This window comes from Ylistrum balloti, unplaced genomic scaffold (assembly GCF_031769215.1).
Source record: "Ylistrum balloti isolate Yb309-2 unplaced genomic scaffold, AGI_CSIRO_Ybal_v1 Utg371830, whole genome shotgun sequence".
In the NCBI taxonomy this organism is placed as follows: Eukaryota; Metazoa; Mollusca; class Bivalvia; order Pectinida; family Pectinidae; genus Ylistrum; species Ylistrum balloti.
Window position 1 is genome coordinate 648,286 of NW_026782909.1, and position 144,179 is coordinate 792,464.

Here is a 144,179-nt window from a genome sequence, read left to right on the forward strand (position 1 = left end):
CAGACTTTCACCCACCACCTGTTACAAATAACTGTGTTACGGACTTTGTAAGAAGTAATTCGTCGTCTGTGTATCTTTGAAAGCTTCCTTAACAGTCAGTATAACAGCAATCTACCTCATTAAAAGTAATTTCTGTTTACACGTATAATAAACACTTTCATAAGGTGTGACAATCACTGGTATTTAATTTACCATTAATGATGCATACCAAAATATTAACATAGTACAGAATATCTTTCCATACTTTACTACAGAATCATAAACATTTGTGTTAATCGTCAAAAATCATTAGATGAACAAATTAACCAATCTATAGTTAGCTACAAGTCATATTCAAGGGACGTAATTCTTATACTTCAATTTCCATTACATAACAAGGTAAAAACTATTCACGCGTGACCTTCACCGTGATTTCCTAAACACACAGCGAAACACAAACACGACATACCAGAAATGGCCGTCTGTACATTCCATAGTATCTCCACATAGATACATACAGGCGTAAATTACATTGCACTGTGTGTAACCAGATCACGTTTCGGGGCAGTGCGATGTCCCACCTTGAAATGTGTTTTACATAGACCATGTCAACTTGATTTTCCAAATTTCTGTTGTGTTAAACATCTTCCGTTTTATTTATCTACGTGTAATCATTCTAAGTTGCAAAACACATGTTGACAAATACATATATAAAATTTTCGAAGGTAGAATATATTCCAAGACCATTACAATTTTTTGAAAAATGGATCTTTTCCGGACGAATCGGAAGCCTCGGTATAAGAGTTACCAGGCAAAATGCAGCACTAGTGTGAAACAACTTAATATGAATTTAGTTAGTACAGCAAGAAGGGAGTTTTGTCATTATTAAGTTCCTTCAATGTAGAATTACGCAATGTGATTACAAATATTTGTACTTACAGAGTTCAGTTTTGGTTCTTCAGAACGAGGGTTTCAGCTCCTCCTTACAGATATGCAGTACGTAAATGCCCTTTTCCATAATTATCAGCATCAAACAATATCGTGTGTTAAAGTTTAGCTGACAGCCTTTTTGATTGCCACAAATAGCTTTATGTTTCATAAGTGAATTACACCACATACCTTATGAAAAAGAAAGCAGATGATTATACTTTCCGTCTGTGATTTTATTCTATTGAAGCACTGAACTGTATAACGTATATCAATTACGAATATTCGTGCACTGAGGCTCAATAAAGCTTCTTAGTTCGTGTTATTTTTAAAAACTTACTATGATAGTTTATATTTGGATGAGGCCCTTTTCCATGAACTCGGTGGCAAATTTATCTTGTTATTGGAATGAAATGGAAAGGCCCATAGGGCTTAACGGTCCCCTGAGGTCTTCGGGTCTATGAACAATTTTAGAACCTGTCCATCAGTCCCAGCTTTGGGACAGAAAGAACAGAACTGATAAAAGCATGCGTATACGGTTTTTATTATTTCTAATTTTGAAGGCTTAGTTTTCAATTTAACGGGATTGATAAAACTGTCTGTTGTTGTAGTTTAGTATATTTGATCGCGATGACCTTGAATGAGGGTCAACCTCATTCATTCAAGAGTACAACAGGTCCAATATCATGGCCCTGGGTCATTCGGTAATTGAGAAGTCCTTAAAATATTTTAACACAGTTGACCCCTGTGACCTTGAAAGTAGGTCAAATCCATTCATTTAAAAGACTTAGTAACCCTTCATCCAAGCATGCTGCTGCTCCAATTTGACAACACTGGGTCATTTGTTCCTTGAAAGGCCGTTTAAAGATTTTTAATAGATTTGACCCCTATTAGCTTGAAAATAGTCAAGGTCACTTATTTGAACAAACTCGGTAGCCCTTCTTCGCAGCATGCTACTGGCCCAATATCAAGACCCTGGACCATTCTGTTACTGAGATGAAGTTTTTTAAGATTTTAACACATTTGACCCATGTTACCATGAACATAGATCAAGGTCATTCATTTGAACAAACTTTGTAGCCCATTATACCAACATTCAACTGGCCTAATACAATGACCATGGGCATTTTGATTATTTAGAAGAAGTTGGAAATGTTAATTGTCTATGATGCATGACGCCAGAAAAATATGATTGCAATAATCACTTGAGACTCAATGTATACATAAATATTTCACTGCTTTGTGCTCGTTATATGTGATTATAGCGAGCATTTTACAATATTGTTTGTGTGGTCAAAAATACAACCCAACAAGAGGCCATAAAGACTGTATGCTCATCTGGTGCCCCGCCATTCTGCTCTGAGGGGGTCAGATGCACCTTTTTATAGGAAATAAAGTTCTTTTCACCCTTAAATGCTTCAAACCAAAGTTGGGCAAAATCTAATCATTCTTACAGGAGTAGGACTTTAAAGAATATGCTCTATTTGTCCTATTGCGCCCTTCCCCCTCCCGACCCAGCTGGCCGAGAACCTATATTTATACAAACTGGTTCCATGTCACTCCTGAATGCTTCAGACAAGGTTTTGCTAAAATTCAATCCTTTCTACAGAAGAAGAATGAATTCAAAGAACTAGCAATATTTCCCCTTTTGCCTCCTCCTGATCTGATGTTGGAAATATTCTACATCAATAAGCTTTGATTGATTGATTGAAGACAGTATCAAACCCAAAAAATGCCTACTTTGAGAAGCCTAGAATAGTTAATACGATGGTATTAAACCTGATGCGGGAAAACTCCTACATCAATTAGTCAAGAAGTGGCAATATCATATTTTCAAACCCCATGTAGGAAATCCTATACATTAAAAAGCTTTGAAAACTGTAAAGATTGAAATCAGTATAAAAAATTACCATAAAAAAATACAGAAATTTCCTATATTGAAAATCCAAGAAGTGATATGATAGTTTTAAACCCAATGTACTGTAAATAGGATTTTTTCTACATTGCAGAAGCTCAAAGTAAAACACTTTTTTTTTAGAAAAATGCATAAAATTGCAGCAAACTGGTGAAATTTTCCCTGCTTATTTGCAATCGTGTTCAACACAAATGCATCTTCTTGATTAGTATTTCCACCTTTTGAATTTCTCACTGAAGCACAAGTGTTGCTGATGAAAGTTCAGGTGAGATGACCTAAAATGCCTGACCTAAACATAGAATAGATGAATCAGATATTGGTATATATTATATCCCTGATGTAGCAGTTGTAAGGAAAATCCTCACCTCCAGATGTTACCAATCCTGGAATAAATGTAAAGTTCTGACTTCAGAAACTATTTATGGTAAAGAAATCAAAATGAAATTAGAATCTCTCTACTGTTACAGAAGGAATAACGGGATTTTGGTCTGCAGCATCAACGAGTAAAACGGGCTTCCTTTTGCATGAAAAGTGGTCCTGACCCCCGGGCGTACCGGGGCAGAGCCTTTTATGGAATTCGAATAATAACTTAAAAGTCTTTCAACAACAGTTCTGCCTGCAGAATCCATGATTTCCAAACTCACTGGTCATATTTTGTAAATCTCCACTGCAGTTAAACAAGGATTTCATTTTAAGGATTTTTTGGTAATACTTTTTCTCTAAGATCTCCCATTGCAGTTAAAATGAACTTTCCACTTTTTGCCATATCTTTTTCTGTAAACCATTACTAATTCTATTAAATGGCAATAGCTCTCACAACAATCAATCCAGCATTTATTTCCAGATGACTCAACAAGCTGAAATGTCATATCAGCACTTTAATATTCAGTTACAGGTTTAAGAGCAATATGAAACCAACTGCAAATTAAGAAAAACAAAAGACATCATAATAGATACAATGTTTCAAATCTAAGAGACAAATTAATTTGGTACACACCCTAATCAGTGTAAATTAAGTACAGCTTTGTCTTTTCTGTAACGTAGCAGTGGTTATATTTCTGAAATGAACCAGACCTGTCAAAGTAACTGAACTATTAAAAATTAATATGTAAGATTAAATTATTCAAAATTATGCTAGACATAAGTCAGATGTTTCATCATAATGTATTTGCCTGTGTTAATTTATTACTGACATCTACTGTGAACAATTATGCATTGACCAGTGGCCAGAGGTATTCTGTCGTTACCGATCTACTACACATGCTCATATATTAGTTCGTTGCCTGATTATATAAGTCATTATCTGAAGCCTATCTAAGCAGTTTGTATGATGGTCAGTATAACCTTATCTTGTTGTAAACAGCCGAATCTATTGCCATTTATGTGTGCAAGATCTTGTCGGCAACTCATGTATACTTCAATCCATGTTTACCAGTAAGCCAATGTGTATTAGTACTTCATCAGTTAATTAACATGGCTAGTATAAATACCACCACCTTTCTAGCCAGTATGGATTGGTTCTTGACAGCAAGACAGGAGTGAGACTAGTCTCCACTGGCGGGACCCCTACTCACTCGGGCTTTTGCCGGAGCAAGAACATCTCAACTCTAGTCTCAACTTATGAAATATAACAAGTTTTCATTTTATAACATGATTGCCCCAATCTAAAGCCAAGGAGAAAATTGGAAATTGCATTTTTGAAATTTTTATTATCTAAATTCCCATTGGATTTAGTCAACGTTTTTCAATTATGGCAATGATCTTACTTGGGTAATTCTTATCAAAATTGTTTGCAGTTAAATGGCTATAAACCTTGATAAAATAAATTATTGACAATAACTTGACCTGAATATTTATATTATACAACTACATGTCAAATTACAATTCTATATCTGTATCTCGTACCAAATTACACTTCTCTATATATGGTTCTCATTCCAAATTACAGTTCTGTATCTGTGTCTCATACCACATTAAAGTTCTGTATCTGTGTCTCATACCACATTAAAGTTCTGTATCTGTGTCTCATACCAAATTAAAGTTCTGTATATGTTACCTTTAAAAAGAGTAAAATGGCAGAAACAAAATTATGATGGAATGTCATACATGAAATGGTGGGCACATGAAAAAATTGGAAAATCAGCTCACAAGTGTGGTAAATAAGGCATTAAATGCATGATGATACATTATTTCAAGTCAAAGACTGTTTAAGTACTTAATTATGCTGTCTAAGGTATTCATAAGACATTAGTTTGTCATCAACATGCAGACTACTGGAATCAATATAAAAAAATGGGATTACTAAGATTGAACAAGAGTTCCTCGGAAGTGTATGTGTTGCCTGCATAAAGTGTCACGGTCACCCAGAAATTGAACTGGATGTGCAACGATCACTCATAAAGTTGTAATACCAGATTTCATTTCTATAACTTGAAGCATAAAGGGAAAACTGCGCAAAGCAATATTCCTGAGAAATTTTCTAAGTTGAAAGGGGCATAACTCTGCCAAAAAGGATCACAGACAACCGGGAATTACACTTAATCTGTACCCTTGCAACAAGAAGCCATATACCAAATTTCATTTCAATAACTCAAAGCATAAGCCAAAAAAGTCCAGAAAACAATATTCCCAGGAAATTTTCTAAGTTGAAAGGGGCATAACTCTGCCAAAAAGGGTCACAGACAGCCGGGAATTGAACTTAATCTGAACCCTTGCAACAAAAAGCCATATGCCAAATTTAGTTTTGATAACTCAAAGCATTACAGAAAAAAGTCTGGAAAGCTTTCATACGGATGATGGACAAAGTGATCCCTAAGTGTTTGCAAGCTCTGCAGGCGACACAAAAACAGATGAAAAAACAAATGTTGCTGAAAAATAATTCAAATTGTACAAAGCTTTTAGAAAGTCAATCCTAGTAACAATTTATGTTATAGTGCTAAGAATCACTAACAAAATTTGGACCCAAAATATAGCTACCAGATGTTTTATCTATAATGCAAATCATATTTACTGTATTAGAGTAATTGGATATCAATCTAATGTGAGAAAATATTTTCTGACTGATAAAAATTTCTATGTGTGATGGACCAAACACACTCACAAATCTTCATTCCTGATCTGAATCTTTGTGATTAGTGTCCTGTAACAGGCATTGTTGGTTTGTTGGTAACCGTAAATAAGGAAGAAATACATAAGGATGCCTTAATGCAGAAATTGTTCAGATGTTAAAATGAAAACCAAAAAACAAAACAAAAAAATGTACCTTAGTTAATGCAATACCTGTTTTAAATAAAAAAGGTGATCCTAGTTCCTGTTTGTAAATGAAGCCTACATTTGTCTATAATTGAAGTTATTCTATTTCCTATATGTAAAGTAAACCAAAATTTGTCATAACCTTGGAGAGATCCCAGTTCTTATTGTGTATATTTCATTGTATACAGCTTTGTCTTCAGAAAATATTTTGGAAATTCTCAGTCAGCTTTCATTGCAGGTTTTCATTGTTACAGTTATTGATGTTAATGTCCATGTAGTTATTTTAATATTTTGTGTTTCAAAAGATGTCACAACAATGAAAAACCTATCAGAGATGACATATACAATTATTTGTGTTGTTTTGAGGTTGATCACAACTTCCAGTCCTACAACCAATAAACAGAAACAAGTCTCAATCTTATTCATTATAAAAACACAATGATTGATCAGCACTCTGTTCTGGATTAGGTAATGCACAACAACGATAATTGTCTTCAATGTGAAAATTTGAAAATCTTTTCAAGACCGTTTCACACCTTTAAACTTCTGGTTCTTATACAGTTCAATTTGGTTCAAGGTTTCTGGTTTTGAACCAACATCTTTGATTTAGTCAGCAAATCAGAATTTCAGACTTTTCAAAAACTCTGAGACATTGGCTGAGTCGCGTTGCATCCATTTGGCATTGAGGCGAATGTTTTCACAGGATTGTTGAATGGTTCTTTCGGCAGCAGGTGCAGAATGTTCTTCAAAAAATTTCTAAATAAAAGATAAATAAATAATTAATACATAAAGGATCAAAATTCCTTTGCGTACAATATCATAATACCAGACTATGATTTTGTAACATAATGTTCTGAATTTTAAAACACACTTTAATTTCTACATGTGTTCATAACTGAAAAAAATTTCCAGGGTTTCCAATACAAGCACTTTCATATTTGTTAAATAACAGTGCTATTAAATGAGTGCATACTACCCACCAACTAAGGATCAGAATCTCAGTTATAAATACCTTGGTAATAATAAAAGATTTAAGCATTATTATATAGATCTTTAAATTATGCACATCACACAATTTATGCCCCATTTCACACTACTGAACTGACATAGTGTTGCCTGCTCACCTCTATGTCCTTGGCTTTATCTTCTGTTACAAAGTTCTCTGTGGTAGACTGAAACAATAGTACATAAAACATTATTATTGTGCAAACATTACATCCTTTACATGGATGATAAAAATTTTCGTCAAAATATCTTATGTTATTCATTTCATGGATATCATTTCCATCATATTAAAGATGGAGAACTTTGACCTGCTTTCTTTGGTAAATACAAAAGGCTTTTACATTGTCTGGTAGTTTATTTCTGATTAAATGACTCTAAATCCTGATATCTCCTCATAAATTTGTGATGGTACCCACAGAGCTGAACTATCACAGCCTCCTAGTTCTGGTTTACTGACAGATCTATTTCAGCTCACTCTAGGTTCTAGTGTACTGACAGATATATCACAGCTCATCCTAGGTTCTGGTGTACTGACAGAGCTATCACAGCTCACTCTAGGTTCTGGTGTACTGACAGAGCTATCACAGCACACTCTAGTTTCTGGTGTACTGACAGATCTATCACAGCTCACCCTAGATTCTGGTGTACTGACAGAGCTATCACAGCTCACCCTAGGTTCTGGTGTACTGACAGCTATCATAGCTCCCTAGGTTCTGGTGTACTGACAGATCTATCACAGCTCACTCTAGGTTCTGGTGTACTGACAGAGCTATCACAGCACACTCTAGTTTCTGGTGTACTGACAGATCTATCACAGCTCACCCTACATTCTGGTGTACTGACAGAGCTATCACAGCTCACTCTAGGTTCTGGTGTACTGACAGCTATCATAGCTCCCTAGGTTCTGGTGTACTGACAGATCTATCACAGCGCACTCTAGGTTCTGGTGTACTGACAGATCTATCACAGCTCACCCTAGGTTCTGGTGTACTGACAGATCTATCACAGCTCACCCTAGGTTCTGGTGTACTGACAGAGCTATCACAGCTCACTCTAGGTTCTGGTGTACTGACAGATCTGTCACAGCTCACTCTAGGTTCTGGTGTACTGACAGAGCTATCACAGCTCACTCTAGGTTCTGGTGTACTGACAGAGCTATCACAGCTCACTCTAGGTTCTGGTTTATTGACAGATCTATCACAGCCTCGTTAGGTACTGGTATATTGACTGAGTAATCATAGCTTCCTAGGTTCTGGTGTATTGACAGATCTATCACAGCCTTTTTAGGTACTGGTGTACTGACAGATCTATCACAGCCTTGTTAGGTACTGGTATACTGACTGAGTTATCATAGCTTCCTAGGTTCTGATGTACTGACAGATCTATCACAGCTCACTCTAGGTTCTAGTATACTGTCAGAGCTATCACAGCTCACCCTACGTTCTGGTGTACTGGCAGATCTACCACAGCTCACTCTAGGTTCTGGTGTACTGACAGATCTATCACAGCTCACCCTAGTTGCTTGCGTACTGTCAGAGCTATCACAGCTCACCCTAGGTGCTGGTGTACTGACGGATCTATCACAGCTCACACTAGGTGCTGGTGTACTGACTTAGCTATCACAGCCTCGTTAGCTACTGGTGTACTGACAGAGCTATCACAGCTCTCCCTAGGTTCTGGTGTACTGACAGATCTGTCACAGCTCACCCTAGGTGCTGGTGTACTGTCAGAGCTATCACAGTTCACCCTAGGTTCTGGTGTACTGACAGAACTATCACAGCTCACCCTAGGTGCTGGTGTACTGACTTAGCTATCACAGCCTCGTTAGGTGCTGGTGTACTGACTGAGCTATCACAACTCCCTAGGTGTTGGTGAACTGACAGAGCTATCACAGCCCCACTAGGGGCTAGTTCATATATATATACATGTATGAAATAACAAAATGTCCGTCTTTTGAAATGAACATCATTTGACCTGTTTATGTTTTCCTTTAACAACATATTGTTGGTTTTAGATAATGCATTACAAATAGCTGATATTTCTGAAAGTGGTGTGTATCATGCTGTCGTATCTGACCATGTGATAATGATAGAAAGCATAATCTGTGTTTATCACGTAGATAATTAACTCTGTATTGACTTGTCCTAAAATAGGTTAGCTGTTAATTGTGCAAGTCATTTAAACAAGAAATTAGTGAGAGAAATAAATAAGAATGTTGATAAAGTAACGATAGTTTCAGAATAGACATGTAGGTTCTGTATTAGAAAGGTTTTATCTACCAGGCTGAGGGTCAAAATAACGGAAATCGGCAAGAGCCGGTTGAAGGCATGATGTAGCTGTATGTAACCATGGAAGTACATCAGTACCTAGTAAACATCCCAATATACATCATGACTTGTCAGACCATTATCTTTTTTTATCAACAAAGTTTTTATCAACTTAGATACAGATTATGTCACCCGATCACTAAATCTTTTTATGAGCAATAACGAGGCTGGTGAGAATATGAGGTCACATGTGACCTACCGTTGACAGTCCTCCTCTGTTGCAAAAGCTAGAATACAATAAAGTATAGTTATGGTCAAGTAATGTCATATATTTGGAAAGAAAAACATGTGTGATGTTTTTTATTTCTATATCTAAGTTATCTAAGATATGTGTTGGTATGAGATATTTCAATAGGTGAACATACCCATTTTATGTTAGCACTGATCACATACATGTTGTACTTATATAGGACGTTTGACATTCAATGACAGTAATATGGTGTTCGTTAACCATAGATTCCTTTGATTTCAAAACCAGATACTAGACAACTTGACACAGGTAAGTGTCCATGGCTATGATCTGGCAGCAGTCGGTATGACAACATCCATCAGTTGTTGAGAATAAAGAGTGCTGTTTGGTTAATCTAATTCTGTGAATTAGAGAGTATGATACCTGAATATAGTTGCTGCTTTCATAAGATTAATATATTCTGAGGTTTGGGTAAACCACTGACTTAAATTAGGGATATAATACCCCTTACAGTCAACAGGTTGGTGTCACTTAATAAATTCTTGATAAAGATACAAATGATAATGTTATCATTATACCACTCAGTGATATGCATACACAAATATGATATTAATTGTTACCTCACCACAAATAAAAACACTTTAACATTTGCACACGTATAATAAAAGACGACAAAACCTAGGAGGGCTATTGCTAACTCATCTGCTGCAATACATGAAACCCATAAATGAATAAGAACTATGAGGAACGATGTGGGTTGGTACTATTTCGTAGCCCCAGTTTCCTCTAGCTTTTACATCGAAAGTCAGACATTTTGGCGAGCAGACCTCTTCTCTCAAAATGTCCAAAATTTTGTTTAGAAGTTGGTGGAAACCCAATCTATTTGATGTCATCACTGATCATCTCAACGGTTTGGGCACATATATTACTGGAACATATGTGACTAGTTTGGTAAACAAGTTGAACCAAGTGCCTGAATTCAAGAATGTCAAACCCTGTGAAGACATAACTGATTTTCATTCCTTCAATATAAGGTGTTTGTCCACAAAAGTGATTAACTTTGAGGGGACACAAAGTGTAAGAATAATTTGATGCTTAAAATTTGATATGTATGCAAATTTTTTTTTCCAGTTTTGTTTCTGGTATACAATTTTGAATTAACACAGTCCTACATGTAGGTTAACCTTGCAATTTCAATATCAATCTTGTTAATATTACAACACCTTTATATGCCTCCTAATGAAAGTCTTCAATGTAAAATCAATTTATTTGATGTAGAATGTGATTTCGAGCAAGGTAGCTGCACTTCCTTGGATCACAAGATCTCTGATTAAGTCTGGCTAACAATTCCAGTGAAATATTGACAAGTATATATACTTGAATATCCATATTAGTAACTACAAAACAAACAAAAAAATGTCCTCAATCATAAAGCTGTAGTCTGAAGTGTGGTGAACAATTGACATTAAATCTACGAGATTAATGTTTTATGCAACAGTGACCTACGAATATAGCTAGTGTCAATTTCAGAAACTACTTATAAGGTCGTGGTATCCGGACCAATTGTATATGTAGTTCTCACTCAAACTAAAAATGTAACATTGTCGCACAGTTATTGTACTCTTAGTGTACCATTTCATATTGCAGATGAAGATGAAATATCAGTACTTTGGGCAGATACGTCCATGTCATGGGGTCTATTTTTCTATATTAACAGTGAAATATTAGGATAAAGACAGTATTATATTAGTATAATTATAATTTAATTAGAAAATTGGTATCAATGATGATATTGACTTTATTTGATCTAGACAGTTAGTGAAAAAAGCAATGTGATTTTGTTGATTTCAGTTGGCAAGACATAACCAACGATCTTCAATTAAAGATAAGTGATAAGGCAAGCATGTACTGACTGAGCTAACATAGCCCCCACTAGGTACTGGTGTACTGACTGAGCTAACATAGCCCCAAATAGGTACTGGTGTACTGACTGAGCTAACATAGCCCCAAATAGGTACTGGTGTACTGACTGAGCCAACATAGCCCCCACTAGGCACTGGTGTACTGACTGAGCCAACATAGCCCCCACTAGGTACTGGTGTACTGACTGAGCTAACATAGCCCCCACTACGTACTGCTGTACTGACGGAGCTAACATAGCCTCAACTAGGTGCTGGTGTACTGACTGAGCTAACATAGCCCCTACTAGGTAGTGGTGTACTGACTGAGCTAACATAGCCCCCACTAGGTACTGGTGTACTGCTGACTGGCCTATCACAGCTCCACCTAGGTGCTGGTGTACTGCTGACTGGCCTATCACAGTTCCACCTAGGTGCTGGTGTACTGCTGACTGGCCTATCACAGTTCCACCTAGGTGCTGGTGTACTGCTGACTGGCCTATCACAGTTCCACCTAGGTGCTGGTGTACTGCTGACTGGCCTATTACAGTTCCATCTAGGTACTGGTGTACTGATGACTGGCCTATCACAGTTCCACCTAGGTACTGGTGTACTGACCTATCACAGCTCCACCTAGGTACTGGTGTACTGCTGACTGGCCTATCACAGTTCCACCTAGGTCCTGGTGTACTGCTGACTGACCTATCACAGCTCCACCTAGGTGCTGGTGTACTGCTGACTGACCTATCATAGCTCCACCTAGGTGCTGGTGTACTGCTGACTGAGCTAACATAGTCCCCAATAGGTACTGGTGTACTGCTGACTGACCTATCACAGCTCTACCTAGGTGCTGGTGTACTGCTGACTGACCTATCATACCTCCACCTAGGTGCTGGTGTACTGCTGACTGACCTATCACAGTTCCACCTAGGTACAATTGTACTACTGACTGACCTATCACAACTCCACCTAGGTGCTGGTGCACTGTTGACTTGTGTATCACAGTTGTACTGCTGACTGACCTATCACAGCTCCACCTAGGTGCTGGTGTACTGCTGACTGACCTATCATAGCTCCACCTAGGTGCTGGGGTACTGCTGACTGACCTATTACAGTTCCACCTAGGTACAATTGTACTGCTGACTGATCTATCACAGCTCCACCAAGATGCTGGTGCACTGCTGACTTGTGTATCACAGTTCCACCTAGGTCCTGGTGTACTGACCTATCACAGCTCCACCTAGGTACAATTGTACTGCTGACTGACCTATCACAGCTCCACCTAGGTGCTGGTGTACTGCTGACTGACCTATCACAACTCCACCTAGGAGCTGGTGCACTGTTGACTTGTGTATCACAGTTGTACTGCTGACTGACCTATCACAGCTCCACCTAGGTGCTGGTGTACTGCTGACTGACCTATTATAGCTCCACCTAGGTGCTGGGGTACTGCTGACTGACCTATTACAGTTCCACCTAGGTACAATTGTACTGCTGACTGACCTATCACAGCTCCATCTAGGTACTGGTGTACTGATGACTGGCCTATCACAGTTCCACCTAGGTACTGGTGTACTGACCTATCACAGCTCCACCTAGGTACTGGTGTACTGCTGACTGGCCTATCACAGCTCCACCTAGGTACGGGTGTACTGCTGACTGACCTATCACAGCTCCACCTAGGTACTGGTGTACTGCTGACTGACCTATCATAGCTCCACCTAGGTGCTGGTGTACTGCTGACTGACCTATCACAGTTCCACCTAGGTACAATTGTACTGCTGACTGACCTATCACAACTCCACCTAGGTGCTGGTGCACTGTTGACTTGTGTATCACAGTTGTACTGCTGACTGACCTATTACAGTTCCACCTAGGTACAATTGTACTGCTGACTGACCTATCACAGCTCCACCTAGGTGCTGGCGCACTGCTGACTTGTGTATCACAGTTCCACCTAGGTACTGCTGACTGGCCTATCACAGTTCCATCTAGGTGCTGGTGTACTGCTGATTGGCCTATCACAGCTCTACCTAGGTGGTGGTGTACTGCTGACTGAGCTAACATAGTCCCCAATAGGTACTGGTGTACTGCTGACTGGCCTATCACAGCTCCACCTAGGTGCTGGTGTACTGCTGACTGGCCTATCACAGTTCCACCTAGGTGCTGGTGTACTGCTGACTGGCCTATCACAGTTCCACCTCGGTGCTGGTGTACTGCTGACTGGCCTATTACAGTTCCATCTAAGTACTGGTGTACTGATGACTGGCCTATCACAGTTCCACCTAGGTAATGGTGTACTGACCTATCACAGCTTCACCTAGGTACTGGTGTACTGCTGACTGGCCTATCACAGCTCCACCTAGGTGCTGGTGTACTGCTGACTGGCCTATCACAGCTCCACCTAGTTGCTGGTGTACTGCTGACTGCCCTATCACAGCTCCACCTAGGTACTGGTGTACTGCTGACTGAGCTAACATAGTCCCCAATAGGTACTGGTGTACTGCTGACTGACCTATCATAGCTCCACCTAGGTGCTGGGGTACTGCTGACTGACCTATTACAGTTCCACCTAGGTACAATTGTACTGCTGACTGGCCTATCACAGCTCCACCTAGGTGCTGGTGTACTGCTGACTGACCTATCACAACTCCACCTAGGTGCTGGTGCACTGTTGACTTGTGTATCACAGTTGTACTGCTGACTGACCTATCACAGCTCCACCTAGGTGCTGGTGTACTGCTGACTGACCTATCATAGCTCCACCTAGGTGCTGGGGTACTGCTGACTGACCTATTACAGTTCCACCTAGGTACAATTGTACTGCTGACTGACCTATCACAGCTCCACCTAGGTGCTGGTGCACTGCTGACTTGTGTATCACAGTTCCACCTAGGTACTGGTGTACTGACCTATCACAGCTCCACCTAGGTACAATTGTACTGCTGACTGGCCTATCACAATTCCATCTAGGTGCTGGTGTACTGCTGATTGGCCTATCACAGCTCTACCTAGGTGCTGGTGTACTGCTGACTGAGCTAACATAGTCCCCAATAGGTACTGGTGTACTGCTGACTGGCCTATCACAGCTCCACCTAGGTACTGGTGTACTGCTGACTGACCTATCACAGCTCCACCTAGGTGCTGGTGTACTGCTGACTGACCTATCACAGTTCCACCTAGGTACAATTGTACTGCTGACTGACCTATCACAGCTCCACCTAGGTGCTGGTGCACTGCTGACTTGTGTATCACAGTTCCACCTAGGTACTGGTGTACTGCTGACTGAGCTAACATAGTCCCCAATAGGTACTGGTGTACTGCTGACTGGCCTATCACAGCTCCACCTAGGTACTGGTGTACTGCTGACTGACCTATCATAGCTCCACCTAGGTGCTGGTGTACTGCTGACTGACCTATCACAGTTCCACCTAGGTACAATTGTACTGCTGACTGACCTATCACAGCTCCACCTAGGTGCTGGTGCACTGCTGACTTGTGTATCACAGTTCCACCTAGGTACTGGTGTTCTGACCTATCACAGCTCCACCTAGGTACTGGTGTACTGCTGACTGACCTATCACAGCTCCATCTAGGTGCTGGTGTACTGCTGACTGACCTATCATAGCTCCACCTAGGTGCTGGTGTGCTGCTGACTGACCTATCACAGTTCCACCTAGGTACAATTGTACTGCTGACTGACCTATCACAGCTCCACCTAGGTGCTGGTGCACTGCTGACTTGTGTATCACAGTTCCACCTAGGTACTGGTGTACTGACCTATCACAGCTCCACCTAGGTACAATTGTACTGCTGACTGACCTATGACAGCTCCATCTAGGTGCTGGTGTACTGCTGACTGACCTATCATAGCTCCACCTAGGTGCTGGTGTGCTGCTGACTGACCTATCACAGTTCCACCTAGGTACAATTGTACTGCTGACTGACCTATCACAGCTCCACCTAGGTGCTGGTGCACTGCTGACTTGTGTATCACAGTTCCACCTAGGTACTGGTGTACTGACCTATCACAGCTCCACCTAGGTACAATTGTACTGCTGACTGGCCTATCACAGCTCCAACCAGGTGCAGGTGTACTGCTGACTGGCCTATCACAGCTCCACCTAGGTGCTGGTGTACTGCTGACTGACCTATCACAGCTCCACCTAGGTGCTGGTGTACTGCTGACTGGCCTATCACATCTCCACCTAGTTGCTGGTGTACTGCTGACTGACCTATCACAGCTCCACCTAGGTGCTGGTGTACCTCTGACTGGCCTATCACAGCTCCACCTAGTTGCTGGTGTACTGCTGACTGGCCTATCACAGCTCCACCTAGTTGCTGGTGTACTGCTGACTGCCCTATCACAGCTCCACCTAGGTACTGGTGTACTGCTGACTGGCCTATCACAGTTCCACCTAGGTGCTGGTGTACTGCTGACTGACCTATCACAGATCCACCTAGGTGCTAGTGTACTGGCTGGCCTATCACAGCTCCACCTAGGTTCTGGTGTACTGCTGACTGACCTATCACAGCTCTACCTAGGTGCTGGTGTACTGCTGATTGGCCTATCACAGCTCCACCTAGGTTCTGGTGTACTGCTGACTGACCTATCACAGCTCCACCTAGGTGCTGGTGTACTGCTGATTGGCCTATCACAGCTCCACCTAGGTGCTGGTGTACCTCTGACTGGCCTATCACAGCTCCACCTAGTTGCTGGTGTACTGCTGACTGGCCTATCACAGCTCCACCTAGTTGCTGGTGTACTGCTGACTGACCTATCACAGCTCCACCTAGGTGCTGGTGTACTGCTGATTGGCCTATCACAGCTCTACCTAGGTGCTGGTGTACTGCTGATTGGCCTATCACAGCTCCACCTAGGTTCTGGTGTACTGCTGACTGACCTATCACAGCTCGACCTAGGTGCTGGTGTATTGCTGATTGGCCTATCACAGCTCTACCTAGGTGCTGGTGTACTGCTGATTGGCCTATCACAGCTCCACCTAGGTTCTGGTGTACTGCTGACTGACCTATCACAGCTCCACCTAGGTGCTGGTGTACTGCTGATTGGCCTATCACAGCTCTACCTAGGTGCTGGTGTACTGCTGATTGGCCTATCACAGCTCCACCTAGGTTCTGGTGTACTGCTGACTGACCTATCACAGCTCGACCTAGGTGCTCGTGTATTCCTGATTGGCCTATCACAGCTCTACCTAGGTGCTGGTGTACTGCTGATTGGCCTATCACAGCTCCACCTAGGTTCTGGTGTACTGCTGACTGACCTATCACAGCTCCACCTAGGTGCTGGTGTACTGCTGATTGGCCTATCACAGCTCTACCTAGGTGCTGGTGTACTGCTGATTGGCCTATCACAGCTCCACCTAGGTTCTGGTGTACTGCTGACTGACCTATCACAGCTCCACCTAGGTGCTGGTGTACTGCTGATTGGCCTATCACAGCTCTACCTAGGTGCTGGTGTACTGCTGATTGGCCTATCACAGCTCCACCTAGGTTCTGGTGTACTGCTGACTGACCTATCACAGCTCCACCTAGGTGCTGGTGTACTGCTGATTGGCCTATCACAGCTCTACCTAGGTGCTGGTGTACTGACTGGCCTATCAACCTCCATCCCCTCTCCCCACTCAAGTAATGCTATTGTAACTCAGCTATCCTTACTTGCCGCTCTTATATCTTACCTTGACAAGCCTTGATAGTAAGAAGCCACCCTTGTAGCGACTGTGAAGATCTGTCCAGTTATCCTTGACAAACTGCCAAGCTATTTCTCGACCCTCCACTGATCCTGTTATCCCAGCAATCACAAAGACGGTGTCCTGGGAACGCACCTTATCCTTAAAGCACAAAATCATAAACAATCTATAGAACAACAGCACATTATACCAATCCAGAAATTATATACACACTTTTAAAAATGCACAACAAGAAACAATCAATTGCACTATGGTTATACTCTGTCTGCATTAAGCTTCGATATTTATTTTTCATATGCCTCTTGAAAAAAAAAAAAAAAAACTTTTTCCTCACCCCTCAAAAAAAGGTCAATGGGCCTTAAAATTCATCTGACTATAAAGATCTATATATGAAAAAAAGGCTTAATAAGTCTGCAATAAATTGTTCAACTAGAAGACATTGGTTCATAAAAACATTTTCTGCAAACTTGAAATCATATTCTTTATACATACTACTACACAAATGCCATTACTCTGAACCTATAGCTTGTCGAAAAAGAAACTTTAAGATCTAAACTCACTTGATGTAACAGATCTAGAATACAGGTCAAGATCAATTATTTTAACAAATCAGTCACCCTCCATCAACAAAAAACCAATTTAACAGCCTGCATGTTTTTGTTTTTGACACATTTAAACCCTGTGACCTTTAAAAAGGGAAAATGTCAATCACATGAACAAATTGGTAACCCTTCATCCTCGCTTGCCAAAGTTTTGATTACTGAGAAGTTGTTTAAAGATTTTGATATATTTGACACCTGTGACTTTGAAAATGGGTCAGGGTCAATGATATGAACAACTTGGTAGCACTTCATCCCAGCTTGCTACAGGCCAAATATCAGCACCATGGACCTTTTAGTAATTGAGAAGAAGTTGTGTAAAATATTTCAACACATTTGACTCCTGTGACCTTGAAAGAGGGTCAAGGTCATTCATTTTAACAAGTTGGTAGCCCTTTGTCCAAGCATGCTACAGACCCAATATCAGCACTCATGTCTTTTTTTATTATTGACAAAAAGTAAAAAATGTAAATTGTTTACGACACACTATGCCGGACAAAAGGTGATTGCAATAAGTAACTTGAGTAACAAGAGGCACAAGGACGTTAACGATCACTTGAGTCACAATGGTACTTGTGATAGAAATGTCATAGAAATGATTTTGTTAAAAAAGTAATAGAATCTATATTGTACACATAATGTAAATGTAAATCATGTATACATTAACTGCTGTCCCATGCTACGGTTTCTAACCAAATTTGAATTTAAAGAAATTCACACAAGATTTGAATTTTCCTATATAAAATCTTCCATCCAGGAACAATAGAAAATCTTTGAAATTTCAGTCAATTTGACCCACTTTTAGCTCCACCCATCAGCTCCCTGGGAGTCAGTCAAGGTCAATATATGTATCTCATCAATCAGCTTATACTAATAAGAAATAAAATTCTAACGAAGTTTGAACTATTTCTGAAAGAAAATAAACAAATTATGCTCAAAAATGTAATTTTCCTACACAAAATAAAGTAAATTTTACCCCCTCCAATGGGGGAATTTTGAGACCCTGCGGACATGAAATTTACAATTTTGGTAAAGCATCTAAAGACCCTACCATCCAAGAAGAGTATTTAATTCTACCAAACATGGGATTTGAGAGGAAGATTTTTGAAGTTTCAACCAATTTGACTCGTTTTGGCTCCACTCCTTAGGCCCCTGGAGGTTGGGAAACATATAATTTACAATACTGGTGCACTTTAAGCCATGGAAGATTTTTGTAAAATTTCATTGAAATCAGTTCAGGAGTTTTCCAGAAGTTGAAATTGTTAAAATTTACGACTCACAACAAAAAGGGATCGCAATAGTTCACCCTGAGACTGTTACAGTGACCTACTTTCATATGTGATGGAACAAAGTCCTCATAAAACAACATACCAATTTGGATACTGTATACCTACTATATGAGCTATGATTGATGCAAATTCGTTATGATAAACTGAAAGATTGACATAAGATTCATAGGTAGACCACAAACAGAAAATTTCAAACACAGAGCTAATAATTCCTATACCAGGCATAATCTGAAATAAAAACAAATTTCTGTTGTGACTAATTATAGGTGTAACAAAACAGAGTAACTGTTTACCATTTAGTGAGAAAAACTATGCTGACTTACAGACATGGCAAACTGGAGAACTTTCTTTTTGAGTTCTGGAGATTTGATGGTGCCCAGAGATCTGCTGATGCGTACTTTCTCCTCTTGCATATCTGCTGCATTGTATAGCTATAATGTATAATGGAAACATCCAATTAATCATTATTTGGATATATATATCACCTGGGACTGAACAAATTACCACAGAAAAATTGGGAAATATAACACACAACTGCCAATTATACAGTTGCTAAAATATTATATTGGTTGAAATTTTATGAATGCAACATGAACATACAACAGCCCCATACTGAAGCAGGATTTTAAAGAATTTGCTCTATTTCCACTACTACGCCCCATTTTTTCTGCTCCATAGAGCTGGAACCCACTGTTAATACAACAAGAGATCCCAGCGGGATCTTGGCGCCCACCATTTGAGGATCTGTTTTCAGTTCTTGAAGATTTTTTTTTGTTTGTTACAGGTGTTGTAAATGTTCATGAACTGGTCTTCATTGAATGTACTCAATGATGGCACAAGATATTTTTATTAAGCACCTATTAGCAAATATCATTTGAAAAAGATCCCAAAGTATTATTAGATAGCAGTCAGTTACAGGTGGATAATGGACAATATGCTTGTGCTGTATTACTGTCGACATCCAAGATGGCTGCCTGTGGGCCACCTTGATTTCAAATCAGTCCAAAAAAGGTACAATGCACAACTAGGGACCAAGGGAAACCAATATCTATGAAATATCAGAAGGATCCATCCTGGACTTCCTCAGATATAGCAGTAACAAGATTTTACTCTCAAAATCCAAGACGGCTGCCTGTCAGCCATCTTGATTTCGGATCAGTCCAAAAAGGTTGAACTTGGAACCAAAGGGAACCTGCATATGAAATTTGAGAAAGATCCATCTAGTACTTTCCAAGAAATAGCAGTAACAAACTTTTACATCCAAAATCCAAGATGGCCACCTGTCGGCCATCTTGAATTCGAATCAGTCCAAAAAAGGTATAATGCATAACTAGGGACTAAGGGGAAACTGCATATGAAATTTGAGAAAGATCCATCTAGTACTTTCCAAGAAATAGCAGTAACAAACTTTTACTTCCAAAATCCAAGATGGCCACCTGTCGGCCATCTTGAATTCGAATCAGTCCAAAAAAGGTACAATGCACAACTAGGGACCAAGGGGAAACTGCATATGAAATTTGAGGAAGATCCATCCAGTACTTTTCCAGAAATAGCGGTAACAAACTTTTACTTCCAAAATCCAAGATGGCCACCTGTCGGCCATCTTGAATGCTAATCAGTTCAAAAAAGGTACAATGCACAACTAGGGACCAAGGGGAAACTGCATATGAAATTTGAGAAAGATCCATCTAGTACTTTCCTAGAAATAGCAGTAACAAACTTTTACATCCAAAATCCAAGATGGCCACCTGTCGGCCATCTTGAATTCAAATCAGTCCAAAAAAGGTACAATGCACAACTAGGGACCAAGGGGAAACTGCATATGAAATTTGAGGAAGATCCATCTAGGACGGACGGACGGACGGACGGACCACGGACGCAGGGCGATTTGAATAACCCACCATCTATTTGAATAGATGGTGGGCTAAAAATGATCCCCTTTACCAAAGCATGCTCCAAAACAAAATTTGTATAACATTCTGCAATGACTGAGGAACACAATAGATTCTAAAGATGTTGATCAATTTTCCCCACTTGGCCATGCCACTCTGGCCTCTGGGGACTAAGACTCACTGTTTATACAAAACTGATTTCCTTCACCTAAGCATGCTTCTTACCCTTTTTTGAAAAGATTGTGCAATCCCTGAAGAAAAGAATAGATTATTGGTCCCAGCTACTAAGGTCCTAGGGGGCTCAGATCCATGGTTTATACAAAATCAATTCCCCCAAATGCTTCAAGACAATTTTTTTGATTTGTAGAGATTAACAAGAAAAGTAAACAGACAACGAACACTTTGGTATCCCTAAAGCTCACATGGCCTTAGTCCAGGTGAGCTTTATTGATGTTGTGAAAGGTACTCCAGCAAGTTCATTGTCATTCACTGAATACATGGCCATTTATACAGGTGGATACAGTCAAAGCTTTTCATTACTGAAGTTCTTTAGTAAAGAATGGCTGTTACATTTTTGTTTAAACTCGTTTTAAAATTTTAAAATTTTGGTCTGAAATATAAGTACATATAAGATAAGACTGACTTTGATGTCTAGAGCTGTGCAGTTTTGATTTAGAGGTATATATGAAGTATGACCTTGTATGGAAATCTTTTCAAATTAAACAGTGATAAGTGTTATATATATATGTTACCAAGAAATATCATATTACAAGCAAATGTTCCTTTGCAGCTTCAGTGATTACAGCAGATGTAGTTATTTACAACTCATTCTTGTGTTGTTTACCTTTAAAAAAATCAACCAGACCTACCTGAAGCATTTTATTATAGGTGTCTTCATCTCCATTGGACAGCACTGTGATATAGACCTGTAAAAGAAGATTTTGGCCTGGATATAGGATTAGTATACCTAAATCCTACTAGTGTGTAACAGCACTACCAGATTACATCAAATTAAAGAAATTAAAGTTTGTTTTTTACTTTTAATTGATTCAATACCAGTATTACTGGAGGGATTATCAGGTCCAACATTTATAAACAGAAATACAAAAGCTGCTGGAGAATACTATTAGAGAAATTTAAGTCAAAAACATGTCAGCAAAAGATCCCAGATGATCAATTGATTTTTACTTGTTCTTTAAAGTTTTGATTGTTTCCCTCCTATTTTCTCTTCTTTCTTTTCTAGCTTTCAAGCATATGAAATTTCAAAACTCCTCTTAAAAATATGATAAATATTCTTTAACTTCCAAATCCATGATTTCTGGTTGTCAGCTATTTTGTTTTTCTGATCAGTCCTGAAATCAAACAGGCACAACTAGTGACCAAGGGGAATTTGACAAAAATCCCATCTAGTTTTTCTGAAGAAATAGTGATAACAAACTTCAACTGTCAAAATCCAAGATAACTGCCTGTATATATTCATATGTACAATGGTGTTCATTGTGCAATGTGATACTTACCGGTGACCTAAGGTTAGCTGATAATGGTGTGGTTCCAGACACATGGGCATCAAATCTTTTGTTAGCCTCTGCCACAACATCACTGTCACCACAACGACCCATCTTCGTCAGCACCAAGTCCCTCAGCATGGCATTCAGAGGGCCTTCAATGTAGTACATTTATATCAAACTTATTACAAATCATAGCAGTAACTATCATCTCATCAAACACCAAGATCTTGTACTTTTCATTGTTCTGCAGAGGCATTACACAGGGCAGAGAGGCTGTTCTGCAGATGCATTACACAGGACTTTTTGTTTTCAGTGAAAGGCTGTTCTGCAGAGAGGCAGTTCTGCAGATGCATTACACAGGACTTTTTGTTTTCAGTGAAAGGCTGTTCTGCAGAGAGGCTGTTCTGCAGAGGCATTACACTGGACTTTCTGTTTTCAGTAAAAGGCTGTTCTGCAGAGAGGCTGTTCTGCAGATGCATTACACTGGTCTTTCTGTTTTTTAGTGAAAGGCTGTTCTGCAGAGAGGCTGTTCTGCAGATGCATTACACTGGTCTTTCTGTTTTTTAGTGAATGGCTGTTCTGCAGAGAGGCTGTTCTGCAGATGCATTACACTGGTCTTTCTGCTTTTTAGTTAAAGGCTGTTCTGCAGAGAGGCTGTTCTGCAGATGCATTACACTGGTCTTTCTGTTTTTTAGTGAATGGCTGTTCTGCAGAGAGGCTGTTCTGCAGATGCATTACACTGGTCTTTCTGTTTTTTAGTGAATGGCTGTTCTGCAGAGAGGCTGTTCTGCAGATGCATTACACAGGACTTTTTGTTTTCAGTAAAAGGCTGTTCTGCAGAGGCATTACACTGGAGTTTCTGTTTTCAGTGAAAGGCTGTTCTGCAGAAGTATTATAATAGACTTTTTTTTGGTGGACAGCTCTGTAGAAGCATTACGACAGATTTTTTGTTTTCAGTGAAAGACAATTAAAAATAGCAAAATTTTAACCCAGACTCTTCTATCACTGAAAAAGTTGCAGAATTGTAAAATGACAATGGACCTGTGTCTACACAGTAGCATATATGGAACTTGTAATGAATGGCACAATTAATAAGGTTCAAGTGGTGAAACTGAAATTATTCCTAAAAGAAAAAAATTTCTTTCTTAAATCAAATTTCTATAACTAGATGAATTAAAAGTATTCTGAAAATATAAAATTATTTTAAGAAGCTTTATGAAGTGTTATTTTAAACAAAGAATTAATGATTTCAAAACATATTTTAAGCATTATATCTTGGTTTCAATAGAAAAAAATGCTCACTTTCTCCATCCTTGGCCTCCCAGCCAACTGTCTGATACACATTTTTGAAGAGATTGAGGCAGAAGTTCTTGTATGCCTGCTCAGCATCAGTGTACTGCAGCAGCAGGCCCTGACCACCTAGACTCATGCACAGATCACTCCACACAGTATAGTTGTCTTCATTCACAAAGGCACTGGCCACCTTCAGAGCATCAACTGATGACAGCATGCCTGCTCTAGCCTAATACAAGTTCACAACGTAAAATTAATAATATTATGCTTTGGCTGAACATAACATACATAAATAAGCTCTGACAGTTGAATGAAATTGTAACATTACTTTAATCTTCTCTATAGTTAACCATAAAAGGATGTAAGCCACACAGGAGTTGCTTCCCCTTCATGTGGTCTTATCATTTTGTACTTTTAATGGTACCTGTGTGAATCTTTCTTTCATCCTCATGAGTTAGACATAGAAATGCATCCATTTTTTTCTTCTACATAAACTAGGAGCAGGAGGGTAAAATATAATGCTTCCATTCCTTGCTACTAAACCTAATGTTACACAGTATAAAACCAGAGATTTCTATAAATGTATTTTTTGTAGTGATAGAACATAGTCTTCTGTATACTTACCAAAGCAAACAGGTCACTTTGTAGTCCCAGTCTATCTCTAGGTGGGAGGCTACGGTCTTGCACTGCAGGGATCAATGTCTCCAAAGTGGTTGGAGAGTACTGTACACGATAAACTCCCACTGTACCACTGTTCAGCTGGAAAATACAGGTAAGTACTGGTCAGGTAATACAACATATACAGCAAGTCGGTGATACAATAAAACACATCAAAATGAACTCTTCTGCAGTCAATCAAAATTTAGTGGTTGCCAGAAACAATTATTCATGCCCTATGGGAATGTGAAAAAGTACAAAGATTTTTACAGAATTTTGAATATCTTGTGGACAGTCTTTCAATACCTTTTGCATATAATAAAGAATCCTTTTTATTTGGAATATTGAATAGGAACAATATCAATTTTGTAGTGGACAACACAATAATATTGATAATGAAACAGTACATCTATAGCTCTAGATGTTTAAAAACGGAATTATCTATTCATGGTCTCAAGAATCTAATTAAGGAAACATATTGTGTCCAGAAATTCATAGCTACTGGAAAAGGGAATCTGGTACTGGATGAGTTTAAAAAAGTATGGAGGAAATGGGAAAAGTTAATTGAGATAACTTAGCATCATAAATTTGTGTTTCTAGGATGTGGTTATACATTCCCAGACAGCTCCCTCTTAATTTCTCTCTCTCTCTCTTTCTCTCTCCCTCTCTTTCTCCTTCTGAGATCTATTCCTTTTATGTAGTTATGTGTATTTGTTCTGTGTTTTTTGAGTGGGTGAAGTATGAGTGATAATAACATGTAAGAATGTTTGTATAGGTGTAGTATAGGTAAAGAATGAGTGAATATGTATACATAGTGGAAAAATGAGTGAACACATCCTTCAGGGGAGTTTGTATAGGTGTATGATATATATATATGAAGAATTAGTGAAAATGTAGTGTATGAAATATAAGTGAATCAATCTTTTATGAGTGTTTTTGTTATATAAATGAGGTGCAGGTGAAATATGAGTGAATGTAGTATAGGTGAAGGATGAATGAATATATCTTATATAATTAATATACCAGTTGGGAGTGTTGTATAGATGAAGTGAAGGTGATGTATGAATGTAGGTGTATGATGAGTGACTGAAAGAAGAAAAGCTGAATGGGATATAAAATATAAATGAGAAAGTGTGGTATGTTTATTGTCTTGCAATGTATCATGTTTGAAGTAAAAAAATAAAAAGTTACAAAAAAAAAAAAATTTAATGGTTGCTACTAGAAGTGGCTTCCAGGTTGGTCCTTGGTTCATGCCTTTTTCTGAGCATATGACTGTTAGTGTTGTCATGGATAAAAGATGATTTACCAATGTGTGGTGTTTATAATATTGGTATGTTGAAATCTATTTGCTGCAATCTATTGTATGAAACAAGTTTTAATGTTTTCTATTTGATATCCACATGAAAATACTTTGCAATTGCTCAGTAAATTGATGGGAAATACGACTGATTATCTGCTCACCATGTCACCTGTTTGTGAGTTAATTATCACTCATCGTAACCTTGTTACTACAGTAATATGTGTTTTTGTTTTATTTTGACATTGAAAATACATGTATATCTTATGTTTTTCTTGTCATCAACGACTCTGAAATCAAAAGTAGAATCGGAGACGACCATTTCATCGTCAGTATAAGCAACCTCTCATAAATCTGCTGATTTAAGAGTATTTCATTATTTCAACGAAATGCTTCAAACGGATGAGGTTAATTATCCTTATCTGTTTGGTACTCAGTATTTGTTAGAGAATAATTTGCTCAACCTAAATGAAAGAAAGAGATAAATATACAGTCTAAATTTCAATGTGAGTAAATTTCCCAGCCTACTTATGGGTAGATATCATGTTCACATGGTGTGTAACAAGAAATGACTTCTGCTGACCTTGACCCAGTCTCCAGTCTTGACATTCTCCACAGTTACCGTTGTTGTCTTGTCTTCCATGAGGATGCGTTTGACAGGTGAATTGGGGCTGCTGCTGCTACACATTGTTATTGGTGTCAACCACTTGGATTTACAATCTACAAATAAATATACACATTGTATGTCCTTTTTCCCCCCTGAATTTTACAGCAGTCTACACCAATATCAATGGAGAAAATAAAGTTCTCTTTCTTAAAAATGGGAAGACATTCATATCTCTTTAGAAAAACTTTTGCCTCCTTTCTGGGAAATAGCTGTTTTTGGTAAGGAAAAAATAGTATGTTTAAATCTTTTAAACCGGAAAGAAATGATCCATCAGCAATCATATTATTTAGTGATCTAGGAAGCTAAGTATAATATCAATCTCATCATCTATCTCATCTACTTAATGATATTAGGTATAATCCCAGAAATATGTGCTAAAATTTATGTATGTGTATTATAATTTATGGGTGCTTTATGTCCTATTAACAACCAGAAGTGGACAGTTAGTAATTAAGACAGTCAGACATCTTAAACACTTGGTCTCCACAGTAAAAAGCAAAAAAGGAAAATACACAATATTTTGATTATGACTGAAATCAATAGTAAAAATTTAATTTAAACTACAATCAAACTTCAAGTACATCAAACATCTGTATCTGACAGGGGGGCACCAAGCAAGTTAAACTGGACTGATGTATAAAGGAGTCAATCAGAGACACTAGAACTCTTACTTTCTGGAAGTTGACCATCTGCACAGAACTTCTCCTGAGTAAGAGTAACGACACGGCTGTCTCCTTCCTGCTTCTCCTCCACCTGTTTAAGATAATACAGTATTAACTCTTTCCATACCACATGTTTCACCCAGCCACTTGATGTACTTTTTAGTCTCACCCCAGCAAGTGTTACAAAAATGGTGGCACCCATGTGCGCTTTTGACGTGCTGCATTTCAAGACGATTATTTAACAGGTTAGTGTCAAGACATGGCTTCATTAAGTGTTAGTTCTAGAATATGTCGTTATTGTATTGTTGAAGCTATTCTTTGTGGCAGAGAACTGTTATCATACGAAAATTCATTAAATGCATCTCACGGTTGAATCAAGAATCTACTATCTTTAGGGTTAAACTCTACATTTTCTACATAGTGTATTTCACATGTAAGTTTTGATTCTGACGTTTTCTCATGTCCTAATTCACTGGATACAAACATATAAACTGTCCGTCATTTGTCTCATGTCAAGTTTTGTCTTTTATGTCAGGTAAACATGTATAAACATAAAACAGATAAAAGTGTAAGATATTTCTTAACTTCCACCACCTTTTCAGCGCAAATCAAAATGTATATATTAAACATTGTGTTTACGAAGAAAAAGACTTATTTTCTGTTTGATAGCTTTACTTGTTATCTATGCTTTTATTTCTCTTGAATAATAGATATTTCTTACTTTTCTACAAAGGAGTAGTGCTGCTGCATCCATCCAAAATTATCTACAGGATACCAAACAAAGTTTTACCTTAATCACAGGGAAGCCCATCTGTTGTGTCCATGTAGACATGACATTCTGGACAGGTTTACCACTGGCAGTTCCCAGAGCATCCCACAGATCCTCAGTGAAGGCATTACTGTACTGAAATTTGTTCAGGTACTGATTCATCCCCTTGCGAAAATCCTGCAATAAATGATGCAATGTATAAGTTACAACAATAAATGATGCAATGTATAAGTTACAACAATAAATGATGCAATGTATAAGTTACAACAATAAATGATGCAATGTACAAGTTACAACAATAAATGATACAATGTATAAGTTACAACAATAAATGATACAATGTACAAGTTACAACAATAAATGATACAATGTATAAGTTACAACAATAAATGATACAAATGATACAATGTACAAGTTACAACAATAAATGATACAATGTATAAGTTACAAATGATACAATGTATAAGTTACAACAATAAATGATACAAATGATACAATGTACAAGTTACAACAACAATAAATGATACAATGTATAAGTTACAACAATAAATGATACAAATGATACAATGTACAAGTTACAACAATAAATGATACAATGTATAAGTTACAACAATAAATGATACAATGTACAAGTTACAACAATAAATGATACAATGTACAAGTTACAACAATAAATGATACAATGTATAAGTTACAACAATAAATGATACAATGTATAAGTTACAACAATAAATGATACAATGTACAAGTTACAACAATAAATGATACAATGTATAAGTTACAACAATAAATGATACAATGTATAAGTTACAACAATAAATGATACAATGTATAAGTTACAACAATAAATGATACAATGTATAAGTTACAACAATAAATGATACAATGTATAAGTTACAACAATAAATGATACAAATGATACAATGTACAAGTTACAACAATAAATGATACAATGTATAAGTTACAACAATAAATGATACAATGTATAAGTTCCTGCTAAAAAGATACAATACCGTATTTATTCCAATAAACGCCCTGGGGGCGTGAAATTTTTCAGACAGGGGGCGATTAATAGAACACAAAATTTCATTATTTGTTGGTTGTGACATGCCATGGCTGCCACTTAAAAACATTGTTAACAAACTAACAAATTACTCAGCAAAGAATGCATTTGAAAATTGCATCGTTGTAGCTTTAAACATTGTTGTCAATTGCATTCTGATAACCTGAATTCTTGTATGAAATGATACGATGTCAATCGTGTCAGCTTCAGTCAAAAACGTACAATGTTCATCATTGCTTGTAGGCCTAGTTTGCATAACAAAATAAAAAAACACAGCGGTATATAAGCCAGTCTGTTTCTTAATAAATCCCACATACCTGATAACAATGTCTGGGACAAAACAAAATTACGACACTGCTTTCAAGCTTAAAGTAATCGCCTTCGCAGAGGAGAAGGGTAAACATGCTGCCGCGAAAGTGTTTCGTGTTGACAGAAAACGAGCGAGGACTGGTGTCAACACAAAGAAAAATTTTTAAATCTTTCTAAAACATCTAAACGCTGTAAAGGAGGTGGGAGGCATGTCAGATATGAAGATATTGACAAAAATCTGATGAGATGGCTACAGGACAGACAGGAGGCCGGAATACGAGTGACTGGGAAAGCATTGCGGTTTGAGGCCCTGCGTATGCATAAGGCAAATGATAGTCAATCATTCAAAGCCTCATATGGATGGTTTTCTAATTTCAAAAAGAGACATAACATTTCATTCACGCGATCTACGCATGTGGCACAACATGAAGTTTCATTAATTGATGATTGTATTGACAATTTTTTTTAATTTCGTGTTAAGAATGCGTCGGCTACGAGAATACCCCGATAGCTATATCACTAACATGGACGAAACCCCGGTGTGGTTTGACATGCCAGGAAAATCGACATTGGCAATAAAGGGGGAAAAGGAGGTCAGAGTTTACAGTACTGGCCACGAAAAATAAAAAAATAACGGTGACACTGGCAGCATATGCCGATGGGACTAAAATCGCCCCATTTGTGCACATGCCAGGCATTCGTCCCCTTCCGAAAGATGGCATACCAAGTGGTATTGTGGTATACATGTGCGGGGCCGGACAAAAATCCTGGGCAAAAAAATTTAGATTAAAAAAACTTTGGGGTGTGGATGATACAGCTAGGCGGTTATTAGTATGGGACGCTTTCCGTGGTCATCTTACTGAAGATGTAAAAAAACTGGTTCGTCAAAAATATAATTCAGACGTCTGTGTTATACCTGGAGGATGTACATGTAAGCAACAGTCAGCTGATGTGTCGTGGAATAAACCCTTCAAACAAAAACTTGGAGAGTTGTATGACGAATGGTGTTTCAGTGGCCCCATTGAGAAAACCAAAGCAGGGAATCATAAAGCCCCATCAAAAGCTGCAATGTTGTCTTGGGTCAAGACAGCATGGGATAGCATTAGCCCGGACACAATCAGAAGATCGTTAAAAAAATGCAGTATCACAAATTTGCTGGACGGTAGCGAGGATCATATTTTCAAGCATGATTCTGACGATGAGGAATTCCAGGGGTTTAGTGAAAAGGATGTCCAAGCTGCAGATGATGTTTTGTAAAATTTAATGGGTGATGTGAACGCGCCTTCTATTCCACAAATAGAACTGAGTGAAAGCGAGACTGGCGAAAGTGAAAGTGAAAGTGAAGACAGTAGTTCGTACGGCAATCCCGGCCATTAGGCCTGCAGTATATTGAAATGAACTGTGGATTAAATTGATATTACTTGTGTACATGTCATGACAGTGTAATTTTCTTGTGCCAAAATTTATTTGGTTATGTTCATGGATACCAGGAATTTAAAATTTATTAAAAGGTAAGCTTTGTAACCTGACTCCTGAGTTGTTGAAATTTACTGAGAAAACAGGTGGGGGGGCGTTTATTAGAGACGGGCGTTTATTGGAATAAATACGGTATGTAAGTTTCTGCAAAATACGACACAATGTAGTAAAAATGTACAAAAATGATGAAATGTTTAAGTTCCCAACTGGCCTGCATTGCTCACCTGTTCACAAGGTTGTGCAGTTGAACAAACTTGGAAGCCATCATATCAGCATGTCATTGGTGAACAATATCTAAGTATGTTAAAAGCTCAAGATCATTACTGTTGGCTTCTGTCTTACTGAGAAGTTGTTTGAAGATTTTTTAACACATTTGACCCCTGTGACCATGAAAGCGGGTCAAGGTCATTCATTTAAACAAACTTGGTAGCACTTCATCTGAGCATTCTGCTGGTCCAATATTAGTACCCTGGGACTTTCAATTATTGAGAGGAAGTTGTTAGCAGATTTTCATACATCTGACCCATGTGACCTTGAAAGAGGGTCAAGGTCATTGCATTTGAACAAACTTTGTAACCCTTCATCCCAGCAATCTACAGGCCAAATATCAGTACCCTGGAACTTTTGGTTATTGAGAAGAAATTCTTTAAAGATTTTAACACATTTGACTCCTGTGACCTTGAAAGTGGGTCAAGGTGGTTCAATTGAATAATATTGTAGTCCCTTTTCCCAGTATGCTTAAGGATCAATTTCATTACCCTTGGCCTTTCCCTTACTGAAAAGAAGTTGTTTAAAAAAATTTCTACACAATTAACCCCTGTGACATTGAATATGGGTCAAGATCAAGCTGAACACTTGTGAAAGATACTAAAATATTAGACAAACTTGTAAAGTATACTTGTTATAACTGAAGACACTATTAAATATCCTCTATATATTACAGAATGCTACACTTTAAACCCTACAAAAATGGTCTAAGATGTTTGAAGAAAGAATTTTATGTAAGCTTAATACACTTTACAGATATCTTTTATAGGTTACAGGGTAAATATGTTACAAATGAAAGGAATGATTTAAGCCATAAAAACCTTATAAATTTCAAAAATGAGTAATCTCATTTATACTTAATGATATCAGCTTAATATAGACCACTTTGCTTCTCCAGTCTGATATGAGGTGAATTATTTAAAAAAATATATATGTAAGGATGTCTCAATATTTTGTTAATTTGAAACTCTCCTTAAATAAGGACGCAAGTTACAGCACAGAAGCATGAGCGAGAACTTAATGAAACAATGACAAACTCCTGATAAAAACTCAGACTGATGAAACATTAACAAAGTGACCCTTGAAGAATACTGAGGATAAGATAATGTGTTCCAAAGGGTAAGCAACTTCTGCTTTATTGAATACCCCAAAATAAGTTCAAATGCTCCACACATTGGTGAGTCAAACATAAGTCAGGTAAAAAAAAATTAAACCTACCAACACATTGTAATCAGACTCATTCAACTGTGGATGTCGTAACTTGGCCAACCCACATATTCCTAATTACATTATATATGAAATCTTCTCAAATATTCTTAACTTAACAACTTGCTACCATGTCCAAACATTTAGGAATCTACATATCAAATTTTTTTGTGAATTCATTTTCCAACACAGTTGTCTTTCTGCTATATTTAAATATTCAACTGCTTTCAGTGGCATTCATGGACATATGAATGCCAACAGGATACAGGAAAATGAAATAAAGAGGTCAGCGTTTCATGTTGAAATTGTCCTTTTTCTGTTGGAATTTATTTGCCCCTGAATGCCAACCAAAGGCAGTAAAATGCTTGCATTTCTCATTTTTAATTTTCACCTTGTTAATAGGGTAGGAAATCTTAATCTGTCTAGATGACTTGCAATATTTGTACGCTGTTGACAGTTCATTAACTGGTAATATCCGTTCAAATTTTAGCAATGTAACATTGAAGGAGTTCCAAACAATGGTAAATAAAAAGCAATAAGAAAACATTACAACAAAAAAGATTTTTATATACCTCATCACCTATGTAGTCGTGCAACATCCTAATGACAGATGCTCCCTTACTGTAGGAAATAGCATCAAATATCTCATCAACTTCATCAGGGTGGCCGACTGGCACCTACCAATAAACATTAAAGTTAAACAGGTAGAAAAAATATTCCAGGATATATACTTGTGGATCATTAAAGATGTAGCATTTTTTTCTTAGATGCCATCTTCATAAAAGAAGTAGAGAGGTGATAGGAAGGAGTTAGCACACAGAGAGCATAATGTTAGTCGAGACAGATGGTTCCATAAAAGAATTCATTGGATAACTCACAAATCTATATTATTCATTTCCTAACAAGACCCCTTCACATTTGATCGATTTCATAGCTTTATCGAAAATTTTCCAACTATGAAATCTCCTTATTACTATTATTACTAGTGTAAAAGACAGCATTTCAATGGATGAGCTGTTGAGGTTTGTTTGTTTGTTAGGTTCATCACTCCATTATTTTGAGGTAAGGTCTTCTTGAAGAAGTTATTAGCTGCCACACTGCACCACATGTAGAAGACCCATCACATGTAATCCAGAGATATAAGCGTAAAGTGTCTTGTTCAAGTACACACTCTTGTCAGCATGCACCTGCTTGTTCCCAGCTTTCTGAGAAATACTAATTGCCACAGAGTGTCAAACAACACACCTTCAATCTTTATCTGTGGTTACCTAGGCCAACACTCAAACTCACTGTACTATCACTATCCCACCTGAGAATCAGTTACACCTATTCTGTAATTCAGTGACGTATGTCGAACTATGATTTTGTTATATATACAGTGTAATAAGAAGCACATGATTAACATATCTATTTCGTTACATATGTCTCACTATACTCTGACACTTTCCTCCCAGGTCTTTTCTAAAAATCCATACGATATCTTGACAACAGAACTGAGGATTGCTTTTCGCAATCTAATTTGGAATTAAATCTTACCTCTATGGAGTTAATGTTTCATGTTAAATCTCACCTCTATGGGATGACTGTTATGAAGGGCATCCAGTTCCAGTGCACGACCCAAGTCCTGATTTACAAACTGTGTCCAAATGTCAAACTCTGGGAAACAATGGTCTACACACAGATATTCAATCCAGGAAGCAAAGCCCTCGTTCAGCCAGAGATGAGTCCACCATTCCTGTAGGAGTTTTCATATGATACAACAATACAATGAAAGTCCATAAAAATTACAGTCCAAAATGCTTTTACTTTTTCCACTTTACATTCTAATGCCAGTAATAAAACTGTTGTATGCATCCGATATACAGTTTTTGTTAAAATCAAAATATATCATAAGAAACATCCTCTGTAAAATGGAAATCAATCAGATCATTATTTATCAGTGAAAATATTGGCATGCACTGTAATAAATTAATAACAACTGATTTTAGACTTATTATCTAGTTTGGTTTTGACATTTTCATTTTCAGTTTTAATGTAGCCATCAACAGTAGTTTTTAAATGCTAAATATGCATTAACTTTTTAATGTTTTACTTCTAAACAAATTTGGTCAACCAATAAAAAACAGCTTTATACTGTTAACAGAAAAACATTCACTGTAATAATTCTAGCTGGAAACCCTTTAGATAATATGGTGAAAAATTCAAGCTGAACTTATGTTTGATAGTAAAGCTGAAATATGTATTTCAATGTAATTTAGAGTGAACTTCACAATGAAGACAAGAGGTCCATATGGTCTGTATCATTCATCTCATTTAGTTTGCTGAAACTGATTAGTTTAAACTAAAGGAAAAGTATCTAAAACACATGTATCTACTACTTCCCCTGTAAGGCCCTAACCCTCCTCCCGAAGGGGGTTAGATGTACTGTTTGTATAAAACTTAGTTCTCTTCATCAAAGATCAGGTTAAATCCAGACAAAATTTAATCATTACAGAAGAAAGGTTTCAAAGAATTTGCTCCATTTCAACTATTGAGCCCTCCCACTACCATCCCCAAGGGTTGAAACCCAATGTTCATACAAAGTGATCCCCTTCATCCATGCATGCCTCAGACCAAGCTGGGCTGAAATCCAGGCACTCTAACATTGGAACAACTTACTAGTATTCTTACAGGGAAAGAAATTTTTTAAAGAATTTGCTATATATCCACTCTTGGACACCACCCTTCCCACCCTAGAGGGGGCAACACATTCTTTTCCCAAGGATGGTTCTGACCAAATTTGATCAAAATCCACTCAGTCATTCATGACTAATAATGATTTAGTGGAAAAGTTAACAGACGATAGATGGACAATGGACCCTTAACCCTTTGGGCCAGGAGAGCTAAAAAGAGTGAGCAAATGAAACCACAGACAAATGTTTCCCCGTGTACAGTATATATGCAAGTAAATTAAAGATGTGCAGAAATTAAATTCAACAGCTCAAGTTGTCAGAAAACACTGTTTAATATTCAAATCAAATCAAATCAGCTTTAAGAAAACAAAACTGTAACGTATAGGAATTTAATTACATACCATTGTCACAAGGTTTCCAAACCACTGATGTGCCAGCTCATGCCCCACCACCAGGGCCACCCACTGACGAGTTTTCGCTGATGAAGTGGTAGGATCAATAAGCAAAGCTGTCTCCCTGTATGTCACAAGTCCCCAGTTCTCCATAGCACCTTGGAAAAGACAAAAGTTAGACCTGAAACATCTGTACACTACACCTCAGATGTACATTGGATCCAGTTATATTACACATATGTATGCTGTGGGACAGGTATTGGCGGTCTCAAGAAAACACTTAAAATTAAAATGGTAATTTCAGTTAGGTGTACAAAGTCAATGAAATTTGAGAGGAAAAACCAAGAACTGACCATCAAATCAATATACATGTTGTAATTATCCATATGACTGTCACATTTTAGTATTGAATTATTATCAGTAATTACTTTGCTCTCTTCCTTCTTTTCATGGAATGGGATGTGATAGCTCGGTCGATTACAGCCTTCATAACCTCAGGTGAAGATCTGAGCAGCATGGTTCAACACTCCTTACCTGAACTGTCATGATTGTGTCCTTGGGCAGGCCACTTTACCCTAATTGCTCTGAACAGCATACAACGGGCCTCCTGTATGTTGTTCTTTGAGGTAGTTACCAGCTAATACATGAATACCCAACCTTAAAATGACCATCGCTATTCACAGGGAAAACCCAACAAACAAAAAATCTTATTCAAAGATGTATCTGTAAATAAATGCCCCTTTTCACCCAACTTGTCTATGATGATAATTACTAACCTGCAGCAAAGTCTGCTATTGCTATAAGGTCCATTTTTGGTAGAGGATAGGCTATCTGGAAGTATTGCTTGTAAAATGGCAGGGTCTTCACAGCCACCTATAATGATAAATAAGCTGTGTCAACACTTTCTGTATGTAATTATTAACAACAAACTATTTACCTTCAATTTTAAATCAAAAGGATTATCTTCATTTTAAAAGAAATCCCAGAGGGATCTTGGCCCCCACCATGGCTTGGTTTTTTAATTTTTATTTAAAATTTAATCTTTTCCTTCTATTCTCTTCTTTCTTCAGTTTTTGCTCTTAATTAATTGAAAAAAAATTCAATTGATTTCAAAATTTCAAAATAAAAATTTTCTCTTCAGAAATTGTGATAACAATCTTTTAACAACAAAATCGAAGATGACCACCTGTCAGCCATGATCAGTCCTAAAAATAAACAGGCACAACTATGGACCAAGAGATACCTGCATATCAAATTTTAAAAAAGATCAATCAAGTACTTCTCAAGTAAAAAAAATCGAAATTTAACAAAATTAATCAAAGGGGGCGACGGATATAAGCTAAGCCTAAATAACATAATTTCAACTGTACGATTTAATAAATATTTATGAGCAATATGCCTCAATGTGAAATGCAATATTATCTTCGAATATAGGACCACCTGTCTTCAGATTTACTGAGGTTTTTTTAACAAATGAGAAAGAAATTTATTTCACCATCATGAATAAGGGTACTCTAATGTTGTAACAAAATGAGTAGTAAAAGTACAATATTGATAAAAAATTAAAGTACAATAGGTACCTTAGGGAGCAATGTTAACAGGTGTCAAAGGTCATCTTATACTGGACCAGGGTTAACGACCAGTGATGGACAGGTAGTATGCTAACACTGATGATATCACCCAGGGTGTGCCTCATGAAGCAACCATGACTAGATAGCCAGTGAGAGGATCACTGTTTGGAGTAGATAGGTAGTATGCATGCTGTCCATCAGCTGCGGCGATTAAAGTACATCTAGATCCCTTGAGCCAGGTGAGATAAGGTACTGGAGCACACATGCCTTAATAATGAGATGCACAAAGGGTTTGGGTTTTGTTATCCAATCAGGCTGTAATAGGCTTTAAGTACTTCTGTAGTTTTTAACACTTTGACGGGAGTCAGTTGGGAAGTTGGAATTGAGGGGAGTTGGAGACTAGAGTTAGAGAGGAGAGATGGAAGGCAGAGCAAGCAGTAGCCTAGGTGAGCAGGGACTTATGGGAGTACAATGATGGAGAGGACAAAGTGTACCTGAAACAATGTTGGGGAGGACCAAGTGTACCTGAAACAATGTTGTAGAGGAAAAAGTACCTGAAACAATGTTGGGGAGGACCAAGTGTACCTGAAACAATGTTGTAGAGGAAAAAGTACCTGAAACAATGTTGGGGAGGACCAAGTGTACCTGAAACAATGTTGGGGAGGACCAAGTGTACCTGAAACAATGTTGTAGAGGAAAAAGTACCTGAAACAATGTTGGGGAGGACCAAGTGTACCTGAAACAATGTTGTAGAGGAAAAAGTACCTGAAACAATGTTGGGGAGGACCAAGTGTACCTGAAACAATGTTGTAGAGGAAAAAGTACCTGAAACAATGTTGGGGAGGACCAAGTGTACCTGAAACAATGTTGGGGAGGACCAAGTGTACCTGAAACAATGTTGTAGAGGAAAAAGTACCTGAAACAATGTTGGGGAGGACCAAGTGTACCTGAAACAATGTTGTAGAGGAAAAAGTACCTGAAACAATGTTGGGAGGACCAAGTGTACCTGAAACAATGTTGTAGAGGAAAAAGTACCTGAAACAATGTTGGGAGGAAAGTGTACCTGAAACAATGTTGGGGAGGACCAAGTGTACCTGAAACAATGTTGTAGAGGAAAAAGTACCTGAAACAATGTTGGGGAGGACCAAGTGTACCTGAAACAATGTTGTAGAGGAAAAAGTACCTGAAACAATGTTGGCGAGGACCAAGTGTACCTGAAACAATGTTGTAGAGGAAAAAGTACCTGAAACAATGTTGGAGGAGGACTGAAACAAGTGTACCTGAAACAATGTTGAAACAATGTTGTAGAGGAAAAAGTAAAAGTGTACCTGAAACAATGTTGTAGAGGAAAAAGTACCTGAAACAATGTTGTAGAGGACCAAGTGTACCTGAAACAATGTTGTAGAGGAAAAAGTACCTGAAACAATGTTGGGAGGACCAAGTGTACCTGAAACACTGTTGTAGAGGAAACAGTACCTGACACACTGTTGGGGTGGACCAAGTGTACCTGAAACAATGTTGTAGAGGAAAAAGTACCTGAAACAATGTTGGGGAGGACCAAGTGTACCTGAAACAATGTTGTAGAGGAAAAAGTACCTGAAACAATGTTGGGGAGGACCAAGTGTACCTGAAACAATGTTGGGGAGGACAATGTTGTAAGTGTACCTGAAACAATGTTGTAGAGGAAAAAGTACCTGAAACAATGTTGGGGAGGACCAAGTGTACCTGAAACAATGTTGTAGAGGAAAAAGTACCTGAAACAATGTTGGCGAGGACCAAGTGTACCTGAAACAATGTTGTAGAGGAAAAAGTACCTGAAACAATGTTGGTGAGGACCAAGTGTACCTGAAACAATGTTGGGGAGGACTAAGTGTACCTGAAACAATGTTGTAGAGGAAAAAGTACCTGAAACAATGTTGGGGAGGACCAAGTGTACCTGAAACAATGTTGTAGAGGAAAAAGTACCTGAAACAATGTTGGGGAGGACCAAGTGTACCTGAAACAATGTTGTAGAGGAAAAAGTACCTGAAACAATGTTGGGGAGGACCAAGTGTACCTGAAACAATGTTGGAGGACCAAGGTACCTGAAACAATGTTGTAGAGGAAAAGTGTACCTGAAACAATGTTGGGGAGGACCAAGTGTACCTGAAACAATGAGGAAAAAGTACCTGAAACAATGGGGAGGACCAAGTGTACCTGAAACAATGTTGTAGAGGAGTACCTGAAACAAAAAAGTACCTGAAACAATGTTGGGGAGGACCAAGTGTACCTGAAACAATGTTGTAGAGGAAAAAGTACCTGAAACAATGTTGGGGAGGACCAAGTGTACCTGAAACAATGTTGTAGAGGAAAAAGTACCTGAAACAATGTTGGGGAGGACCAAGTGTACCTGAAACAATGTTGTAGAGGACCTGAAACAAAAGTACCTGAAACAATGTTGGGGAGGACCAAGTGTACCTGAAACAATGTTGTAGAGGAAAAAGTACCTGAAACAATGTTGGGGAGGACCAAGTGTACCTGAAACAATGTTGGGGAGGACCAAGTGTACCTGAAACAATGTTGTAGAGGAAAAAGTACCTGAAACAATGTTGGGGAGGACCAAGTGTACCTGAAACAATGTTGGGGAGGACCAAGTGTACCTGAAACAATGTTGTAGAGGAAAAAGTACCTGAAACAATGTTGGGGAGGACCAAGTGTACCTGAAACAATGTTGGGGAGGACCAAGTGTAACTGAAACAATGTTGTAGAGGAAAAAGTACCTGAAACAATGTTGTAGAGGAAAAAGTACCTGAAACAATGTTGGGGAGGACCAAGTGTACCTGAAACAATGTTGGGGAGGACCAAGTGTACCTGAAACAATGTTGTAGAGGAAAAAGTACCTGAAACAATGTTGGGGAGGACCAAGTGTACCTGAAACAATGTTGGGGAGGACAAAGTGTACCTGTAACAATGTTGGGGAGGACCAAGTGTACCTGAAACAATGTTGGGGAGGACCAAGTGTACCTGAAACAATGTTGTAGAGGAAAAAGTACCTGAAACAATGTTGGGGAGGACCAAGTGTACCTGAAACAATGTTGGGGAGGACCAAGTGTAACTGAAAAAATGTTGGGGAGAACCAAGTGTAACTGAAACAATGTTGGGGAGAACCAAGTGTAACTGAAACAATGTTGGGGAGGACAAAGTGTAAACTTTGGTAACTCATGTAACCACTATATGAATAAAGAGCCCAACCAAAATACCACGAGTCGGATTTGATTATGCAACAATGTACACAAAGCTGAGATAATGGCAGTTGTCAGACCATTCCCTTATATTGTGTGTGCACTTCTGGAATGGCTACAGCATCTCATAGTTCGATCTGGCATGGAGTTCTGTAGAGAAAAGTTATTCCATTCCTCGATAAGTGCGATAGCCAATTAGTGGAGGTTATTTGGGATGCTTGCTTGATTCCAAATTTTTCTCTCTTTTAGATTCATCTCACTAGTATTCAATTGCAGACAAATCGGGGCTATATGGAGGCCAATCAATATGGACAATATTCTGGGTTACAAAAAAAGTCCTTTCAAACTCTTGTAAAGTGTGACCTAGCGTTATCATGCTGGAAGGTCAAATGCTACCTTATAATGAAAGGCAAAACAAACATGAGGCCTCAGTAGCATACAGTCTTTAAATTCCAATTAATAATCTGTAAGGTGTCTTTAAACTATGGGACTTCCTTAACAATCCGTATCTGATCCACCCCCAAATCTGTCATGCTCCAAAACACAAGCATCTGCTAGACGTTCTCCTTGACACTGGAACACACGTTGATGGTCATCTGATTGAAATAACGTGAATTAAGATTCATCTGTGAAGATCATGGACCTCCAAAGTCTCATAGGGATATGTCTACTGTCAACCATTGTATACAATGTGCTCAATGGTGAGGGGTCAGTGGCAGACCAATGTACTGGCCACCTGGGCCTATATTTGCCTGTTGCAGTATATTCTCAGTTTTTGGGTGGATTTCACAGTTTCCATTACCAATGTTATTTCGTGCCTGTTTGGCTGCCATTAATCTCCTGTAACGCAAGTAAGTCTAATGAACCAATCTTGATGTTGCGATGTTACACATGGATGTCCAGATCTCCGTCTGTCAGCAACTCTTTCTGTGGTGTTGAAATGTAAAACCAACCAACTTATAATTGATTTGTGAACTCCAAAGTGAGTAGTGACCTAATGCTGAGAGCTACCTCCCATTAGCATTGCGAGAGCCGGTCCTCTATCAAGCTGTGATAGCCAAGGCATATTTGTAATAATGATTATTGATTACAAATGTATTGGCAATTACGCAACTTGGTGATAGTTGGAAATTGACACTAGTTTGAATGGAAAATAATGCATGCATTTGGGAAGTCATGGTATATTAGTAATTAAGGCACACCAGATGTGGATCGTCTTTTTGTGGGAATAGGATAAGGTGTCCTAGTGTTCCTATTACTTTTTATATGGTTATGTGTATTCAATATAAAATATTTTGCAGTTAAAGTAGTTACGTTAACCCATGTAATGTGTGCAGTGTTTTTTTTTTGAGAAAATAAATGCACAAAGAGGGGTGTGTACACATACGTAGCTATAAGATTTTCAAGCTATCATTGGTTGTCGGGATTATCCGGTACTCAAAAATGAGATTTACTTATGAGTGATGATAAGTAAGATAATTGTTGTATATATTAATTCAAACCATATAAGTCAATATCATGTGAAATCAGAATGAAGTGTTTGAAAACTTGATCTCAACTAGCAAAGACAGTGGCCTGTTCAGAACATTGAAAGATGTGATTTTTAATATGATTATCTTTTGAAAGACTTACATGTTCTACTGTTAAGTAACTGATAGGCTTCATCTTATTTCCTTCATGTCGTATATCGCAATGAAACAGAAGCCATGAGCGCATGTTCATTTTCATGTGTATAAGCAAATGTTAGTGTTTGCATATTAGTATGCAGAGTGTGGATTTAGACCTATCATCTGAGTATGGATTTAATTCATTACTAATTAAAATTGGTCTTATTGATGCTTACAAAGCATTTCATATGGTAACGCAATCGTCTTTCACCTAGCCATTCGGGGTTCGATTCCCAGAATGGATGTGAAAAGGTATGGGGTCACCTGCCTGACCACGTGGGTTTTCCCCAGGTACCCCATCCCACAATAAGACCCCTCGTGCGCTTCCATCCGAGCCAACAAGAGTGATTTATATAAGTTGGGAAAACTTGCTTCGCAATTGTTGTAAAATAAATAAACTTTATTAGTAATTATATTATCAACCAATAAAACATTCAATGTTCACATATCAATTAACATTTCATTATGAAAATATGAAATATAATCTATAGTGTTCTAAATGTTTAAAATGACTAGTTTTTTAAGATCAGGCTTTTTATGTAGCATCCATTGATGTGGCTAATTTATCTAAGCATATGATTTTGCCTTGTTGACATACAAACAATCAGATTCAGAATCATTATTATTGGTCTAAGAATATTGTCTAAAAGATACAGACAGCAATACGTACATCTAGAGCGAATCGGCCCTGTTCCTTCTTGCCAACTGGTGTGTAGACTCGGACAAGGACTCCATCAGCATCTTTTGCCTCTACAAAATCATACTCTCCTACTACAAATGCAAGTAGATAGGTAGACATCACAGGTGTACGCTCATATGTCATCACCTTCCATGTGGTATCTCCTCCCAGGGGAGCCTCTGACTTCACCGGCTAGAGTAACATATAAACACACTAAACACAGTATACAGACATGATTAAATATTGTGGCAAGAAAATTGCAAGTGTGTTAATACACTGAAAATGGCACCCTTTGTCTGAAATTAACCAGAGAATATTAACATAGTGATACAGAACCAAACTCAACTTAACATACTGAAAATGGCACCCTTTGTCAGAAATTAACCAGAGAGTATTAATATAGCCATACAAAATTAAAACTCAGATACAAAGGAACATCTACCCGGTGATGTATATTATATTTTGCTGTCCTGTAGTGTTATTAAAAAATAATTGTTCAATATCTTGTTGTAAACCTCCTCCCTGATGCTGTAAGATAAAATACTCAAAACCTAAAGGGACTAAATGTCATTTGTATAAAAGTTCTCAGAATACTTCAGTACTTTAATGATCAACACAGATTACAATTTGTATAACTTATATTAGACAGTAAACAGAGCAATCACCTTACCATGTTAGACAAAGCTACCCTGTCCTTTGGAACCACCAAGGTCACATCGAATGTTGCTTTTACAGAGGGTTCATCCCAGCAGGGGAAGGCTCGTCTGGCATCTGTGGCCTACACACAAGAAATTTCAACCTTTATTCACCAATTCATTTACGATTATAATCATCTACACCAAAGCTTATTTTTACCACAAACAATTTAAAAAAAGAATACATAATTTTTCATGCAAGACAACTAACAGTCAAGCAATCAAGGGATCCCAAAAGAGACACAGGCATTTACATTCTTTGATCTTGATTTTCTTGGAAAAATAAATGTTAACTTGAGTAACATGTCCTGATTATATTGATATCTGAATCTATGTATTTCCAACATTGTCGATCTCTAAATTAGTATTTGATAAGGCTACTTGGTATTGCAGGCACATATACACATAATACATTGTAGGCTTATCAGCTCTAAATCAATGAAAGTTTAATTAACACACCAATACCTAGTGATCAGTCACAGGACCATAACTTATGAAAATACATAAGGATGAATTGTCAGTGGACATAACACAAGGGCATTTCTGCAACCATATGTGGACAACATATCTGTTAAAACTTTTCATATCATTTTTCTATTCTTCACAAAAATGCCTTACAAGGATTACAACCTTTCAGGTAGGTTTCAAACAATTGTGGAATAAAATGCACAAATTTCAGTACTGAATAACAGGAAATTTTGCCCTATTTAATTTTGCCTTTCTCATCCTTGATAAGCCAGAAGGGCAAATTAAAGTATGGATGGAAATTTGTAACACTAATATAATCCTCAAAGGCGAACTAAATAGATGAATTTGAGTATAATGGTACAACGGCAAAAATATCCTGGGGTGAAAAAACTTTGGTAATCTGACAATGTGACCTTGATCATTGAGTACCTTACCTATAGCAGTACACTCAAACTTATTATCTCAAAACAATTTCTACAAGTTGTTACAATGTATTGTAAATTGAGTAGATATATCAAGACATGTAAGAAAATCTGTGTGTAACATTTTGATGACCATAATTGTCACATTCATCACAAAAATGATCAGTGTGAAGCATAACTGCACTAAGGTATACAGTGTACAAGATGATAATAAATAGCAATTTATCGCTGAAGTAGCTAATGATTATATACAGTAAATATGGATAGGTCAAAGGGACCCAATGAAATATTTGACTTATACAATGGTTCGACTGAGCTGTGTTTCTATGAACGGAGATGTTTTACATATTTTGATCAGTTGTTTACTGGATACATGTCTCATAGTGTGGCGTGACGGTAATGAATAAGTAATAAATAAATAAAAAACAGTTTGTAATTTTATACACCAAGGATATCATTTATTTAATTAAACAGTTATAAGTATGAATATAAAACAAAAAAATGTGATGTGAACCACTGACACGCACCCACTGTCATACACAAAACTTAGTGATATCAATACCTGCAGTAATACAAATATTGTACTCACATTTTCATCATTAAGGGTAACAGGTCCCGTAAACAATATTTTGGAATAAAACTCAACAGATACGTACTCATGAACATTCTGTATTCATATAACTTTGATAGCACTGAGGTGGTTACGAAAAGCTTTAGGCTTTAGCAACGTCACTGAAGCATAACTTTACATGTACAGCACTGAAAGAATGTAACTGTGTATTATAATCAAAGAAAACTTTGTATTTTGTATATTAACATGTCTATCCAGGAAATGTATTTAAAATCATTAACAAATGTGTCATTGACAAACTAGTATTTTTATTAATTTGCACCAGCACAATAGTTATCGCTTGCTTTTTCCTTTTGGTTTCCAGCAGCCATGTGCATAAAAAAAAGTAAACAAAACACTGAAGATTTACGGTTAACAGACTACAGTGTATTTTATTTGAAGTTTGGTTGCTTAATTCTGTATAAATTCTAACTTTCACCTGTGCACCTGTGTAAATGCAGGGATTAATGTTCGATATAATATTACAATTGGGCTCAAGCTCGTTAACATAGATACAGCTGTCTGATAACATTCAGTCATTCTGACTGAAGTAAGGAAATTTTTACCTGAGACAAGGTGACACCTGAATGTTTGGCACAAAAAGGGAAATTCTAGCATAATTTAGAAAGGATAGACCACAATTTGTATTCAATACAAACGCCATATTCAACTCAACAATGTTCAAATCCTCCAGGTTTAATTTACTAAGATAAAGAAGAAAAAATTTGTGACCGAACAAAACATTTGACTTATCCGATGTATTCAATTATAGCATGTTCGACACAAGTGAGTTTCACTGAACACTTTTTAAGTGATGAGATGGTGAAAAGATTATGACAGGTGGAATTGATCTGCCGTAATTATGTACATTACAGAGCAACAATACACTATTTGCCCTTGAAAGTCAGAAGCAGACAGTGCTTAACTGGGATTTATTACTTTCCATAGTAAACAAGGACTAACCTCAAACTGCGTGACTGCTGCAATCCTCTCCTCCCCATCTGGGCTTGTATATTTGCTGCGGTAGAAACCCTTCATTTTGTCGTTCAATTCTCCACTGAATGACACTGATAATGTTCCACTTCCAGGCTAACAAAGATCAAGTAAACAGCTTTACTACTACAGTCAGTAAGTTTTACTTTACTCATAATTTTTTCATAAGTCATGCAAGGTCATTGTAAATTATGAAGTAGGGAAATGTGATTTAATATCTTAATGATAAGGATAAGCATTGCAGTTATATTCTTCTGTATACAAGTAGAAAAAACGTTTTTTCTGGCATTTCAATACTGTATAACTATACTTTTGCAAGGGCCTCCTTCTAGGATGTAAAAATAGTGCAGCTTCTATTTCATTTCATTTTTAGGTATGATTATTTCATTACATTAAAATTCACGTAACTGACTTTTTGAATAAAAAGTAGGAATAAAAAGAATACAAGAGATCCCTGAGGTATCATGGTGATAACAAATTTTCAAAGTTAAGATCCAAGATGGCCATCTGTCAGACGTTTTGTTTTTCTGATCAATCCCAAAATCAATTGGGCACAACTTGGAACCAAAGGGAACCTACATATGAAATTTGAGAAAGATTCATCCAGTCCTTCTCAAGAAAAAGTGATTACAAAAATTGATTCTGGACTGATTGACGGACGACACGAATGTAGGGCGATTTGAATTAACATCTGATGATGGTGGGCTAAAAACAAGGTAGCCAATGCTTTCTAAACATCATGAATGAAATGATAGAAAAACACTTTCAGTAACTAGATTTTGCATGACAATGCAGAAATATCTCACTTCTAAAAAAGTTAAACCACTTCTTCAAATATTCAACACAGCCTTAAAAATTTATTGGAGCTGCTGACTTGCAATTAATATAACATTATTAAATACTCACAAAAAGCATGTTGCTTGAGTACTTTTCTAACAAAATTTACAAAAGTTTTTTGCTGCATCTAACTGTTGTTCATAAAACACAGATTCATGCCATGCATTTAAGCCTAACAAAGCATGAAAAGGGTCCATTTGAAAACAGAATGAAGATCTTCCAGACAAGATTTAGATTATAAAAGAAAACAAGAGGCAGTCGTTCAAATACAGTCATATCAAACTACCATTCAGGAAAACACAACTTTACATCATGGCAATTGAGTCTTTTAAGTCTGATAGCTATTAATACAAAGCTATTGGAGATCTCCACATAAATAACGTTTTAATAGGCAGGTGAAAATTAACAGGTAAAAACTAGAACACTGACAAGTCAGCAAGGGCCTCTCTATGTATCCCCCAACCAACACCTACCCACCCTTAGACCAGTGCCTCCTCTCCCCCTCCCCCCTCCCAAGACTGACAGATTACTAGCAAGACCTTAAGTACACTCTGCCACAAAAGTCAATAAAGACTGTTATGAAAAATAAACAATATAATAACACATACATTCAACAAATTGATTTTTCTATTAATAATAACAGTGACCTTGACCTTAGAACATGGGATATAAAAAGCAATATTCCAAGCAAGCACTATTGGTAAGGTAGCATTGTATAAAGTTTGATTAAGATAAGCAAAGCAAACTCAAATAATCGCACACAAACCAATTTAAGATTATAGTTACAGTGACCTTTGACCTTTGGACCTGAATGGCAATCTTTCTCAAACAAGCACATTTGATTAAGAAGCATTGCATCAGGTTTGAGTAAGATTGGCAACAGAAAACTCGAGATATTCCACATTATAGCAGACCTGAAAAGCAATCTAAAGCAAGCCATTTCAGTAAGGAAGCATTTATGTTGTTTGAGTTTGATTTGCCAAAGCTATTGCAGGGAAACTGATTTTTCTATTTAGAGTAAAAGTGACCTTGACTTTTGACCTTAAAAGCTGAAAAGCAATCCAGCAGCATTGTATGAAGTTCGAGTTTGATTGATTGGCCATAGCAAATTGAGTTATTGCGGGGAAACTGATTTTTCTATTTATTGTAACAGTGATTATGACCTTTGACCTTCAAAACTGTAAATCAATCCTTAGCAAACTCTTTCAGTAAGGAAGTACTGTATGAAGTTTGGGTTAGATTGGCCAAAACAAACCATAGTTTTCACAAAGAAACTGATTTTCTATTTATTTTAACAATGACCTTGACCTTTGAAGATAAAAAGCAATCCCATGCAAGCACTTTCAATAAGGAAGCACTGTATGAAGCTTGAGCTTGATCAGTCCAAGGAAACAAAAGTGCTGTTGAATGGACAGACAGCTGGAAGGAAGGATACCATGATTAATATAGTGCACCCACACTTTCATGCAGGGCTCTAATGATCATTTTCTTATGCATAAATTTTTACCTGAAATTCATCTGGGATTGAAAGTTATACCATTTTATGCCTGAATTTTAGCTGGAAATTGAAACCATTGCATACCTGAATTTCAGATGGGAATGAAAATGTAACGACTTCATCTTCTTTTGTGTAAGAAATTTCTCCTCTGATTTTGTCAGTAGCTCCTGAAATGAAATAGAATACAGCAATGTTAGGGTAAAAACTAATATTACTAATACATGTATATTTCGAAACGTTTTCTTTGGATTGGTAATGTCAATAGAATAGAAGTTCTTATAGTACAATCAGTAGAAGATTATATAGTGATGTTTCCATGACTACACAGTCATCTTCATCAGACAAATGACCAGTGTGGAGCGTACTAGAACTGACGTACATAGTGTATGAAAAAGTAAGGAATAGACCAACTTTTCTACTATACTATAATCCTATGTACACTAAAGTCAATTAGGATTATTCCTTACCATCTCGTACTCTAAGTACATCAGTGCTTGAATGCTCCACACAGTCATTTGTCTGATGAAGGTGACCAGCATGTAGTCATCAAAACATCACTCCCTAATCTTCTACTGGTTGTGCTATAGGAACTTCTTTTTTAATAAATGTATAACTAAGAATTGTGATGATAGTAGCAGGTTTTACTGTCTTCATTCATATTAGTGGTCATGTAGGATCTATAATCTAGGGACTGTTTCAGACTTTGATACTTTACTGTTCATACTTAAACTCATGTCATGATTCTTGTAGCTTGGCATACCAACATACCATTCCCTAATACACTGCACCTTGCAGATTTAAATTCAATACTTTCATTAAAATTTAAAATTTTACAATTAATGAATATTTGTGGTATATCTTCACCTTTTAATTCAACAAAAAGGATTAAAGAAATACAGAACATGATTGTATTCTCACCATAAATGCACTTAATAATACAAGTGTTGCTAAATGCATATTCTACGGAGTACTTAGCACAAAGTACTTACCATCTGCCTGATAGCTCACTTCTTTCACATCAATTTCACAACAATTGAGTTTAATGGATGTCAATGATTTCTGAACCTGTAATGCATGAAATATAGATGTAATTAAAAAAAAACATATTAATATTATACCAGTGTAATTTTGGAGTAGCATGTACCAGGAGGTTTACAAAGAATATTATTGATACAGCTTCTACAAATTTGATTATACATCATTGTATTGGTTGTAAAACACAGAGTAAACTATAAGATAGGTTTCATATCAAAATTTCCATTTTATTATGATTTATGAAATGAAGCTAAAGGATTTTTTATTCAAGCGAGCCTTGGTAAAGTTTAAATGAACGATTTATAAATCACATAGGAAACGAAAACATTTAAGATTTTCAGATACTTTTTATCACTCCTTTTGACAACCATTACAGAAAGTATGCTATATCACAGTTGAAATAATTTTCACATAAAATCATGGTGTTTTACTTTGTATCTCTTATAAAATAGACAGTAGGTTTGTCAGGATAAAGTAAACAGACGATGTTCGCATTCACCAATCACAATGTGAAGCTACATAGGAAACCACTAAAAAGCCAATGGAGCAAGTGTACATTTTCTGCAATATTTTCCAAAACAAGCTTGACTCTTCCTAAGGAGTTATTCCCCCAAGCTGTTGCTTTACTACAGTGAAACAATCAGTATGTATAGGTCCTTGAAGATAGCAACACTATTCACTGTATATTCACTTGCAGCCCCAGGTAGGCACCCAAATTAGTTCAGCTAAAAGATGTTTCATCACACACAAACACTTGGCATGAATTTCCAACCAACAGTTCATAAATATGAATTACTGTCAGTATAATACATCTATATGAACCATGGGTTGGAAATTAATGCCTTGTCACACCAATACATATTTATGAATCATTGATTCTGAGTCAAGATACAGATACTATGACCAAGGACCCAGAGCTTGTTGAAGGAGGAAATTTCTGTGACCTTGAAAGTATGTGAAGGTCAATCATTTAAATCTTACATCTACCAATATCAGTACCCCTTACCTTTGGTCACTGAGAAGAAGTTGTTTGCAGATTTTAACTCATTTAACCGCTGCCACCTTGAAAATTGGTCAAAGTTATTCAACTGAACAAACTGATGACGGTCGCATAGCGGCCGAAACATTTAGACAGCTTTACCAAAAGTCTTTGTGATGTTGAGATTCCTTTTTGTTTTATTATATAACTGAACAAACTGTGATCATCACAGTATGCTACAGGCCAAGTATCAGCACCCTGAGCCATTTGCTTATTGAGAAGATATTGTTTGAAGACTTTAACATGCTTGACTACTATGACCTTGAAAGTGGATCAAGGTTATTCATTTGAAGAAAGATAATAGCTCTTAATCCCAGCACACTACAGGCCCAATGTCAGCACTCGTAGGCTTTAAGTTATTGAGAAAAATATGATTAAAACATCTGACACCTGTGACACCTCAGACCACAATTAATTTCCCTCTATGTTCTACCAAAGGAAAATGAAAATTACAATATTGTGAAAGTCTGCAAAGGATCCGATTGTTTAATACTGCTTCATAGATCTACTCAAACTGAACCTTAATAAGAGCTAAAACGTTCCTCATCACCTGCACTAAAGTGGAGTATTATCATTTGAATGTCAATACCCTACTTTATTATAATGGAAGTACTTATTTCAATAAAACTCATTTGTGTCATTCAACATCAACATGAAAACTATGTTGTAAGAATATTTAAGCACTAGAACTGATAATATTGTATATCATTTTCATGCAAAAATTTAAAAAAAAACAAGAGATCTCAGATGGATCTTGGCACCCACCATTGTTTAATTTTTATATGCTCTTTGAAAGTTGATCTTTTCCCTTCTTTTCTCTTCTCTGTTTTGCTTTTAATGAAAGACATGAACATTCCTTTGCAGAAAAAGCAATGATAATTTTTACCTGCCAAATCCAAAAAGGCCACCATGAAGCCATTTTGTTTCTTCTGATCAGTCCCAAAATCAAATGAGCACAAGGAGAGACCAAAGGGAACATACATATGAAATTTCAGATACATCCATTTAGTACTTCTTAAGAAATAGCAATAACAATCTTTACTAAGCAAAATCCAAGATGGCTGCCAGTCTGCCATTTTGTTTTTCTGATCAGTCCTAAAATCACACAGGTACAACTAGAGACCTAAAGGAACCTATATATGAAACTTGAGAGGAAGATCTATACAGTAGTTCTCAAGAAATAATGAAAAAAAACTTTCAAAGTCAAATCCAAGACGGCGACCTGTCAGCCATTTTGTATTTCTCATCTGTCCCAAAATGAGATGAGCAAAACTAGGGACCAAAAGAACCCATATATGAAATTTAAGAAAAAACTATAAAGCAGTTATCAAGAAATTGCGATGAAAAACTTGCAAAGGCAATTTTGTTTTTCTGATCAGTTCCAAAATTGAATGGGCACAACTAGGGACAAAAGGGAAACTACATATGAAATTTGAGAGAGATCCATCCAGTATTTCATAAGAAATAGCAATAACAATCTTTCAATATCAAAAATCAAGATGTCCACATGTCAGCCATCTTGTTTTTTTTATCAGACCCAAAATTACATGGGCACAACTAGAGACCGAGGGGAATATACATATCAAAATTTGAAAGAGATATATCTCTTACTTTTCAAGAAATAGCATAACAAACTTCATTGAAAAAATCCAAGATGGTTGCCTGTCGGCTATTTTGGTTATTTTTCATCAGTCCTAAAATCAAACAGACACAACTAGGAACCAAGAGGAACCTACATAAGCACTTTGACAAAGATCCATCCAGTACTTCTCAAGAAAAAGCAATAACAATTATTGTTTACGGACGGAACGGACCACAGACCAATGATGCAGAGTGATTAGAAAGCCCATCATCTGATGATGGTGGGCTTAAAATACATATGTCACAGATAAGTCAGGAAAAATAATTCATTAATTGTGATTTTCCTTGTGGACTACACTGGTGTACAATGACCCGCAAATGTAAGCGTGGTCGGAGGCCTCCCATCTACTCCTTGTCATTCATTATTTATTTTGAAACCATTAAGAATTTCTGTTATACTTGCTTTTTAACAGGTTTAACATCCCTTATTACCGCCTTTCGGTCTTTCATCAGATGAGCATAGATACTAGCTTTGCATGCTCATTTATATATCACCCTATTTCAAAGATTACTCAACCTTTTCAGACTCAATTTCTTAGGAATTCCTGAGTATAGATTTTATCTCTTTAATGAATAACCTCCCTTAAAATTGGTTATTCATTTTCGTAATCAACAGTTGTTGTTGACAAGGCAGAAAGTAATCCTCAATCAATATTGAAAATTGGTCAAACACTAAGGAATGTCCCATTATGTACTTGTTGTTTGGTATATATTAAAACGTCCTGACATTTTAAAATGTAGATAAATCATTGCAGTTTTTCAATTTCTGCTTTCAGTTAAAGAGATTAAGCAAGTGCCAGCACAAACCATCAACTTTTTTCAACCTGAATGTCTGCGTGAGTTCCTTATAGCAGCGCAGAAGAGTACATTTGTAACTTAGATCTAGGTCCTTCAGCATCTTTGTCAAAACCTACTTCCTCCGTCTTCGAATATGAATCTGGCCGTTTTCTTCTGGCTTTCTCAAAATTCAATTGGATGAATAGTTAGACAAGTTGGTGGCACCTAGGATGAGATTGTTAAGCATGCCTTTGGAAATGATCTTGCCGAACTATGGAAAGTAAAATGACTGTTCCTAGCAGGTTACCTGAAGCAACAGGTGACTCATTCAGAGATTAACCTTCCCATACTACCACTCAGATGTATTGCTCAGTGAGAAATGCTCATTGATTTAAGTTGCTTCTTATTCAATTCATGAGCTTTCAGCATGGCAAATACTCAAATAGTTTCAAAAAGTCAAGGATGGCAGTGTTGGTCTGGTGGACCATTTCAAAGTTTGTGACAAGTTCATGAATGGCCATCGTCAGTTGGGTTTCACATGTTATCCAGCATGACATGGTAAAAATGTATACATATTACAAGACTTACATGTACATAGTATAAACGACATACAACTGGATAGGCCGCATATGAGATAAGTTCTCGTTGAAAATAATGTTAATTTGTTTTGTAGAAAAGGTTGTGCAATCATTATTATATGCCCAATACAAACCTTGACCTGAATGTCTTCGGATCCCTCAAACGTTAAGGATTTAAGATTTGGTTGCAGCCGAATGCTGTAGTTGACTGGACATGCATCCAACAACAGACGCTGGAAAGGTTTTTTGTCAGGCATAACTACTTTCGAATTCTCTACAGTAAAACTACGACAAAATAAAGTTGATGTGAAGTGACGCCTGCAACTCCTAAATAATGAATTTGTAAAGCCAAAACAAACGCGGTTCTGAATGGAAGAAGTAAAGGAAGTATGAAAACGGTTGCGTCTGATGACTGACACACCACTCAAACAATAAAGACGAAAAATAAGTGGAAAAGCCGATTTCATCAGATATGAGCTGGCACTTAGTTCAGCCGTGCTCACGCTTTTTAATCTACGTCTGTGCGATGTTTGGAAGGGTCGAGGATTGTCGACCATAGATATCTATGTTGTCGACACGGTAATTTTACATTGGTGATACTAATTACAGCACAGTCCGGCACCGCCCGTAACGTCCGTGAACTATGTGTGTTTTTTATTTGTACCTATGTCAACATGATAGTCAAAATATGATGCAAAATTATGAGAAATTGTCCGAGTTATGGGTATTAGCAACCAGTGATATCGCAATAATTCGATATAAATCTGGTTATTTGTAATACCGGGGGCGCATAGGCTTTTGTTTCTACTCGCATATCGTTATATCTGCCTTAGATACGTATATAAGAATAAAATCAATGTCTTAATCCAGAAATGATGGGAAAATATTTAAAAATGACAAACTTCCCATCATTTCAAGTCATCGATATCATAACAATGCGCTCGCCTCCTGTTAATTGCAATGCCGAGACCGGGCTTTTATCCGATCGTTAAAACTGTATCTACATTTATGTGAATCAAATGGATATCATTAATACACAAATACACGATGTAGACACTGTGGTACCCTTTTGGACCAAAAATATTGACAACCAAGTGACTTACTAATGAACAACATTTCAAGAAATGATATATCATCAGTGTTACCCCCCCCCCCCCCCCCCCCCCCCCCCCCCCGCCATCATCTATTTATTTATTTGCTTTACGTATTTATTATATTAGTTATTTTATTTATTCGTCTATTTATTGGTATGTATTATCTTTCCAGATTAGTTTTGATTGTAATCAGCACTGGTGGCATAACATTGCTTAACATCGACAAAAAGTGAAAATTTTGTTCTGTTTTACAGGTTATTTATCAAGTTCAGGAAGTTTTAAACGTAAACATTTATATCAAACATGTACATTTATACAAAGTTAGTCCGAATTAATGACTAAACTGCGGATACACTTACTGGTATTTACATATTGATTTCTTTGTGCAATTTGTCGAATTCTAGATATCAGTCAAAGCAAACTATGTGATTTGTCCAAAGAAAACATTACTTCATAATTGAACCAGGAAGAAAAGATGTATAATGTCATGATAGAAAGATTCTCAGAGCAATTGTTAGATAATACCGCACTGACTAATAAACAAAACGAGTAGAAAAATCCTCACCTTAATTAATTCGTAGGAAGTGGTATATAACAAGGTCGATTGCAGTTACAGTGTATTAGAAAAAGATAACGGTAATAATTAGGAACGAGGGTGATAGAGATGTGGAGGTTGAAACATGTAAGTATTTAATAAACATATAATCATTAGTCCTGTTTTTCGTCCAGACCTTCTTTAAACATCTCTAAAAGCTCAATTTAATAGTGTTCCATAAGGCCGTTTCAACCAGGATTCTTTCCACTCTGCACTTTCTTAATTACTTCAATTGTATTTACTTTTAACACAGGGTTTTACTACCAACATAGCACAGATGTAAATTATCAATAAATTCATTTTGTCAGATAACGAATATAAGTTAAGATAATCAAAAACCCATTTGAATGTCTCGGGCATAAAGTTGACTTAAGAGCTTCTGTGGACTCAAACTCCTTTATCTTGTGCAAAAGTATGGGGTGGTGACCTCTTATAAACACTATCCACACAGTAATTCGTAATTTTTTTATAATTCACTTTCACCACAGAGAAAAGAGTAAAACAACACCACGCTGACTGGGTGTATATGGTACAAAACTTGTGGAGATAAATTTGAGCGACTAGAAGCTGTATCGTATTGAGTTCATGATGACAACGGTTAAAATAGATATACATCCAAATAGTACACATGCTCAGTTTCACAAACAAATTTTAGATATTGTAGTGTATGTTGCGTCTCAGAATTCCGTTTCCAGTTCTAAATGGTTATTGTACATGTATGTAGAAGACATATTTAATGATACTGCATTTATGACATGTCGGTATTCCATTTATCTTGCACTCTGCCCGCAGAAGAATGTCAGCCGGTGAAATCGTCGTTGCTGAAGCCACAGTATATAACCACGAGGGAAAATTGAGTGTTTTCAAAGATCTCATTATCCGAACTCAATAGAATAAAAATATGAAACACATCCAACAGCTAAGTTTTAACTTCACATACAAAAGACTAGTGCTGCTCGTCGAATTCCTAAGAAAGATCGACCACTTAGATTAAATATAACGGTAAACAGAACGGTCAAAGGGAGACAACTCCCAAACATCAGAAACCTACACAACACTATACACAACAGGTAGAATTCTCAAGATACCAAGGGGGGCTGTGCCAGAGAGGATTACTACCGATCCTCTCATTTATTGATACATAATGACAACTCATGAGGTATGTGGTGTTCTCCTCTATTCTCCCTCCCCCTCCCCCGCATTCACATTCGTAAAATAGTCAACACGTTCAGCGAAGGCAGTTGTGTCCCCGAGCAGAATGATTGCTGCCAAAACTGTACAGATAAAATACAAATAAAACACACCCCTTCAAGTATTTGGTAAACAAACGACTTAATTCGGAGAAAAATAAATAATAAAAAGACGCACATTTAAGGCATTAAGTCCATTAACGATTAAACATAAAGGGGACCCCGTGGTACAGCGGTCATACAAGACCCCTCGCCCCCACCCCACCCGACCTGATCTCAACCCCTATATAAATAGTACTTCTACACAAACTTAATTCCTCTCTATCTATACTCAAAATGTAACTTATGCAGCTATTGGGGTCATACCGCATAGCGTCTCTGCGGATTTCTCGCTCTAGGTGAACGATTAAAAAAAGATTGTATAGCTGCATTTCCGAAAAATATCAATATATCGTTTTGAAGATAAAATTCCAAAATGTATGTCTCTGGTCAGTAAATTTAACATTTCTTCGTTACATATATATATATATATATATTGATTTTTAGATGAAAATTAGTTGTGTCATTTTTAAGTTGAACTTCATCCCCATCCCTCCAGCAGGGAATCCAACATCCCCTGCCAGGCCTTCTACCTTTTCCGCTACCCAGTTTTTCTGTGACAGCTAATTTCCAGGCTGCTGATCCCGGGAATGCGAAATTATCGGACATTGACGTCCAGAGGATCGCCATGGCTGTCCGAGTTCACATGTCCAATGACCTGCAGGCCATACAGCAAAATGTCCAACATGCTGTTCAACAACAGATGGCACCTCTGGTAGAGAAAGTGGCCAGACTGGAGGTTGAAAACGACGAGCTGCGCCATCAGCTGGACGACCTGGAGCAGTATGGGAGGAGAACCCTCGTTCGCTTCTCCGGCTTCCCAGAGCAGCCTGGAGAGGACACTTCCGCAATCATTCTGGACGCAGCTAGAGAATGTGGTGTCGACCTCCCCTCTCAGGCGCTGGAGCGATCTCATCGAGTTGGTAAACCGGACCAGAACAGAGGAAAACCACGTCAAATCATCGCGCGTTTGACTTCCGTAGACGCTAAATTTACTCTGTTAAAGTCAAGTCGCGGGTTTCGTTCCAAAGATCCCTACAAAGGCATTTCCGTAAACGAGGACCTCACTAAATATCGTGGTCGCTTAGCCTTCCTCGCGAGGAACCTAGTAAAGAGTAGCCAGATATCGCAGACTTGGACAACAAACGGTAAGATTTTGATTAAAGACAAATCTTCCAAAATCTTTCAAATCCGGCGGGAATCTGAACTTGAACCCTTCGGTCACAATATGTGATATCACCTAGTTGGGGTCAGCGTCGTGGGCTGACACTCCGACGGTGATATGTGTCTTATATCAACACAGGATCTATGTGCCTTTTCTTAAGTCCACGTCTCGATTTCGACTGTCAGTTTCCTCGGGACGCATTTTAGCTAAAACATGTTCAACTTTGTAGCCATTTATACATTTGTCTTTTCAGCAATAGCATGAAACTTGTATTCACAAATTTTATTCTATATAGATCTTCTAATTGAGAATATATTAACACGATGTATGCAAATCGAGTATATAATTCAAGCTTACATCAGAATTTGTTCAATACTTTTGTGGTTCTCAGGATGTGCTCACGGCTTATTGAACTAATGAAGCTATTTTTTTTTGTTAAACTCATAAATCCGCTATCCTATCCATGTAGCCATCTACATGTATTAATAGATTTTTTCTTTCTCCTTTTGCAAGCGCACCTTGAAAATATTTGTTCGTGTGTTCCTATCCATTACTGTATGTTCGTTAGTCTGATTTATCTATATCCTCAATTATTTTGCTCATCATACAGGTGTAACAAAATTTACGCGTGCTCATAAACATTCTTGATACTCAAACTTCGTATCCAAATATACACATATTACTTATCTTTTCAACCAACAGAGCTCTTGCGATGTACCTCTAGCTCGTAACTCTAAAAGTTCGTCATTCTGTACACGTTACATAAATACTGATACTTTTTCTGCTGAGATATTATTGATAATTGTACGTTAAAAGCTTTATTGTTAAAACATAAACTTGTATAAAGACACATCTCTCGCCTCGTATACCCAGGGATGCCCATTTACGTATTTTGTTAATATATTTCGCGTCTGTGGTGCGGTAATAAAAAAAAATAAGATCATCATGAAATTATCTCAGTCTGTAAATATTTCGTGTAATCATGAACAGTCCGAAACGACTAGAAATGTTATACTTATATATATCTTGTTGTATACTTCTACACAATTTGACTGTTGTCCAGTGTAATATATTTACTGTTGTCCGGTATAATATATTTACTGTTGTCCGGTGTAATATATTTACTGTTGTCCGGTGTAATATGTTTACTGTTGTCCGGTGTAATATGGTTATATGGTAATATATTTACTGTTGTCCGGTGTAATGTATTTACTGTTGTCCGGTGTAATATATTTACTGTTGTCCGGTGTAATATATTTACTGTTGTCCGGTGTAATGTATTTACTGTTGTCCGGTGTAATGTATTTACTGTTGTCCGGTGTAATATATTTACTGTTGTCCGGTGTAATATATTTACTGTTGTCCGGTGTAATATATTTACTGTTGTCCGGTGTAATATATTTACTGTTGTCCGGTGTAATATATTTACTGTTGTCCAGTGTAATATGTTTACTGTTGTCCGGTGTAATATGGTTACTGTTGTCCAGTGTAATATATTTACTGTTGTCCGGTGTAATATGGTTACTGTTGTCCGGTGTAATATGGTTACTGTTATCCGGTGTAATATATTTACTGTTGTCCGGTGTAATATGTTTACTGTTGTCCGGTGTAATATATTTACTGTTGTCCGGTGTAATATGTTTACTGTTGTCCGGTGTAATATGGTTACTGTTGTCCGGTGTAATATATTTACTGTTGTCCGGTGTAATATATTTACTGTTGTCCGGTGTAATGTATTTACTGTTGTCCGGTGTAATATATTTACTGTTGTCCGGTGTAATATATTTACTGTTGTCCGGTGTAATATATTTACTGTTGTCCGGTGTAATATGTTTACTGTTGTCCGGTGTAATATGGTTACTGTTGTCCGGTGTAATATATTTACTGTTGTCCGGTGTAATATATTTATATATTTACTGTTGTCCGGTGTAATATATTTACTGTTGTCCGGTGTAATATATTTACTGTTGTCCGGTGTAATATATTTACTGTTGTCCGGTGTAATATATTTACTGTTGTCCGCTGTAAAATATTTACTGTTGTCCGGTGTAATATATTTACTGTTGTCCGGTGTAATATATTTACTGTTGTCCGCTGTAAAATATTTACTGTTGTCCGGTGTAATATATTTACTGTTGTCCGGTGTAATATATTTACTGTTGTCCGGTGTAATATATTTACTGTTGTCCGGTGTAATATATTTACTGTTGTCCGGTGTAATATGTTTACTGTTGTCCGGTGTAATATATTTACTGTTGTCCGGTGTAATATATTTACTGTTGTCCAGTGTAATATATTTACTGTTGTCCGGTGTAATATATTTACTGTTGTCCGGTGTAATATATTTACTGTTGTCCAGTGAAATATTCTTACTATTGTCCAGTGTAATATATTTACTGTTGTCCAGTGTAATATATTTGTAAATTAATAATAACACAAACTCTATTAGATGTATACATCACTTACTCTTAATGTGACGTCATGCCTACGTCAAATTACATTACGTCCATGGTCATTGATCCCACATGGGATGGAAACAGAGAATGTATATATGTAAATCTCAAGTTATGTACACCCACAGCTTCGTATGGAAATTGTTAAGCTATTTTGTTTGTAAATATATATATATTTACAATTATGTTTGTCCCCAATTACAACTACCTCCTATTAGAATTTCGAAAATTGTTTTTTGCTATTATCATGGTTTTTGCTATTATCAGAGGAATCAGTAGAAATGTCTTTTTTTTTTTATCTGTGTACATACTATTCTGTATTTGGAATCATATTTTGTGATTTGTTACTCAACTACAATATTATTTCATGCATTTTCTTAACCATAAATGCAATTGTCCATGCGTTTAATTGTGTAAAATATCCCAATATATATGTAATATAGCATATACCTGATCCCCATCTCTCTTATGATGGTAACAATAGCCATCATCCTCATTATCATGTTAATCTCCCTGTTCTTCTCTCCTTGCACAATCATTCTTACCCTACACAATTACCTCCCCTACCCCACTATCTATACGGATACACATGCTGCATTATGCCACTGTCTCTTCCTACACATTTACATTGATTGCGAACAAGTTGTTTTATATCCTATCCGGATACAGTTTTTGATGTTTCTCCGAATGTTATCCTCCGTAACATAAATGCCAATTTGCCCTAATTTATACCGTGTCCGGATAGGCGTATTTTACAACCGTTTGCATTGTATGCTTGGTTCCTATATATACATCTGTGGAACTGTACTTGTCGACTTTTTATTTGTTATGTTGATAATACATATATTACCTGTACTAGTAAATACAATTTTAACTCCCATGAACATGCTGACACGTTTTGTCAGCCAGGTACCACGAGAGGTGAAGAATTTTATCTTTCTCCCCGTTACTTTCGGCATTACTTTGATATTTTTTCAACTTCTGCTTCTCATGTCTGGAGATATTGAACAAAATCCTGGACCTAGCGAGTCTGAATCTGATTTATGCACAGTTTCCACGTGTTCCTCTAATTTTACTTCTTTATTTGATGATGCCAAATATACATTTGTACACCTCAATGTACAAAGTTTAAAACAAAAATTGGATATCTTATTCAGTGAATTAAATAAAATAGATATTCTTTCATTTACAGAAACATGGCTAAGTCCCGATGATATAAACTCAGATTTAGACTTGCCTGGTTTTACCTCACCATATTGTTATTGTAGACCTAATAGACAGGGAGGAGGAGTGTCTGTATATGTTTCTAATGATATTCCCTCCAAACGCCGATCAGACCTTGAATTATTTTCAGTGGAGTGTGTTTGGTTACAACTAAATATATCTGGTAGGCAAATTTTATATGGGACATTTTATAGGCCACCTAACGAACCAGTTTCATCTTGGGACAACATAGCTCATACTATAGAACTTGCATTTAACACAGGAATATCAAATATAATCATAACTGGCGACCTAAATGCAAATCTCCTAACTAACAATCACCACTCACACCACCTAAATAACCTACTAACCACATTTAATCTCACACAAAGCGTTGCCAGCCCTACCTTCTTCACTGAGTCTTCTTCCTCTCTCTTAGATATAGTCTGTGCTAGTGACCCTTCTATAATAAACCGTTGTAGTGTTGGCGAAAGTTTTCTCGACCAGCCTATGAGATACCATTGTCCTATCTATAGCAGTATTAATATTTCCAAACCTCCTAAATCTTGTTTTAAACGTAAAATTTGGCTTTATGACCTGGGTAATTATGACTTGTACAGAGATAAACTTTCCAAAATTGACTGGGACGGAATTCTAGTTGGTAATGACATCGACGACAAAACAGACAAATTTACTAATATTTTACTCAAGATCGCAGGTGAGTGTATCCCCAATAAAAATATAACTGTAAGAATCAACGATCCTGCATGGATGAATAACACTATCAGAAAGTTAATTAGAAAAAGGAAATACTTACATCGCAAAGCTAAAAAATCTCAAAATGGTAATGACTGGGGAAATTTCAGGAAAATTCGAAATAATTGTGTAAATGCTATTCGTAACTCCAAAAGAAAATATTTTAACAATCTTTGTGACAAACTTAAAAATAATGATAATATATGTGCTAAGGAATGGTGGAAAATTGTAAATCATTTTATGTCTAATACTTGTAGTAAAAGCAACATATCTCCGATCTTGATTAACAATGACATAACGCAGGACGACCAAGAAAAGGCCAATGCCTTCAACACTTACTTTACCTCACAAGCTACTATTGATGACACAGGTGTTGACCCCCCTCATCTATATAAACCCCATAATCATTCACTTCCTGACATTATCATATCTCGAAAAGACGTTCTTGATGTTATACAGCATCTTGACTGTAAAAAAGAAGCAGCTGATATTCTTAGTTATCCTCTCCTTTCATTGTTCAACTGCTCTCTTGCTGATTGTATGTTCCCGTCTCTATGGAAGAGGGCTAATGTCACACCTGTGTTCAAAAAAGACGACGCATCCGTACTAACCAACTATCGTCCAATTTCTTTATTATCTATTATTGGCAAAATGATGGAAAGATGCGTATACAAATATGTTTATAATTATTTAATTGATAAGTCTCTATTGTCTCCTTATCAGTCTGGCTTTAGATCCGGTGATTCCACTGTGAACCAACTTATATCTATTTCTAATGATATATATTCTGCTTTAGATAAAGGTAAAGAAATAAGAATGGTTTTCTGCGATATTAGCAAAGCTTTCGACCGAGTGTGGCATAGAGGTCTTCTTTCTAAACTCGAAAACTTTGGAATTACAGGTAATCTACTGGCTTGGTTCACAAATTATTTGCATAATCGTTCTCAACGAGTTGTTATTAACGGTAAAATGTCTGATTTAGCATCTATTACTGCCGGGGTACCACAGGGGTCATCTTAGGTCCATTATTGTTTTTGATTTTTATTAATGACATTGTCGAAAATATAAATTGTTTTGTAAAATTATTTGCTGACGATACGTCTCTCTACGTTATAGTGGATTTACCGGATTTAAGTGCTAACATTTTGAATGATAACCTAAAAAACGTTCATGATTGGTCCAAAAGTTGGCTTGTCAATTTCAACCCTAACAAAACTGTAACAATGACTGTAAGTAAGAAAAATAATAAACCAATTCATCCCTCCTTGTCTATGAATAACATCCTATTAACAGAAGTCTCCTGTCATAAGCACCTTGGCGTCTTTTTATCTGATAATGGAGGGTGGGCTGACCATGTGCATTCTATAATCAGCAAAGCATCGAAGAAACTTGGTATTCTTAGGAAATTCAAATTCAGTATTGACAGAATGACTCTACAAAAAATGTATTTTACTTTCCTTCGACCCATCTTAGAGTATGGTGATGTAATATGGGACAATTTAACGATTGCACAAAGTCAGTTATTAGAAAATATACAGCTTGAAGCGGCTAGAATTGTAACTGGTGCTACTAAGCTAACTAGTCACGACCGAATTTACCAAGAATCTGGCTGGGACCCTCTTTCAGTTCGAAGAAGTAATCACAAGATCGTACAATTTCATAAGATTGTCCATGGTCAGTCCCCCTCCTATCTCACCAACACACTTCCTGCTCGTCATTCTGATCTCCACTCTCACAATACTAGAAACGCAAACAACTTCTGTCAAATAAACTGTAGAACAAAGCTTTACAAAGATTCTTTCTTCCCCTCCTTTATTGACCTGTGGAATGCACTTCCCGATGATACAAAGCCAAACCCTTCTCTTACTAACCTCAAAAAGTTCTTAAACGCTGGTAGTCATCCTGTTCCACCTTATTATTACTACTGCAGAAGTAGATTCGCCCAAATCCACCACGCGCGATTAAGGATGAACTGCAGCTCTCTGCACAGTCATTTATATATACGTAACTTAATTGATAGTCCCATGTGTACTTGTAATCTATCTGCCGAAGCAACCGAGCATTTCCTCCTCTTCTGTCCAAAATATCAACTATTAAGAGATCAATGCTTCAGAAACCTTCCTCCGGAGTACGACACGAATCTCCTCCTGTATGGAAATCCCGATATGCCAGTTAGATATAACGAAAATATTTTTGACTGTGTCCAATTTTTTATCTACCAGTCGAAACGGTTCTAAGTTCTCATCTTCAGTTTTATCAAATGTCTATAAGTATGCACATAGTAATACCTAACTGCCAGTGCACTTGTTCGGCATGGCATTTCAATGTAGATTACGTATGTAAAATTTTATATGCATATTGTCATAGTTCTGTGTAATGATATTTGTAATATGTGAGATTACAGAAGACTGTGGTACAGTACTGATTCTCCAATTACTCACGGGTCGTTTTTGTAAAATTGTGTTTACTTACCACTGATGTATTATAGACTTACTTGACATGTACGGTCAACCATGTGTGTCCAAATTTAAGTTTGATTTCAGCTCGGTTCCCCTCCATAATGCAGCATATTTGCATTGCTTCATTCTTTAACTCCTTCAACTTTTCTGTCAACTCCTTTGCACCCCCCTCTCCCCCTTTCTTCCCAAATATCTTCATTTCCCTAATTATGTACCAATATGCTCAATATATAATGTATAATATTAGTCAGTGCCGTCCGATCGATGCTTCGTAAATTCAGGAGACGGATTAATATAAGTACTTTGTACTTGTTTTCGAATCCTTATGTATACTGTTTGTATTGCTGAAATGTTATACAGTTTAAAATAAAATAAAGTTTAAACTAAGTTGAACTTTTAACAAAACGATTATTTTGACAACTTTACAAGCAATATTATGTATAAATCTCCTTAATGTATGCTTCTGACTATCAAGCATCGTATTCTATAATACAATAATCGTACAGAAAATCTACGTCCCTGCGTCTGCGAATTACTAATCTCTATATTTATAGTATAAATATGTGTCACGTGTAGTATGTTAATTATTTGTAATTTCATTTATGGAGAAGAGTTCTTAAGTTGCTAGATTTGTCTCTGATCCATTTATCTAATATTGATAATAAAATATGTTTAAATCACAGACGAATTTATGGAATAAACATGAGAAATACAGAAAAAAGTGCATGGTGGGCGTGTCTCAGCTCCAAAAGTAGCCTTCAAACATCATGATGTCTTTAAATAAGAAAATGTTAGATACAGTAGATCCAAATAATGAATTAAACTGCACATTTCAACATTTTCGCACTGATTCCTCCCGTCAGTAATATTCATGGGCTAAAATTTTGAATTTCTCGGAAGAAACATTGACATTTCAAACTCTACTATTAATACGTCTAGAATCAATAACGTAACGGTAGCACAGTGGTAAGTTCCCTGCTCTCAGCTGCAAACTTCTTGGGATGAAATGCTTACGTCGGGTTTTTTTTTTTTCTTTTATCGAAAAGAGATCACATAAATATGAACAATTAAATCGTTGGTTGTTTGAGATGTGAAATAAAGCGTAAAATGAATCTAAATAAATTACAAAAACGTCAGCGTATCTCTCTCTCTCTCTCTCTCTCTCTCTCTCTCTCTCTCTCTCTCTCTCTCTCTCTCTCTCTCTCTCTCTCTCTCTCTCTCTCTCTCTCTCACGGGCGTATGTGTAAAAAATGTAGGCATAGGAAAGTTGTGAGCTATGCGATCATCCTTCAATTTTCTTTATAATTTATCATTGTCGCATATTATTATACATAAAATATTTACATATAATTCATTAACCTACGATTTATTTGTATTTTGATAAAAAATAATTGTTATTATAAAATAGAGATGTTGTCTTGTTCTTTTCATTAATACCTTGCTATCAGACACGATCGGCGAAAATAGGGTCAGTTTAAATATACGATGTCTCGATTACAGGCGATAGACAAAAACACGGTTGAGTCGAACCATCGGATAAGTCGAATATTTCACTTGGTCCCATCGACTTCGACTTATCCGAAGTTTACTGTATATGTAAGTTTGCTATCATATTAATTGTAACTGTTTGTTTGTAACAAAGCGGGAGAGGGCTTTACCTGATTTCAATAACTTGTACCCAATCCCTTTGTTTCAATCAAATATGGTTTAAAAGGCGATGATTGGCTTCTTTTTTTTAAATATAATCTAAAGTAATTATGAGACAGTTTGTACGCTGCAAAATAAGAAAATAAAAACGCGGGCGGTCAGAACAGGGTTCCCCGTCGGTGCTGGAAATGTAAGGTGGTACCGGGCTGTAATTAGTATCACCATCTGAAGTGCTTCAGGGAACGAGATTGGTTAATAAATCTCTGTTTCAAAGACGCTTAAGTGAAGCTAGACGTCAAATTCATATAATATATAAACATGGTGTGTATTTGGGAAATTATCGCTTATATTTGCAACTAAAACTATATCTGAAGCAATTAAGGAAATGTTACGATATCGGTTTTAAAATTACTGTCTCCGACGTCTTCCGGGTAAAAGCCAAATTCATCTGCATGTGCAGTTGGCTTGTGCTGAAGCGAATGAAGAAGATATAGGCAAATAACTGGGATTGGGGGATTTTGCATTTGAAAACGAATCCCATATTTCCTAATTTTTATCTTGTCATTGTTGTTGCGTCTGTTCCTTAGATCTACCCCTTGCAACTTGTATCCAGTTTTGAAGGACAATCTTTCGAAACTATCTCATATGCAACCACTGTATCATAGAGATTTTGTTTCAAAGCTTTTGTTGTGGTCTTTTATTTTCCTAATTTATATTGCTTTAGTTTATTTTATTGCTTTAAGCCAAGCATTATTGTAGTTAAGTTTGTTTAGGTCATTTGTGCTATTTTTAACTATATGCTTGTTCCTAAGTTTTTACCGTTGTTTATTTTAGTTGTGCCAGGTCATTTTTATTGCTGTTCTGCTGCATGTTTTGGTGCTTATTTATTTATCTATTTATCTTTAATGCATGCCTTTTCTGTGATAATTAATTTCATATAATTGTGCATATTGCTATTTTTTTTCTTATTTTTGTCGTAAGAATAGCTCTACAGAGCTAAAGTTACAATGTTTAAAAACATGCTGAATAAAGGTTCTTGTATCTTGTGCCTACTTTTGAAATTCTTATGAAAAATAATAAATTAGAAATGAAAATTCTTGAAATTATGTTTCAGAAAAACCTCTCTGCGAGATGGAGTATATGACAGTGAGGTGGTAATAATACTACTGGTAAGCAATTTTGTATTGTCATGAGCCAGACAAGTAACTGCAAACGTCAAAATTGCCTCCTTTTACTTGTTCCAATTTTATGCACGATGTGTTATGTGCTGTAGTTAATGATATTGATTGCAAATTATGTACATTGATATACCCTAGCTCATATGTTTAGAATGTCACATAGTATTGTGTACATGTTTTACCATATCAATTTATCCAAAGGATGATTTCACTGTTTATTCAGAGACCTATAATGATATCAAAGATATACATAGTAATAATTTGTGTGGGCACCAGCTTGGCTTCAAACTAGTGACTTCTTACTCTCAAGGCAAACATTGAGACATGACTAAATGGAAATTCTCACTAGTTGAGACTAGCAAGATGACCTGTGCTCTAAGCTTCTATATGTACCTGGTACAATAATATACTCTCACCTTCAATATATAACTTAAAAGACAACAAGATCGAGAATCAATATTTAATTGCAGAAAAAAAGCTGCATGGGTATCATATGCTATAACTTAAAGAGATATATAGAAAATGGCCACAAAATTTTAAACAGGGTTTATTTGACCTTTATTTAACACCAGCTTATTAAATATGGTTATTGTATCAGCAGCATCTTGGATAGAGATAAGATTTCATGGACATTCTCTTAACAAAGTTCAGCTCATCAATACTGTGCATGTCCACCAGTGAAATTGATGCATGCTCATGGGGGCGAGCATTATCCTGTTGCAGCATGGCATTAAATTGCTGCACAAATGGAAGGACATGAGGGCAGATGATTATGTCAAGGGGTCTGATGCCTATAAAAGTGCCGTTCACATCCACAAGAGCTGTTCTGTCATGGGGTGAGATCCAACACAAAAAGAACATGAAAATGAAGATGTGGGCCAGACAGACAAACTACACATACAACACATGCATTGACCAATGTAAATTGAGATTGAGACATGCACAACTTGTCTGTGTAAAGTTTAAAGCTTTAATTAATAAAATTGAGCAATAAATGAACATTCCACATATGCACATTTTCTTTTTTCTGCTTGTATATAAAGGAAGCATTTTATTCCCTCAAGCTTCTACTCTTGTGGTGATCAAAAGCATCAAATAAGTAAAAGGATTGAGTAATAAACAATGTTCAGGGCTCTTGATTGGGCTCCAATCAGTGACCTTTACTCTTTCAAGGCATTTACCATATCACTTGGCTAAAGGGAAATTCCATTTGTCAAGATTAGTAGAGTAAGTGACCAAGATGACCTTACATATTGACAAATCATTATTGTTTACCTTCTAGTATTTGCATAGATTAATTGCCATTGCAAAACAATACAAACTTGGTTGGAATTATGAGCAAAGGATGACAATTTGATGGTATAGCCATATTGATCCAATTTTAACACCAATGGGCTGATGGACAGGGCCAAAAGTGATCAAATTGATTTCAAAAATCCTTTCAGTGCCCAAGTATGGTTAATTTCGATGTAATTTTTATAGCACAAAAAATTTTACTGTAATTTTTATAGAAAAAATGCGTTTTTTTTGTATAATGTTGTTTATTTCCCATTGTAAATAACTTTGTAAGAATTATTAGTATAGGATGACAGTTTTGATGGTATGCAGGTATTGACACTGGCTTACTATCATCAATGTCACAATTTCTTTTTCATGACACCTGAAAGCTACTTACCCTTTAGCCTTTATAATCAAATATTTCTTATTTCAGGTGACTGTCAAGGCCACTAGGCATCTTGTTAACTGAAAAAGATGTTGTCTCAATCAAACAGTGGAGGAAGAACAATTTGTCAAAGATGTTTGAGATATATTAGGTCAACACAACGATATATCAGTCATCAAGAGACATGGACATCAACCAAGATAAGGAAAGCTTTTGTTGACTATTTCAAAGAAACTCACGATCATCAGATTATTCCTTCTTCATCAATAATTCCTGTAAAAGATGGAGGAACATACTTCACAAATGCTGGAATGAATCAAGTAATGTATACTGCTAGGTTTTCTGTAGCTCTTAATACACCAGACATTAAACATTTTGACATAAACAGACATCTGTTCGGTAGAATGTCTTAAAATCTCATGTATGAGAATGAGGAAACTCTGATTTTACTTTTAATGTAGTAAATATCAATTAAAAAACTATACAAGTATGTTAAATGTTTTCAGTCATATTCTAATTGTGTTCGTTTGGGTATAATGGTAAGCATATTTCATAATTCTGATATCTATAGTATAAGGTACCATACGACTATCATAGCTTGGCTCAGTATTGTATTTGTTTCTTATGATAGTAAAAAAGTGAAATGCTGACTGAAACAAATAACCTTTCCAAATATCAATTAAGTTTTCTATAACCAACATGGCCCTTTATACATTTTGATATATTTTTATTTGTTAGTTCAAACCAATTTTTCTGGAAACTGTTGACCCACACAGTAAAATGGCTGGCTACAAACGAGTGACAAACCACCAGAAATGCATCAGAGTTGGCGGTAAACATAATGATTTGGAGACGGTTGGCAAAGATCTTTATCACCATACCTTCTTTGAAATGCTAGGGAGTTGGTCATTTGGAGATTACTTTAAGGTAAACAATGTTTTAGATATTGGATATAAATCATGTTGTGTATTGGTTAAGCAATGAATTTGATGCATTTTACCCTAGGGATCGTAACATTTATATATTTGCATTATTTGTAACAGGAGGAGGCATGTACCATGGCCATGGAGCTATTAACTAAAGTGTATGGCTTGCCAGTTTCTCGCCTTTATTTTACATATTTCAACGGTGATGCCAAACTTGGTCTGCAACCAGACCTAGAAACTAAAAACATCTGGCAGAGTCTGGGGTATGTCTTTGACATGTAGATTTGAGAAAATGTTGCAGTTTTTATATCAATAAATTTGTTTTACACCATTGTGAAATGTCTTGAATGAAATGTAATGATTTTAATGTAATCTTTCCCAACAGTATCTCGAAGGTATTAAGATCATGGTATATCAATATTGGGATTAATTGCACCGTGCTTCGATTTTACATATATGTATTTACATGGGACTAAATTATTAAAATCACTCCGTTTTTCTTTTTTGGTATTTTGCAGAATACCCCAGAAGCGTATTCTGCCTTTTTATATGGAGGACAACTTTTGGGATATGGGTAAGACAGGGCCATGTGGGCCTTGCACAGAGATCCACTACGACCACACAGGAGATGGGACTGGAGTACACCTTGTCAACCGGGGGTCCCCACGGGTTGTGGAGATTTGGAATCTGGTCTTTATGCAGTATAACAGGTCTGCTACTTTCCATATGGTGGTACTATCTTAATTTTATTTTGTTTGTCAACTTAATACCAACAATCACCACGTTTCATGGTTCATATCAATAACTACTTATTTGTAACTGAAAACATGGTATCATATTTCTTATTCAAGTAAACTGATACCTACAAGTTTAGCTGAGATTGAGGTGTGGAAGTAAGACCAAGGTGCTACTTTTTCATTAGCATCTACACCTGGGTTAGAGAGTTGCAGTCAAGTTTTCATTCTCAAAATTGATAATGCAAGAGCCAATTAGGAAGGATTGGTGCAGGAGATCAGGATAGAGTATATCCCTGCTGTATCTCACAGCATTTTGTAAGAGTTGATTAACTATAGCACATCCCTTGGTGTTCTGGGATGGTTTCTCTAATGTCTTCTGTCTAGAAAACATCAGAAGCCCAAGATTAGGGTTGGTCTACTGCATTCCACTGTATGTGGCAAAGTCTTACACGTCTTCTACAAAGACATTTCAAAGAGTTCAAGTTAGATATGCTGCCCCCATTCCACTTTATGAATAGAAGGAAAGATTGGTGGGTTTCAAGAATGTGCATGTACTCCTGGAATAATTGTCATATTCATTTCCTACTTTGTAAATACCTTCATTTAATACTGTTTTATGTATTTAATATTTTATTTTTTTTTGATTAGATAATCAGAATTTTTAATATCTGAATAATGGTTTCTTCAAAGACTGTCATTTTAGTAAGTCAAAGAGGGAACTGTGTGATATTTAATGATGTAAATGAGTCAAAATGGGGACTGTGTGACATGTAATGATTTTAGTGAATCAAAGTGGGAACTGTGTGACAAGCAATCATGTTAGTGAGTCAAAGTGGGAACTGTGTGATATTTAATCATGTTAGTGAGTCAAAAATGGAGACTGTGTGACACATAATCATTGTAGTGAGTCAGTGGGAACTCTTCGATATGACAAGTAATCATTTCAGTGAGTCAAAGTGGGAACTGTGTGATATTTTATCATGTTAGTGAGTGGGGACTGTGTAATGTGTAAGTAATTTTAATGAATCAGAGTGGACACTACATGTAATTAATTTTAGTGGGTTAAAGTTTGGACTGTGTGACATGTAATCATTTAAGTGAGTCAAAGTGGGGACTGTGATATGTAATTAATTTTAGCGAGTCAAAGTGGTGACTACATGTAATTAATATTAGTCAGAGTGGGGACTTTGTGACGTAAAATAAGTTAAACGAGCCAAAGTCGTGACTGGTGATCTGTAATCCTGTAGAATCCTTGTTCCAATTGTTTCACATTAGTTATACATCTAGGACCATTGCATGATTATTGAGTTTTCATCCTGTGAACAGCCAGGGTCATTTTGATGCTGGGCCTCCCTGTAGTAGTTAGTGGTTACCTTAGTGGACAACATATGTTAAGTCAATTGTATGCCATTAAGAGTAATTTGGTAAAGTGTTTTGCCGAAGGACACATCCACAACAGCACAGAACAGGTTTGTTTCTCGGCTTCCTGAGAAATGCAAACAAGCACATCTCGGTAGTGCCGAACCACACACCTAGGATCTTTACCTTATGTTACATTGGGCAACACTGATCAATGCAGGTTTAATTTTGATTGCCTAGTGATGTATTACAGTGTGTACTTGTCGATGGTGTGGCATCATGATATTTAAATATGATTGGTAATTACAGACTACAGTAACATATACCTGTATCCTATTTCTTGGATTGATTTACTGTAATATGATAATCCATATTAGGCAGGAAGATTCCACACTGTCAAACCTTTGCCGACAACATGTAGACACTGGAATGGGTCTGGAAAGGATGACAGCTGTTCTTCAGAACACAGAATCTAACTACAACACTGACCTGTTTTCTCCAATATTTGAAGCTATCAGTAAGGTAGTTTGTAATTACTGTAACTATCTACTTCTGTGTATTGCAATACTTATTGGCATCAAGTATGTTAAAATGGAAATAACATTTGACATATAGAAAACAAAATTATTCTTTCAATACTAAAGACATCTTCATTAGAGATAGTATGAGATTTCTTTTATTGTAGTGAAATAAGTTTGAATTTGATCTTTTTCACTATTTTACCAGAAATTAAAGTGGTAAAATGGCGAACATGAACCATGGTGCTTATTAATCTATATGTGCAAAGTATATTGTCTTACATGCAACAGGAGACAAAGATGCGACCTTACAAAGGCTTGGTGGGAGAGGACGACACGGGAGGTGTTGATACAGCATACCGTATTGTAGCTGATCACATTCGCATGTCGTCTATATCTATAGCTGATAATCTGGTGCCCAATAGAGCTGGTCTAGGGTAGGTTGTAACATGGATTAGTAATTTGTTTATTAATTAAATGTGGATATCTATTGTAACAGATCATTTTGACACTGCCTTCCTTTATATACGTGTTCTTCTTCTATATTCTTAACCTTACAAAACTTAAATGCATTCATGAACATTCAGACCATTTCCTGGAGTAAGGATTTTACCACAATATAGTATTATTACAGATAGAATAGCTTTTAAATTCAAACATGTTATTTTCTCACCAATTGAAGTGAAAACAAATGAACAGATAACATAATTATGCCTTAACTTTATTTGACAGTCAGGATGTTTTCTTAGTTTATTTTTTTTTTGTGCTGGTAATAGTTTTTTGATGAGGTGATGGGGAAGTTCAAGCCACAGATCATGTCTATCACTCATGTATTCATTATCATGCCCAATAATTTGTGTCCCATCTTTTTTGTAAGCTTACCATCATTAGATGGATTGAGAGCTGTTCAAATCACCGAATGACTATGGTCCATTTCTTATAGCATCACTGATTGTTAGGTCACCTGAGACAAAGTCTTTTAACATTTTCGACTTCCTCTGGAAAACTCTTAAACCAATTTGAATGAAACTGTATAAAGTATAAATACCTTCCATGGCTTAAGATGCAACAAAATTGTAAGTTATATGGTCGGCAACCCCTAGTGGCTGGAAGGCTGGGGCCTAAAAGTGTCATATTGAGTGAAACTTCAAAAAGCTTCTTCTCAAATCCCAGGTATGGTGGAAATATGTTCTCTACATGGATGAAAAGGCTTTCAGATGCTTTACTAGAAGTGTAAATTTCATGACCCCAGTGTTCAGATTACCCCCAGAGGAGGGGTAAAGTTTGCTATCTTTTATATAGGAAAATCATAATTTTGAACATTATTTGTTTTTTTTTTTAATGGAAATAGTTCAGTCCTGGTTAGAATTGTTAGTTTAAAATGACAGGTTTATGAGATGCTCATATTGACCTTTGCTGACCTCCAGGGGCTGTTTGGTGGTGTGAAAAATGGGTCAAATAGACTGAAATTTCCAAAATTTTCGTCTCAATACCCAGATAATGTAGAGCCAAATACTCTTCATGGATGGAAGTGTCTTGTGGTGCTTTATAAATATAAAAATTGTAAATTTCATGACACCAGGGTCTTACATTTCCCCTTAGGGAGGGGGTCAATTTACTATACTTTTTTTATTAGTATAAGCTGACAGTTTTATTGCATGCATATATTGACCTATACTGACCCCTAGGGACTGATGGGCAGAGCTAAGAATAGGTCAAATTGAGTGAAATTTTGAAGATGTTCTACTGTTCCTGGATGGAAGGTTTTAGATAGCAAAATTCGAATCTTGAGTGATATTACCATTTCTCAGAACATTTTAATCATCTTGGTAATATATTGAATAGAATTTCTTTAAGAAGCATAATTTCGCTGCTCTCAACAGTGTCATGAAGCCACAACATTTTCAGTTGTAGTTTGATCATAGTAACAATAAAGTGAAAAGTAGGGTGATGTGATGGCATTAAGGTTGTAGTCAAATCCTGTCAAATTGGTTTACACTGTATACCACAGGAGAAAATCACTTCATACTTATCTGATAAAAGTTACATTGAAAATTTGCTATGTCACATATAAATTTTCTAACTAGTTGTGGTATATAAACGTATCCAAAACTTTCAGGGCTTACTTCATAAGCAAAAAGTGTTGAAAAAGACCATTATAGTTTATTGAAACTTTTACTTTGTACAGATTAACCCTGAGAATTGTCATGTCGCAGTGTTTCCAGCAAGCCTACAAGGTTCTTGGAATGTCCCAGGGTTCAGTGTCCGGACTGGTGGATGTTGTTGTTGACAGTCTGGTGAGGATACAAATAGAAAAGAAAACATAAAAGTAACGTTATAATCTCAGTTTCAATATGAAATACTTTTTCAGCCCACCATCTGTGATCAAATCACCCTACATCTGTGTCATCCATATTCTGGCCATTGTCCCTCCTTAAACAATTTCTTTTATCACCTTGAGAAGTACTGGATGGATCTTGGATCTTCTGGGACTGATGAGATAAACGAAAGGTTGACAGGTGGCCATCTTGTATCTTGACAATTAAAGTTTGTTATACCTAGTGGTGGCCTGAAGTTTTGATTTATGTAATAATATATACACACTTATTGATATATGATACATTATATATGAGACAATACATGGTTTTGATATATTAGATTTAAAAAGACATTTATCCTGTATTGATTTTGCCATTTTTTCTGCTTATTTAGGGAGATGCCTACCCAGAACTTCAGAAAAATAATTCAAAAGTAAGTTAAGAATGTAGATAATGTGCCTCCCATATTTGACCTGAATCTGTTTTAAAGTTTTCTTCTCCAAATGATAGGTTTGTAGGATGATAAGAATGTATTCATTTAAGAGTATTTTCTTTTTATGTTCAGATTAGAAATATTACAAAAGAAACAGAAAAATGGTATACAAGTTTAGTTTCCAGTTCAGAAACAGCTTTCAGCAGATTTGTTAAAAGGACTGCCAGCAAGAGGGAACATAAGCATATATCAGGTATGTCAGAGTATTTACTTCCTCTGTAAAACTTTAGCAGAGTTTTTTCCGCTCATGGAAAGATAGGTTGTATTATGTTATTATGTTAGGTTGCATTTGGTGAGGCGGGTGGGCACACAGTGTCGGCTTGTTAATTTGAATAATACATTTAACATCAATTTTCCGTCCCTTTCCTGTTGCAAAATGCTCATTCTACTTATGACAAGCATATCATGTAACACCTTGCAGAATTCTTGTTATCTTCTTTAGGAATATTGAATTGGGCTCTGTGTGTCCCTCTGTCTGTCTGATGGCATTTCAAGTCTACATCTTGAAAATTTGTTAACATATCAGGCTAGCGCCTTTCTTGTACCTTTAGCTATTGGTGATATTTCATTTTTCATATTTTCTCTGCTATCACGAAAACAAACTCAGAATTACAAAATTTACTGTATGATAGCCTTTTGTAGGTTACAATTTGAAAACTGTTCATCTGGTTTCTACCTACGTTTAAAATCCTCAATGAAAGACAGATGTAACCAGCAGAAAAAACAACTTTTGATTCTTCTTTAATTTTAGCTACAGATGAAAGACCTTTATCCTAACTAAGGTAGACGAGACATAATAGCATAATCCTTCTTCGCTTCACAATAAATCTCGCTGAGATGAACAGATCTCCAACTGCCAGATCGATCACAAAGAAATTGATTTTAACTGATCGCTGAAATTTGATTGGTTGACACAGTTCTTTTTATTCTGTACAATATAATACGATTATAACAATAATAATTGATATAATTGAAATACATGTAGTGTTAACATACATTGTACATTTGTATCACATGGCTGTCATGTGACATAGACAATATCTATATAGCATTATATTGATAAAACATTATGGAACGAATATCAACAAGGAAATACAAATGATGTACAATTCACTATGTTACACAGAGAATCCACATCAAAATATTAACTTACTTTGAAATGTAGATATATAGGCCTTTTTTCCATGTTCATATCAACAGCCAGGTGGGAGGAATAATGCCACCCTTTTACATCTCCTTGAAATGTTTCCATTATAGGTTGTTATTACATTTTCAAATCAAAATCACAACCAATTTCACACAAATATTAAGTTAAGTTTTCTAAAATGTGTATTCTTACCAAAATACCAAAATACCACACTGACTATACTCTTCCTGGCATATCAGTTGAGGACATGATGAACCTCCACAAAGGAAAATATGGAAGCAAAGTCCCACTAAACATCATGCAAGATATAGCTTTAAAAGAAGGATACTCTATGGAAGATGTTGCCTTTCAGGAAGCCAGAATACAAGAGCAACATTTAGTGGTAAGTTTATTAGAACACCATCAACAGATGTGAGCCATTCAAATAATCTATGTCCATCATCCATCGGATGTCTGTCAGTCTGTCCATCAGATCTTAAACAATTTTGTTTACACTATTTTTGTGAAGTATTGGATGAATTTTTCTCAAATTTCAGCTGGTGATTCCATTTAGTTCCTTGTTGTGCCCATTTGGTTGTGGGGTTGATAAAAAAAAGAATGACTGACAGGTGGCCATCTTGGAATTTTGACAATTAGAATGTCTTATCATTCTGTCTTGAGTAGTACAGGATGGATCTTTCTCGAATTTCCCATTTAGCTTCTCATTGATCCCTAGTCATGCCCATTTGATTTTGTGACTGATTAGCAAAAAGATAAATGACTGACAAGCAGCCATTTTAGATTCGGAAAAAAAGAATGATTTTGATTGCTATTTTTGGAGGTAACAGACATGTTTTTTACTAACCTTCATATTTAGTTCCTCTTTGTTTGAAGTTGTGCATTTCTGATTTTGGGACTGCATTGATAGATTTGATGTATACTGGAATCTAGGTATGAACCAATGATTTGTTGTAGGAAAATACTGAGATTAAGAATAAACTGAAGTTAGACAAGAACATGATAGTATCACTACAGCAGCGAGGAGTTCCGTGGACAGATGACAGCTTCAAATATAACTACACTTCTGTGGAGGGCAAATATGGTGATACTTTGATTTACAGTATGCTTTTCATTTACCATCCTCGATACGCAAGGAGTTATGATCACTTTTGGTCTGCATCCCTGGAACATGTCATGGCAAAATGGAAGGTTCCATTTGTGACACCTTGTGGATAAGGCAAAAAGATAAGTTTGATCCTTTGATGTGCATCCAATGAATCTCGAGGTGGCCTAATGATATATTGTAATGGCTTTGAAATTGGGTGTCTGTTTTTGTAATCTTCAAAAGGAGGGTGTCAGCCTTTGATTTGTCAATTTTTGTTCCCTGGAACCAATCTAATGACTTCTCTTGTACCTTATTTTGCCTTGACATGTTTCAGGGATGCAGAGAGTGAAAGTGATTGTAACCCTGAGAGTATCAAGGGTGTTGATTTACTTGTCATGACTATTCTATTTCTGTATTTAACAACAGTACTGTACATCACCATACCACTTTTCTTTAATTAACATGGCATGAAGTAAACTAAAGTTCCTTAACAGACTCACATTGAAAGTTTGAAAATGTTTTTAAAAATTCATTTGATTTGGAAATAGGTTCATTCAAGAATGTAGCTTATTTTAATTTCATGTGAATTTGCATTCCAGAATTCCTTGATGACTTCAATGGCATCGTATTAGGACTTGTAGACAGCAGAGGCTTTGTGGACAAGATAGGTCCTGATGTTCAAAGTGGAATTATTGTTGACAAGAGTATTTTCTATAGTGAAGGTGGAGGCCAGGCTGCAGACATAGGATATATAAAGACAGAGGTGTTTATATATATTATAAATAATTTCAATAGGGAAGGTCAAGAGAGAGTTTTCTTAATTACCGGTATCAAACCTTGACCTGAGGATACCAAAATTAATAAATTCAGTCCAGGAATTAGTTTCCTCAGCTGTATAAAAAACAGTAATTGAATTCTATTATATGGATACTGCTGTGAATTCAGAGTGAAGGTTTTTTGCACTACCATATATCAAAACATTTACTTATCTTAAAACATTTACTTGTCATATTAAAACATTTACTTATCTTAAAACATTTACTTGTCATATTAAAACATTTACATGTCATGTTAAAACATCTACTGCTACTTGTCATATTAAAACATCTACTTGTCATAAAACATCTACTTGTCATATTAAAACATTTACTTATATTAAAACATTTACTTAAATTAAAACATTTATTTGTCATATTAAAACATCTACTTGTCATATTAAAACATCTACTGCTACTTGTCATATTAAAACATTTACTTATCATGAAACGTTTACTTGCCATATTAAAACAACTACTTGCCATATGAAAACATCTACTTGCCATATTAAAACATTTACTTATCATAAAACATTTACTTGTCATAAAAAATTTACTTATCATATTAAAACATCTACTTGTCATAAGACATTTACTTAAATTAAAACATTTATTTGTCATATTAAAACATCTACTTGTCATAAAACATCTACTTGTCATATTAAAACATTTACTTGTCATAAAACATTTACTTGTCATATTAAAACATTTACTTGTCATAAAACATTTACTTGTCATATTAAAACATTTACTTGTCACATTAAAACATTTACTTGTCATATTAAAACATCTACTTGTTGTATTAAAACATGCATAACTGGATCAGGCTAATATAATGATCTTCCTACAGCTTGGATCCTTCAGAGTAGAGGATGTCCAGACATTTGATGGCTATGTGTTACACCTTGGAAATGTTGAGAGTGGAAATTTAGAAATGGGCGAAACAGTGTCCCAGGTGATTGACCAGGTATGTATGAAAAAATTGTATGAAGCTTTCCCTTGAAAATTTTTGTTTGAATATATTTAAATGTATGAAATTTGCACCTTTTGTATAATTCCTATTTTATTCCATCACACAGTAACTAACTCTGTAAATTATACAAGTCGTCTGTTTGGCAGTTGTATGTGTAAGTACATTGTAGTTGCAGGTGTTATGTGTAAGGAGACTTCCATCTTTTTGTGTTACTTGTTTCTCATTAGGTAAGATATGTACAGAATGTTTTAACTTCTGGATCCTATTGGTGAGAAATATTATGTTATCATATAATAAACAAATCATGATGATTCATATTTACAGTCATATATTTGACTCTATATTGAACTAGATATTAAGCTCAGGATAACCTATATATAGTGGTCCGTTATCATGCGGTCATCTGCCAAACTACTGAAGTTCTTACAATTTTAACTTCATCTCAAGTTCCACCAGTGGGATTGAGCTGAAACTTGCCTGAAATGAATATAAGATTGTCCTAACCAAATGTTGTTATTTTTTGGGTTGATCAAATCCAAAATTGCCACCACGTTGAAAAAACCATTTTAAACTTTTCAAGTTCCACTGGTACCAATGAGCTGTAGATTGGTGGGAACATGAATGAAGGAAAGCAGAAAAATACCTATTTTAAACTTTTCCCCAAGTTCGATCAGTGTGATTGAGCTGAAATTTGCCTGAAAGGATCCAGAGATGGGCCTGACCAAGTGTTATTATTTTTCTGGGTGGTCCGAATTCAAATATGGTCGTCATGGCCATATTAAAAAAATTCCGATTCCACTTGGAAAATTTAGTCTGCTTAAATTAAGGTAAAATATTTTAGAGAATGTATAGAAACTGGATTAAAGAGCATTTTGTGTCTTTACTGCTAAAATATTACAAACTGTTTTAATAATTTAATAACCAATTTTACTATTTCTGTTACTTGTATTGGTCTTTATATTCAGAAGACAATTTAAGCCCTTAGGCCTCATGTTTCAGCTTCCAGGAACATTTAATTTTGTCTATTTACAATCCAATATTTCATTTGATATAATTAATATATACATTATTTGAAATATGTTTTTCTGTCTTGTTTTTCTAGGAACATCGGTTAGGATGTATGAGAAATCACACAGCAACTCACCTTTTACTAGCAGGAATTCGTAAGATACTGGATACCAATACAGAACAGGCTGGTTCCAGCATTCACAAAGACAGCTTTTCATTTGACTTCACTTCCCACGTAGGTGAAATACATTTCTGTTATCCCTAAATAATGGCAAGAGCTTCTATTAAAAAAATAAGAGAACAGGATACACATAAAAAAATAATAAAAAATAAGATTTCAATATTTTTTTTCTTTGCGAATCAGAAATGATTCATTGTACATCAGTTAAAGTATCCTATGTACTAGAGGGGGACACCTTAAGATTTCAAAAATGGAATAAGAGAATAAAAGAATCTTGATTCAGAGAAGAAAAGATTATTCACATGAGAACTGGGGAAAAACTAGAAAAGACTGGACAGCATGACAGTGTAATTGAATTTTGAGACATTGGTAAGTCAGGTGATATTTTTTGCACATTTAGGAACAGATTTTGCAAATAATGTAAGGTGATTTAATTTGATTTCCATTACTGAGCACCCCTCACATGATATCACAAACCAAACTTCTTTATGTACCAAGTACACATGGTGTTATTACACCCAGTTATGGCAAGTGATATAAAAGTTTTTGCATGTTCAACCAAAAATAGATTGATAACTGCATTTTTCCAGATACTTCATCCACCTCAGGTTGTAGAAAATGTTGATTTCTAGAATTCTCTCAAGTTTCAGCAAATTCTATAGTGCCATTTTAAACTGATCTAAATCATGTTGGTAGGCAGCAAATAAACGCCTTGTAGCCATTCATAGCCATTCGTTCAAACAACAAGAATCCAATCTAAATTTGAGATTGGGGAGGTGATGCTCATTGTAAGACTGATAATTCTACTGGACATCAAATGTATGGATAGGCTTCTTACCAAATCTTGGATTATTGATGAATTTAACCACAGAAATCAGAAACTTATCATGTCCTGTTATCAGATGATAATTATGACAGGAATTTGGAGATAGAACACATTATCATTGTAGAGGAAGTTGGAAGCTGACCATGTGTCACAGATTGAAGATTTAGTCAAAGCATCTATTCAAAAGAATGATCCAGTGAAGAGAGAAAGGATTCCTCGAGATGTTGCCCTAGAAATGGAGGCCATTGTACCGTTAAGAGATGAGGTATAATCATCTGTTTATTCCATACAATTTTAATAAAGATATATTATAAGGTATATAATTTGTGGAGATTTATCTCCCAGATGTGTATGTGTCATAAATTCTATACTGTATTGATAGATGTAAAATAAGTTTTATGTACTATGTTGACAGATTTACCCCTCACATGTGTATGTGCTGAGTATAGGAAATTCAGTATGTACTGATGACAATTTAATGTCTAAAGAACTTTGTGGAGGAACGTAAGTATGAGGCTCAGTGTTTATTTTGTAGTAGTATTTCACATTATCAAAATTTAAGTTGTTTGTATCTGCATCATATTAACTATAAAAGTCTGTTACTCTATAGATATTCGACAGGATCTATTTTTTTCTTCTGTAAAATTGTATTTAATTCAGAGTGTCATACCATTCCTGATTATGTAAGACATACTAAACAAAGAGTTTAATTGTTGCTTAAAGTGTGATGTCAAAGTTTGGTTTTGGTATTCTGTTTTGGTCGTGGTAGGATCATGAGAAGTTGATGTATCAGTATATTCTTTCTAGATATGGTCTGAAAGGCTTTATCTTTTTCTACCTAGTCTTTCTCTCACACAATATATATATACTTCATTACAGCCATGTCAGTAAAACAGGTGATATTGGGGACTTTTACATTACCTCAGTGATCAGAGCAAATCAGGCTACCAAGAGGATATATGCTGTAACTGGACAATCTGCTGAACAGGTAACTCTTTGTGTTCTCACTTATTTTCGGCAGCCAATACACTAAACAGGCAACTTGATGTGTTCCCAATTACTATAACTGGCTAATACACAAAACAGGTATCTCTTTGTGTTCTCATTAACTTTACTCGTTAGTACACAAAACAGGTATCTCTATGTGTTCTCATTAACTTTACTCGTTAGTACACAAAACAGGTAACTCTATGTGTTCTCATTGACTATAACTGGCTAATACACAAAACGGTAACTATTTGTGTTCTGATTAATTTTAACTGGCTAATACACAAAACAGGTAACTCTATGTGTTTTTATTTACTGTCTCTCGCCTTCTGTTTAAGTGGTATATACACAAGCTCATCATCAAATAAATCATTTTGATTTTTCACACCAGAAAATGGTTGAATGTAACTGTGTGTTGTGATGTCTGAATAAAAACGTGTGTACCAAAATGTGATAACAAATTAAATTTCAGTATCATGCATTTTTATTTGAAATGGGAGGACAACATTAACTATGCTGCATAGATTATATATTGTTATATTATCATTACAGGGTAATACTCAAAACAGCTGATAACATGGCCTCAAATACAATTTATTAGTACTCTGATATTCTGTATCTGACATAAATTTTCTCTTCCACTCACTTAACATGCAAGATACATGTTTTTTTAACTGTTTTGTTTTCATAAGTCTATGTCAATGATTTCATGTTCCAGGTATTAAAAACAGGAGAGAGGGCACAAGAGTTGCTCCAGAAGATTAAATCTGGGATTAATGATAGAGACAAACTGGATGATCTTCTTGAGTGTGTTGAAGAACTTAATAGTATGGTAGGTATCATGGTAGAGATTGATATGGTAATACATACTTGACTAAATCAGATAAATTGAAGCACAAAATGATTTTTCGTATCTGTATATAATGTGAAGAAGATGAAATTTGCATACAAGTTAGTCTCAGATGGGTTGATCAATACCACATGGTCTACCGTCCGTCTGTCAACTTTTCTCCTAAAAATGATTAGAAGTCATAAATGATTAATAGTATTTTGTCCAAATTTGGAGGGCAAAAGTTTCAAAGCTTGAAAATTCTACTATTAATGTGGGATGGTTTTAGCCCAATTTTTTCTGAAACATTGAAGGGCGAGTGGGAATCAATTTTGTATATACAGTGGGTCTCAACCCGCCAGGTGCAGAAAGGGCAGGGCCCAATGAGGGAATGGTGCAATTGCTTAAAAGTCCTATGCCTTCTGAATGATTTATTTGCCCAAATATAACCTGAAGCATTCTTTTGTGAAGGGGAATCAATTTTGTATAAAGTTTGGTCTTGATCAACTTTCGGCAAAAATTGCAAGGCCCAATGATGGAAATAAACCAAATTCTTTTAAAATCCTTTTCCACCTGTAGCAATGATTGGATTTTGAACAAATTTGGTTTGAAGCATACCTAAGTGATGGGAGATCAATTTTGTACATTGTATAATGTTTGATCTTGGCCTCCTGGGGCAAGAGCTGGGAACCCAAATGGGGGAAATGGGGAAAGAAATCTTTAAAATCCTTCTACTGTAGGAATATCAGGATTCTTTCCCTATTCAATCTGAAGCTTTCGGGGTGAATGAGACTTTTGTATAAATGATTTGCTGACTCTCTGAGGGATGAGGAGTGCAGGGCCCAATGAAGAAATCAATATAAACTTTGATAATTCCTTTTCCTTTAAATTGGATGAAACAATTTCAGGCAAGCAAAGCAATGTGAGAGATACAGGCCTTATGGACCTTTTATCTTTTCTTTTGTTTTAGTTTGGCTTAGTTATGCCCAAAACTATGAGAGACCAAGTGTATTCAGAGCTGTCTCCTCTTTCAAATCGATTGTCTGGCATGGAATCAGAGAGGCTAGCTGCTAATGCCCAACAGGTAAAGTTTTCTTCCTTAGAAATACAACATATATAACATGGACATGAAATAAAAAGATTTGAAAAAGTTCAAAATTTACCCTGTATAATTAAATTGGCACTGACACCAGTGCCTTAATGTTTAAATAATCTCTGTGAGATATGGTACTGTAAAATTAATGCTATTATAACAGGACTTAAATTCTATTCATAGGTTATTAACAAAGAAATGCAAGCTCAGAAGAATGGCAGTTTTGTATTATGCAGAAGTGATTTAAAGAAATCAAAACAGGTATGATATAAATCCTTACTTGTTAGATAATTAGGGTTCACCATGTGGTGAAAAAACCTAATGTTATTGTTATGTTTCTTTTTCTTATTATTATTCTGAAATTTGTGGACACATCTTTTGATGAGTAAGAGGTAGGTTTAAAGTCCATTTAGCACTTTGTAGTACGTATCTGAAAAAGTAAGTGTAACATTTTTAAATAGGTCTTAAATCCAATTTGGCCTCCATGAGATCATATATTGAAAACTTTAAAATAGCTATAACTTAATGCAATTATATTATTTGTAGATAATTCCCATACCTAACTTTTTTATCATCAGCAAAACGTGTTTGAAGGGGATATTTATTTTGGGCTCTGTCTGTGCGTGCGTCCTTAACTTTAACTTTAATACTGTTCAACCTCAATCTTTCTGAAATTTCATGTTTATATTTCCCTCGATCCCTAGTTTTCCCCGTTTGATTTTGGTGCAGATCAGAAAAAACAGGCACACAAACGGCCATCTTGGATTTTGACTTTGAAAGTTTGTTATCAATATTTCTTTAGAAGTACTGTATAGATCTTTCTCAAATTTCATGTATAGGTTCCTCTAGGTCCCTAGTTGAACTTGTTTGATTTTGGAACAGACCAAATAAACAAAATGGCCGACAGGTGGCCATCTTGGATTTTTTCAATGAAGTTTGTTATAGCTATTTCTTGAGAAGTACATGATAAATCTTTCTTAAATTTCATATGTAGGTTCCTTTTGGTCCCTGGTTGTACCTTTTTGAATTTTGGATTTATTCAGAGAAAACAAAATGGCCGACATAAGGCCATTTTGGATTTGGCAGGTAAAAATTATCATCAGAATTTCAGCATAGGAATGTTCAAATGTCTTATCATTAAGAATAAAACAGAGAAGAGAAAAGAAGGGAAAAGATCCAATTTTCAAAAAGCAAATAAAGATCAAACAATTGTGGGCACCAAGATCCTTCTGGGAAACGTAGACAAAAAACAGAAATTTAAAGTTAACTTTCCTGTCCGGGCTACAGCTTCAGAACCATTCCACTCAACATTTCATTTTTTTTATATTTTCTCTGTTACCATGGAAACATAAAACTATTATAACTATACTTTAGCATATATATATATGATTGTATGCCTTTCTTTTAAACAGCGGGCACAGGGGATAATGTCAAGCTTTGTATTATCTTGTTCTCATTACATATAACACAAAATTTGTCAAATAAAAGAGCTTGCTGTTCGGTCAAAGGTCACAAATTAAAAAAACAAATTTTCTTGTGAAAATTTCTTTTACAGATCAGTACAGAATGTCATTCGGATGAATTTTATGTCTTCAGATTTTCTTTAGCATTTAGCGTTAACGTTGGATGCCATTATGAGAAGGGTTTCCCCAGATGTTCTATACCATTTAGTGATAAGCTGAAGTTTCAACTTCAGAAAAATGGCTGCTTTGGTGTAATATAAGATTTTACCTGTAATTGCAATTGGGCATATCTAATTAATTGCTGAATATATTGTATTTATCTTCGGATATGTTATGTAAAATAACAAATAAATTAGACCTTTTAGGAAACATTATTTTGTAAAATGTCATGTTCTAGTTTTTGATAGGGGCCATAGTTCAAAAACCTTTTTAAATTCTACAATTCCTAAAGCCAAGATAATTTACATTTAAGATATTTAGGACATTTTCTATCAATTTTAAAGTCACAGAGGTCAATTATGTCAAAATCTTTTAAGTAGCATTTTCTCAATATCCAAGAGGCACATGGCGATGAAATTTTGTCTGTACTATACTATGATCAATTGCTATTGAATGTTTTTGAATATAAAACCTTTTTTTAAACTTCAAGATCTGGTTTTCGATGGGGGTCAAAGTTGAAAATTGCTATTTTGGGTAACAAACTTTGAAAAATTCTTCTCAAGTTCTTCAAGGTCTAGGGCCTTAATATTGCATATGAACAAAGCTCTGGTCATTGACTATCAAGTTTGTTAATACAAATGACCTTGAACCACTTTCTAGGTCACAGGATACAATTATTTCAAAATATTTAAAAAAACATTTTTGCAAAAGCCAAGACCCACCCACATGGTGATTCGTGATGAAATTTTGTCAGTAGAACACAGTGATCAATTGCTATTGAATGCAACAATCAAACCTTATTAGGATATTCAATTTTCAATTCTCCATTGGGGTTGATATTGAAAAAAATTGGAAAACATCTTAAGTTCTACAAGGTCTAGAATATTTCTACTTCATATCTTAGATGTCTGGCTCATTATCTATCAAATTATAAATATGCTTGTCGGGTATGAAGCTGTTTGTTATATCTGTGAAAAAATATAATATAAATGATTGTACTTTGTAGGTTATCAAGCTGTTTGTTATATCTGTGAAGAAATCTAATATCTTTTAATGATTATACTTGTAGGGTATGAAGCTGTTTGTTATATCTGTGAAGAAATCTAATATCTTTTAATGATTATACTTGTAGGGTATGAAGCTGTTTGTTATACCTGTGAAGAAATCTAATATCTTTTAATGATTATACTTGTAGGGTATGAAGCTGTTTGTTATATCTGTGAAAAAATATAATATCTTTTAATGATTATGACCAGGAGGAGTTGATAGAAATCTAATATCTTTTAATGTCATTGGTATGAAGCTGTTTGTTATAGTCAACCATTGACCAGGAGGAGTTGATAGCTGTTTGTTATCATTGGTCTAATATCTTTTAATGATTAAGGTAAGTCAAGCCATTGACCAGGAGGAGTTGATAGCTGTCATTGGTCCTAAGGTAAGTCAAGCCATTGACCAGGAGGAGTTGATAGCTGTCATTGGTCCTAAGGTAAGTCAAGCCATTGACCTGTCATTGGTCCTAAGGTAAGTCAAGCCATTGACCTGTCATTGGTCCTAAGGTAAGTCAAGCCATTGACCTGTAATTGGTCCTAAGGTAAGTCAAGCCATTGACCAGGAGGAGTTGAGGGACAGGAATATACTCATTTTAATCCTCTTGATATGAATCATGCTATTGCCCTCAGCATTGAGTTTAACTTTCTCATCTAATTGTTTACATTGTTATCACAAGCAGTCTATGTATCAAAAATAGAGGATGGATCTAAGAATGCATCACGAATGGGATGATACAACCAAAGTTTTACCGACCCACAAACATCAGATGAGGTGCCATTATTATACATCATCCTTCGGTCAACCTCTTCATCCTGAAACATATCTTCATAATATAAATTGTTCATCCAATTATTTGAAAATTTTATGGCAGTACAATGTTTTACACCGGGAATAAAAAATTTCAATCATTGTATACTGAGATATATATAATGCCAAAGAATCAATCTTTCATGTATTTCAGCACTGCTCTTCGGAGATGAAGGATGCCTTAAATCAGCTGATAGAAAGACATGGCTGTGGATCATTGTTTACTCAGAGTAAAGGGGAAAGACAGTTATATTCTACTGATTTTAAGAGAGAACTGATGACAACAACAGAGACAGATGCAGAGAAAATTTATGAAGTTACAAGGAGTGTATTGGATTGTGTTTATACTGCAGTTCAACAAAAAGAACATTAACCTGTAGTTGATGCATATCGTATAGCTATTTTATAATGGCAGCATAATAATACAAAATTCTAAAAAATCTGGTGTTTTTTAATTATTTAAAATGATAACTGGAACCTGGGCCTTATGATTTATTAGTATGTACAGCCTATGTATGGCTGTAAGACATCTGATAAATCCAGGGCTATAATTTATGTGTGTACAACCTATACATGGCTGTAAGACATCTGATAAATCCAGGGCTATGATTTATTAGTATGTACAACCTATATATGGCTGTCTGATATATCTAGGGCTATGATTTATCAGTATGTACAGCCTATATATGGCTGTCTGATAAATCCAGGGCTATGATTTATGTATGTACAGCCTATATATGGCTGTAAGACATCTGATATATCCGGCGCTATGATTTATGTATGTACAGCCTATATATGGCTGTAAGACATCTGATAAATCCAGGGTTATGATTTATTAGTATGTACAGGCTATATATGGCTGTAAGACATCTGATAAATCCAGGGCTATGATTTATGTGTGTACAACCTATATATGGCTGTAAGACATCTGATAAATCCAGGGTTATGATTTATTAGTATGTACAGCCTATATATGATATCCAGGGCTATGATTTATTAGTATGTACAGCCTATACATGGCTGTAAGACATCTGATAAACCCAGGGCTATGATTTATTAGTATGTACAGCCTATATATGGCTGTCTGATATATCCAGGGTTATGATTTATTAGTATGTACAGCCTATATATGGCTGTCTGATATATCCAGGGCTATGATTTATTAGTATGTACAGCCTATACATGGCTGTAAGACATCTGATAAACCCAGGGCTATGATTTATTAGTATGTACAGCCTATATATGGCTGTAAGACATCTGATATATCTAGGGCTATGATTTATGTATGTACAGCCTATATATGGTTGTAAGAGAGGACATCTGATATATCTAGGGCTATGATTTATTAGTATGTACAACCTATATATGGCTGTAAGACATATGATATATCCCGGCTGTGATTTATTAGTATGTACAGCCTATATATGGCTGTAAGACATCTGATATATCCAGGGCTATGATTTATGTGTGTACAACCTATATATGGCTGTAAGACATCTGATAAATCCAGGGTTATGATTTATTAGTATGTACAGCCTATATATGGCTGTAAGAGAGGACATCTGATATATCCAGGGCTATGATTTATTAGTATGTACAGCCTATATATGGCTGTCTGATATATCCAGGGCTATGATTTATTAGTATGTACAACCTATATATGGCTGTAAGACATATGATATATCCCGGCTGTGATTTATTAGTATGTACAGCCTATATATGATATATCCAGGGCTATGATTTATCAGTATGTAAAACCTGTATATGACTGCAAGATATCAGATATATCCCAGGCTATGATTTATTAGTATGTACAGTCTATTTATGGCTATAAGACATCTGATTTATCCAGGGCTATAATTTATGTGTGTACAGCCTATATATGGCTGAAGGACATCTGATATATCCAGGGCTATGATATATGTGGTACAACCTATATCCCACAATATGATTTATTAGTATGTACAACCCATATATGGCTATAAGACATCTGATTTATCCGGCGCTATGATTTATGTATGTACAGCCTATGTATGGCTGTAAGACATCTGATATATCTAGGGCTATGATTTATTAGTATGTACAGCCTATATATGGCTGTAAGAGAGGATATCTGATAAATCCAGGGCTATGATTTATTAGTATGTACAGCCTATATATGACTGTAAGACATCTGATATATCCCGGCTGTGATTTATTTGTATGTACAGCCTATATATGGCTGTAAGATTAAATACCGACTGTACTTGCTTTGAAGCTATGGTATGAATTTCATCCACATGTTGACATGTTGAAGTGTAGCTCTGAAGAACTTGTCCCCAACAAAGAGTTCTGATGAAGCAAAGAGATAATTAAAGGTGTCCTGTTCCAGTAATTCATCCCTCTCCTTGCTTCCATTTTAAAAATACAATATGATTTATGAGCCTTCTTGAGCTTGCCATAGTTTGAATTGTGTAATCCATTTTCGTGTTTTCATCAACTCATACAGATAGTAACGTACATTTAACAAATCAAAATAAAACATTGAGAATGATTAAGATTTTGATCAGCATAATAAAACCAACTACATGCTAATCATTTCACTCTTACAATTACATTAATGACAATACACATTTGTCATAAGTTAGACTGAGAAGCAGTGTGTATGAACATGACCTATGTCAACAGTAATCAGATCAGTGTTCACAACATCTCCCACCCTAGGTAAGGTAGACTAGACACATCACATAATCCTTCTTCACTGTACCATAAATCTGCAATAAAATTCAGTAACTTCCGAGATTGGAATCTCCGCTACGAGAATTAAAAACCATCCCAAATTACGGCATCACGACCTTATCCATTACACTATCGCAAACGTAATCAAATTGTAATGAAGTGAATACCCTGATAGACATTTACGATATAATAACATATATACTAACGGAAAAAAAGAAACGCAAGTTTTTTTCCGGTGGAAAATATTTCAAATGTTTTATGGATGATCATATCATTGTTTAGATGTTTATATCCATTCCTTATTACTGATTAAAATTTTGATAAGTTCTGCTGTCCTAACACAGACGGCGTTGGCATGGATAGCATTTAAACGTAGATACCCTACGCCATTTCCTGATCAAAATCAATAGCGGGTGTGCCCACCTCGAGCTGCAGTCGCTGCTCTAACTCTCCTTACCATTGACCCCATCAAATTGTTTATGGTCCTTTGTGGGACGTTATTCCACTCCTGAAGAAGGGCCTGCGTGAGCTGAGCTGCGTTGTTTTGGACGTTGACGCGTTTCCTGAGCCTCCTGTCCAGCTCGTCCCACAAATGCTCGATCGGAGACAGATCTGGACTGTAGGGTGACCAGTCGAGTACTGGAACATTGTTTTGGTTGAGGAAGTTACGACACACCCTAGCGACGTGCGGCCTCGCATTATCCTGCTGCAACGTAAGGTTTCGCTTGGATTAGTAGAAGGACGTGAGGAATGAGGACCTATTCCCGATATTGGACGGCTGTTAGATTGCCTAGGATGAGCACGAGAGGTGTTTTCACGCTATGAGAAATCGCCACCCAAACCATAACAGACCCTCTCCCGAATCTGTCGTTTTCTTTAACACATGCTTCAAAATATCGCTCACCGCGACGTCGATTGCAACGTTTTCGTCCATCTGACCTGTACAACATGAAACGAGACTCGTCCGTGAATAACACACGTCTCCGGCGGGCCAAGGGAAACCGATTTGGTGCATGTGCACGCAACGCAACGTTGACGTCGCCTGGGTGTCAGTTGCGGACCAACGTAGGGACGTCTTGGCCTTAAATTGAACTGCCGCAGCCTATTCCTAACTGTTATTGGACACCGCATTTAAACCGACGATTATTTAGACAGTACACTGAGGTATTTAGGTGTCACATTTCACAACATTTGGTCGACGGATAAAAAAAGTTATATTACCAAAACTGAACATGCGTTTCTTTTTTCCGCTAGTATATGTAGATACAGGATAGGAGTTATTAAGGACGCACTTGCCTTTGGACGTGAACATGGCGAGTAATTTTACTTTTTAGGTGCAAAGACAAGTATATGGCAAAATTTTTTGGTCATAAATGGTTATACGTTTGATCTTGCTTGAAAAAAAAATCTTGCAAAAAACAATGATGAAAATTTCAATTTTGATATGCATTTTAAAGAATACGTGTTCAATTTTCATAGACACAAAATAACCCATTATGAGGTTCAAGTTCAATATACACAACACACCAGAAGATGGGATTATGTTTCCACGGAATTACACATATTTTCACTATTTCGAAACTCCTGTATTGTTATTGAAAAAAAAATACGCAAAAAACAATGATGAAAATTTCAATTTTGATATTGCAATTAAAGAAGTACGTGTTCAATTTTCATAGACACAAAATAACCCATTATGTAGTCAAGTTCAATATTGATATTAACACATTCTGGTAAGTCTGTTTCCACGGAATTACACAGTGCGTTAATGAAGTCCCATACTAATATCAAAACACTCTGGTACAGTCAGTTTCCACGGAAATGCACGGTGCGGTAATAAAGTCCCATAGTAATATTAACACACTGTGCTACAGTCAGTTTCCACGGAAATGTACGGTGCGGTAATTAAGTCCCATAGTAATATCAACACACTCTGGTACAGTCAGTTTCCACGGAAATGTACGGTGCGGTAATTAAGTCCCATAGTAATATCAACACACTCTGCTACTGTCAGTTTCCATGGAAATGTGAGGTGCGGTAATTAAGTCCCATAGTAATATCAACACACTCTGGTACAGTCAGTTTCCACGGAAATGTACGGTGCGGTAATTAAGTCCCATAGTAATATCAACACACTCTGCTACAGTCAGTTTCCACGGAAATGTACGGTGCGGTAATTAAGTTACATATTAATATCGACAAGAGAAGACATGGTAACTTATCTGAAGTCCTTAACGACATGGGATATGGCGGCCAAGTACAGATCCAGTGTGGGTGCCCCAATCTAAATTGTCGCTTCAGTCTTCGGATCCTCGTCGCCACTTTCGCATTGGTTTCAATTCCTCCTGTCTTTCTTCATTAGCAGCGATTCGGATACGTTCCCGTCTTTCTTCATTCTGAAGTTTCCTAATGAAAACCCAGATGGAAGGATGTTTTACACCAACTGAATTGTTCCAGCGACTGTGGAAGCCTGAAATGATTCAATTGGTTAGTCATATTATCATTAACGTTCTTTTTGTTTGTTTTTGTGGGTTTTTTTCTTTCTTTTTGTTGTTTTCTTTTTTTCGCAGAATTTTATCTTTCCCTCAAAAAACGTTTTTGTGCTCATATACTATTTCTCATTGATAAACAGTTTATCTGCCTAGTTAACTGAACTAGATCGCTATGAAGCACGGTGTACAGGGTTGTGAGTAGAAAGTTTCTCTTATCTAAGGCTTTGGGTCAAAGAATGGATAGTGATGTAACATAATACTGTAATGCATTTATATTTGATAGAATCATTTATAGGGATTATTACTGTTATTCCAAGTTTTTGGTAGTATTTCTTCCACTAACTTCAACAAGATTGATAAAGAAATGCTGTGACATATGATTAAGTCCCCTAAACAAAGTGGGGGAACTTATTGGTTTTACTTAGTTTCTTATCTTCTTCTTCTTATTATTATTTTTCTTCTTCTTTTTTTTTTCATCAGCCAACCGTTTCTTGAAAAGTTCTCAACCGATGTTGATGAAAGTTTACAGGCACGTTTATCAGGTTATGAAGATGTGCAGTGCAAAGTTTCGTGACGAAATTCGAAATGGCGCAATTGCCGTGGCCTCTAATAGGTTTTAAGTTAAAGGTGCTATAAATTTCCAGGTTTCTGATTTCGGGGGTTAGGGCTGCGGGGACGTTCAGGGGCACTTATGTAACGGGCCCCGTTACAAGTATTACTTGTTTGATATAATATCAGAATGGTGCTGAAACTCTCTCGCCTTCAACGATTTTATTCGTCCTGCAATCTGCTTTCCGTGTGTATACGCTCCATAACTGAACGAGAAACGTTCTGTCGATGTAGGTGTTTTCCATAACCTGGAGAAAGTCGAGCAGAGCAGGGTATCTGTTGATAAGCCGCCTGGTCAGAGAATCTGACGATGAGTCGAAAATTCTGTCGAACCAGCGCAACCGGCAAGTGTCCTATAGCCATAAGTTTCCTAAATCGCCGTCTTCTAGAGTACACGGCGACCTGTCCAAGACTCTGTATTTGTCTCCAAAGGCTTTGGCATAAATGAAAGTAGTAAGCCCTCCTTCGTGTGCGAGGTAATTCCTTGTCAAAAGCAAACATAACAGCCTGCTCCATGTCGCTTATCACTAGTTGAGGGCGCCAGGGTTGTCTTGCGAGCCGCCTTACTCGATGTTTCAAATGAGCTAAAAGATGGCGATAATGCCCTACAGTTTTTCCAGTCGGGAGTACTATCACCAGTGTGAACACTTGTCCTTGATGCTTGCCATGGATTGTGACGAATTGCGTATAAGGCGCGAGACAAGTTTTGAATGTTCCAACAAAATAAATGGTATCACATCCTGCTAATACAAGAATGTTTTCCTTCTTAGTAATGTAACATTATATGCATAATTGTGTCGCGCTACCTTACTAAATACTGTCATGTCCATTATGAGTTATCGCCCTCGAATAACTCTCTACTGTAATGCAGTTATGGCGGAATACACGAGTTGGAACACATGAGGTCCTGTCGTTCTGTTGTAATCTAAGGTGTCATTCCCTACCGTATGGTAATATTGATGTTTGAGAACCAACACATATTGCAGTAAAAACTGCAACTCCCCATTGTTGAGGTGACTTAGGAACCTTTTGCCGTTCCAGGTCCTTGACCATTCCCCCTGAACCTGTAATAAATATTACGAAGATTTCTGTTATTATTACTTAACTATTTTTCTCTCCAAATTTCGTCATTATTTCATTTACAGTTAAATAAGAAACAAAAATACGTAACCATCGGACTATTGGGCCTTCGGACTCATTGGCCTTCAGAATATAAGGGTGTCACCCAAATTGCTAACGATTGAAAACGGGTATTAACCATCAGCTCTCAGATCTCGAACTGCCAGATCGATCACAAAGAAATTGATTTGAACTGATCACTGAAATTAGATTGGTCGACGCAGTTAGTTTTATTCCATGAATAAACTTTAAATCTTTTATCTAAATGGCCTTTTCGTTGGTAATATATACTGATCCTATCAGTAGAATATGATACGATTGTAACAACGAACAACAATTAATATCATTGATATACAGTAGTAGTGTTAACATACATTGTGTATTGGATCACGTGGCTGTCATGTGACATAGACAATATCGATATCGCATTATATTGATAAAACCTTAGGGAACAAATATTAACAAGGAAATACAAATGATGTACGATACACAATGTTACATAAAGACCTGACGAAACCCGACAAGAGGTCATGTCCAGGTGACCCTGTGTTACATATTAATCAACCAACATATTAGAAGTAGCCCGAGAGGTATCGAGAGTATAACTTACGAAAGAGAAAATGGCGGCGCCCACTGCTGAGGTGGAGAACTACGAAAAACATAATTTTTCGGTAACATTTGTGTAACTTGCGGCTTCAACTGCATTGAAAAAGAACATTTCGAAGACGGAGAAGAAAAAAACTGAAATTATCACCACAAATATTATTCAAAATTGAAAAAGTTATGGGATATTGTATTTCGGTGACGGAAATTCGTGAAAGTTGAGTCTGTCAGAAATGTTTCTGTGTGGATGAAAAAGTAGAGAAAATGAAAGGGGACATAGTGGTCTTAAAAAAAACCAGTTGATAACATCTAATAAAGCGGCATCGAGGAAGTAGACACTCGATTACCATCACCCCGGCGTAGGACGTTGACCTTGAAAAGAATGATCAAAATCCCAAATGTTTCGGTGCCCGCTACAAAAACACCATTGGGAGGGTGCACTTGCGTGCTGTGCAACCTGTGCGGATTTCTGCATTTACAGACATCAAGAACGTCAACTCGAGTGCACAGCACGAATCAAAGACGTAATAAAGATAGGCACATGAGTGAAATATATTTGTATACTGAATCAAGATAATATTTTATATTCTTTCAATTACATTTTCACAAGCAAAATAAGCAAATTACAGGCAAATCTTGAAAAGACATAAAAGGAGGAACTTGACTAGGCTTTTCACGGACACTACTCACTCGGTATAACCTCACAGTACGCGACGAAATGTAATACGTTTAAAAATATTAAAAATAAGTTAACACAAAAATAAATTTCATTATGAAATTATTTTTTGAAATTCACATGAAAAAAAACTCCAACTTATTAATGTCACTAACAGATAAAATGCGCTGTAAAACGAGAGAGTTTAACCTGTGACAAGTTACTACGCAGCTGAAAATATGGCGGTTATCTTGAAATGTCTGATGCGTTAGCTCTACATTCAAGACGTTCGTTTGGGGATTGTGTTTGAACTCTGATAATGATAAAGTAATTTGTGTAGCATTGTTTGCTGAGTTTCATGGAAAGATGAAAATGAAACATTACCATGGAAGTGAATGTCGTGTTACTCGTTAACAACTCCTTCAGGTTTCTGATTCTGTTATTTGATTGTACCTGGCTTTTTGATCTGTCAATTTTATCTGCTTGTTTGTGTTCTCTTTTTTTCATTGGTGAATGTCTGAAAAACCCACTATTTTACTGGTGAGATATTTCCCAATATTTCACTGACAAAAGCATGATGGCGAGTACACATGACAATGCTATCCTTCACAACGGAAATACTTCAATGCAGTCATGGCTAGTTTTCGTTACAGACTTTTGAAACTATTCAATGGGTCGTTCTAAAAATGTGTTTGCATGGTTTGATTCTAAAGTTTTAAAAGTGCTCTTTCAGTTTCGAGGAAGTTTATATACACCATTTTTGTTGTTGTCATTTCTTCTGAAACACTACGTTCCCGGGACCTTTAGTTGCATGCTTATTATTGGCGGCCGTTTTTATTTTTCTATACATGAAGTTGAACATACATAATATCAAACTGCAGGTTGATGGATATGTTTTAAATTGAAAACATGACTCTTGCTTTTGATAACGATAAATTAGGGATGAAGTGACCTGCCAGTACCACATAAAAATATCAGACAAGAAGTGAAAATCTCCAGCTGATGGTTTTGAAAAACACAACAACATAGTTTCACATGTCAATACAAATTCATTTCTCGAGTTCTAAAAATATAAGCATGTCTGCCATAAAGTTTACTACAGCGACTGACTTGCATACTTTTATTGTGCTTTTGAATGAAAGGAAGCGATGCGTGCGACAAAAAATGAATTTGAAAAGAACTAGGACAGCGTTAACAGTGACACTTTATAAACGTGCGACTTAAATAGGTGATGTGCTATCACCGTTTTTAGGACGAAATAAGTACTGTACAACAGTCACCACTTCAATGGTTGTTCATCACCGTCATTTGAAAATTATCTAGTGACGATTTGGAGAAAAACGAGTATGAGTGTCCATAGAGTTGTAACAACAATCACGACGATATCTTGGATGAGACTTGTCGATAGTGTTGTTATAGCAATTACAACAGCTTCCACGGAGTTGAGTATTCGTGGTATTCTAACAACGATCAAGACGGTGTCCTTGAAAATAGGTGTCCATGATGTCCTCACACGGATTACCACAATGGTTTTGATGACGAATGTCCATGGTGTTATTACAAAGGCAAGAAAAGTGACGATTATTATTGCTGTTTGTGAAGGTATTGCAAGTTTTATCATCAAGTGCACAGTAATGGATGGCCGTGACACTGTAACCAGTGTTTGGAGTAGAGTTCATAGAAATGGATGGTATCTGGACAGTCGCATTATATTACATTAATTAATGGAGTACTGACCAATTGCAATTCCTGCGTAAAAACTCAGATAACAGTCGTCAGTTGACAAATCAGGCGCGTGGTGTTTTGAGAAAACAACTGCTCATTCTACTACCCAGCAAGGTAGTAGAAAAATTAAAAGGCAATACATTGCAATAAATCAAAAGATCGACATGTTTACTGACTGGTCAGAGGTATAGTGGCGAGAATGAGGAGGCTGATTTTGATATTTTATAGATGTAGTGAAGCTCATGTAGTTTAAATCTATCTTTAAGATTAGTTAGATGATGACACGTGTCTCTCCTATGAGTGTATAAGGTTGGTCATGGATCAGTTTCAGTGCAATATTTATTTTAGCATTACGTGTTCGTTGAACCGTCGGTAGTTCATGATATGACTGTAAATTACAGCCTGTAAACATAAACAAGAGTCCCAACGACTTTATCGGTGGACATGTGGATGTTATAATAAAAACAATGTTCTTGATACCAGAGAAGACACTTGGAACAAGGTAAAATAAAGCAAATGCAGAATGTGGATACAAATATCATATGATTATTTTGATTTATTCAAATTCTGCTCAAAAATGTCAGTTTTCCATATAGAGTATAGTATGATTCATCCCCTCCCAGGGTTTAAAAGGGACTTTGGTAATATAAAATTCACAACTTTGATACAAAACATTCCGTATAATTATTCAAGAGCCAAATAACGCTGTTTGGTTGGGAAGAAAACCAAAAAAGTCCTCCAGATCTTGCCGGGCGAAAAGAAGAAACATTTACAACAAAAGTTCGCCACTAACCACTGTCCTGGCCTTCCCATATATTCTTATGATTGTATACTGACTTTAAGGAGTCAAACTCCCTTGGCACAACGCTCGTCCCAAACCTAGGGTGCCTAAATATGGTATCAACACATGGAAGAGGCAAGTGGCCAGACATTAAAGGGGTTTCATCTCTCGATCGCCGGCCTTTTTCTGCATATTTCCGTCCTCACTTAGCATGCCCTAGATACCAAACCTTTTAGAATATGCCGGCTGCAAGTCATGTGGCTCAAAAGCAGGAGAAATCAAAAGTCGTTGACACCGAACTTGAAACTACCGAGAAAAGTGGTAAGTACAGGAAAAATATTTCATTGTTTTGAAATATTCAACTCAATACTTTTAAAGGCTTGTGAAACACAAGTGTTCTATCAGAATGAAAATAACTTCTTATTGGTCAAACCATGTGAAAAGTAAATTATAAACATCAACAAATTTATATTTTGCGAAATTTCATACACTTTTAGTTCTAGCCTTCTACACATTGTTCGACACAGTGCTTTGACCTGATATTGAGAAATTGATCTTGATGGACAGAAACCAAAACCAAATACTTCAACTTCTACAAATATTCTCAAAAAGAAACAGTAACTCAATGCATTAAAAAACTCCAAAAAAATCTGTGTGATGAGAAACGATAATGGAACTCTCAATGAACTTCGAACCTGCAGTCATAACTAAGTTCATTGTTAAAAACTATGTAGTTGTATACCGTATTTGACTGACTGTTTACTGCGTGGTAAAAAGACTGATAACCTATTGATGGTCTGGTACTTATCTGGTCTTGTTACTTATGGAAAAATAACCGATGCAATTCTGAAAACACTTCCAAGTTGTCAACAAGCGTGGTAAAACTATTATTTAACTTGTTCAACTTCATTAATGACGGTCCATTTGCTCGAATCTCGGTTCTTAGAGACCGACGTATGTCATTTGTTTGTTAGGCATGCATTGATACCTTGTCATTTATATATTTATACCCTTGAGTAGAATGATATAAATATATTAAAATTAGTTTTGAAATATACTTTTTATGCCTATATTGTTTTTGGTCTGTTAGTCTATTTTTTGTTTTTAGATTTCTGTCAAATAACTTGGGATTTTTCTTTCATATTTGAACCACATTTGGTATATTGTTTTCTATTAATAAGATCTTCAGTGAGTTTAATATGGTTGAAATCCGTCAACGTTTGCCACAGTTAGAGGTTTTCAAAAAAAATCCTCAAAATAAGACAATTTTGTCATTTCATTCAAATAATGTCTTTCTGTCAGATTTTAACCAAATTCTGTATATTGCTTTATGTTAATGAGATTTCAAATGTGTTCAATTTTGATTAAAGTCTGTTTTTTATTTAAAGATATGGAATCTTAATAATGAAAACAATAATATGAAATCGGGTAAAACAAGTCCACCACTGTGTTAAGGCTTGAGTTGCATTTAGCCTTTTCAATTTGTGGAATATGTCGTATAGTCTCCATACCAAACTTTAATTATTTAAGGCAATAAATTAAAACTTAAAGTCGATTGCATTTAATGGAAGAGAACAATATGCTTGGTAAAGCTTCGAATTACTACAAAACCAAATAAATATTTCCAAGACTTGCATAAGAGAAAGCAAACAATCCAGTTCTGTGATGTTGATGAAGAATCATGTTCACTGATAAGCTTATGTAACAAATGCATATGATAAGACAGAGCAGAGCTTCATTGTTTAATTGGTTTGAAGTTCCCGTTATTTCATTGCAGCATGGCAATCTGCATCATTGTACGGCTGCTGGTAAATGTCTTATTCCTCCTTATATACTGTAAAATATTTGATAATTATCAGGAATCATTCACGAAGTTTTGAGGGTGACTTTTAACCATGGAGGTTCTGCGATTACTCTTCTTGAAGAAGTCAGCAGGACAATTTATACATTTATTGTTTCAATTTACTTGCGTCCAATTGAAGTTACTCCATGGTAACCAAAAACTGTAATGTTAATCTTTAATCTGTTTTTGTTTCATATAACTCGTTAAATCACTGCAGAGCACCTGTTCCACCTAATTTGACAGTCATTGATACCTAATCGGTAGGACACGAAATCTTGATCCTCTAATCAGTCCTTAATAGTATCATTCGGGCAAATATAAGAGTAAAACACTGGCACTGAACAAATATGGAGAGTACAACACTATCACCAGACTAATATAGACTGTACAATACTAGCACCACACTTACACAGAATGTAAAACACTAGCACCAGACCAACATAGCCTGAACGTATCAACACATCTTTACCTGGTAATTCCCGTATATGTTGTTTATATAAAGTCTTTACTTAACTCGCGTTTCTAATGTTTATTGGACGTTTTCATTTGAATATTAACATTTTTCATCTGATAAACCCGTTTCTGGTGTTTGTAAGACAAACTGAGTTATCTACCCTGACATCTGAAAATATTCAATAATACTTGTAATTGAATTTAGAACACTTTTTCAATAGATCAGCACTTGCAAAATGTTTATGAAATAACTTTTTATTCAATGCTTCGAGTTAAATTGTTTATAAACAGAAATTAACGTGTTTCAAAAATTTCATATTTTGGTTTCCATGGCAACATTAAAACGCAAAAAGTAATTAATTTGCTCTGTAATTTTTACAAAGAAGCTTTTCCATATTCCTATTATACATTCTAGTGGCTGTCTAAACTACTAGTTTAGTTATACAAACCTTTTCTTATTTAATGAATTTTGTGCAGACGGAAATAAAATTTGCTAATGTTAACATGTTATATTTGAGAAATGAGCTGGTAACCATGGTAACAACCGTGAATGAGTGTATTTAAATCTATATCAAAAGAGAAGACAAGAAATTATCTGTCATAAATAAGAGCAACTGAGTTTCGAACTTTTGAGTTGTATCCGGTCACTATTCCCAATGATATTATTCGTAAAATTTAAATAATACATTTATAGGTTAGCAATCGAAAAATTAGACGAGACATTTTTTCTTTTGGGCATGGTCTTTGCAATACTGACTCTTTTAACCTTAAAACGTCACAGACAACTGATATAATGATGAATAAAAGGAACCAACACATATATTGGATATTAAATAACGTACATTTTGTACAATGTTTCTATGTGGTCGAATCATCTAATTTCGTCACGATGTCTGCATTGCATTTTTTGTGTAGTCTCTGCGGCTGCGGTCATTTACATAGATAAGCGGTTTATAATATAAATTCCCCGGTCCGGTGAACTACGATACAGCAATCATGTTGAAACGAGAAAGAAAGAAAATCTGTGTGATGAGAAACGATAATGGAACTCTCAATGAACTTCGAACCTGCAGTCATAACTAAGTTCATTGTTAAAAACTATGTAGTTGTATATCGTATTTGACTGACTGTTTACTGCGTGGTAAAAAGACTGATAACCTATTGATGGTCTGGTACTTATCTGGTCTTGTTACTTATGGAAAAATAACCGATGCAATTCTGAAAACACTTCCAAGTTGTCAACAAGCGTGGTAAAACTATTATTATTATTATTGCATTCTAAACGGCCCGTCCACACATAAAAGGTCATTAGGGCCATCAACCGGTAAAATACACAGCGGCCTAAAAGGAAATAACATTAAACAAAACCAAAAGGTAAAAGACAAATACTAAAAATCTTAAATGGGTATACACTATATTAACACAAAAGATTGAAATGGCACGTTTTAGTCTATTGTATAGACTAACATCTTTCATGTTTAACGGTGAATGGTTCATCACATCCTATGCACCGATGATTATCTTCGCCTTTGAACATATATGAATGTGTAAGGTATGTTTGACCCATCCAAAGACGGACAAGGACAACTTCGTCTCGGTGGTTGTCCTTATAGCACGGAGACCATTCACAGATTATAGGTTTTACGGAGTGCAATTTATTATTGGTATATGTATTCCATTCCCCCTGCCACTGAGCTTTTAAAATTTGTTTGATAAACAAATAAATCGGTAAATTAAAGAGCTGGTAGCGATAAAACTTCCTTTGCGGCACGATATGCTTTTTCATCGCCTGGTATTCCTATGTGCCAAGGAACCCAGCAAAAAGCAATACGAAATTTAAAGTTAACTATTTTCAATATTTCTATTGCTAAGACTGTGTAGTACGGAAAAATAATCTGAAAGGATAACAGCTCTCATTATTTTGTTTCTGTTAATGTATTCAAGAGCGAGGTAGATAGCTCGCACTTCTGCCGAGAATATTGAGGCGTTGTTCGGCAGCCATATGTTTAATCTTGTGTAACCATGGCCGCAGCAACCTTATCATCATCTTTAGAACGCGCATGATGTAGTATTTTAGACAAAATATTTTCCTTGACAAATAGGAATTTAATAATTATGGTCTCATCAATATAGGGCAGACTGACAATACATATTTGAGGTCTGCCTGTCATTTCATCCCAGTCACTTACACACGAAGTGCAAAGTTACACTTTTATTGACCAATACCCGGTAATCAACCAACTGAAACAGCCTTCTTTCTTATCAGCGTTTTGGTTTATGACAGTAAAATGCAACCTGGGCAATTAATGAAGCCAGTCAGCTACTAATCGGAGGGTTCGCTGGACAGCATACATCAACTCTTTACGGCAATAAGTCGAACATCCCCAGGCCCAAGTAATGTAACTCCCAACCATTACTGACTCCTTGACAGTAAGCTCGGGTACCAATCAGCTGTCGAGTAAATAAACATGAAAGAAACTAAATAATAGATTAATATAAAGTGTCGCAGCTGAGATTCTAACCTTCCGCCGTAACCGAGTTCTTTCTTAATGTATCGACCGTTTCCTTAAAAGTACATACCAGCTAATCTTTAAATAATCCCGCAGTGAGAATCTGTTTTTGGGAGGGGATATTGTTTTCTTGTTACTAGCTTTTGGAAAGCCATGAATCATTTTAAGGGGGGATACCAAAACAATTGGTCAGCATGATCGTTTTCTTATAGCATGCTGCTGAACATCGTTAGTAATTTTGGTATATCTTTTTTACGTTAAAACATTTTATTTTAACATTCATTTTCTTGAAATAACAATCACAATTATTTTTCAAGTATGAATTGTCTCCAAATAACATTATACATTTCTTATTATTATCATGAATTAAAACCAATGGGTCAGTGAACTTTTTTGGAACAATTTTGGACTTAGTTATCTCCCTTGACAAAAATATTATTGTATTTAGATTCTGTTTGGTTAACATATAAATAAATATAATGGAAGTTATAATATAACAATGAATAGTGGCAACATGCATATTCTACATCTGAATTGCGTAAAAAAATCATAAAAATACATAATATTCACATAAATAAGAGTCAAGTAATCAAAACTTTTTTCTATTAAAATTAAAGTCTTATCATGAAAAACAACGTTGACATTTTAGATCAAATAATATAAAACACAGTTGTTATCTATTTTCCATCTTTTCACAACTGCTCATTATCTCCCTTTTAAATATTTATTGAATTTTGAAATTTACTGAGTGCAAAAACTCTTCATGAGGTTAACAAATACAATGAAAAAGTTAAGTTTATAGGCTATGATCAAAACTGATGAAAGATACTTACATTAACAGAGTGCTATATAATTTTCTCTTTGGGAAAAATCATCAATCAAAAATTAATGTATACAAAATCAATATACAACGAACAGAACAGCAGTGTCAACAGATTCTTTCTTTCATTTTCCTTTTTTCTACATAAAAATAAAGTGTGTCAAAAAGCATCAATGCTGTACATGTCATTACAATAATGTTAAAATACTACTAAAATTATATCATGATGCTCCTTTCATGAAACAGCAATGGAAAAGATATATCAACAAGCAATGGAAATTTAACTTTGGAAATTTCATGTACATGAAAAGACGCAATAAAGGAATTCAACCTCAGTTCATTCTTTATGTTTTACATAAGTTATAACTACATTAATTTCATTTTATTCTGTTCTGCGTTTTAACAAATTTGCGGCAAAGAAAACAACGGGCTTATTTCATAAAACCTAAATCCTACGCGCCCACCTGATATCATCCCGGTAGCACACGCTTCATCAACACACTTTTTTATCATTGATGTTACTTACTACGGATGGATGTTTGTATGCAAGTGTAAGAAAACGTTGTTCATCCAAATTATCAACTTTACGATACGTAAACTGTATGCAAAGCCAAGTTAGCTTTTTGCTCCACTCAACAGCAAAGCTGATGAAAGTTTTAATATTTATACAATTCATTACAAATATGACATGAATATTTAAGCAAAGATGGAAATTCATTTGTATTGAAGGCTAATTTATAAGTAAGTAGTAATATTTCATGTAGAATTATTGTCTTTTTTCCACGAAAACTGTTAACCCGGGGCAATCTCCTTGCAGAGAGGGCATGGATAGCGGTAATGATTGGTGGATATGTAATTCATAACCATTTTAACATTTTCCCATTTAAGTACAGTACAGTTGAAGTAAATTTGTACTCAGGCTCTGCCGAAGTGGCAAGAGGCAGTCAAGCGGGAAGGATTAAATCCAACCTGTGATTGATCCCGCGGGAAGATCGTTCCCTAAACGATGACGAGCGATTTGCATTATAGAAAGACTTTGACTTGTTTGTATGCAAAATTATAGAATTTGTAGTACTAGATTTGTCTTTGTGTAAACCGTGCGCTTAGGCAAGTTCGTTTTTTCCCCATTCAGCTACATTAGACTTTCTCTTCTTTGTTATATTGACGTTGACATGAAATATTGCTGCAACGCTAATTAAGATTTTACATATTCATAAGTAAGACTACGAATTATTCAAACGTGACTCAAACACAAATAAAATAATATACATATTTATGTAAAAGTAAAGAATTACCATTTCTTCATTGACACTTTAGGAAGAACATAGTAGGCTAATTTTTAAGTACGTAAATATTTTTCACGTATAATCAATTTCTCATTTGTCGAAAACTACAACGCCGGAGGCGAACACCTTGCAGAAAATGTGTGACTAACGATAATGTTGAGTAAATATGCAAATCTTGCACTTTTCCCGCATATGTTCAGTACAGTTAAGGTCATAAGAGGGAACTCCTCGATCAGCTAGGTCTACATGCACTGTATTTACGTTATCAAATGATACTTATTTCTGGTTATCACTTTTCAATATTAAATGTTATGTGTAAGGAAATGTTGTTGAGATATATCTCACAATTCAAAGGTTGTTTATATGTATACATCATTTCAATTGTGATGTATTGTGAATTGAATTAGGCTATCGCTTGTGGGATTGTGTTTGAATTGCCTCAAAGTGGTTTTCCTATTTCTAATAACTGTGTCACAATCTTCATTAATCCAAGGTTTTTTGTTATCTTTTCTTTGGTATGCATTGTACTTCTCAAGAAGTTCGGTAGAAAAGGATTCTATCGGGTCTTCTAAATTCTGGAAATCAATGGTGTTGAGAATTTTGGTACTGAGATGTTCAAATTTACTCCAATATGCCTTATATAATTTCCAGTTGGGGTACATGATCGCTCTCTGAGGATCAACAGTTCCCTTAGAAATATTGGAATGTGGTCGCTTCCACAGAGATCGTCATGCACCGTCCATTCGAAATCGAGTAACAGCGATGGATGACATAAAGTTAAATCAAGGGTCCGAGAATGTTCCGGAAAAGGGCTGCCACTAAGTTGGTGATTTATTATTGAAAAGACAAATGTTATTTTCAATTTCTGTTCATTTATCATTAGTGTCGAGTGAACCCCAAAGGTTGTTATGACCATTTAAGTCACCCAAAAGTATGAATGGGGAAAGCAGTTGCAATAGGAGTTCGTCTAGTTGGTTGTTCGTGAAATCAGAGTTTGAAGGGAGATAGATAGAGCATACAGTTAGCGTTCTATGGAGCGTAACACTAACACTAGTTACCTGGAGGTCTGTATTTAATGGTATGTTTCTGTTAGGAAATTGGTTGTCAACCAGGATAGCAATACCATTGGTTGCTTTGATGCTAAAAGGACCGAAGCAATTAAACAATGAATAATTTCTGAAATTGATATTTGTCTCAACCTGCATCAGATGTCTGTGTAGCATCCTTACCATCACAAACGTCATCTTCATGGCCCGCAACTCCACATTTAGCACAAACTGTTTACAGTTATCAGAATGATAAATTGTTTGGCAACCGAAACATCCAAGTGGATTTGGAATGCATACAACACTTCGAAGCAAAGTTTTGGTAAGACTGGAGTGTTAAAAGCAAGCAAGCAAGTGTTGGTGTCGTGGATGGTGCCATCTCGCTTCCCCGATCCGTTTAACATGGTTGACCTTCTGTTGTTTTTCTTTGAAGTAACTGAGGCTGTTCTCTTCGCTCTCTCCCTGAAGAGATGGGTTAAGGGATGAATGAAGGACAACCTGTACAGCTATTTAGAAAAAAACTTTGTCATTCCCAAGAGGTTCTTGGCCTGTTGCTGATGGATAACTTCCACAAGGAGTTCGCCAGACCGCAGTTTTTAACACTATTTGGGGTACCGCATGTTGATAGGATTGTTTTTTCTATAAAAAATGGTGAAACGGGTGGCATTTGTTTGTTCTTTTCCAACGATCCTATTACGATGAATTGGTTGAAATCATGGTCATCGACTGAGTCTGATGATGAAGGACAAGGTCGTTTGTTATGGTTTTTTGTGCCAATAGTTAGGTGGTTAGGTGTTTAGGTTTTCATTACCCGTGCTCCTCACCAACCTCGGAACCCAACAAGTGGACACAACTAACGGTACGGATCTCCGGTACACGAGTGTAAATGATACACAGGTAGTATACTCGAAAGAACTGAACTCTCTCAGTTGACCCTTAAGCCACTGCATTCTGGGTTACGACTGTAAAATAAAAGCTATAAAAATAGATAGGTATAAGGTTGAGTGAAATAAAAAGGAAAAATCTTAACACTTAGGACATAAAGTTGAACCTGGGCTTGGCATGACCAGCCGATTGATCATTGAGGACCACAATGATCACCCGCCTTACTGAGATAGAGGCCACATTGATGTATTGGGGAAGGCCATGCGAGATTGCTTGAGAATAAAGCGCATAAACCACATCACCGCCGCTCCACCACCAGGATCCTTTCTCCCAGTACTTACGGGACGCAACCCATGACAGGTTGCCCCTTTTAGTGGACTTTTACCACATGCAGTAGGACACATTGGATACATTCTAACCCCTATCCGCAGAGGAGGATTTTCAAATAGAATGTTATTTTTCCGTTAATTTTAGTAATGCAAGATATGTTGTGAATGATAAATACGCTACTTGGTGGTTAACGTCTTATTTGAAAGAATTTGTAAAACATAATTTAGGAATGAAATAAAATACGGATCCTAAGTCCTTAATAGAACATCCGACAATGATTATTATTGCCGGTATACAATACAGTGAAAAATGATCGGAACTGTACTAAATCAGGTCTATCAACTCATAACAGAATATGCATGTGTTGACACTTGAAATGTAAATCAAAAGTTGTAAGTAATAAATATTGACGGAGACGTTACACTCGGTTTTGTATACGTTTCTGATTTTTATATTTTTGCTCATACTTAAGAATTTTGATGATGTTATAAATCTAAGAAATGTTGCTAAACTGAAACGACGGGTTTAAAATGGAAATTAGTTTTGAATGTGACTTTATATGAAGGCAATATTACAATTGTACACACTTATTAATTAACTTATTCACGTTATATCCAAGGAAAGAGTTGATTCTAGTTTGATGAAAATATTTTTATATACAATGAAAGAGAGTTAGATCATAGTATCGTATAGATACTTTGATAGTCCAACCAAGTTATTTTGCTGTAAGCAATTCCTACTACATATAATCTTCGAAAGGTGAAAAGATTGCTGACACCTGTGGTCTTTTTATGCTTGAGTGAACTGACATGATATTGGAGATAACGGTGTCCAGAGACCAATATAGACCTGTTTCGATGCATTCTAGTAAGTCACACAGACAACAAATATACTGACGATGATGCTTTTCTGTTTCTTTTTAGTTGGATCTCCACCTCTATTTTGTACTCGGCTTCGAGAAAACTTGATAATGATATCGCTGAGATTATAAATTAAATAAAATGGGTTTAACACTTTAATCATCAAGAAATATAAAAATATTTGTGAGCAGACATTACAACTTTCTCTGTGCATTTCAGTCGATACATATATCAGTACAAATAGTGTACTGTCCGTAGATTGCTTCTATTATGAGTTTATGTTCCTGAATTAATACGGGTCCGATTATTTTTTACGGAGCAAGTAAAACATGTGATAATTACGCAATGGGGGTGTATCACCAGTTCTGATCGATCACAGGTATACTTGTACAAAATATGTTTAACGTACGTTGTTGCATATAAACACACTCAGACTTATCACAGGCACTTATGTCACATCATGCGATGCTGTAACGTTGAAATGACTATAAAAAGTTAGCATAATCAAATCACCAGTCCGTGCTTATACCATGCATCTGATATATATTAAATTGTGTTTGAGTATTGTTTTAAGAATACAGTGATAGAGAGGGGTTGTTTTGGGATGAGTGGAATATGTTTACGTTCCTCAAGGATGATGTTGAATGTAGAAATCACAACTTCGTGGAATGTTATTCGTTGCTATCTATATCGACCAATGTATTGACACAATACATAAAGATAGGGTTCGAATAACCATTACCGCTATTCATGCATTCTATACAAGGAGTTTGCCTCCAGCTTAATAGTTTTCGTGGCCAAAGGAGAAATTAATTATACGTAAAAATTACTAGTAACTTGTAAGTTAGCCATCAATGCTCTTCCTAGTGTCTAAATGAAGAAATGTTAATTTCGACCTTTACTATTCATGTGATATTTGTATAGGAGTCACCTTTGAATAATTCGTTATCTTACTTATAAATATGTAGACTTTACTTAGCGTTGAAACAATATTTTTGTAATTGTCTTTGAAGTAATCAATGTCACCAGGAGAAGAGTGTCTACTGCAGTTGCTTTGGCATTATTTTAATTTAACAAGAAAAACGTTCAACAGATGATAGTGTACTAGTATACGCAAGGGTAATGATCGAGAATAGAGGTTGACGTTGAAGAGTTTGTCATTTCTTTCATTTCCAATTCTGTTGGTTATATACGATTGGGATGGTCAATAAATTTCTTGTTATCTTAAAGTGAAATGAAATGACAGGTCCTTATAACCGGTTTTGATAAGCCTTTCGATAGTTTAAGCCACATATGAAAAGAAGTTACCAATGAGAGATGTGTACCGTATATCAATAATGTGTTGGCGTATATTACTACCAAACTCGAGAAAGATGTTTTCGACGAAAAGCTCGATCATTTACGCCCTCCGTATCGATATTCTTTGACATACTGCTCTCCCCTTTTTCTACAAGATACGCTTCAGTGTAGTTCTCAATGATGTATTTATGCCACCTTTCACATTTCTGTCATATCAGGAGAATGAAGGCTTTCTATCAAATGTGCTTACCGCAAAAATGTTTTCAAAATAAGGCGATGAAAATTAGCTAAATTCACATACTATTAACTTCTTAAGTAAATAATTTCACACCAAAAACTGTTACTTTGATTTGCCTGAACTAAGAATGGTGGTTAATAGTTTTGAAAAAAAAATGCTTGCTTAAACAGCTAGATGAGTCAACATTGGTTAATGCGACCTTTCTGAATCCAATATTAACAGAGGAGGTCCGTATTATTATCATTAATAGACAATCTAAATGCTTGAGCATGATTAACAAATATATACAGTCATAGCTCACAGAAGTTTATCACTTCAAATGTCCATACGTTAAGGTATATGTCGGAAATCTGCGTTTTGCACTTGATGAGTATTCTGGTATTATCGTTATGGTGATTAACATATGAATTATCATTAACATAAAAAAAAATTACTTGTTTGATTCACAAGCTAACCGATGGTAAGTATCTATATATATAGATACATATATATATATATATACTAAACAAAAAAAGTAAGGTAACACTACTTTATTCTGTGATTGATTAATTAACCCCTTCATAAATCCTTACCAATCATGTACTAATAAAGTAATTGATCAATTCTGATAAAACTGCAGTCATGGTTCATTATAAAACTTTGCGCTCAGTTGATTTTATTCGACTGTAAAGGACGTTGGGGTCAATTTCAAAGGTAACAATATTAGTAACGGGTATGGCCACCGTTTGCGAAGTAAACAGCATTGCAACATCGTCGCATGGAACTCGTAAACCGGCGGATAATTCGAGGAGAGATGTTGTTCTATTCAGCGATCAAGGCTTGGGCCAGCTCCTGCAAGTTTGACGGCTGATTTTGACGTTCTTTCACGCGTCGCCCAAGAACGTCCCAGACATGCTCAATCGGTGACCTAACACCTGCACGTTATTCTGCTGCAAGAAAGTTCTGTCTACGCGACTGGTGTGCGCTGGTGCGTTATCCTGTTGAAAAATGGCGCCAACGCCATGGCATCTTAAGAATGGCAGAACCACTGGTCTTAAAATTTCGTCCCGATATCGAATGCTGGTTAAATTGCCATTTAACACAACAAGCCTGGTACGAGTCCCCCCACAAATTGGGTCCAGTGTAGGGACGCCGCGCTTTCAATTGGTAGGCCCTCAACCTGTTGCGGACTGTTTGGGGAGACACACGACGCCCAAACAATGTCCTTGAAGTCTCTACTGCGGTTACGAATCGATTGCGCAAGTGTATCAATCGTATACGACGGTCATCCCTGGCGGTCGTTTTACGGGGTCGGCCGCTTCGGGTACGATCGGATGTTGACCCAGTTTGGTTTAAACGACTTACCAACTGGCAAATTGTCTTAACACTGCAACCAAAATGCCGTGCTACTCGACGGCGAGACTCCCCAGCCTGGATCATGCCTACAGCCCTTTCTCTCTGTACTTGTGACAGCCGGGGCATAATGATAAAGTTGATAGATAGCAAGATTCGGTGATTTCGAAGTCCTAAGGATCTAAGGAACAGTTGTCAGTTTGAATGTTTATGAAATTCAAGCGAAGATACAAGTTAGTCGCAGAAAACCTCGTGCAGCTCTTTCGCTCTAATACAGACTTTCACGCTTGAATGATTTTGGTAACCCCCTTGGATTTTGTAATGTAAAACATTACCATTTTCTAATATTGCACAAACGTCATTTTGTTTTCACTCATTTACTGGTATTCGTCAAGAAAACATGTTAACCTTTCTTTTTTTGTTGAGTATATATAGATGTCTTTCAGTAATTGATTGTGTTGATATGTCTATTTAAATCGGTCCTAAAGACTGACTTTTTTTCAGAAATGAGGTAACCAGTTTAAATAATTTATTTGGAACACACATAAAATAACAATGTCAATGTCCACTTTAAGTGATAAAATCTGGTAATATTGATCTTGTTCACATTCAGCTCTTCGTTAATAAGTTGATAGCACCAAATATAATTGAAACGGTTTGTTAAAGTGAAATAACTCTTTTCAACTTGTATTTGAAATAAAATAACTTTATTTGGGAAAACCTCATACAATGTCCCGTAGAGGTCAGATAATATGATTTAGTGAATGTGTATATTATTATTATTATTACATTCTTAAGTGCCCGTCAAGACACAATAGGTCATTAGGACCATCAAACACACAGCGATCCAAAAGGAAATAACATTAAACAAACCAAAAGGTAAAAGACAAATGTTAAAAATCTTTAATGGGTATTTTAACACAAAAGATAAAAATGGTACGTCATAGTCTATTAAATAAACATCTTTCAGGTAATGTAGAATTTTACAAATACCAACAGTTTCAAAAAGGGATTTTAGACATGTAATGTTACGATAAAAACTTACTCAACAAGACAGAAGGTCAATGCAGTCCAATAAAAATGCTTAATGGTGAATGGCTCATCAAATCCTATGCACCAAGGATTATCTTCGCCTTTCAACATATGTGAATGTGTAAGGTGTGTATGACCCATCAGAAGACGGGCAAGGACAACTTCGTTTCGGTGGTTGTCTCTATAGCCTGGAGACCATTCACCGATAACAGGTTTAACGGAGTGCAATTTGTTATTGGTATAGGTATTCCAATCCTCCTGCCACTGAGCTTTTAAAATTTGTTTAATAAATGGTTTAAAATCGGTTAAATAAAGTTTAAAGACAACAGGTGGTAGCGATAAAGCTTCTTTTGCGGCACGATCTGCTTTTTCATTGCTTGGTATTCCCATGTGCCCAGGAACCCAGCAAAAAGCAATACGAAAGTTAAAAGCAAGTTCATGATATGGTATCAAGGTATTACGAATGAAAATATTTTAGATATTTCTATAGCTAAGAGTTTGTAGAACAGAAAGAGAGTCTGAATGGATAACAGCTCTCGTTACTTTGTTTCTTTGAATATATTAAAGGGTGAGGTATTAGCTCTTGCTTCTACCGAGAATATTGAGGCGTTGTTCGGTAGCCGGCATCCATAGGTCTCAACTTGTGTATTATGGCCGCAGCAACTTTATCATTATCTTTGAACCATCAGTACATAAATGTAGAAATGTTATATATTTTGACTGCAATTTCGAGAAGGATGAACAAAAGGTGGGACTGTCAGTGTCTGATTTAACCATTTCATGAAGTGAAAAGTCAACTCAAGTACCAGGGAGGAATTTCTATCGTTCCAAATGACTGAATTAGGTCAATATTAGCGTTTTGTAAAAGAGGGGAAATTCGAATACCGAATGGTGGAATGGTCTCTGGTTTGTTTTGAAACAAGGTTTTATATTTTGGATCAAGTACAAGTCAAAAAGCAGGATTTGACTTAATGGTGTAATGCAAAGCGAATTTATTTCGACGGCTATATAGTGATGGTTCGTAAGCCTCTACATCATTTTCCCTTTTTGATTGGGAGCTGGTTTTGATGGAGGTTGAGGTTTCTAACTTTGTTTTGATGGTGATGGTGGATGTTGTGATGACTGTGTATAAGACGACTTTGATGCAGAAGGCCGTGGGCAAGAATGACTGTTACACATCATGTCAGCCTGTGTTTCTGCATCACATGTCTGTGAAGCAGCATCACGTACCTGCATGATCATAATACCAGCCTTTGTGTGACTGGCGTGTGATGGACGCGACACTGACGTTTCAAGAATCTTCCTTGCCTTAAGAAAAGTGATGTTGTTGGAGTACTTGATGCGAAGCAGGACAATCTTTGGAATATGTTGGATGCCTGCCAGCACAGTTTGCACAGTGAACTTAACCATCACAAGCACCATCTGCTGATCCATCTTCGTGGTCTACAACTCCACACTTTGCACAAACTTTCTCTTTCTTGCAATTATCAGAATGATGACCAAATTTCTTGCACCAAAGCAAAGTGGATTTTGGATGTAAACGTCCACACCAACACTCTGAAAGCAGACCTTTACACGTTTTGGTAAAATCCTGATCCGTTTAAGATGGTTGCCCATCCGCTGTTTTTCCTTGAAGTAACTCTCCCTGAAGAGAAAGACAGGGTATAATGCTCTTTGATGTGTTCAGGGAGGAATGAGGAACAACCTGCACAGCTATGTCAAAAAAAATCGTCATTTCTAAGAGGTTATTGGCCTGTTGCTGGCAGACTGCCTCCACAAGTTGTTCGTCAGATCGCATTTTTTCACACTCTTTGGAGTACCGTATGTTGACAGGATAGTCTTTGCAATAATAAATGGTGAAACGGATGACATTTGTTTATCCTTTGCTAGTGATTGTATTACGATGAACTGGTTGAAATCATGGTCATCTCCTTTGTCTGATGATGAAATACAAGGTCGTTTATTTTTGGTTTTAGTGCCCATAGTTAGGAGTTTAGGTATTCATTACCCGTGCTCCTCACCCACCTCCGGACAAGGTCGAATATGTAAATATGTGAAATTACCAAACAATTCTTTGAAGCTATTTGGTGCCCGTGCAAAATTCTTTAATGGTAATATGTGAAAGATCACATTTCGTTCACATCCAAGATTTGATCCATCCGAGAAAATTTCTTCCGGATATCTGGAAATGAAAGAGTATAGATGATCTGCACTTTATCCATAGCTAATGCTAATAAATACAATGGCAGCATTTTCGCTTTCTTGAATTTTATTTGATTTTCATAAATGATTTTTACACAAATGAAATTGGTATTCCCCCAAGTATTCGGCGTATTGCGCAAAGCAATAACATTACGTCACGATATAAAATTAACGATTGCTAAGCCCTATAGTGTGTTAAACAGACTTGACAAAACAGTTGGCAACAATATTTATTTTACCTAAAGTTCAAGCAACTCTTCATTCTTTGAATGTTTTATTCATTGTGTTTTCTTTTTCTTATTTTTTCCTTTTGGACAATCTCTGCATGTTTGCCAATCTCAACAGCCAAGAACCTGGCGGTAACACATCAGTCGAACCTCAAGTGGATCTGTGACAATATGCCATCAAATAGTAACACAGCCCCAGTTTTCTTTAAGAGAAATCTTATATAAAATTGTCCACTATCTTATTGCTGTTCCTACAACTGATGTTCTCTTTCCTATTAATAATATAACCCAAAAATCAATTCAAATTTCAGACATATACTTGCATTCAAATGGTCCTTCTTTCCGCGCACTATTGTCCAATTAAATACCCTCCGTACGGCCATTGTAGAAAGTGCTAATGTACATGTATTTACGGATTAGTCGACTTCAGATGTTCTCAAATATCTTCTACACTAAATTCTACCGTTGTACATAATTTTATGTTAAACTTCAAAATGGAAAAAAAAAAAAAAAAAAAAAACAAAAAACAAAAAAAAAAAAAAAAAAAAAAAACAACAAAAAAACAAACAAAAAAAAACAAAAAAAAACGAAACAATATTAACAATTCTCTTTGCGTCCCCCTCTTTGCCAAGAAAGTTGGACAGAAGAAGATACTAATCGTGTAGTCTCGTTCAGCCTATATTTGCACTCGTGATGAAGCGTTTCAGTGAGCTAGACAATTTGTTGCTATATCTGCAATTTTGTTATCTGTCATTGGCGCAACGCATTAATGGGAACTCAAATTTTAGTGTTACAAGTTCATGACTGCTAATATATGTGAAATTTTTCATTTTTATTTCTTAGCGCGTGTTATCTTAAGGGCTGCAAGGGTTAGAAGTTGTAATAATTTCCTTGATTTTCCTTGTCATTATATTATATAAACTTCACTCTCTCCAGGTACTGCCCGACTCATATTTCATATGAATCAGAAATAAAACATGTTTAACATTGTACATACGATATATGCATTATAAACTCCATCGTAACTGATAGCGTTATGTTATACACATATCTGTTTGCGTCCTTGAATCGACCGAACCGCTTCAATCTTCAGGTACCAGCAGACCCCACCTCACCTCAAACCTCGTCTACTGAAAGCCGATAGGCCGTAAAAGCTGACGTTAACCCCGTTGAAAAAATAAACAAATGGCTTAACCACCTCTAAAGCTATCTTTTGAATCCTTTCCGTACCGCAATTTCTGAACCATTACAAGTTATTTCAGCAAAGTAATTTTATAAAGAAATTTAGTTTGAAATACGAATGTATAGTAAGAAATATGTATGCACAATGCTCCTAGGGTGTGATAAAGTAGGCGATCAGATGTTGGTTTACACATCGTCAGCAGTCTTAGTTGATCTACAGCTAATTTTACACGTAGTTAATTATCTAGATACTATAACACAGGTCAGCATAGATAGGGCCATGTGAAGTGTTTGTAATCGGTGAGGCGGTGCTTATCTTTGTGCCGATGCCTTATGTAACTTATTTAACACTTGTTTGTTCCATCATATCCAATATCTAGCTAAATATGGTGTACTCATCTGACCACTTTCTGTTATTAAGTATAAATGAAAACCCTACCATAAGTCACTCTTCATACATTCCCCTGTTTGTATACACTTATTAAACTACACTTATACAAGGGAACTTGACTTTATCATTACTACAAAACTACACAGAAGATTTTCATTCAGTTCCATGATGTTTTCGGATTTAGCAAATATTCTTTCATTAGCTCATTTCCTACACGTGGTCAAGGTTAATAATCTCCATGTCATCTACATAAACACCATCATCATAACAAATTGTATGCTACTCGTATGATATTTGCCAGATACGACTCTCCTTGGATTATGATTAATGAATACACCGTCGACATATTTCAATACAATTGCGACTTTTGTTTGACGCAAGTTTCGCGGAACACGAAAACCCACCGGATGACAGCAAAGTGAAAAGACGAAAAAACGTCAACATATTTTTTCAGAAAGAGTAAATTCCCCATGGATGCGATCAAAGAGGCGACGTTGGAACCCCACGACTATCTTTTGTTGTATCTATCCCTTGCCTGCGACGAAGCCTACCGCTTGAGGACCAGAGCCGATAAAGTCGATGTACACAGTCAGCTTCTTTACGTCCCGATACATCTGGATTGCCATACCATGAAAAAGATTTTCCAGTACCCTACCACAGGTATCGACGTCTAGTAACTCTTATAGAGACCTCCGTAATCCAAGAATATTCCATGAATATTATATTTATTGTGTTCCTAACTAGTTCATGATGTTCTGTTATCATAGTTAATCCATTCGGACAATCTCTGTGGGTTTGCAAGGTAAGATATCAACCGCTTCGCTTATGTGTGGTATTGCCTCCCTTAGCAGCCATCTTCTTAACGTCAAGACTTTAAACAAGTATGTTTAACAAAAACATAATTAAATGTATTAGCCGACATACTTGCCTTTCATTATTTACTCCATCTCGTTTAGGCACTTCATTCCTATGGTTATGGTTTCGCAACATCCTTCTGCTTCATCTTAGTTTCAAACTGTTGGACTTCGAATCGATATTTATATATGTTAACTGACATATTTGCCTTGCATTATTTACTGCATCCCGTTTAAGCACTTTGTTCCTTTTCTCGTGATTTCGAAACCCGTTGAGCCGTTTCCAATGATTGTAACGCTAGAATCGATATTTCGGTCAACGCTTTCGATCGATTTTTGTATTGAAATATTTTGTTCCCTACGATTGGTGTAGTCCGACATTCCCCTGTATCCAGCTCCATCTATACAACTGGTAAATTATTGTATCACCTTTGCGCAACATTTCTTATTCTCAGATCTTTTTTTTCAATATATGTATGTAAGGAAATGATTTCGTTATAATGAATTAAATGTAAACCCTTTCATACATCCGCTACACCAAATATGGTTTTCTGCGGGAGATTACATTTCATTTTGTATCCCTTATATTGCTGTCAATAACAATGTTTTCATCGCTTTCGCCAATTCCTTTTCGCAACTGTATGGCCGTTGCTGACTCATTTATCATCGATTTTCTTAACAACCAGACATTGAAATAGTGTGTTTAATAGAAATGAAAATGATTTAAATGAGAGTTTTGTCATTCGTTTTCTCTTCAATCCTGCTTAGGTACTTCGTTCCTATGTTCATGATTTCCTAATATTATCCTGCTTCATCTTACTCTCAAACATGAACTCTGACAAAATTCCACATTATCGACTCAACTGAAATATTATATTAGTAGACACATAATTATATGGATTAGATTACTGGTTTTCTTTCTCTGTTTAAACATGGCATATAATGATAAGGCATAGCATTTTAAACTAGTTTAATTTCACAGCCCCCCTGTTTATCTGTCAAACTATCGATAGTTAGGCTAAATCGTAGGTCACTTAGATGACTGTTTATGCCAGCCAGCACAGAAATCGATATATCAACCACGTTCCATAGACCAATGTTGATATTTGTCTTGAAATTAATTAACGAACAATAATGTTCTATTTACGAAAACATTTTCTTGTCCTTTATTTAATGAAAAATAATACACCCTATATTTTCTAGTTCACATAACCTGATCATACGGACAGTTATTATGCATGAACCTGTAAAATTCGGAAATAAATACATTACTGTAATGAATCAGATTGATTAAAAAACACAATCTAGACTTTCTTTACTCTTTACTACACATTTTAACAAATCGTACCTCAAAGACAACTTTACCGCTGTCACCTGTTGTTTTTAAACTTTATCTTATTTGATTTGAAACCATATCAACCAGTTCAACAGTTTAGTGGCAGGAAGAATGGAATCAATTTACCGACACCGAAAAACATATCATCAGTAAATGATATTTATGCAATATAGACATTCATTGAGACGAAATTGTCCTTGCTTGTCTTAGGATGGGCCATACTTACCTTACACATTCATAAATGTTGAAAGGCGAAGATAATCCTCGGTGCATAGAAGGAGATGAGCCAGTCACTGTTACACATTTTTCATTGGACAGCAATGACCTGTCTACTCGAGAATGTTTGAATCGACTACACATTTGGGCAGATGAAAATGGTGTTAAATTTTCACAATCAAAAACAGTTTGTATGCATTTTTGTCCAATTCGGAAACAACACGACGATCCAAATCTGTCTCTCTGTGGTGTACCCATTCCGGTTGATGAGCAAACGAAATTCTTGGGTGTAATATCCGACAGGAAATTGTCCTTCCTATTTCATAAAAAATACCTTAAGCCAAATGCCTTAAGGCACTGAATATTCTAAAGAAAAATAGTCGTAAACATAAGGTAAATCACTTGATTCGTCTTACTCTGTTTTAAAGGTGCGTTATCAATTTACAAAAAAATAGACAGACGGGGGAACCTTACAATGTGGATATCAATGTGTAACAAAGATAGTACTTTTTTTAGTAATCGACGTTTTGAAAAATGAATGAAAACTTAAAATCCTTCCATTTATAAAATTGTTAGTGCTTTCAACGCTTTTGAAGTAATGAGATGATGAAGTACGATAAGATTGTCTTTACAGACGATTACTTTTCATCTTTAAGTTCACTTGGTCAGAAGGACCGGTGAAGTTTATGTCATAAAACTAATTGTCATGAGCAACCGAGCAGAGATTGACCAAATTTGATCAGAAGTATCCATAGAGAAAGAAAATTTCTTTTATAAAATTGATGGTGGGTCTTGGCCCATTAGGGCAGGAGGGGCCGTAAAGGGGAAATTTTGCAAATCCTTCAAAATTGAACTCTTTTTAGGAATGATTGAAATTTGCAAATTTGGTCTGAAGTATTCTTGAGTGAGGGAGGGTTATTTCGTATGATTGATGGGTTTCGGTCCTTTGGGGCAAAATGGGCTAGTCTCAATCCAGAAAGTAGGGCAAGTTCTTTAAAATCATCTTTCTCCTGAAGAAATAATAAAATATTCCCAAATTTTGTTTAAAGTGTTCTTTAGTGAAGGAAAATGAATTTTGAATAAACGGTGGATCTTAGCCCCTGGAAAGGGAGGGCTAGACACCAAGCCAGTTATACAATATCCTTAGTGCTTTGTAGGAATATTAGGATTCTGTCCCAATTTGATTTGAAGTATTCTTGGTTGAAGGGGAATCAATTTTGTATAAACGGTTGGGCGGGTCACAACAGAGATGAAATACAGCAAATACTGCTTATGTTTTAGAATGCTTGAATTTTGAATCAATTTTGGATCTAAAGGATGCTACGGTAAAGGAAAATTAATTCTGTGTAATTGGTGCATCTGATCTGCGTGGGGCAGAGGGGTGGGGCCAAATAGAGGAAATAGATACCAGCCAAATAATAAAAATAGATATCGATCATTTGATTGATCTTCATTTCATTTCAAGCGAACTTGACCAGGTGAGCGATACAGGTCAGTGGGAAACTTGTTCAACGGTTGACTACTTCATCCAGTGGGTCGCATTATTGAGTTACCATTGAATTGTCCGGTCTTATTTTTACTATGTAGAAACTTTTCAAACAAAAAGAATGATGAAACAGATTTTCGTAATACATTCTTTATTTACAACTGACAATGGCGAATGTCACATAAGCTCTATGATTATATTCTACATACATGTACATATTGACATCTGTAATTTAAAATATTTTGTACGATATCAACCTCAACATACACACATTGATTAACAATTCTGGCTGCACAACTCATTTCAAAAACATTAGGACCATCAACCGGTGAAAAACAAAGCGATCCAATAGGAAATAACATCAAACAAACTAAAATGTAAAGGACAAATGCAAAAAACTTACATGGTTATATTAAACGATTAACAGAGTAAATATTATTCTATAATTTAGACCAACATGTTTCAGACAACATAGAATTTTATCAATCTCAACAGTATAAAAAGGTTAAAATAAAAAAATTCTCGAGTAGACAGAAGGCCAATGTAGTCAAAAATGTTTAACAGTGAATGGCTCATTACATCCTATGCACCGAGGGTTATTTTCGCTTTTAAGCAATATAACTGTGTAAGGTAAGTATGGCCCAACTTCGCCGCGGTGGTTATCTCTATAGCATGGAGACCATTCACCGATAATAGGTTTTACGGAATGCAATTTATCATTGGTATATTGATTCCATTCCACCTGCTACTGATCTGTTAGCATTTATTTGATCAATGACTTAGAATTAGTTAGATGAAGTTTAAAAATAGCAGGTGGTAGCAGGTCTTAAAGAATTTGAAATATCAAATTTCGACGTGGTTAATTTTCCATTTGTTTTTAGATATCCCATTGTTCTGAATGATGTTGTACCGCTGATTCGTTCAATCATATCTCCTACCTTTTTGATGTATGTATCGGAATTCAATTTGGACACATAAGATCTCTATGACAATTTATTGTGTAACCGTATAGCTCGACGGGTTTTTGCCATAATAATTATAGATGTTTTAGCTACCGGTTCTAGAATTGTTTTTAAATTGCATGATTGCGGTTTTCCTGTTTTTAATAGCTTTATCACAATCTTCATTGATCGAAGCATTGGGAAGTGTTCGCTTCCACAGAGAATGCACTGTCCATTCGAAATCGAACAACAAAAACTGCTTCAGTGGACTTGCCTTAAACCTTCATTCCCCGCCCGCCAAAATCGTTCGGATTTACGTGTTACCCATCTTGATTACATACCGATCAAATCGTCATTATGAAACATACCGTTTGTTGTAGAATATCTATATTGATTATGACGGGTATTTATAAGTGATTGCTTTGTCAATTAGGATTTATTTTCATGAATAATTGTACATGCATATGTAATTCATTGAACGTCTGCTCAGTATCAACAGTGATGTTGTTCTAAACTTAATTTAATAACCTACGCTTTTTTAATACGATATATACTGCACACAAAATATACATCGTTTTTGATACCATTCAGATGCAAATTATCTGATGAATAAGACGATATGTTATCCTTTGAAACTATGCAATTTTTGAATCATGTTAGTCAGTTAAAACCTTTACGTAAAATAGATATTTACTGCATAATGCGCACATACCGTACATGCTGGAGACTATTTCCTATAATTTCCACCATTGATAACTCGTTAATACTGTGCCGTATTTTCTGTGTTTAATTTGTGGAAGTATTGAGGGACAACTACCCACATCGCTAAAACATGAATCAATTCTCGCCTCGTATTTCCATGATTTATATCTGCTGATGATATCTGACCACAAGGGTCAAAATAGCCTATAGCCATCGTGTTACCACCGTCATTGCCAGTCATACGCTGAATATAACGTCTCCTTTGAAAAGCTACCTCTTCTTTACGCCTTGCGGATTTAAGCCAAATAGATATGAAACATTTTGGGGATGGGCATGGACAGTAATTTTTCTAAATTCAGAGAGTTGATCCGTCTTCTATAGTTAGAGAGGAGGAACTTCAAAAGGCGAAAGGGTTTATTCAAATCAATCTGAATAATGGGTTTTCTAGAAGACTTCAAAATGTAAAAGTTTACGGACGCAAACAATGCATATATTAGTCGTCGTTGGTAACTAGTTAGTAATAGCCAAAACCTATGGTGTATGTCGGCAGGGGACACAACTCAAAGAATTCCTCATAGATAGAAAAAAAAAAAGGGCAGTGATGCATACCTACTTATTACAATGAATGTATAATTGTGTTTTATTTGACTTTACTCGGTTTACGAACGTTAATGTTCTATTCACGAAAACTTTATTCTCTTTATTAAATGAAAAATCCAATATTTGGTAAAACTCTTTATTGTAATTCATTCGCCCGTTTCGACAATCATTAAACATGTATCTGTAAACTTCAGAAATAATTACAAAACAATACGAATATGTACAATAGGGTACCTATTGTAACTTCGGGCATTACTCTATTTTATTAGATTTATTAGAAACACAATATTACACACGGTGCTATTTAAGATAACAGGGTAAATGTAATTGATTTCCTAAAGAAAGAAGGAAATATGGAAATGAAAAAAAGAAATGATGAAATAGGTATTTATATATTAATTCTCATTTGTTGCTAATGATTGTAGCCACTATACAGCAACTGATCTGAGTATATCCTGACTAAATGAGAGGATCTGACCTCACGGGAACATTGTTCGAGGTTTACTTAATATAAGCTATTTGAATTTCAATTAAAGCTGTCTGAAGTAATCTCCTTTTTATCATTTCAACAAACTTTAAGTTTAATAGAGTCGGAATTGAAAGCTTCTACACGATCATGCTCAAAAGATTCATTCTTATCTAATATGTCAATTGTTTGTTTTTCACTTTATAATTTTTTTTCGCTATCACTTCATTTGATTCATAGAAACCAATTTGTAAAAAAAAATAACGTTTTAGTTCCGAAATCGCGTTTGAACTCCGTCGGCTTTCTCTGACTCGCGGTAACAAAATGTCGGCGTCAATGTAGAATAGAACTTATAAAGTTCAAGGAAAGGTTATATATAACCTATATAAAAATCCTGATAGGAGTGGCGAGCTAGTTTATGCCCATATAAAATGTCTCACCATGACCACTGAATCAGGTGTCACAGGACCCCAATGATATACAGTACGATATATATGCTTATATAACCGATTAACTTGTAATAATAAGAATTAAATAAATATTTACATTATAACACTATTTTAATGTTATTAATCATAGCGAATACACAACTGATCCGAGTACATATTAACTGAATAAAAGGTATTTGATAACACGAAAATATTATACAAAGTTTGCTTGTCAGATATTTGCTATTTGATTCCCATGTTCTTTATAAGGATCGCCACGCACTAGGTCATTTGCGGGTTTGAATCAGTACTCCAAAGCTTCTGAACGACCATATCCAAAAGATTTTTTAAAAATGTATCCCTTTATTTAGTTAATGAAATACAAGTTGAAATTTCACCATCAAATAAATTTCTTTTTAATACAAAATCATTTTTTTAAAATTTGTCCCGAAATCACGTTCTAATGTAGTCTGCCCGCATAAAAAAGATGGCGGCGTCGAAAGACTCGTATCAAGGTAGAATAGTGGATCAATAACAAATTTGTGAGGTATTTTCAGTTGAAAGAGCTTAAAAAATCGTATTATACAACTCAAAGGAATAACTGCATGGGGCGTGCATCAATGACAGGTTCAGGTAATCGCAAAATGAAGCACAATTCTGTTATAAGTGGCGAACTGTGATGTGTTATCTTTGCTTTGGACAAGGCGTCATGTAACCATTCCCTCTTTTATGTCCACATGGCATAATTCAATCAAATGTAAGCAATGTATTGCACAACACTACAATGCATCAATACAATACAGCTAACTTTTTGGTTACGAAACTTTAACTATTGAAAGAAACATGTAAACAAACTCTTCATACAAGCCTCTGCATCACTAACTCGTTATAGTCATTAAGTTGACAGCAATGAACGAAAAGATATCAAATTCCGGATTTTCGCTCTCCAGACTTGGACCATGAAATAGTCGTTGGTCTTGAAATAGTGATGTTTCTTCGTACTTTGTATGATAAGGCTCCAGGAATCTGAAAAGGTTAATAAAAAAATTGGTAGGAATGTCCAGGTACACGGTCTCGGTCTTTTTGGGTGAGAGGGGTGAGACCTAATATCGGGAATAAATTAATCACTGTTGGGACAGAGGACACGATTGTAAACACAAATTAAACGTTTCTTAAAATTGGGCGCGGGAGTTTTCATGAGCTGCGGTGTCGCTTGATATTGACATCACTGGTCGGGTGGATCTCCCCTTGTAAGCAATATACAATGTGTAATTTAAAACGGTAAAACACACAGCGATCCAAAAAGAAATAACATTAAACAAACCAAAAGGTAAAAGGCAAATGTTAAAAATCATTGCTTGGTATTCCCATGTGCCCAGGAACCCAGCAAAAAGCAATGCGAAAGTTAAAAGCAAGTTCATGATATGGTATTAAGGTATTACGTATGAAACTATTTTCGATACTCTCATTACTTTCTTTCTTTGAATATATTCAAGGGCGAGGTAGATAGCTCGCGCTTTTGCCGAGATTACTGAGGCGTTGTTTGGTAGACGGCATCCATAGGTTTCACCTTGTATAACCATGGCCGCAGCAACCTTATCATCATCTTTTGAACCATCAGTATATTAATGTAGAAATGTTTCATATTTTAACTCCAATTTCGAGAAAGATGAACGAAAGGTGTAACTGTCTGTGACTGATTTAACCATTTTATGAAGTGAAAAGTCAACTTCAGGTGAATTCATGAGCCAGTATGGAATTTCTATCGTTCCAAATGACTGAATTTGGTTAACATCAATATTTGTGTTTGTTAAAAGAGCAGAAATTCGAATACTAACAAATGGAATAGTTTTGGGTTTGCCTTGAAACAAGGTTTTATATTTTGGATCAAATACAGGGAAAAAGCAGGATTTGACCTTAGCTGAATAGTGTAATACAAAGCCAATTTATTTCGACGTCTATATAGTGATGGTTCGTTAGCCTCTAAGTAGAGGCTTGCTCTAGGCGTGGTCTTAAAGGCTCCGAGAGCGAGTCTGAGACCTTGGTGATGAACAGTTTAAAAATTTTAAATATTTAGGTGTAGCAGATCCATACACGATGGAACCGTAGTCAAATTTTGATCTAATAAGGGCTCTATAGAGTCTTAGTCTATCAGCTCCCCAATCAGTGTGGGACACAACCTTTAGAATATTCAGTGTCTTAAGGCATTCGGCTTTAAGGTATTTTATGTGTGGAAGGAACAACAATTTCCTGTCGAATATTACACCTAAGAATTTGGTTTGCTCATCAACCGGAATGGGTGCACCACAGAGAGACAGATTTAGATCGTCGTGTTGTTTCCGAATTTGACAAAAATGCATACCAACTGTTTTTGATTGTGAAAATTTAACACCATTTTCATCTGTCCAAATTTGTAGTCTATTCAAACTTTGTTGTAGTTGTCTTTCGATGGTATTCATATGCTTAGATCGATAGTTGCATATTATCAATTGTTTGACTGATGACAATCCAAAACTGTTTTCTTTTCCAATTAACTAAGTAAGTAATGCATATGTTCATGTTAGATTTGCATAAATACGAAAGTGTTATGTCATTATATCCCAGCCAAAGCCAATTCATATTAATATTCTTAATGAAATGAATAAGCACACTACTTTTTCAAAGGAAAATACTACGCTATCTAATATATCATTTTAATAACTCTGTTATTGATGAGAACAATTCGAAAAGGAAAGACAGCAATCATCTCATGATAATTAACAATATTTAGCTTTATCAACGTTTGATCAATTTTGTTCGAGATTTTGAGAAAGTATTAAAACATCCAGATACGAATAGAGTATAGCTTGTGAAAAACTGCCGTTGCCAATTTTTTCCATTTTCGTCCTAAAGTTTTTTTTCAGGCCGCTTCCGCCCTATTCAACACGTGTTCATGACTTACATTTCTTCCTATACATGTGTGTGGCATATCTGTGTAGTCAACAACGACATTTGTCTTCATAACATGATTTGTAGTCAGCGTAACTGTGGTTTCTTTCAAAAATATGTACATTTTACAATTATATTCGTAAATTTCAGTTTTCCAATCGCATCATAAAAATCGATCTTACATTTTTAGTAATGAATCAAAAACAATTTAATGTATGGAATTAATGAATGATTAATGTTGTTCTAGCTAATCAATAGCAACATGACCTAACATTACAATGTGTGACTATCGACTAGATATCACCAGTGACGTCACAAGTCAATCAGCATCCTCTTTTCCAACATAATATGCACATTCATAACATCTGCAATTAATTGCTTCTTAAAACCAATGCAAAATGCATATATAGTTCAAAATAATAGAATGGCCATAGTCATTTAAATCTCGTTAAACCAACCGACAAAATCATGTAAGTTGGCAAAAACAAAGAAGCAAGAAAAAAATTATTCCATAATGATGAAAAACGTGAAATTTGATATGAACCATTTTCAACATAACAGGACAAGTAAACAAGTTTAAAATGTTGTATTTGAATTGAATACACATTATACATACCAGAAATTTTCCCGATGTCTACACCAATGACACAATGAATGGGTATTGCTTTATGTCTTGACGTTCCTCGGCCATCAGGATTGATCAATCTTATCCTGGTAATATTATTTTGCACGTCCAATTTCAGATGTACTGGGTATTCCCAACCGTTTGAAGTCTCTTTCATAAATATCGCTGCAAACAGAAAAAGAACGCAATTTTATATTTTGCATTTTGCGTATGTGAGATGAGGCTTTAATTTCCCACTTATTCATAAAACAACAGCGTATAAAATCTAGGAATGGACGCAAGAAAAGTAATGCCGCTGCGACTAGCATCATCCAACATTTGATGATATAAAAATGAAATAAAACGTTTTTAAAATGTTTTAAGAACTTTAGTCTTTAGATTGCAGAAACAATGAATTAATCTGGCCGTTGGTACTTAACCTCCAATTTTATTTTTGCAAAACTAATGGTTGTAAATTAAAGCATAGCCCTGACAACATAAGGAAACTATACTTTAATGATACAGAAACCGTATTAAATATCCAAAAGCACTACCATGAAATATTTTTGGTCAACCGTAATTATAGCTGTGTTAAGGTTTTCACTACAACTACACAGAAATTGTCATTTATTGCTCTTTCAGAAAGCGATGAGCTGTGAAGCTAGATGTTTTCGATTTTGTCGGCCTCAGACATTTCCTGTCAGTGGTACCGAGAGTGTGCAGCGAGGGAATTTCAAGTGTCAATGCAATATTCTGTCTTAACGACGGCAACAAATAGAAAAATATAGTATAATGTTTATTTTATTTTACCCCATAGATAATACAACGGCTTCAGGTAGTGTTATGGTCCATTCCAGCACTACGGAGGATGAACGTTTCAGAAATCCGTCAAAATTTTGTAACATGCGTTTTCAACATTATTTTCGGATGACGACATAAACCTTTCATCGGTGAATGATTTTCATGCTATAGAGACAACCACCGAGACGACGATGCCCTGGCCCGTTGGGCCATACATACCTTACGCATTCATATATGTAGATAGGCGAATATAACCCTCGGTGCCTACGATGTGATGAGCCATTCACCGTTTAACATTTTATTGGACTTTACTGACCTTCTGTCTATTCGAGAAATTTGTTATCATACCATTACAAGTCTAAAGACTCTTTTTGAAACTGTTGAGATTAATAAAATTCTAGGTTATCTAAAAGATGTTGGTCTATATTATAGAATGTGTAAGCTTTTGATTTCCGACCGACTCGAAAAATATTAATACTTGGTCAGGACTATCTCGGGGTCATTTCAGGCAAGAATGAGTTAAATCTCCTCCGTGGAACTTCAGAAGAAGTCATTTGTAAATGTTGTTAAACAAAATAACACTTTGACCCCTGCCGAAATCCAGAAGTTCAATTTTTACAAAATCTTTTTTTATTACTACCGATAGCAATTGAAGTATGAGCACCCTTTGACTTCGAATGTATATTGAATGAAGATAGGAACAGGACAATTTTTCACATTTTTAAGGACTTATTTGATAAGTCAATAAATAAAATCGACAAATCAAATACATTCTTTGAAATATAATATTCCCCCATTCCGATTTCGGTAATGGATACGGATTTGATTCGACTGAAGTACAAAGCGAAAAAATGTCGAAAAAAAGAAAGTTTTCGGGAATCATGTTTTAACTATATTTACTGTATATAAAATTATGAAACTGAAAATTGTCTTCTAAAAGTGAATCAAATACATTGTACGGCATTTTCACTTGATACTAACCTTGTTTTACCTAGATTTCAGCGGGCATGAATTGCTACATCGGGGAATTCGCCTGTCTTAATTCACATTTACAGCGAACAAAAGGTGTGTAAAATTAGCGTGTTGTATATTAAGTAATGATTTCCTGGTAGGCAAATTATTTATTACTGTAGTTGACTACTTTGGTACCATAGATATAAAACAACATTTTGCCAAATATCGGCGATTTTTGTAAAAGATGGGAATTTCTCTCTTGTATCTCTTTGGATTTACTAGTTAAGTTATATATACTATACAAGACCTCATCCCACCATTGTTACATGGTTATGATGAAAAAGCAAACAATTTAAATGCGTATGAAACCCTTTAAGACACATTTCACAGCATTCCATTTCTTGTCAATTTCAGTGAAATGCTTTACCGCGATGTGCGTTTAGTATTAGAATTAATCAGTGATTGATCTGTCATCTGTTAAGGGGACATTGAATTGACGAAGACAGACGCAGTGTCCCCTTTTGAAACTAAACAATAATTTGGATCTATGAAATCTCACGATGACAAATTGTTACACAAACAATATATTTACCCATGGGCAAGTAATGGTCTATTTTATCTGAAGCCTCGGTTTGACAGCACTCCAATGGAATCTCGTATAGCCGGAGGTCTGGATTTGCCACAGCACCACTGGCCAATAGCACAATGTCGTTAAGCATACTCTCCGCTTTAGAGGAACTGACAATTTCTGAATCATAACTCAGCACTAGTTCCATAGATCTGTCCTGGCGACCAGTCACCACATTTAAAGCTGTCTCTACTTTGTTTAGGAAACCAGTGATATAGCCTATATTTTTCATATAGTAATTTGAATGCTGCTCACGTTTGTTGAGTTGTTTTGATATGTCTCTGACATTGAAAAAATGTCGGAAATGGTTCTCCTTATCATTATCAATTTGTTTGATAAGTTGGAATGGGTACAGACTGTTCTCACTCGCGAGCAACACCTGGTTGGAGCACAATGAAATGCATTCTCGTAATGTTGCACATACACTGGGAAGCTGTGTTATGACTGGAACGTAGTTGGTGCCAAGAAATATCTCTCCAATGAACTCCGGAAAGTGTCGGCGCATGTCCACTGTCAGCACAACCGGAACAGCAGACACGCATGTCATCTCATGGAGAAGAATCTGATACAGACTAAATAGTAGAGTAGGTACAGTTATGTGATATACGTTGTGACTGATATTATCAACCAGCTCTTTTGGTAGACGTATCGATAATTTCTTTGTCATACCTGACATATGTTTGGGTACTTTATTCCCAACTACTGACGGCAAACTGTGACTCTTTTCAAGCTCTCCTCTCCAGAAATTATCAAGACGTACTCTCTCAGACTCGATTCGTTCTTCCATCAGTACAGCAAAATCTGGAATCTCCACAGGTGTGAAATCGATATACGTATGGAAAAAAAACGCTGTCAGGTACGACTGTAATTGTTCAATGAGTGTGAAAAGGCTTCCCAGGTCCATAGTGATGTGACTAATAATGAATCTCAGGTGATGATTTTTTCCAGTGTCACAATACAGAACGCGCAACGGCGGATCTGTTGTTATATCGAAAGTGCAATATTTCGCAATATCCTTGTCTTTCTCACTTGTTATCACGCAAAAATCAACAAACCGAAAGTCCACCTTGGCATCCTCTGGATCCAAAATCACTTTCCTGAATCCAAATCTACGTCCGCTAGGTTGATACACTGTTCTCAATTCTCGATGTTTGATAGTGATCCATCGCAAGACAGTATGCCACATTCCGATATTGGATAGACCGCTTCCTAGTTTAAAAGCAATGCTGAACCAAAGACTTGAATCTTTCTGATTTATTTCGTGTATGTTTAAATAGAATTTTTCCATCCACGACGGTGATTCATGTACATTTTCATATTTCGCTGGGGAATGAACCTCCCTGTCGAAGTTATCGGTGATACTAGAATGAGCAAAGTCAATAAGCATTTCTACAGAATATTCAGGGGACAGAATATAGGCCAACGGAAGTCTACAACCAGTAGCGTCCTTAAAGACATGGATTAATTCTATGGCTTTTTGCGACTCCATGCCTATACTTAGAAGATTTTGATTATTTACTTGTTCTCTATCATATGCCGATAAAACTCTGGAGAGGCTAGTGAAAAACAAAGTTGCGATAATCTGTCTCTGTTCCTCGTGAGAAGCCTCCTTGAAATTGGCAATGTCGAGCACTGTGCTGACATGCTGCTGCATGGATGACTGACTGACATTTGACATCTCATCGCTATCAATTGCAGATGTCCGCATCATGGCGGGGTTTTTTCTTAAAATATTCCAGTCAAACAAGCCGTACACTATTTGGCTTGGATTTCGAGTCAGAATATCTAAAAGACATTCCTTAATCTGATTCGTTTCCATCAAAAAATACCCATTAGCTTCAAGGCTACTCCTTATCGTTGCTTTGCTTGCCATACCCACCGCTAATGCTCCCCAGTTGATGCTCTGACCGGGCAGGTTATTGGCCCTTCTGTACAAGGCTAATGAATCCATGAACGAATTGGCAGCCCCGTAATTAGTTTGGCCGGCATTTCCAAATACAGAAGTAGTTGAAGAATGCATTACGAAGAAATCCAAGGGTAACTCTCTTGAGACAAGGTGTAGGTTCCATGATCCTAAGACTTTTGGGCACAATACTGACTTGAAATTTTCCATTGTCATAGTTTCAATTCGGGTATCCTTCAAAACTCCTGCTCCCTGGAATATACCTTTGATTGGATAATTTGGAAACTGCGATTTGATGTTACCAAACGTTTTCTTTACATCCGCATAATTTCCAATGTTACACTTCATAGGGACAATTTGAAAATCATGTATATCCATCGCGTTTTGAAGTTGAACAATCATCTGTTGATTACAATCTCTCCTAGAAAGCGACACCACAATCCCAGCACCTTTGCAACCAAGCCATTTAACAATCTCCCAACCCAGACCTGTCAGTCCACCAACAACAATATAGGTTGCATTGTTATGGATGAGCATGTCTCCAACTGCCTTTATTTCCATATCATCTTTTTCCGAATCCTTAGCGTGAGGGAATTTGATGGTCATTAGTGGTCTTCTATTGTTATAAGTTACTTTACAGTTTCTTGATTGTCGTTTTAACCAACGTATTACTTGTGGGAAATTACTAATGACATTGCTGTCAGAAAACACGTCCTTTTCCGTAATGATACATACTTTAATCCCTTTTGAGCACATCTGATATTGCCGAGTTGACACGCGTCGCATGACATCAAAACAGCCCACAATAGTATTTCCCGATCTTAGAATGCAAGCTATGTCTGTTAAGGAATGTTTTTCTAATAAAACAAACACGCCATTTTCACATTCACGGGCATCGTTGAGGGAGTGAATCGATGCTATTTTGACTTGGCTGTGCTTTGTCGTCAATATCATATCACGAAGAAGGGCAAGTGATGCATCATCAGACGGGTCAGAGTCTGTGACGATATAAACTACAGATTTGTCTCCAACATGCTGCATGATATGCCACATCAACATTGCATTGATGATGAGACCCGGTGTATACATTGGCAATTTTGATCGTTCACAAACACAACATTCTGGTATAGATATCAAATTGGTAGCTCTTGTAGGGTAACATGCCACAACTTGTTTTTTGCCCATAATAGTTCCTTGAAATTCTAAGCCTATAACTGGGTAACCTTGACAATCTGTCCAAAGTGAATTGTCAATACTTGAATCTAGCTCAGTGACGCAAAATACGGATGGAGAGTGAATACAAATTTCATCAACCTGAAGAATGACGTCATTTTTCTTTGAAACGCATGTGTTGTCTGCAGGTATGAGGAACGGGCGTTCTACTCTGTCTGACTTGGTACTGCGTACCTGAAGACGTAGATTTGTATCAGGGTACAATGTTCTGTGTACATTTTCTAAACCTTTATGCAGTCCTCGCTGTAGGAAGTTGCTGTGTATTTTCCCATCAGCAACTAGACATTCCGTAAACGTACTAGCTTGATCGGAGGACAAGAAAAAAAGAATAGCTTTGTTCAATGTCTCCACTTCCGTGGGAATAGATGGCTGGATATCGATCAATACAATCCGACATCTGGTACCTTCTTGTCGTAAAGATCTAGCAAACCCCCATAGTTCAGAACCAAACACATTCTGTTTGATATTGTTTTCATAGCCACCATCTTGTGTATTCTCTGTAACTATTATCAAAGTTTTGTCTGTGTATTTTAGCTTCTTCATAATTTTGAGGAATGCTTCGCAGCATTTGCAAATATTATAAAAAATATGATCGCTACTTTCGCTTTGTGAGGCAGTATTAGAGTCTGGAACAATTAAGGTCATCTTCACACCTTCAGTGTCTATTGCGGATATCATGGACTCAGGGTCGTCAGCCACGTCTCTCAGTCGAAAGGATTCTCCTCGTGGATAATGATTTCTAAGTAAGCTGTGAATGCCGCTGTCGTCGTAGCAGATGATAACATTTTGTTTTGGGTCGTCTTGGGTATCGCTGATAACATTTGGCACATTCTCTTCAGTCCAAACAATCTGATAAGCAAAGTTGTTTACTCCCGTGCTACCATTCATGATCTGGTGTTCGATTTCCTTCACTTCAGCCAGCACCAAACCATCTTGTGTAGTAAGAATGATGTTGGTAATGCTCCTATCATTGACCTCTTTTATGATCCGGGTATAACACAACATTCGTTTCTCTAACGATCTAAACACGGTAACGCTACCAAGGCGGACCGGGTAGATTTTGTTAGATGTTTCATTTTGATGAGAAAGGAATATTAAAGCGCTCGAGTGCAGCATTGCATCTAGAATAGCAGGATGGAAAGCTGTTCGATTAATTTGTCGTGCCACTCCTTCAGTGAGATTAATGTAGCCAGTGCATTCATTTTTGTTGAATGTAATTCTTTCCAAGATCTGACTTCTAGTTCCATATTTGTATCCATGCATTGCCAACGTTTTATATAACTGTTCACTCTCCAAATTGTTCCCGGTACTTATGCATATATCCTCATTTTGAACAATAGGCAGATGTGTGGGATATCTGTTTGTCACAGATCCTTCGACAACCGTTATTGTATCGTTGGTGATTGAAAAAACAATTTTCATCAAGCAATCATTCGTTTCTTCTATGTTGGATGTGATATCCAGATAAAACGGTTTATCTTTTGACAAGGGGACCACTTTGATGATATCGTACTCAACATGCAAACATTCAGCTGCTACATTCATGACACTCATACCCAGTTCAAATGCCACCTCAGCGTAAACAGCACCTGGAATGATGACGACGTCATCGATAACATGGTCATACACGAAAGGTGTTTCGCTTGGACTTAGATTAACCTTAAATTTCCCTTTCGTATCTGTTTGTGTCAACATAAGGTACCTACCCGAGCAATCATTCATCAATCCCTGTTTTCGGAGGAAGCGGTAGTCGGACTCTACCATTAAGACCTTACCGTCAAACTGATATTGAGGCAAGTCTGTCAGGTTTGTTTTCTCTACGATATTTTCCCAGCATGGATTAACGCCTAATGTGTACAAATCACCAAGCGCAGTCAACACTTGAATTGAACCTGTACCAAATTTCATACATGGAATTGAAGTGACAACTTCCTTTGTGAATATGTCACTCAAATGAGCCTTCAAAACTGGCCGAGGACCGAGTTCCAGGAATATAGTTGACTCTATACCTGTCGATTCTTTAATTGCCTGGTGAAATAATACTGGCCTTTCGACATTCTTTTTCCAATACTCGGGTGTACCGAAATCTTCTGCTATCATTCCTGTCACGGTGGAAAATACTGGAATATCTGGGGGATTAGCTTTGATTCCATTAAGACATTCTGTTATGCGTTTTGCTGCGTTTTCCATCTTGAAACTATGATAAGCACACTGGACATTCAAGTCATGAAACAAAGGAATTTCATTCGTGTTTTTAGTATGCATTGCTATGAGGTTTTTCACTTCATTTACTTCTTTGGCATCACCACTTATTGTACATGCATTTGGACTGATATGTACTGCTATATCAACATGGCCAACCTTTTTACATATCTTGGATACATATGTGGTATTAACATTCGTTACCACTATCATTTTGCCTCCCGATTCCTCTGCCAGCAACCTGGACCTGTGGTAAATTACTTTGACAGCATCTTTCAGAGGTAGTACTCCACTACTATAGGCAGCGGCTACTTCACCAACGGATTGACCTACAATCGCGTCAGGAGAGATTCCCCAATGTTTCCAGAGGTCTGACAGTCCAACTTGACATGCAAATATACCAATATGACTAATGAAGGGGTCATCCATTTTTGCTCCATCACGTATTATGTCCTCTACTGACCATCCAGTCATTGACGTCAGATAGTTATCAATGCGCTTCAAGGTGTCAGCAAATACAGGGAAATGTCGAACAAGTTCCATGCCCATTTTCGTCCATGTGGTCCCGACGCCACAGAACACGTATACTATCCTGATATTCCTGCCGGGTTTAATATTTTCGTCTTTCATTCTTTCAATTGCCCCAGTGCAACTTTCGATAAGATCTGCAATAGTGAATGCAACGAACAATTTCCGGTATCGAAAGTGATCTCGTTTGCACGAAGCAGTGTATGACAGTTGCTTCAGATCGCATGGTTCTTCTGTCAGTCGTTTAACCAAATGGCTAAGTACTTTAATCAGACACGTTTGAGATTTTGCCGAAAGTGGAATGCATGTGGATTTGAGGTTCTTGTTCATTGTTGTATTAGTATCGTTCGACCTTCCAACCCATTGTCGTACAAAGGCATGACTGTTCGTTCCACCAAATCCGAAACAATTTATGCAGGCAGCTCTTGAACCATCTTCTAGTACAGGCCATGGGTTAACCGATGTAGGTATTTGCAGTTCGTAATTCTCAAAGTCTATTTTCGGGTTCCGTGGAAGCGAATGAAGAGATGGTACAATTTTTGCATAATTCATCATCAAAAGAGTCTTAATAAGACTTGCAGCTCCTGCCCCAGATTCGAGATGTCCGATGTTTGTTTTAACAGATCCGATAAACCGCTGTTTCGTCACATCATTGGGCTGTATCGGATAATCTTTAAAGAAGCTCCCAAGACTGTTGACCTCGACTGGGTCGCCGATGGGTGTACCGGTTCCTAAAGCATAATAAACGCGATATATTTACGTAAAATTTCATTGCCATGCAAACCATTAACTTAGGATAAACAAACAATGTTTTAAATATAAGTATACTTTTACTGTTATTATCCATTCAGACTATAAAAAGCATTTCCAAGTCAAATAAGCATATATGTGATATTTCAATTTTTTTCAAACGGATAGTATTTTTCACATACATTCATGTTTTTCGTTGTTAAATCAATTCCTTTAAAAGACCAAAAGCAATGCAACAAAAAGTTTTATTGTAAGTTGTTGTATCCTTGGACATCAGTCCTTGTATAATCATGGCTATTGTGAAGATAAACGTCTAGCCTTAATGAATACAGGCCTAGAGTTGTTTATTGGAAAATTGTCGATGATAAACGGAAAAATGTAAATGTGAAACATCGAACGGTCGACGCTTAACGCAAAACAAAGAACGACAGATAGGAATTTAACTAATAGTGATAAGTGATAGTATGATGATAGAGAGTGGGCATACTTTTTTTCTCTCTCTTGGAACGAATTTTCTGTCGTCTAATTTATTACTTCAGAAAATCATATTTTTTCATAACCAAATAAAATTCGTTTTCCTTGTAATTTCGACCATGTAAGTGCTTTCATAAAAACAATGCCGAGTTACTACATAGGGATATCTACTCATTTAAATCAATGTGTTAAAAGAGTATGTAGATGTGTTATGATATGGATTAATTTTACACACTGTTCCTATTACGGTCGAAGCAGACAATTAAACAGTTGCTACACTATGAACATCGTAAAATGAACAAAACATGCCATCATTATCTATACTAATCATGAGTCAAATGAGACGCCGAAAATTCGGCCATTAATATAGATAATAAATTATGTAACCAGAAATCCTTGAGTCATATTTAACATTTCTCTGTTACGCAATAATTGTCGGCAAGCATGAAATATTTCCAACTATTGCTGAAGTAGTCCCGAAACACAGAGATAATATTGAATCATGTTATTCTCTTTTTACAATTTTCACACACTTTCCGTTCCGATTCTATAAGAATAAATCAAGTCCGCGTGTTGCGTGCAAACATTGCGAGAGATTTGAATCAGCGATTGACTCTTCTCATATAGTAAAGTGAAAACGCGGACATATAAGTGATTTGCAGTTGTAACAATGACCGCAACCCGTCAGCTCTGACATTCGAACTTACCTAAATATTTGGTCCTTTATAAGCGTGTGACGTTTATTGAAAAATCCAATTAAGACTGAAGCCATAGAGCGCTGACAATCCTTCAAAAGAGTAACAGTTGCTTGACCTTGACCTAATTACACTGAAACTCGAGCCTGTCTAAGATGTTTTAATAAATACTTCATAAATGAAAAAAGTGTGAAGCTGTTATAGCGCTGGTAGACTTTAGTGTTATATGCGCACGCACGGAAGGCGATGAATCGCCCAACAAATAAGTCCGCGAGGGGATTTTCGTCGTTTAAGATGAATTGATATTTCTCTTTCTTCAAAAAAGTTTGATAGATCCTTTTAAAATCTCAAATATTAGTTACCTGTTTCCTAACAATGCTCGTTTGATATTGAAACTGACGAGGAAACACAAGATGTCTCATAAGAGGTAAAAATTGGAGTGTTATCGTCAATTGGAGAACTAGTCATTCTAAAAAATCCTTCACTTCCACAGAATTTATCACTCACGGAACAGTTAAAAGTAAACAGACATGACTAAATGCAACAAGAAGGAGTTTGAAATATTCTGAAGATGGGTGAATTCTTATTTGTAAAATGTTTTATTGTACGACCCCACTCACTTTTGGAAGATCCTAATAGGTTATTATGATAGTTGATGTCTCCACGGGATATATATAGTAAACAGTCTGTGGAAGAAGACCGACACTGCAACAGTTTTAAGTTCTGTGCAGTATCTAACGAACCGCATATAAACATACATACCATGGGCCTCTATGTACTGGACATGGCTCGGGTTGATGTTGTTGGAGTGAAGATATATGTCATGAAGGAGTCGGTTCTGTTGGATCCCTGATGGTGCAGTAATTGGCCTGACAGTCTGTCCATCTTGGTTACAGCCCGTGCGGATAGTCGCCCAAATATTTCTGCCATTCTTTAGAGCCTGTAATAGTATTTTCAATGGTTATCTACAGCTGACAGTTTATGATGTTTTCTGGAAAAGATGATGTTTTCTCGATAAAATGTGTTTGAACAAAAATAAAGTTTTCATAAGTTTGGTTATATATTTCTTAGCTGCTTGTCAACAAATATGGATAATTAAAGACGGCTTGACTATGTGTGTAAGATGAAGGGATGTTTAGCAGAAGGCTATGAAATTCTTAAGTGAGAGGTTATACTATATCCTCGTTTTGGCGAAAAGTAACAATTGACAAAATTCATTTGTTCACAATACGACATGATAAAAAAATTTGATTTGTCCAAACATGTACAAATAACATACATCATTTAGCCTTTCTAGTATGATGATACCGCATCCTTCTCCACGAGCGTATCCATCGGCGTTAGCGGAGAAAGCTTGACACTGGCCAGTAGGTGACGCCATCCGCGCCTTCGTCAGAGTGACGAACATATCTGGATACAGAATACTGTTGACCCCGCCACATATCGCCATGGAGGACTCTCCTAGTTTAAGATAAACACACTTTATTAGGAATCTTTTAATTAGAATCATAGTGTTATCTATATTTACCACTATGAAAAACCGACAATCAGAAATAGTTCTAAAATTACACAATTATGCAATCGTAATAACATTGGACCTGTATCTGTGCGAGGAAATTGTACTTACACTAAATATTGAATGCTATTCACTTATTAAAGTTATTCTTCTTGATATAACAAGATTTTTTAATTTGAGTTCTAGACGAACATTTTAATGCATATTCAAAGTGCCGAGTAAAATGCATGAGTCAGACATAAAATATCAAAATAGTCTACGAATCATAATTACCGATGAACCGATGCCATACCTTGGCGTCCGTTGGTCCGTTAATTTTTTCTACTAGTCATAAATGAGCAAGTGAAAATTGACCAAATTTAGTCAGACGCTTTTAAGCAGGACAGGAAAATAATTTTGTTTGGGTGGTTAGCCTCAGCTTCCAAGGGCCATAGGTCATGATAAAAAAAGGCGAATTCAGCAAATTCTTCAAAATTCTTCTTCTGTAGGGATGATTTGGTCTAAAGAAAGACCAGGGGAGCTCGGGGTTAGCGCAATAGGGGAAAGAGAAAAAATGGTTTACAATTTTTGCTCCTTTTTAGGATTGTCAGGAATATTTCCAAATTTGGCCATGGTCCGGATCTGGTATGGAATAAAACACTTTTTACATCCTTTTAAGGTAAGTTTGGATTCGGCCCCTTTTTAGTCTGAAGCATCCTATGATGAAAACGGAATTCGTGAAAAATAAGACCAGGTGTTCCTGAAGATATTACGCTTAAAACCGTGTTCTGATTTACCATTCACTTATCTTATATGTACAGGTATGTCATAAACTACGACGTGAATAGAAAAAATAAATTCTGTTGTAATGCATCCTCGCACATGAAATGTTCTCAATTTACCAGCAAGTTTGATATATTGTATAGTTCGTCATATTATTCACCTTCCCTACTGATAGGGGTTAAAATATATCCGTGTGTCCTACTGCATGTGGTAAAAGTCCACTAAAAGGGGCAACCTGTCTGTCGTTGGTTGCGTCCCCTTACTATTATTGCATTCTTAACGGCTCGTCAATACATAAAAGGTCATTGGGGCCATCAGTGATCCAAAAGGAAATAACATTAAACAAATTAAAACGTAAGATACAAATCCTAAAAATCTTCAATGGGTATATTAACAAAAAATATTAAAATGGTATGTCATTGTCTATCATACAATCCAAAATCTCTCAGGTATAATTTCATTAATCTCAACAGATTCTAAAATGGTTTTAGACATGTAATGTTACGATAAAAACATTCTCGTGTAGACAGAAGGTCAATGCACTCCAATAAAAATTGTTAACTGTGAATGGCTCATCACATCCTTTGCAGGAAGGATCATCTTCGCCTTTCAACATATATTAATGTGTCAGGTATGTATGACCCATCCGAAGACGGGCAAGGGCAACTTCGCCTCGATGGTTGTCTCTATAGCATGGAAACCATTCACCGGTAACAGGGTTTTACGGAGTGCAATTTGTTATTGGTATATGTATTTCATTCCTCCTGCCACTGAGCTTTTACAATGTGTTTAATAAATGGTTTAAAATCGGTAAAATGAAGTTTAAAAACAAGCTTCCTTTACGGCACGAGCTGCTTTTCATTGCGTGGTATTCCCATGTGCCCAGGAACCCAGCAAAAAGCAATACGAAAGTTAAAAGCAAGTTCATGATATAGTATTCAGGTATTACGAATGGAAATATTTTTGATATTTCTATTGCTAAGACTTTGTAGAACAGAAGGAAAGTCTCAATTGATAACAGCTCTCATTACTTTGTTTCTTTGAATATATTCAAGGGCGAGATAGATAGCTCGCGCTTCAGCCGAGAATAATGAGGCGTTGTTTGGTAGCCGGCATCAATAGGTTTAATTTTGTGTAGCCATGGCCGCGGCAACCTCATCATTATCTTTTGAACCATCAGTATATACATGTAGAAATATTTTATATTTTCACTGGAATTTCGAGAAGAATTAACGAAATGTGTGAATGTCTGCGTCTGATTTAACCATTTCATGAAGTGAAAAGTCAACTTCAGGTGAATTCAAGAGCCGAGTGGAATTTCTATCGTTCGAAATGACAGAATTTTGTCAATATCAATATTTGTGTTTTGAGCGGAAATTCTAATACCGAATGATGGAATGGTGTATAGTTAGTTTTGAAACTAGGGTTTATATTTTGGATCAAATACAAGTGAAAAAGCAGATTTGAAGGATTTGACTCTAGCTGAATGGTGTACTGCAAAGCCAATTTATTTCGACGGCTATATAGTAATGATTCGTTTGCCTCTGCATTAGAGGATTGCTATCGGCGTGGTCTTAAAAGCTCCGAGAGCGAGCCTGAGACCTTGGTGATGAACAGTGTCTAATAATTTGAGATATGAAGGACTAGCAGATCAATGCACAATAGAACCGTAGTCTAATTGTGATTTAATGAGAGCTCTATAAAGTCTTAGCAAAACTTTTCTATCAGCTCCCCAATCAGTTTGGGACACAACCTTTAGATTATGGAAGGAACGACAATTTCCTTGCGAACATTACACCTAAGAATTTGGTTTGCTCAACAACCGGAATGGGCAAACCGCAGAGATTGATTTGGATCGTCGTCTTGTTTCCAAAATTGACAAAAATGCATACAAACTGTTTTTATTGTGAAAATTAAAAACCATTCACTTTTATTTTTCCGTTTATGTTTTATTCCGTAATGTTAGCCAACCATTTTTACCAAACCGCACAAAACGTATTGAGCGTGTGTGAACACGATGTATGCACCATGCACATCCGATTTTTTTGCTCTTCACTTCCTATCTGAACTTTGTGCACTGGCGGTGTTCGATAGCAATAAGTGTATGTTGTGTTTCATATAGCAGAAGTTAAGAAGACATATACAAAGAAAACCATGAACCTCGCAACAGGACCAATACCTCCCTAGTCCCCCGATCAACAATTCCATTGTCATCAACAATAGTATCTAATCCATACCTGGAAAATACATTCCACATCAACTTGGCATAAATGAGTTTCAGCAACAGACTTTAATGTAGAGAATTTCAGCCAATTTAATGATTTATTAGATTTTTAGAACAGGTTTTAGGATAAGATGTGTACCCTGGCTCAGAACCATGACAAGGATCATATACTAGGTCATAGAACAGGTCATTGGTAACGTTTGGAATTTTTGTAGGAGTTTACTGGGGTAATACAAATAACACACAATAAAGATAAAATTGGGATGTGGCCAATTTTATGTACTGTGAAAGATTTCCTTTGCGTCTTTTTGTTCAATGTAAACAACATAAAAATACCTTATTCTATATACAATACAAGGATATAATTCATTTTCAAAATTGAATTCACCGCCTGTGACAAGTATCTGTCATTGTTTACGATGCCCACGTCACTCAATCATTTGTTTGGAAGGAGGTCCATTACAACTGTCAAACGTAATCGTGAATTGTTTCTATGAGTGATTGGACAAAAGATTTACTCTTTTCAGTGTCATCACATTAACATGTCGTTACACTTACCCTTCCGGATGACCTAGACTTTTTCTCCTTATACATGTTTGAGGAGTCTCCATATAAATCAATCATTTTTTTTTATTTCACTCTACTTTTGTTTAAGTTTGAATTTGCATTATAATTATATTCACACATTGGATTTTTTTTTATGGACAGTGCATTATCCACTGACCGTAAACTGCCAAATTTGCGTATTTTTATATATTGTAAGATGCTTAAAAAGGTATTTCTATGCCATACTCAAAACGATTTTAACATGTCATCACACATTATCAGGAAGACAGTCTTTTAACTTATATCATTTAAAATATCACAGACAACTCACCTTGTTTCAGTGACTGTGTTGCCAGGTGTATAGCTACAAGTGACGAGGAACAGGCAGTGTCAATAGTAAGTGAAGGACCAAGAAGGTTGTAGTTGTATGACACGCGAGCCGTGATGATACTGGCGGCATCACCAGTCACGGTGTAGTTTGTCAACAGTGAATAGTCTCCATCCTTGGATGTCTTTGAGTCACAGTTCATCGCACCAATATACACACTCGTTGGTGAACCATCTATCTCTGCTCGTGTAATCCCACCATCTTCCAAAGCCATGTGCACACATTCCAGCACGTATCTCTGCTGGGGGTCCATTTCTGAAGCTTCTTTCTCAGAAATTCCGAAAAAGTCGTTGTCCCAAACATTATACCTGTATCGAGAAATGCATTGTTAAATCAGTGGTATCAAGAGGATAAACGACTATGAGATAGCTTAATAACTGAAAAGGATATCTGTCGAACGTACTGACGAATCTTAGTGCACGTATCAAATAAAATGTTTTTTTGGATGCTGGAATTTATTTTTGTACCATGACGTTTGTATTTTGACAGGTGAAAAAGTGCAGTAGTGAATAAGAACAGGTGTTTCAGAGAGGAATAAGCTTATTCTGCTTCACTGACGACACCAACTATGTAGATATTGATCAAAACAAGTAAGTGATGTCTCGTTTTCAAATAAGAACAATATGTACAACAATAAAACCAATATGCAAACTAACAAGCATTAAATACGTCCAGCTTGATATCGCATAGAGAAATCTTAATGAGATCAAAATGACTATCGTAAAACTTCCCTAAAACCTATATCAACCTGCATCTTTTGAACCTCTGTGTTAGGAGTTTGTCCTTCACATGAATATGTACTCTGAAATCGTGATAACTAGGGCTTTTCACCAAAAGGTGAACCTATATAGTATGTTATGAATTTCATCTGAACTTGTTAATGCCGCATTTCTAAGTAAGGCAAAATTCAATATGCCACCATGACCCAATTACCAGAAATTCCAAAAATAGCAATAACTCGAAAAACTATTTGTCGAACAGATTTGCTACAATTATTTTTTTGGAGGGTCATGTCCAACTTTTTTCCTACATGTTAATAGTAATTCTTTCAAATAGCTCACCAATGGGATGAGGTCACCTAAAATTAGAAATTTTTAATAAATTTGATTTTTTTTTTTTTCACAAAATTTAATGCAGAATGTCAATCCGACTATTTTAGTGTATAAATTTCTTCTGTGTGTTTAAAAATCCCACAGTTCAATGTAAAGTGCAATCAAAAAAGTTCGAACCAAAATTACTCAGACATCCTACGATGAAGTTTTGTTTAATTGTTGAGGAATAAGTTTGGTAACGTGCTCTCTAAATTCAGCCGTAATTTTCCAAAACAAAATGTCGTTTTTTATTTTGCCCCACCGTCAATATCTCAATATTGACTTGACGTTTTAAATTCATCTTTTGATATGTTATGTTAAATTGAAAATATTCGGTAAGGGTCAAAGTTCAAAAGTGCAATTTAGGGTACAAAATGACCAAAAACTTCTTCTCAAGTTTGGAAAGGCCTAGATGTTCGATAGTTCACGCATATATTGCTAAAGTAATTGTCTATTAAGTTTGTTACCCACTTTCTAGGTCACGGGAGTCAATTACATAATATCACAAAATGACGTTTTCTTCCTTTTTAAGAGGAGAAGAATTACGTGATTTGGTAAACGACATTCTGCGGAGACTTGCTTTTGATTGGAATAAGCAAACCTTTCATAAAAGACCATCTTCCCGTTTTCCTTAGGGCTCAAAGTTCAAAACTTCAATTTAGGGTGGCAATGTATACGAAACTTATCAAGTTTGGGAAGACCTAGATACTTGATATCTAATACATACAAAGTAAATGTAACTGTCGTTAATATATATGACATTGACTCACTTCCAAGGTAACAGGGGTCAAATATGTTAAAGTCTTTAAATAATTTCTATATATATCTATAGCATGCTAACATATTGGTCAGTCGATGTTTGATAATATAAAATGACCTTTACCCACTTTCAAGGTCACAGCGTCAATCACGTAAAAAAATTAATATTTTCAAAGGTAAACAATTGTGAAATTTCCTTAAAAAACCTCCTGTGGATACTTACTATTGATAACAATAAGTAATGATAAGCTCTTAGAAAAATTCTGCCACGGTACAGTTCGTAATCATTTATTTGTACAGC

The 144,179-nt window shown here is 36.2% G+C and overlaps 3 protein-coding genes across 3 annotated transcripts in view; 1 reads left to right on the forward strand and 2 right to left on the reverse strand.

The window, feature by feature from the left end:
- Positions 1-3,684: 3,684 nt before the first annotated feature.
- Positions 3,685-53,434, reverse strand: LOC132563714 (puromycin-sensitive aminopeptidase-like). Its single transcript, XM_060228465.1, has 21 exons — positions 53,085-53,434; positions 48,870-48,945; positions 47,965-48,047; positions 45,516-45,641; positions 43,028-43,135; positions 42,349-42,549; positions 35,996-36,092; positions 35,229-35,377; positions 33,726-33,890; positions 32,728-32,832; positions 27,856-28,011; positions 27,075-27,156; positions 26,320-26,456; positions 24,407-24,541; positions 23,792-24,011; positions 22,499-22,641; positions 21,851-21,907; positions 19,413-19,520; positions 17,190-17,342; positions 7,198-7,245; positions 3,685-6,829 (listed from the first exon to the last, which is right to left on the reverse strand). The coding sequence occupies exons 1-21, from the start codon at positions 53,415-53,417 to the stop codon at positions 6,692-6,694; spliced, it is 2,820 nt and encodes a 939-aa protein (XP_060084448.1). The 5' UTR covers positions 53,418-53,434; the 3' UTR covers positions 3,685-6,691.
- A 14,171-nt stretch (positions 53,435-67,605) lies between these two features.
- On the forward strand, positions 67,606-86,422 carry LOC132563710 (alanine--tRNA ligase, cytoplasmic-like). Its single transcript, XM_060228462.1, has 22 exons — positions 67,606-67,625; positions 68,501-68,772; positions 69,191-69,379; positions 69,496-69,641; positions 69,897-70,088; positions 71,852-71,996; positions 72,284-72,429; positions 74,181-74,289; positions 74,705-74,743; positions 74,876-74,996; positions 76,190-76,332; positions 76,905-77,031; positions 77,634-77,797; positions 78,700-78,816; positions 79,925-80,065; positions 80,962-81,102; positions 81,253-81,341; positions 81,717-81,825; positions 82,543-82,656; positions 83,624-83,737; positions 83,930-84,007; positions 86,375-86,422. The coding sequence occupies exons 2-22, from the start codon at positions 68,542-68,544 to the stop codon at positions 86,420-86,422; spliced, it is 2,703 nt and encodes a 900-aa protein (XP_060084445.1). The 5' UTR covers positions 67,606-67,625; positions 68,501-68,541.
- A 27,039-nt stretch (positions 86,423-113,461) lies between these two features.
- LOC132563711 (uncharacterized) overlaps positions 113,462-144,179 on the reverse strand; it is a 32,618-nt gene continuing 1,900 nt past the window's right edge. Inside the window, exons 2-6 of the mRNA XM_060228463.1 lie at positions 141,972-142,336; positions 137,872-138,053; positions 137,355-137,532; positions 128,772-135,404; positions 113,462-113,700 (exon numbers count right to left, since the gene is read on the reverse strand). Coding sequence (XP_060084446.1) covers positions 113,462-113,700; positions 128,772-135,404; positions 137,355-137,532; positions 137,872-138,053; positions 141,972-142,336 — 7,597 coding nt within the window. The remainder of the gene's footprint in view (positions 113,701-128,771; positions 135,405-137,354; positions 137,533-137,871; positions 138,054-141,971; positions 142,337-144,179) is intronic.

Coding starts and splice junctions, on each gene's coding strand:
- LOC132563714 (XM_060228465.1), bottom strand. CDS start 53,417: ATGAAATCGGCTTTTCCACTTATTTTTCGTCTTTATTGTTTGAGTGGT. Junction 17,343..19,412: donor TTCTCCAGTTTGCCATGTCT/GTAAGTCAGCAT, acceptor TTGTGCTTTAAG/GATAAGGTGCGTTCCCAGGA. Junction 6,830..7,197: donor ATAAAGCCAAGGACATAGAG/GTGAGCAGGCAA, acceptor TCTTTTATTTAG/AAATTTTTTGAAGAACATTC.
- LOC132563710 (XM_060228462.1), top strand. CDS start 68,542: ATGTTGTCTCAATCAAACAGTGGAGGAAGAACAATTTGTCAAAGATGT. Junction 69,642..69,896: donor AACATCTGGCAGAGTCTGGG/GTATGTCTTTGA, acceptor GGTATTTTGCAG/AATACCCCAGAAGCGTATTC. Junction 77,032..77,633: donor TTCTGTGGAGGGCAAATATG/GTGATACTTTGA, acceptor TTTGCATTCCAG/AATTCCTTGATGACTTCAAT.